Here is a 144,179-nt window from a genome sequence, read left to right as displayed (position 1 = left end):
ACTAACTATGGGATGAGTTTAGCCTTCAAATTTGGGTTTCCATATTTTTTGCGTGTGGCATGGACTACTAAGTCATATGAAAATAAGTGAAATAGAAGCTCATTTTATGTGCTCTTTGAGGAATTGAGGGAAACATCAGCTGTGCTTGGGAATCAATCCTCAGGTAACATATCCGGTGCTGTGGATCAAACCCAGGTCAGTTTACGCAAGGCAGAGGCAGGCACCTAACCAACTTTGCTCTCTATTTGGTCCTAGAAGTTCTATTTGAAATTATTTATTATTAATTTTTAAATTTGGGGGCTACACCCGACGAGCCTCACGCATGAAGGAACTGGCAGAGGAACCCAGGTGCATGGGTCCTGGGGCTGAGATCTTTAAGCCTATTCATATGGGGACTGGGCCTCCTCCACCCAGATCCCCCATTTTCCAGTAGCTAGGCAGTTACACCCACAAACTTCCCCTGGTGCCAATAAATCCCATCAATGGCCAAGATCCAGAGACTATAAAACAAAGTTCCTGGAAGCATGTGGCCGCATATGCTGCCGCACAACCTCTTATAGTCTAGTTCTCCTTATCAGAGAACCCAGCATTCTGCCATGCTGCCCGCATGGCAGAGCCTGGCATGCTCCCATGGTGTATTCTATATGCCATAAACAGTAACAATGATGTGTCTTATTCCCCTGACCCTGAAAGAGCCTCCAGTGTGGCACCATTGGGAATGATGAGTAAGGAGAGGTTGCTAAAATCTCAGGGCTGGGAGGAATGCAGACGTAACTGGTGCCTGCTCAAGTGAATCGATGAATAACGGGATGAGAGTGGCAGTGACAGGGCTACATCTAGCCATCCTCAGGTATCATTCCTGGTGGTGCTGGGTGGATACCAGGGACCAAATCCAGGTCAGCGGGGTGCAAAGCAAGCGGTCTACCCTCTATACTATCTTCCTGAGCCCTCTATTCGAAATTCTTGATGAATACTGCCTTTATAACTGTCACTGTCACTGTCACTGTTCTCCTGTTGTTCATCAATTTGTTCGAGCGGGCCCAGTAACATCTCCATTGTGACACAGTGTTACTGTGTTTGTCTTATTGAATACGTCACGGGTAGCTTGCCAGGCTTTGCCGTGCAGGCTAGATACTCTCAGTAGCTTGTCGGGCTCTCCGAGAGGGTCAGAGGAATCGAAACTGGGTCGGTCAGTTCAGCCGCGTGCAAGGCAAATGCCCTACCTGCTGTACTATTGCTCCAACCCAAATGAATTAATTCATATTCCCACGAAGAGCACATAAATGTTTCCTTCTCTATACATTCTCTCCATAATTTTTCTAGACTCTTTGATATCATCATTTCAGATGTATGAGTTGATCACTTAATCACTTAACTTCCTGTTAGTCGTCGATTTGCTCGAGCGGGCGCCAGTAACGTCTCCATTTGTCCCTGTCGCGTGCTAGTGTAGCCCAATGGCATCTGTTCGCTCCGGGAACATGAAGGGCCTCAAACCGATCGTTCATGATCTTGACGAAGAAGTCTGACCATCTGGTAGGTGGGCGGTCACTCGGTCTCTTGACATCCCGTGGAATCCAATCAGTAACAGCTCTAGTCCAACGGTCGTCTTTAAATCTCATTACGTGACCAGCCCATCTGATTTTCGACACCTTGGCAAATGAGACAGCGTCCCTGATCCTTGATCATCGACGGATGTCAGAACTCCGGATTCGTTCTCTCATTTGAGTGAACGTGATATTCCAAGCATAGCTCTTTCTATTCTTCTTTGGGAGAAATATGAGTTGATAGCGCATCGTTATTTTAATTTATATTCCTCTAATATCAATAGGTGGCAAAAATCTTTCCATGTGCCTATTAGCTAAGTGCATCTTCTTTGGAGAGATGTCTATTCAAATCTTCTGCCAATCTCATTATGGTACTCATTTCTTTGTTAATGGTATACATTCTTTCTATAGTTTGGATGTTATTCCCTTGGTGGATGCATTACGTGAAAATATATCACCCCATTCAGTGTGGTCTTCTCATCTTGATGCAGGTTTCTTGCACTGTGCAATGCTTTTTATCCATTTAATATAATCCCATTTGTTTATTTTGTTTATATATTTTTTCTTCCTGGGAGTGAACTTCCTAAACACAGGGTTTTTTGGTGGTTTTTTGGGGGTGTTTTTTTTTTTTTTTTTTTTTTTTTTGCTTTTCAAGTCACACCCAGCGATGCACTCCTGGCTCTGCATTCAAGAATTACCATATGGTATGATGCTGGGAATCAAACCCAGGTCGGTCACATGCAAGGCAAAAGCCCTACCTGCTGTGCTATTGCTCCAGCCCCCTAAACACAGCTTTAATATTAATATTAAGGCATGTATTCTTTGTGATTTCTTCTGTACACTTTATGGTATCATCCAATTTATTTTTATCTATTTTGAATTTATTTCAAGAAAACTATTTTGCTTCACTACTTTGTCTCCTCCTGAAATTCATATTTGTAAGGGATGTCAACGGACCTGGAATGCCTGTGCTAAGGTTAGGACTGACTTTCTTTTCCTGCAAAGAGCAACTTTTAGCTCCAGCCTGAGTCCACGGCTCCCTGAAAATTTGGATGGTGAGGAGCAGCTCCCACATGATGCAGAACAAGTGGGCTTCAGGCACAGACTGATTGCCGCCACTTGGGGACGGGGAATACCAATGTCTGTGCCATGTGGTTTGGGGCTCACTTTCCCAGTCCTGTCCCACACCAGTTATTTCCCTGGATGGCCAAGGTGGGTCTAGCTGAGAGGTGGAAACGCTGCTTTCTCAAGGTTACATCCCTCACTCCCCACTCTACCAAGTCACCTGCAACAAATAGACTGTATTACTATGTGTGTGTGTGGGGAGGTGGGGAGGGAGTCGGTGCTTTGGGGGCCAGACCCAATGATGCTCAAGACTTACTCCTGAGTCTGTGCTCAGGGATTGATAGTAGACACAAACATTCTAGTTCTTGTCCTTAAAGAGTCAAAATTGAAAACAAGGGCCAGAGAGCAATGGCAGAACACAACAAAAGACTTTATTTAGGGAAACAGAAAGGAAGCTAGAGTGACGCCTGGAAGCACCCAGGTTATGGGAGGGCTTTCCTAGAACAGGCTTCTGAAGAAAGGCCGCTGCCCTTCCCCACTGATACCTTCTTAACTGAGAATTTTGGGTAGATATTTCTTATGCTCCAAGTGGGCCATTAGAACAGCAGAGAGGATGCTGAGATGATTCTCTTCTGGTGTCTGGGTCATCCAGCCAATTAGGCACCATCTCCCTGTGATGGTCCTCAGAGGGCGGTTCCATTTAAAGGGCCATAGCCCTAATCCCTAATCTGCCCTGCCTGTTCCCCTTTGTCGCTATCAGGATCACGCCTGGTGGGGCTTGGGGGAGGGACCACCAACAGAGCCCAGCCTCAACCTAGGTCAGCTTCATGTAAGGTGAGCCACCAACTTGCTCTCCTATTGCTCCAGCCCAATTCTGCTTATATTTTTGTTGGGAAGTTCTGCATCTATCTTTATCAGAGTATTGGCCTGTTTTTGTGTATGTGTGTGTGATGTCTTTATCTGTTTTCACAAAAAGGATGTTAGTTTATAGAATGTTCTTAGAAGCTTTACTCTATTTTCAATCTTATGTAAGAGTTTGGTAGAAAAAGGTATTAATTCTTCTTTGAAAGTTTAGTGGAATTTAAAACTATCTGGTCCAAAGTTTTCATTTGAAGGTGGTTTTAAGTACTCTTTCAACTTTATCATGAAATATGGATCTGATCTGGTTTTCTGTTACTTCCTTAGTTATCCCTGAAATATTATGTTCTAAGAATTTGCTTATTTCTGTTTATTCAGATTATTATCAATAATAATAATAATCTCCTATGAGTTCACATATTACCTGCTGGTGCTTCTCTTTTATTTCTGATTTATTTGTGCTCTTGTGGTCATCTTTTGCAGGAGTCTGGCTAAAGGATTTTCTATTAACGACCATCAAAGTACCAGCTCTCAGATTTTTGATCTTTTGGATTATGGTTTTAACCTCTAACTAATTTCCACTCTATATTTCAGTGCTTTTTCTTCTTTTTTCTCTTTACCTTACGTGCAAGCTAAGTCTTTTTTTAGTTTCACTTTTGTTCACTTCCTTGACGGCTATAAATTTCTCTCTTCACTCTAATTTTGCTGAATTCCATAGATTTTTATAAGTCCTGCTTCATCAGGTAAATTTTATTTTACTTTTGATTTTGTCATCCACCGAATAGATGTTCAGTAGCATTTTGCTTATTCTCCAAAAAGTTTTGGTCTCCCCATTTTTTCTTTTGATTGCTTTTTAGTTTCATACCATTATGATTCAAAATAGATGCTGGGTTTTAATATCTGTATACTTATTGAGGCTGGAGCGATAGCACAGTGGGTAGGGCGTTCGCCTTACAAGCGGCCAACATGGCCGACCCGAGTTCGATTCCTCCGCCCCTCTCGGAGAGCCCGGCAAGCTACCGAGAGTATTCGATATGCCAGACACAGTAACAACAAAGTCTCCAATGGAGACGTTACTGGGCCCGCTCGAGCAAATCGACGATCAACGGGAGGGCCTTTACCTTTACCTTTACTTATTGAGATTTGTTTTGTGGTACCAATGTATGTTTCATTCATTTAGAATGCTCTGTGAGCACTTGAAAAATCTGTATATTCTTATGGTTGTGCTATAGCATACTCAGAGTTTAAAGGCAAAGGACAGAAGACAAGATGGCGGAATTCAGTAGAGACGACTTAGAGAAAGTAGGGAAGCACGGAAAGGGGTATTCATAAGGAGAAATCATGAGAAATGTGGATTAACTCTTTTTTCTATTTTCTTACTGGGTGGATGGGCGAGTCCTCTGCATTGGACTTAAACAGAGGTGCTGAGGGAAGAGCAGGATGCTTGACTTATCTTTTGTCTAACCTGGGTACATATCCTGGACCCTTCCATTCTCAGGATTTTTTCCCCCTCTGGAAAAGTTTTTTTTTACACACTTGCCCTGTCAGGCCTCAACAGCAAAGGAACATTCAAAAGAGAGAAGAGAGCTATGGGAACTTCCTTCCATTGTAGCAGAGATACAAATTTCCAGAATGAATTACTTGAATTTCCAGAATAGTACTTCTTGAAAAGTTGTTTTCACTGGGGAAAATGTGGGAGGCAAAGTTGAGAGTATGTGATACTTTTTGTTTTGGTTTGTTTTGTTTTTTGTTTTCCACTTAAAATTAAAAGCAACATCTGGTCTTGACATAAATTTTAAGAGACACATTAGAGGAATATATTTAGAATATATTTTGGTTTGCGGGACACATCCAGTAGTGGCCAGGGCCTACTCCTGACTCTGCACTCAGGGATTACAAGCAGCAGTGCTCAGGGCACTATATGCAGTGCCTAGGACTGAATCCAGGCCAGCCATGTGCAAGGAAAATGCCCTTCCTGTATTATCATTCCAGCCTTATATGTAGAATTTAAAATACAGCATTTTCAATATAGAAATTAAAGTGCATGCAAACATTTGTGATAAGTATAAAAACAAGGAATGTGAGTCTACATAGAAAATCACATTGAGTAGATCTGAAAAGAAGATAAAATTGCGTGACTTTCATTGTTGAAATTAATGGCAAAAGCTAAGAATCTCCTTTTAAGAAGATACAGATACAAATTTTTAAATAAGAACCTTAATAAAGTTAATAAAATGTATTGTGTCCCATTACTGGATGAGACAAATAATAATATTCAGCATGTCATTCCTTGATGAAAACATAACTTCTAAATTTCCTTAAGTACAGAATTAAATTATTTCCAGAATCGGCTTATATAAATAAGAAATCTATTAGAAATCACTAAAATTTTACCCATATACTGCTGTTCTATGTTTTGTATGCTCTAATGATGAATATAAACCATAAATTCTTCAGAAAGAAAGGAGGGCTGAAATTACTGTTGCATTTTTTTCTATTGTACTAATACTTAAATATTCAATTATATCTCTATTAATTGCATATTTCTTTGTTTCATTAAGGGCTCAAAGTCCTTAATTTAAATAGTGCATAAGAATGAAATTTATGTTCTGATAATTAAAGTTGAAGAAATCTCATTTTTGTAAACATCATTAAAAGTATTATAAATTGGTGTCTAAATTAAATTCTTTACAAATGGAAGATATTATGAAATACACTACAATGTGGGTGAAACTAAAGCTATTGTACTAAATAAAATGAACCACTTCTAAAAGAATAAGCATAATATATTATTTTACTTATATGAAGCACATGGAATACATACAGGAAGTAGGACAGTGGTTATTGAGAGAGTGAGAGAAATGAGGAAAAGGAATTAATGATTAGTGAATACAGACCTTCAATTGGGGAAAATTAAGTTTAAGGGACTCCGCCTCCTCCTTGCACATGCCTCAGGCGTCCTCTGGGACCCTGGGCTTTCCACCATCCCTGAGCCCCTTCCTGTTGGTCCCAAATGCTGCACCCAGTTTTCATCCTCTCCCAGGTCAGTGAATATTTGAACCCAGGACTCTGCCTCCCGCCCCCCTCCCCACACACACACAGGGGTTATCTGGGACCCTGGGCCGCCCAACATCCCTGAGTCCCTTCCTGTTTGTTCTCAACGCCGTGCCCAGTTTTCATCCTCTCCAGGTCTGTACCACCCCTCCACACCAGGTACCCATAGGGGGTGAAGCCTCTGGAGAAGTGGGTGTGGCCTATTTTGGGGACGGCAGATGTTCACGCAGCTGCAGATAAATTAGCCAGACCCCAGACCCAGCAATCTCCTGTAACATCTAGTCTCCATACCACCACCACAACATGAAGAAACAACGCAAATCCCCACCACAATGTGAGGACGATGAAAAGAGTCCAGAAGTCTCAATAGGTAACCCACATAAGGGAGCTCTTTGATAAAGAATTCAGATGAGAAGTAATGAAGATGTTCAATGAATTCAAAGAAATAGTGTCACAGATATCCAGTAAATTAAAGGAGGACATGAAAGAAACAATCAAGAAAATACAGGAAGAAATGAGAGAAGAAATTAGAAAGCTACACACAGAAATACCACGAATAAAGGATTCTGTAGAATAAATAAAAAATCTCAGTGTGTGCCCTCTACAGTAGAATGGCTACAGCTGAAGACAGAATCAGTGAGCTAGAAAATGAGCTGCAGAAAGCCTCCGAGCAACAACAAACAATGGCAAGCGGCCTCAAAATAGCTCTAGAGTGAATGAGAGTTCTAGGGGATGATTCCAAGAGGAACAGCATTAGAATTATTGGAGTACCAGAAGGTAAAGAAAACAATCCCAGTGAAATAGCCACGGTTAAACAAATCATTGCTGAAAAATCAGAGCTGAACAATGCAGCCATCCAGATTCAAGGAGCCCAAAGGATGCCAGCTAAAAGGAAGAAATCAAAAGATACTTGGAAACAAGAATGAAACATGAACTAACAGAACCTGTGGGAAGCAGCAAAAACTTAAGGGGAAAACTCATAGCTCTGCAAGAATTTCTCAAGAAGGAAGAAATGGCCCACATAAATAACTTGACTTCACAGCTCAAGAATTTAGAAAAGGAGCAAAAGGAGCCCAAACCAGGCAAAAGGAAAGAAATAATATCCTAGAGCTGAAATTAATAACATGGAAACCCCAAAAAACTATCTGAAAGATCAATGAAACCAATAGCTGGTTCTTGGAGAAAATAAACAAAATTAATAAACAACTGTGAACTATATCACCCAAAAGCAGAAAGAGAGTAAAAGGGAGTGTACCTGCCACAGAGGTGGAGGGGGGAATGGGGAGGGTGGCGGGAGGGATACTGGGAACATTGGTGTTGGTGAATGGGCACTGGTAGAAGGGTGGGTACTCGATCATTGTATGACTGAAACATAATCACGAAAGTTTGTAAATCTGTAACTGTATCTCACAGTGATTCATTAAAAATGTTTTAAATGAAAGAAAATATAGTCATATATGTATATGTTTTAATTTGAGTAAGTTAGCAGGTCCTTATTTAGACTAATTTTAATTTCCTTAAAATGTTAAGGAAAAAACAAATGAAGTTCTACTACATATTTGAACATGAAGAAATCTTGGAAATATGCAAAGTGAAAGAATCCGATTATAAATAACTATAGTGTCCATGGATATGAAAAGTCCAGGAAGACAAATCTATAGAGAAAAATTTCAGTTATGGCTGCTAAATTTCTGAAATGATGAGAAAATTATGTATGTGGGATAAGGGAATATGAAAGATTACTTTCTGGTATAATGAAAGTTTTCTAAAATTGATCTCAGAAATGAATATTTAACTGAGTAATCTTAAAAGAGCACTTAAAAGAAATGTATATTCTTAAAAGTGTCTATTAAACGGAATTATCTGGCATTTGAATTTTATACAAAGATATTTTTTAAGCATGTAGGGCTGGAGCAATAGCACAGTGGTAGGGCGTTTGCCTTACAAGCGGCCAACATGGCCGACCTGAGTTCGATTCCTCTGCCCCTCTCAGAGAGACCGGCAAGCTACCGAGAGTATCTCGCCCGCACGGCAGAGCCTGGCAAGCTCCCCGTGATGTATTCAATATGCCAAACACAGCAACAACAAGTCTCATGATGGAGACGTTACTGGGCCCGCTCGAACAAATCGATGAACAACGGGAGGACCATAGGAATCCTAGAAACATGTTGACTATATTGACTTTTACTTTACTACAAGGATTCAAGAAACAGTAGAGGGGTAAAATGTTTGTCTTGTACACATATCTCCTGGCTTCAATCCCTGACATTGCATGATTCCTTAAGGTCTGCCAGGGATTATCCCTAAACACAGAGTCAGGAATAAGCCCTGAATGCTGCTGGGTTTGACCCAATTCCCATCTCCCCCACAAAAAAAGTTTGTCTGACGAAAGAGCAGAGAGGAAATTGTTCTCCTTTCCTCTCTATGTTCTTCTGAGACTGATCAGGCATTCAAAATAGTGACAGAAAGGGACTAAAGGGATAACACAACAGGTAGGTGCTTTCATTGCATGCAGTTGACCAGAGCTCCATCCCAACCTCCCCTATGTGGTTCTCTGAGCCCTGTCAGGCATGCTCCCGGAGAACAGAGCCAGGAAGGGAGCAAAAGAACAAATTCCTTTATATACATATGAAGAATCTACATGGATGTAAATTCAAAAGTAAAAGGGAGCAAAATACTTTTTTTTGTTGTTGTTTGTTTTTTTACCTTGACAAGATATGGAATAGGAGCCTGGAGCTTTAAAGAGAGAAGAGGTGTCTTCATGGCAAAGGGACCAGGGATTCCTCTGTACCTAGACATTTTCCCTCCAACACAGATAGGTTTTTCTGTTTCAAAGGTTCTTCCTGAAGATAATCCTGAATATTTCCTGAGATAATCCTGAATCCAATTTTTGTTGTTCAAGGTAACTAAGGGAATGTAAAAAAGCTCTTGAATCTGCAGGCCTAATTGAACTTAGCTTAAAATAACAGATGCATCTTCTGATGTATTCTAGACACATGAGGAGGCCTAGACTTCATGGATAAATGAGAGTAAAAAGCCATTAAGCAGGACCAAGAGACATACCTTGAAGTGCTGTGCACATGCTTTGCGTATCAGAGGCCTGGGTTTGATGCCTGGCACTACACGGCCTCTTTGAGCAGCATTGAGAGTGATCCTTAAGCACAGAGCCAGGAGTAACCCCTGTAACTGCTGGTTGTGCCTCTCCCAAAAAGCCAAACACCCACCCATAAGCAGCAGTGTCAGCTATTTAGTGCCACAACTGACTGTGGACAAAACAAACCTCATGGGTGAACCTGCCATCTTAGCTCGGCAGAGCTTCTGACTTGGGAAGGCTGGCTGTTGACTGACCTATAAAGGTCCCATCCAGAGTTACCTTGTCTCATCATATGGCAAATGAGTCCAGCTAACACTTCCCAAGAGTCACACAGAAAGAAGCAAGAAAAGAGGCAGTAACATACACTATTCTGCTCTGAGGCTCTGTGTGTCTCTTGGAAGACTGGTCAAATTCCTTTGACCAAAGCAAGTCTCCTGGCCTGACTCAGCATTAAGGGTTTGGAAAACGGCTCTGCCTCTCTAGAAAAGAATCTGGTAAGTCAGCTGGCAAGGAAGAGTAATCGGGGAGGGTGACGGTGAAGACTTTAATTAATACCTCCATTTCTTCTCCTACACAAGATGCTCACTATGGAGAAAATGAAGTAGAACAGAAATGAAAATTTCCCCTACCTTGCTGCTTTAATTTCTCCCCATTTTAACTTAAAATTGTATTAGAAACTTTGAGATGTCTTGCTTTTTCCAATTTAATCTTGATTTAGATAATGGAAACATTTAACATTCTTGTATTTTACTTTGAATAATGGCCATATAATTTAAGTAGCCTTGCAAGCAAATAGAATCTAATTTTCAAAAGGAAAATTTGATGTAAATGCCACTGTGAGCTTGTAACATCAGCCTAATGATTTGCTTTCTTAATTGTAGGAAGATTGAGCTTTTGCAAAGAAAGACGTATTTTTAATGTTTTTCTAGACATTCTTATCTTTTCACAGAAATGCATGCTTGCATGTTCAATATAACTAGCAGAGAGAAAAGCTATGCTAAATTCTACATACACAGCATCACTCACAAACTTCTACAGTCCGATCGCTGTCATTGATATAACTACCTTTCTTCACTTGCATACATTTATAGGACTAGGCTCATTTTATCTGTAATGCTATTATAATGTGATATAATTCTGCAACTTGCACTAGGTTAGAATTTTGGATTTTCATTTTTTGTTTTCAGTAAGTGCTTTCGCATTTGAAAAATGAAATCCTTTGTTTGACTGTCCATCGAAAACCATTCTGACTCCTAAATGAGTCTGGTCTGGTGTGCTTTTTTGACCTCGTTTGATGTTGTAACATTTTCTACCTGATTGACTTTGATAATTGGTTACATTCATTAAATGACACATACCCACTTTAGAGTAGTAGATATGTTTATTTATTATCCATAGGCATAAATAAAAAGAAATGATTGTATCCTAAGAGCTAAAATGAAACGAGCAACTAGCTCTGGTAGAATTTTTTGTTTTAAAGAAATGATTTAAAAGTAGACATCTTTTTCACTTGGAGGTTGTACCTGCTGGGAAAGAGATACAAGCTTTGCCTCTCAGGACTTCTCTTTCATGGGTTTTGATTACTACAGAGGTTAATGGTTTTGAACAGGACAATAAGAAGACACTTTCCATTATACTCAGCACAAGGAAGTCCCCGAGCCTCTCTGCCTTTTCTCCCTGTTTAGAGCGGGGAAACAGTGTTCTGTTCTCTCTCACAAAAGGGAAAATGAGAGTGACTTCTGAGACCCAGCAGACCACTGACAATGTTTTCTGAAAAATAACTCTGTCCCTTTCTGATCCCTCTGGAATGTAATTTGAGCTTAAATACAAAGCAGCATCCCTTGGAATCAGTTTCATATTTCTTTAGTCTCATGAATTCAGCCAACTGACTTTTCCAATCTCATCTTCTGAGCCACTAACAATACTTAGTAATCAAGTAAATACAGGAAAAACAAGCAAGCAATTTTTTTTTCTTTTTGAGTCATGCCTGGCAATGCACAGGGGTTACTGCTGGCTCTGCACTCAGAAGTTGCTCCTGGCGGTGCTCAGGGGACCATATGGGATACTGGGAATTGAACCCAGGTCAGCTGCATGCAAGGCAAACGCCCTACCTGCTGTGCTATCTTTCCAGCCCCAAGCAATTTTTCTTTAGATTTTTTTTCACATTGGGTAAAAATTAAAAATTATTGTGTTGAAGGACAAAGTGTAATAATGAATATGTATGCACTGAAGAATTTAGCTTGATGATGTACTGAAGGCCAAAAGCTTCCAGCCAAACCGGAAAGCATTCTCTAGGTGTTCATTATGAACTGCTTTCTCTAAAGACCTTTTGTGAGCAGGCTCCAGGAGAGGAGGGGAGAAGAGGGGAACGGAAGGGAAGAAGAAAGAAGGGTAAAGGAGAGAAGGGGAAGGGAGGAGAGAAATATGTAGTATTGGGGGGAAGGTGGCCTGTTACTCAGGAGTTCCAGAAATTCCTCCCACCACTAATCAGCCAACCAGGCAGGGGTGCAAAGACAGGGTCTGAGGGTGTAGTGCTGCTTGGATTTTGTGAGGTAGAGTATTACTGGTCTACCACAGGGCAGCTTGGGGGTCTCCAGGAAGGGTTGCACGCGGTGAAGTTCAAGGATCATGTGGTGACAGGGCTTAAACTGGCGGTTGGTTGCATTTAAGCCATACCCCTTAACCCCTGTTCTACTTCTCTGGCTCCAAAATAATGGTTTTAAAATAGCATCTTTTAAAAGATAAGAAATATTAAGACATGCCTAAGTCATCATAGAAAAAATCCAGTTTTTAAAGTGTTATTTGAGTTATTGCGTGGGCAGGAGGCCCAGAGGAGAAATGGAAAGATTTGTTCATGCCAGGAGGGAAAATTTATCCTTTAAGGGACAGAAGTTGTCAGTAAGAAAGTTAGTTGTGGGAAGAAGAAATAACTCTTCCAAATGCTTTTATTTTCTTAATCCTGCATAATTTACCTACAAATGGAGGTTGGTTGGCAGTAAGCCACTGCAGACACTTAGAAATCAGCACACTGAAAAGTGGTTGAGTCTCATAGCACAATTAAATATGCATTGTCCATTAATGACCAAAATCTTAGAATGATGCCAATTAAAACTGTGATGAGATTTGCTCCTGCTATTTTCTTCAAACACAGAAAAGTCTCTCTTGGTGTCATACCTCAAGAGAGGTAGATATATAGAGGCAGAAAAGATTCAAGAACTGATGCCATCTGCCAAAAATTTCATAATCTTGTGTCATGTTGAAAATAAAGTGAGAATTATTGGAAAACAGCCACACATACCTGGTTCTCGTTTCTCAGGGAAAAGATGGGGCTAGGGGAGGGAAATGGGGCTTCTGAAGCAATCTGGCTGGAAGGATAGCAAATACAGTTTGAACTTAATGTTTAATGTGGAGCTGTTGAGAACATCTCCATTATTATTAATTCTGGTATAAATTCTGATGATGGTCACAACTTTAAGCAGACCCTGAGAAGTTAAAGGGCAGTATAGATTTAAATACTTGAAGTCATGATGCTTTAAATTCACTCATTTTTATAGCATTAAGTGTTATTGCTTGATAACATTACATATATCTGGAGCACATCATAAATCAACATGTGCATCTAATTCACTACTCATTAAAAAGTCCAATTCTGGCACCAAAGAGATAATACAGTAGGTATGGGGCTTCTCGTGCACGTAGCTGACCCAGCTTTAATCCCTGGCATTCTTTATGGTCCTCTAAGCCTGATCCTGAGCACAGAGCCAGGTATAAATCTTGGTGATGTAGGCAGGTAGATTAGGGAAGCCCTCCTCTCCCCATCATGGCAATGAAATTTCTGGGAAGTAACAAAGCCACCAGTTCTAAATCTGACCCTCCTTGTGGATACAGAAAGCAAGACCTGGTAGGACCTTCTCCAGAAGCCAACCCTGAGGAGACCGGACCCCTCCCTACAGAAAGGGCCTGAAGGAAATTACTGGAGAACCCTCAATTCTTCCCTTTAATCTTATTAACCCTCAGCTAGCCCAGACCAGAGAAGACTGACACACCCTCTTAGAGAAGATCCAGCAGGAACAGAGGTCAAGAAAAGGAGCTTCAAAGAAGACCACTCTACACTTGGAAATAACCCTAGCAATGTACTCTTACTTAGACAAAGCCACATGTGGGGTGACTTGGGAAGACCCTATGAAAGCCACCTTGAACCAAGGAAGGGCAGGCATATGCTGCTCAAGTTCACGTGCTGCTTGTACCCACATGGTCGAGTACATGTGGTGCCTGCATCTTCCCTCTTAAGATGTGTACTTTCATGCTTTCATGTCTAATGCTGGGGTGTGTGTAGGGGTTCTCTCTGCCTTAGAGAAGCCCATATTCTCTCTCAAGAGCATTTCTCTCTCACATTCTCTTCCTCCTTCCCCTTTCTAAAAACCTCCAAATAAAATCTATTTTTACTTCACTGTTTCACTGCTCCTGATTTCTTGAAGTTATAATTTAAGGTATTTTGGATTGCATAACAAATATTGATCTTAGGTCCAAAACTCAAGGAGGCAGTAATGTGACAACACTTTATATTTTTTCATTTTCTAGGAAACCAACTGAATTTATAATCTAGACTTCATGTTCCTGTGGTCTACAGTGAAGATGAAAGACAAAACCCGTGATTCCTTCCTTCATTATTGTCATCCTGAAGTTTTGCTGCCCTGAACTTTAGATGAGATCTAAAGAGTCACTTCCTGATATCAACTTCAGCCTGAGTGCACACTGCCCTCATACCTTGGAGGTTATTGTCCCCCCCCCACCTATTTTCTTTCTCTCTTACATACCATGATTACTTTATAAATTGACTTCTCTTGCATTAAATTCTATAGAGAACCCCAGACAAGAATTGAAGAGCTAAATTTACAGAATAAAGTGAGAGGAGAGTAAAAGGCAAATAAAAAAAAAATAAAACTTGATTGTTTCTATAACTTGTCCCAAGGATTAACTTTTAAAAAAAAATTCTGAGAAATCTTGGTATCTTGGTATCTGTGATTATGTCATAATCTAAATATAGCAATGGACATGCAGATAATTTTCTATCTCACTATGGAAACAGAAGCCTATGGATAATCCCTTCCAACTCCTCCCCACAGAAGCTCCAGAAATGAGGTGCTGCGATGGACACCAAGGTGAACCTTGGGGTTGATGGTTTGACATTGCAAAAATGATGATGTACAAAGATAGGAAAGAAAGAAATTGCCTGCTACTCTCTGGGTTCACAAATGGAAGAACAAATGTTGTGGTCTTAGGCTTCTGAGGGTGGGACCCTCATGGTGGACAGAGGTGACAATTCCCAGGGTGTATGGACAACTCAATACTATTCCCCTATTACACAGTAACTGTCAACATGTCCTTGTCCTAGTGGATATGGGGCTACTGTGAGCTGAGCAGGTATATGGGTCTGACTCCAGCAGAGCAGTAATTGCTGGGTTTTACCTGGTGGCTTTTTCTGAGAGCTCATTGGACTGGCAGCAGCTATGTACCTGGACTCACATCCATTCTCTTACTGGGTGGGTCACCTACAATGATACCATATGACAAGTGCTCCCGATAGCACAGGAAAAGAGATTCATGTCAGCCTTTGGTGGAATATTTGCCATGGAATGGAATGGGATGCTTATCAACTATTGTCCTCTAGTGTTTCTCCTTTCCCGCAGTATAGCAGTGGGGGAAACTACTAACAATTTTACCTAGCTGTTGTATGTTCTATTTACTTGTGGAATATGGACCCAATGTATAACATGACTCATCACTCCAGGAACCTTCTGGAAGATTGTGTGACATGCAGAGTATGAGGACGGTAGACTCAGTAAAGAGATTTATCTTCACTCTCAAATAAAGGACACTAGCCCTCCCCTATCACCCAAGTAGCTGTGTGGAAAGCTGAGGATACAGGGCCCATACTGTTGGTTTTTGATATGCGTTGGTGCTCTTCTATACGTCTCTAACAAATTCATTCTTTCTTCAGGTCCTCTGAGAGCTTTCTTTGGAATAGAAAATCATTATGCACCAGTTTTCATAAGTTTAGCCTCTGGCATCACATACATCAATACTAGGTCTCAAACTATACTTTTTCCTTGAACTACCCTATAATCTTGGGTAAATTACTGAAAAAAAAAAGATATAAGAGCACTCATACATGTCATCTTAGTTATTAGTACTGTCATGTTGCCTAAATTCCCTAAATGTCATTGTGTATTTTGCTCTGTTATCTCATAGTGGTCAGATTATTCTGATAAAATAAGTTATTCTGACCCAATATATCCAAGACATGCCTTCAATTGTAATTGAGTGAAATGAGAAATCCTATGAGGATTATTAGTAGTCTTTCTTTCAGGAAAAAAAGAAAAAAATGTATTCCCTTTTATCTATAAACTTTATACCTTGTGCCATTGAGTCATATACTTTGCATTTCCCCAAATAAGGGCAACTGCGCAACATCCCACACAAAGCTCACTTAGATACTTTTCTTTCTTTAAACTTTTTTTAACTTTATGCACCATGAATTTACATAACTGATAATGATAGAGTTTCATAGATACAAAATTCCAGCACCATACTCTCCACTAGAGTGTACCCTCTTCAAGATAACCTCAACTTCTCTACCCAACCTCCACATGGCAAGCTCAGTTCTATGGACTGTTCTTCAGATCCCTTGTCATTGATTATCTGTTTTTCCTGTCATAAGTGTCTTTTAACCACACATTTGATGGATATCATTGTGAATCTGTCCCTCTCCTTCTGGGTGATCTCACTCAGCTTGATACTCTCCAGACCCATCCATGTAGAACCAAAAGGCATGGCAAAATTTTGCCCTTTATGGATTTGTTTTGGGGACAAACTCAGTGGTGCCTAGGGATTACTCTAAGCTCTGAATTCAGGGAATCTCTCCTGGTGGGGATCAGGGGACCATATGTGGTGCCAGGGTTAGACTCTAGGTCAACGTACAAGACCTTACACACTGTATAATTTTATTCTTTCCTATAGCCAAGTAGCATGTCATTTTGTGTGTGTATGCATGTACATATATATTAGTTTCTTTATCCACTCATCTGTTTTTGAACACTTGGTTTGTCAGACATTTGAGACAGTATAGCAGTGAAGCTTCACAAGTTTTTTTCACACTTGCAGACAGTGCCTATAAGATCTACTATATCAAAAGCTTGCATCTTGTATTTTTTCCATTATTTTACAACTGGAAAATAACCCACAATATATGGTTGCATAAAAGCAAAGCTGTATCTTGGGAGAATATTTCAGAAATAATAATATCAATTATAAAATAATGATAATTTTAATTCAGTATTATTTTCCTTACAAATAAATCACTCTTAATTTCTGGGGTCAGAGAGATTTTACATTGGGTAAGGTCAACCTTAGACTTGACTAACCTGGGTTCGATCTCCAGCGCCACATATAGTCTCCCTTTCACATCACATCAGGATCACCAGAAGTGATTCCTGAGTACAATGCCAAGGGTAAACCCTGAACACCACCAAGTGTGGCCCTCAAACAAAACCCAAATTAAACAAAACAAAAAATTCCATGAAAGTAAGGCTTGAGTCAGAGGTACCAGAAGTTGCACTCCAGGATATGTCTAACATATATAATTGAAAACCATAATATATATTTTTATATTTCAAATTCTTCTTTCTTTGAAGCAAGTCTTAATGATGAGTTTTGATATCTTTGTAGCAACAATTAAATATGCATAATTGGTAAACATTAATTATTTTGTTTAAGATTCGAGGTTTAAATGACAGAGGAAGCCTCAGTTTCCACTTCCAGTTACTATCTGTGACTGCTCCCATACTACATTTTTAACACTCCTGCAAAACACTTGTGCACTCATGCTGACAAATAAGAACTTAACAATTCCCCTAAGTCAGAGGTTCTCCCACAGACCATAGGCTCATGGAGATTAAGACAATAGATAATACCTAAGACCAATTGCCAGAGAGATAATAGAAAGGTCCTGAAGCTATAAGTACAATCCTTGCATTTTCTGTAAACATCTTTTCACTTGGTAAGTAACACAAAGATCCAGTTTTCCTACTGAAAAAAAAATCTACTAAAGGAACTATACCTGCGACAGTGCAATTGTGCTAGGATTGCTGTTGAAATATTGAATGTAACAAATCATCATGAACAATTTTATAAAAATAAATAAAACATGTATAAAATTTACAAAAAAAGAAGGAACTACATTTAACTCAGTCTTATTACTAAGTTCCTCCTCAGCTGGGGGTTTCTTTTTCTTTCCTTTCTACTTCCCAATAAACATATTTCAAAAATAAAATAAAATATTCATGAGTTATGCTTCTAATTTTATTATATTAAGAGTCATAATGAGTGGTAGTTAACTACACTTTTTTAACCACCAGAAGTACCATGATACTTCGGCATGCGCAACTAGCTTGATCCCCTAGAACAGCCAGTTTTCCCCCTTGATCTGCGCAGGACGGGAACTGAGACACATCTCACAGAAACAAAGCTGAGCGGCTCCAGGCATTCTCTCCTCATTCAAACAGGTATGGCCCTGGTGCCCGTTTCCATATTTATTCCATGACAACATATTGTTTTTATACAATATATAGCTTTCCACTACAATATGAAGTAAGGAAATGTAATAGCTTTTTTCTTTTTTAATAGAATTGCTTTTACTTTTTTGCAGTTTTATGGTTACATACAAATTTTAGTAGAGCTTGTTATAATTCTTTCATTAATATCATTGGTATTTTTAGGAGATTGCATGGAATTTATATGTGCTTTGGGTAAAATGGTTTTTTTCACTATGATAATTCTTCCAATCTAGGAACATGGATAGTGTCCTATTTCCTAGTATCCTCTTCTGTTTCTTTCAATAGTGACTTAGAGTATTCAGCCTTTAAGCATCTCTCACACATTTTGTTGATTCCTAAGATGTTTTTAGAAACTACATTCAATGTAGTCTGAGTTATTTTGTTTCCACATGGTTATTTGCACATGGAATTGCAGCAGGTTTTGTTTGGCATGTGTTGACTTTGTATCTTGTTACCTTGCTATATCTATTTATTATTATTATGTGATTTTAGGGAGAGCCATTAGGGTATTCTCTGTACATTGTTATAGCACCCACACAGAGTGCTAGTGGAAAGTCATTCATCTGGATCCATTTGATTTCTTTAGCTTACTTCTTTGCTGTAGTGAGGATTTCTGAAACTTTATTGAGCAACAGTGGAAAAAGTAGACATTCTTGCTTGTGCCTGCTTTCACAGGAAAAGATTTCACTTTTAGTCTTCTAGCATTTAGTAAAATACTTGGTCTTAAGGCAGCAATTTTGTTATATTTGGGGGATATTTGGGAGGGGCACACCTGGCAATTCTCAGGGATCACCCTGGTGGTTCTCAGGGGAAAATGTATGGTGCGTGGGATCGAACCTGGAATGGTAACCAGTGAATTAAGTACTTCACTCCTTGTAATATCTCTTCAATGAGATTTTGCATTTTGGTTTCATTTTTAACCCTCTGTACTTTTTCTGACTCAGTGAAAATATTTTAACTCTTTTCCTTCATTTCATTTTTCATTTCATCATCCTGTTAATCGTCGATTGCCTCGAGCAGGCCCCAGTAACGTCTCTTTCATCCTAGCCCTGAGATTATATTCACGGCTCTTTAGGAGAATGAGACCCATCATTGTTACTGGTATTTGGCATATTTGGTAGGCCACGGGGAGTTTGCCAGACTCTGCCCTGTGGGCAGGCTACATCCGAAAGCCTGCAAGTTTGTCCAAAGTAGGAATGAGATAATAAGATGTCATAAAGAAAAGTTCTGATAAGATGTCGCGCGGGAAGGAACACCGAGGCGCGGGGGCAGAGACTGCACTGCTCTCGTCCGGGATCTGGATTTTATAGTCTCTGAGTCTTGGCCGCTGATGGGATTACACGGCGCCAGGGGGCCAGGTGGTGGGTGTGACCCCCGCCTACTGGAATTTGGAGGATCTGGGTGGAAGATGCTCGACTCCAATTCGAGTAGGCTTGGAGGTCTCGGCCCCGGAACCCGCGTGGCTTTGTCCCTCTGCCAGTACCTTCAGGTGTGCGGAGAGTGGTCTCAGCATGGTGGTGGCTGGTCCTGGAGGTCTCCGGCTGCCGTAGCCCTGGCCGGGGCGGGGAGGAAAGCTCAACCCGCTCCCCTCCAAGGGACTCCGGGAAGGAACACCGAGGCGCGGGGGCAGAGACTGCACTGCTCTCGTCCGGGATCTGGATTTTATAGTCTCTGAGTCTTGGCCGCTGATGGGATTACACGGCGCCAGGGGGCCAGGTGGTGGGTGTGACCCCCGCCTACTGGAATTTGGAGGATCTGGGTGGAAGATGCTCGACTCCAATTCGAGTAGGCTTGGAGGTCTCGGCCCCGGAACCCGCGTGGCTTTGTCCCTCTGCCAGTACCTTCAGGTGTGCGGAGAGTGGTCTCAGCATGGTGGTGGCTGGTCCTGGAGGTCTCCGGCTGCCGTAGCCCTGGCCGGGGCGGGGAGGAAAGCTCAACCCGCTCCCCTCCAAGGGACTCCGGGAAGGAACACCGAGGCGCGGGGGCAGAGACTGCACTGCTCTCGTCCGGGATCTGGATTTTATAGTCTCTGAGTCTTGGCCGCTGATGGGATTACACGGCGCCAGGGGGCCAGGTGGTGGGTGTGACCCCCGCCTACTGGAATTTGGAGGATCTGGGTGGAAGATGCTCGACTCCAATTCGAGTAGGCTTGGAGGTCTCGGCCCCGGAACCCGCGTGGCTTTGTCCCTCTGCCAGTACCTTCAGGTGTGCGGAGAGTGGTCTCAGCATGGTGGTGGCTGGTCCTGGAGGTCTCCGGCTGCCGTAGCCCTGGCCGGGGCGGGGAGGAAAGCTCAACCCGCTCCCCTCCAAGGGACTCCGGGAAGGAACACCGAGGCGCGGGGGCAGAGACTGCACTGCTCTCGTCCGGGATCTGGATTTTATAGTCTCTGAGTCTTGGCCGCTGATGGGATTACACGGCGCCAGGGGGCCAGGTGGTGGGTGTGACCCCCGCCTACTGGAATTTGGAGGATCTGGGTGGAAGATGCTCGACTCCAATTCGAGTAGGCTTGGAGGTCTCGGCCCCGGAACCCGCGTGGCTTTGTCCCTCTGCCAGTACCTTCAGGTGTGCGGAGAGTGGTCTCAGCATGGTGGTGGCTGGTCCTGGAGGTCTCCGGCTGCCGTAGCCCTGGCCGGGGCGGGGAGGAAAGCTCAACCCGCTCCCCTCCAAGGGACTCCGGGAAGGAACACCGAGGCGCGGGGGCAGAGACTGCACTGCTCTCGTCCGGGATCTGGATTTTATAGTCTCTGAGTCTTGGCCGCTGATGGGATTACACGGCGCCAGGGGGCCAGGTGGTGGGTGTGACCCCCGCCTACTGGAATTTGGAGGATCTGGGTGGAAGATGCTCGACTCCAATTCGAGTAGGCTTGGAGGTCTCGGCCCCGGAACCCGCGTGGCTTTGTCCCTCTGCCAGTACCTTCAGGTGTGCGGAGAGTGGTCTCAGCATGGTGGTGGCTGGTCCTGGAGGTCTCCGGCTGCTGTAGCCCTGGCCGGGGCGGGGAGGAAAGCTCAACCCGCTCCCCTCCAAGGGACTCCGGGAAGGAACACCGAGGCGCGGGGGCAGAGACTGCACTGCTCTCGTCCGGGATCTGGATTTTATAGTCTCTGAGTCTTGGCCGCTGATGGGATTACACGGCGCCAGGGGGCCAGGTGGTGGGTGTGACCCCCGCCTACTGGAATTTGGAGGATCTGGGTGGAAGATGCTCGACTCCAATTCGAGTAGGCTTGGAGGTCTCGGCCCCGGAACCCGCGTGGCTTTGTCCCTCTGCCAGTACCTTCAGGTGTGCGGAGAGTGGTCTCAGCATGGTGGTGGCTGGTCCTGGAGGTCTCCGGCTGCCGTAGCCCTGGCCGGGGCGGGGAGGAAAGCTCAACCCGCTCCCCTCCAAGGGACTCCGGGAAGGAACACCGAGGCGCGGGGGCAGAGACTGCACTGCTCTCGTCCGGGATCTGGATTTTATAGTCTCTGAGTCTTGGCCGCTGATGGGATTACACGGCGCCAGGGGGCCAGGTGGTGGGTGTGACCCCCGCCTACTGGAATTTGGAGGATCTGGGTGGAAGATGCTCGACTCCAATTCGAGTAGGCTTGGAGGTCTCGGCCCCGGAACCCGCGTGGCTTTGTCCCTCTGCCAGTACCTTCAGGTGTGCGGAGAGTGGTCTCAGCATGGTGGTGGCTGGTCCTGGAGGTCTCCGGCTGCCGTAGCCCTGGCCGGGGCGGGGAGGAAAGCTCAACCCGCTCCCCTCCAAGGGACTCCGGGAAGGAACACCGAGGCGCGGGGGCAGAGACTGCACTGCTCTCGTCCGGGATCTGGATTTTATAGTCTCTGAGTCTTGGCCGCTGATGGGATTACACGGCGCCAGGGGGCCAGGTGGTGGGTGTGACCCCCGCCTACTGGAATTTGGAGGATCTGGGTGGAAGATGCTCGACTCCAATTCGAGTAGGCTTGGAGGTCTCGGCCCCGGAACCCGCGTGGCTTTGTCCCTCTGCCAGTACCTTCAGGTGTGCGGAGAGTGGTCTCAGCATGGTGGTGGCTGGTCCTGGAGGTCTCCGGCTGCCGTAGCCCTGGCCGGGGCGGGGAGGAAAGCTCAACCCGCTCCCCTCCAAGGGACTCCGGGAAGGAACACCGAGGCGCGGGGGCAGAGACTGCACTGCTCTCGTCCGGGATCTGGATTTTATAGTCTCTGAGTCTTGGCCGCTGATGGGATTACACGGCGCCAGGGGGCCAGGTGGTGGGTGTGACCCCCGCCTACTGGAATTTGGAGGATCTGGGTGGAAGATGCTCGACTCCAATTCGAGTAGGCTTGGAGGTCTCGGCCCCGGAACCCGCGTGGCTTTGTCCCTCTGCCAGTACCTTCAGGTGTGCGGAGAGTGGTCTCAGCATGGTGGTGGCTGGTCCTGGAGGTCTCCGGCTGCCGTAGCCCTGGCCGGGGCGGGGAGGAAAGCTCAACCCGCTCCCCTCCAAGGGACTCCGGGAAGGAACACCGAGGCGCGGGGGCAGAGACTGCACTGCTCTCGTCCGGGATCTGGATTTTATAGTCTCTGAGTCTTGGCCGCTGATGGGATTACACGGCGCCAGGGGGCCAGGTGGTGGGTGTGACCCCCGCCTACTGGAATTTGGAGGATCTGGGTGGAAGATGCTCGACTCCAATTCGAGTAGGCTTGGAGGTCTCGGCCCCGGAACCCGCGTGGCTTTGTCCCTCTGCCAGTACCTTCAGGTGTGCGGAGAGTGGTCTCAGCATGGTGGTGGCTGGTCCTGGAGGTCTCCGGCTGCCGTAGCCCTGGCCGGGGCGGGGAGGAAAGCTCAACCCGCTCCCCTCCAAGGGACTCCGGGAAGGAACACCGAGGCGCGGGGGCAGAGACTGCACTGCTCTCGTCCGGGATCTGGATTTTATAGTCTCTGAGTCTTGGCCGCTGATGGGATTACACGGCGCCAGGGGGCCAGGTGGTGGGTGTGACCCCCGCCTACTGGAATTTGGAGGATCTGGGTGGAAGATGCTCGACTCCAATTCGAGTAGGCTTGGAGGTCTCGGCCCCGGAACCCGCGTGGCTTTGTCCCTCTGCCAGTACCTTCAGGTGTGCGGAGAGTGGTCTCAGCATGGTGGTGGCTGGTCCTGGAGGTCTCCGGCTGCTGTAGCCCTGGCCGGGGCGGGGAGGAAAGCTCAACCCGCTCCCCTCCAAGGGACTCCGGGAAGGAACACCGAGGCGCGGGGGCAGAGACTGCACTGCTCTCGTCCGGGATCTGGATTTTATAGTCTCTGAGTCTTGGCCGCTGATGGGATTACACGGCGCCAGGGGGCCAGGTGGTGGGTGTGACCCCCGCCTACTGGAATTTGGAGGATCTGGGTGGAAGATGCTCGACTCCAATTCGAGTAGGCTTGGAGGTCTCGGCCCCGGAACCCGCGTGGCTTTGTCCCTCTGCCAGTACCTTCAGGTGTGCGGAGAGTGGTCTCAGCATGGTGGTGGCTGGTCCTGGAGGTCTCCGGCTGCCGTAGCCCTGGCCGGGGCGGGGAGGAAAGCTCAACCCGCTCCCCTCCAAGGGACTCCGGGAAGGAACACCGAGGCGCGGGGGCAGAGACTGCACTGCTCTCGTCCGGGATCTGGATTTTATAGATTTTATAGATTTTTTAGAGTCAGAGACTATAACTCTTTTCCTTGCTTCATTAAAATGTGTTCTTTTAAAAGCAACCATTGTTGGCGCAGATGTTGCAAGAAAGGGACCCTCCTTCACTGCTGGTGGGAATGCCGACTGGCTCAGCCCTTTTGGAAAACAGTATGGACGATTCTCAAAAAATTAGAAATTGAGCTCCCATTTGACCCAGCAATACCACTCCTGGGATTTTATCCCAGAGAGGCAAAAAATTACAGTCGAAATGACATCTGCACTTCAATGTTCATTGCCACACTGTTCACAATAGTCAAAATTTGGAAAAAAAAAAAAAACCCGAGTGCCTGAGAACAGAGGACTGGTTAAAGAAACTTTGGTACATCTACACAATGGAATACTATGCAGCTGTTAGAAAAAATGAAGTCATGAAATTTACATACAAGTGGTTCTACATGGAAAGTATCATGCTAAGTGAAATGAGCCAGAAAGACAGGGACAGATAAAGAAAGTCTGCAATCATCTGGGGAATAAAAAGTAACAGACAGAATGGGAGACGAACACCCAAAAATAGTTGAGATAAGTACCAGGAGGTCTGTTCCATGGCTTGGAAGCCAGCAGCACATGCTGGGGGGAAAAGGCTGCTCAGACAGAGAAAGGAGCACGAAGTAAAGGATGTTTGGAGGATTCTCTTGGGATGCTAGATGCATGCTGAAAATAGTCTATAGACCGAGCATGATGGCCACTCAATACCTCTATTGCAAACCACAACACCCTAAAGGAAAGAGGTAGCAAAAGGAAATGCCCTGTAAAAGAGGCGGGTGGGGGATGGGGTGGTGGGAAGGCTACTATGATCATTGGTGGAGGAGAATAGGCACTGGTGGAGGGATGGGTACTTGATCATTGTATAACTGAAACCCAAATCTAAAACTAAACTGTACCTCATGGTGCTTCACTAATAAAATAAATAAATAAATAAAATGTGTTCTTTTACTCACTGTTCTAGTGCAACATTGTATAAAATGATCAACACTAGGAAAACATGTCTGTTTACATGTAATAACTTGTAATCATTTGTCATACCATTGTTCATCGATTTCATCAAGCAGGCGCCAGTAACATCTCCATTCATCCCTGTCTCATGCTAGTGTGGCCCAATGGCATCTGCTTGCTCCAGGAACACAAAGAGCATCAAACCGTTCTTCATTAACGAAGAAGTCCTACCATCTCATAGGTGGGCGACCAGGTGTTCTTCTGATGTCCTGTGGAATATAGTTAGTAATGGCTCTAGCTTAGCGGTCATCTCCAAATAGCATTATGTGTCCAGCCCATCTGAATTTCGACACACTGGGAAAGGAGGCAGTGACCCTGATCCTCAATCGTTGACAGAGGTCGGAACTCCAGATTCCTTCTCTCAGTTAAGTGAAGCGTGATACTCCAAGCATAGCTCTTTCGATTCCTCTTTGGGTGACCTGAATAGCATTCTCATCCTGTTTTCCTGTTTTCGTAGGGCCCTGGTCTCTGAGGCATATGTTAGTACAGGAAGAACGGTGGAGTTGAAAAGATGTGCCTGGAGCCAGAGGTTCTTCATTGTCTTAACAACTTCTTTGACTGTCTTGAAGGCGTTCCAAGCCGCTCTCTTCCTCCTGAGCAGCTCAGGTGCCAAGTCATTTGTCATGTTGAGTTCTCGACCTAGGTACACAGAACTGCATTCGAGGTCTGTTCCATTGAGAGCAAATGGAATGTCAGGGACTAATCTGTTTCTCATGAACATTGTCCTCGTGAGATTCACGGGCAAACCAACCTTTCCACATTCACAGTTGAAGTCGGCCAGCATTTGTGCCACTTGGCTGATGTTTGGTGTTATTACAACGATGTCATCAGCAAAGTGGAGGTGGTGTAGTTCCCGACAATCTATCTTCACTTTCAGTTCTTCCCATTTCAGTAGTTTCATGATGTTCTTGAGGGTGGCACTGAAGAGTTTTGGTGAAATGGTATCAACGTGCCGAACTCCTCTCTTTACGTCAATGAACACTTCTTTGTAGGATACTGAGATACTGGAGTGTATCCATAATAAAGCTTGCCGATGATCCTGATGTACTGAGTTTGAATCCCTGTTTCACTAGGGCTTCGATAACCACTTCAGTCTCAACAGAATCAAAGGCTTTCTTTAAATCAATGAGCGTTAGACAGAGCAGCATCTTGACCTCTCATGAAACCTCAATAAGCTTGGTCACCATGTGGATATGGTGGATAGTGCTGAATCCTTTTTGGAACCCAGCTTGCTCTATTCTATTCAGGATGACTTGAGTGAACAACTTGTAGACAACTGACAACAGGCAGATTGGGTGATAGTTGCCAATGTTGTGGATGCCTCTCTTCTTGTACAACAGAACGGTCCTGCTGGTTTTTCACTGGGACGGAAACTTCCATTCAGATAGGTAGCATGTGAAGAGCCAAGCCAGTGTATTGACGAGAAGTGTTGGCAGATTCTTTGGGTGTTCAAGTCTGACCTTGTCTGGACCAGGTGCTGTACGCTTCTTTACCAAAGAAACGGTGTGTTAGATTTCGGAAGTGAGAACATTGAGAACGTTCTTCTGCAGAATTTGGTATGTAAGCAGGTGGACATGGATACCAAAGAGATACAAGTAGAAGTTGTGGATAATCTTCTCCATTGTGCTTCTGGAAGAGGTGATAGATTCATCAGGACGTCGGAGGACAGTCATCTTGGTCTTGTAGTTGGCAAAGGACAGGCGGGCGTTGAGAATACTTTTCCCAGCTTCTGCCCCATTGGCCAACAGTGCTGCTCTTCTCTCTTTGAGGTCTTCCTTTATTGCTTTTCTGCATACCTTTGCAAGCTCGGATTAGCTTGTGATTGCCTGAGGCTCGTGCCACAGCACATTGTCGAATAAGCTCGAGATTTTCCGAAGACAAGCATCTTTTTGTGGCTTTTCCACTCTCATCATTCCTCGTGACATTGTATTAAATGATCAATACTAGAAACACATATTTATTTATGTGTAATGTTTCAGCTAACTAAATGAAGTTAAAATCAATTTTTAATCTTAGTGCACATATTTCAAGTGTATATTACTACATATGACTAATGGCTCCATAATAAGACTATGTTGATATAGGAACTTTCCTTCTCTGCTACTCCACAGTACTTACTACTAGTAAAGAGAGAGGCGCAGCAGGCATAAAATGCTTTATATTTTTTATCACTGTGAGCATAAATGAGTTTTAATTCGAGTTTGGTTAGTAGTGTTTATGACTCTGACACTGATGTACCAAGATAATGCATGTCTCCGCCACTGGCAGCCCGCTCCACTCTCCCCCCTCACTGGTTTTCAATGTTCCTTCCCTCCTAGCCTTGTCACTTATTTATGGGCTGGCAGTTACAGTTTAGGTGCAGAGTGTCACCTCTCTTAGCATCATCCTATTTTTAGTGGCCTTCTTTCTAGGTTCCCATGTTACTTTTAGTCAGCCTCTTCTTTCCTCTCACCCCTTCCCGTAAATTGGAAATTCCTAGGCCTGTACTCAAGCATTTGAGTTTTAGTGTCAATACTTACTGACATCGTTTTGTATTTGTCCTTATTGGAATGACATAACTACTTTTGTTTTCTTTTGATTTGTTTTGCATTATATACCAGTTAACTTGACTGGACTCATTCCTTCCTACTATCCTCCATGAAGGCAACATCATCTTATTATCAATAACATAAATAATACTAAAAAAGAGAAAATTAGAAAATAATAACTAGGGAACATTCCTGCCCAAATCCTTAACAAGATCTTATCTTTAGCCTTATTTTCAAACTGAATCCAGCAATATATTAGATTGATAGACTCAGAGAAAGGTTTTGACTAGATTCAATATTCATTCAAGATTTAAAAAGCTAGACCTGAATATAATAGTGAATGAAGGATATTTCAAGATAGTAAAAACCATGTACCACACATCCACAGTCAACATCATACTCAAAGGTGTGAAAGTAAAAGCCTTCCCTTTGGGAGGAGAGATAAGCAAGAACGTCTTCTTTTTCCACTGCTGCTCAGTATAGTTTTGGAAATACTTACTAAAACAACTCAGGAAAGAAAAATCAAAGGGATCCAGAAGAAAGTAGTTACACTATTACTTTGTAGATGATATAAGAATATACAGAGAAAACCCCAAAGATTCAGCCTAAAAATGTTTATTAATGATAAATACTTACACCAAGCTACAAAGTCAATGAATGCAAAGAACTTTACACTTCCATGTATAAATAATCATCTAGACGAAAAATAAATCAGCAAAGCCACTTAAATCTCATTTCTAAAAAACTCAGTAATCAACATAGGATGTGAAATACATATCGTGCAACAATCCCTCTGAAGAGACTGTGGTATGTATACAAGATGGAATACTGTTTATCTTCAAGAGATGATAAAATCATTCTGTTTTCAGCAAATGTGGACAGAATTGGAAGGTATCATGTTAAGAGAAATAAATCAGAGTGAGGACAAACATCAAACGGTCTCGCTCAACTGTGAAACACAGAAAGACAAAACAAGGGAATAGATAGAATTACACAATGGCTCACTCTCGGTGACAAAACTTATTAACAATCAGTTTGGGGACAGTTGGAGTTGAAGATGAGCAGAATACAGGTACTGTATGGAGACTCGGTGGAGGACAATGGTGGTGGAAGTGGTGGTTGCAGTCATTGTGCATGGCAACCCAATATACATTTGTAAATCTGAAATACATTAAACAAAAATTAAAAAAATAAATGGTGTGTGATTATATAAATGAGATCTATGAGATAATATCTAAGGAAATTCCTCTTGCTCTCCAAATAGCTACTTCTTACAATCCTTGTCAAAAGATCATCATCCTTAAGGTCCTTTGTATCTCATAACCTAAAGTATATTGAATACTCACATTATAACAGAGAAGATTTTGATCTCATACTCTGGGGGGTGGGATGAGGAATGTATAAATTACACCAGTGATACAACTAAAAAACACAAACTCTCATCTGGAGGACTGCCTTATCTGATATTTGTAGATGTGAGTGAGTCACATGAGTTCTTTTTTTTTTTTCAAATTTAGAATGATTTTTCAGAAGCTTGGTTCAGAGACCATTAATTTACTCCAAATACTTGTTTCTGAAGATATTGTGCTTTATCACTACTATTTATCTTAAGTGCTAACAATGTTTGCTGGCTCACTCTAGAAATGCACCTTTCCCTTGGACTCTGGAGTAGGAAGTCCACAGACTCGGGAAGGACAGAATGACTTCCAGGCCCTGTTCTACTCCAGGACTATTAGGCTAAGGGTATTTCCATCTTCAGGATATCTCCTCCAGGAGTTCTGTCCTGAGTCCTCTCATGGGAAGATATTAACTTTATCTCTCCCATATTAATTCTACTTGTATCTCTATTCAGCACTTTTATTCTTTGGTTATGGGTATCAGTGGTGCTGATATGATCACTGTATTTCCCAAGGATACACCTCGATGTCTCTGATTTGTTTCCTGCAAAGTTCATGATACACCATGTGGAATTACAGGTACAAGAACCTACAAGACATTGTAACAATGGTGTATACTTACACAAAGACATGGCTCCATTTTATTTTTTATTCTTATAAATGTTAATCTGTGAAGTTACAAAGTCATTCGGGATTTGGTTTCAGGCGCACAATGTTCAATGCCAATCCCTCCCTCAGCGTCCAATTCCCTCCACCAATGCTTCCTCCATCCAAATCCGTTTGCATCCTTCTTCCCAGTCTGCCTCTAAGACCGGCACTTTTTAAAAAATTAAAAATTTTCACTGTAGTTTACAATGCTTTACTGAAAGGATTTCATGCCTAACACTTAACCACCTTTCAGCAACCCCTCGTCCTCCTTTGTGAAAGTTTCCTCCACAATTGTTCTAGCCCACTATTATCTTCCCCACTCCTCAACCACTGCCAAGTAGCATGCTTACTACTGAAGATCAGTTCTCATATTCTTGCCTCCATTTGGGGGGGTACTAGTAATTGATTTTCTATTTGACCCATCATTCTATTTCTTGGAATATTCACAAAGAGTCAAAAATATGGATAAAAGACATTTGCACCCCTATTCTCCTTGCAGCACTGGAGAGACAATAGCCAAAATCTGAAATCAATCTAAGTGTTCAAGAAGAGATGAGTGGATAAAGAAACTACAGTGCTTACAAAAATAGAGTATTACTGAGCCATAAAATAATATCATGCACTCTGTGGATACATGAATGGATCTAGAGAACATTATCTGAGTACAGTCACTCAGAGGGAGAGAGAGCCACACAGAATGGTCTCACTCATACCCAGAATAGTAATAAACATGATGGGGGAATAACAAATGGCATTTTGCCTCACAATGAGCCATTCTCTTTATATTTATTTGTTATAGAAATAAAATCAGTTTGCATAACTGAGAATGTTTCTGTAAAATGCTATAATTGAAACTTCTCTCTCTAGATACTGAACTCAAGAATCCACAGATCTGATGAAGATGGGAGGGGAGTCAGAGCACATTTCGTAGTCTTTATAGGCCACATTAGAGGCATCTAAAGTGGCTACTTAAGAACTGATGTGGCCCTAAGACTTTGACCAACCAGTTTTGTTCTCCACCATAGATACCTTATGAGGTCATTACCTTAGCTCAACCTAATGCAAGGTAGGTTTCTGGGTATAGCCCACGTATTTATATATATAAAATGTCTCTATTCCTCCCAAGACTCCCCTGAAGTTCAAACGTTGAAATTGTTAACTGTGAAAGATGATAAGAACTGGGGCCACAGGGAGGTATTTCAGTTCTTAGATTCGAAAACTCATCTTTGGAGGTTTCTCAAAGAAATATCTCTATAAAAAGAGGTCTCTGAGAGATCACTACTCCCGAACCATCGTCTGAGGATACAGCATGGAGACTATGGATCTGAACCCACATGAAGTACTTCATGGAAATGTAACTGCACTTGTTCTTGAATTTTCCAGCCTCTAGCAGTGTAAGAAATAAGATATTGTTTTTAATCTCTTGTTTAAATCTCATTTGTGTTGTCAACGGAACAATAATAAAACTGTATGGGACTGGGTATTATTTTTAGTTAAATAAGAATTTGGTTTGACATTATATGAACAGATTTTAGAGAAAAATATTCTTGAACTTATGTTCAAAGTATATTGTTGAAGGATGTGTTCGTGTGTTTTGTACATGTATAACTCATCCCCAAATTTCTATTCAGCTCCAGAATTATAAGTGCCACGAACTAGTAGCATTATCGTTTTAAACTTTATCTACTCATAATTCTTTCAACGGTCACAATAATGACTTTGGGTTTCCTTGTTTTACGCTGCTTTCACTGGTGCTCCAGAGATACTCCCATCTCTGTGCTGGGGAAACACTCTCAGGGTATTCAGGAACAATGCAGACCCGGATATTAGACCCAGGTTGCCTACACCAAAGAAACTTCTTGGCATTGTCAAACCACCAGATTTATGAATTTTGAATCATTGCTGTACTGTTTTGTGTAAAGGTCTCTTTGATTCAAAGAGGAACAAAACTGCACAAAATTTCCAAAACTTACAACTATATTTATAAGTTAGTATAAAAGAATTTAAATTTTGGTACCTCAATTTATAATGGAAAATATTATGTGGGAAATTTGTAGTCAAGGAGAACCCAGGAATACAAATCTCTGTAATATCACTTGACTTCCAATGCTAACTTATATCTTAAAAGGATAAGGCATTGGTGGTCACAAATCAAGATCTCTAGGGACTAAGAGAACCAGGTAATATCTAGGTTTCAGGTGAAATGGAAGACAAGCAACACACCTTGAGAAGAGGGAAACATTGGTGTATTAGACTGGTGGTAATAGCAGAACCCATGCTTCAAAAGAACAGAGTTGAAACAAAGGTGAGAGCTTCACTTTATATATCTATTCTCTAAAGTGGGGATTGGAGTATTTGCAGGCAGCTGGCAAGAGAATACAGAAGTAGAAATTCCACTCATGTTATTTTGCAAAGCAGAGTTTAGACCCCCTCAAGAAGATGAGCACATCTTGGGTATTTTCCTGGATTGCCAAGTTTACAAAGTGAGACTGACCATCTCAAGGATTTCCTGAATGCACTTCATTCTGTGTCTCCCAGACTCGGCTGTGCTGTTCTCTGGTGTTTGCCTGCTTGATGTTCACCTGTTTGAGATATGGAAAGGCATCTCTTTTCCTCATCATCCCAGCCCCTTTTGGTGCCTTTACTTCTTAGGGTCCAAGACATGAGCACTCTAAAGCAATTCCTAAAGATCAGGAAATGCAGTAACATAATAGCCTCCAGCATAGGCGGTATTATAAATATGCTGAGTAGACAGGGCCCAAACAAGTGTTATCATCACTGTGGAAATGGGTCCCAGCAGAGAAACCATCCATGAGACCCAGTTCCATCAATATTTTCCCTGAGTCTACATCCTGTGTCTTAATACAGCCTCTATGCTGGTCTAGGGGCTCTCAAATCTTCCCAGCCTGAAACTAAGACATATGCCTGACCCTACAGGCCCCTCACTATGCTTTCAACATCTGAGATCCTGCTAAGCCTGGGCAGAAAGTTCTTGGTACTGAGTTTGTGACAGGCAAACTCCTGTGGCCCCCTGGGTGACTTTGCTAGCTGCTCCCAATCTAACTTGAACTGGTATAGTTACAGGTGCCATCTCATCAGGGGACACTAGGGGACAGAGAAGGAGTGGGGGTCTTATTCCCCAGAACCAGAGTAAGGTCAGTAAACACCCATACTAGGTCACAGATTCTGGCTCAGATCATGCTCAGGCAGAGGAAAGTGCTTTGGGAGTAAGCAGAGAATGTATCACTGGGGAGTGACTGAGTTGTCTCTGGGAGTTGGTAATACCAGTTATAAAATGACTCCTCTTTTACACTACTGCATTACTCATATCAATTCTCACCCACTACTATAGAACCCACATACAAAGGAGCACCCCATAGATCTACAGCAGATCTATAAGAGGAAACCCTCAAAGCCTGAAGACAATGATGGGATATATTGAAAAAAACTCAATGGAGTGAATACCTTACCAAGGTACTTTATACGGCTGAACTCTCACCAAACTCGAAGGAATGATACACTATTTCATGGATAAACAACAGCTCAGGAACTTCATGGACTCAAAACTAAACTTAAAAGAAGGCTTAAAGGGGCTACTGTAAGACAAGAAAACCCCTAAAAACACAAAAACCTCTAGAGAAAGATGGGACAAACTTCATTCAATAATCTCTCACAATGTCAATGGTCTAAATGCACCAATTAAGAGTGGTAAAATGGATTCAGAAACTGAACCGAACATTCTGATACTTACAAGAAACACATCTGAAAAGTCAGAACAAACACAGACTCAAAGTCAAAGAATGGAAAACAATCATGCAAGCAAAAAACTCCCTCATGAAAATCAGGATGGTCATACTAGTGTGCAACAACATAGATTTCATGTTGAAAAAGATTAGAAGGGATAGCAAAGGCCATTTTTTGGTAATCAAGGGATATGTACAGCAGGAAGAAATCACATTCCTAAACATACATGCACCCAGTGAGGGACCAACTAAATACTTAAAATAACTGCTAATAGATTTTAAGAACACTGGGAGCAACACAATAGTAGTTGGAGAATACTACACTGCCTTATTACCTCTGGATAGATCAATAAGATAAAAACTCAGCAATGAAACACAGACTTTGAAGGAAGAAATAGAAGAGAAAGGACTAATACATCTATACAGGGCTTTACATGCCCCCCCCCAAAAAAAGAATACACATTATTTTCCAGTTCACATGAAACGTTTTCCAAAATAGAGCACGTGCTGGGTCACAAAACATACCTCAATAGAATCAGAACAATAGAAATTGTATCAACTATCTTTTCAGACCATGATGCACTGAAGGTAGAAGTTAATCATTCACAGACACAAAGAACCAAATCAAGCACCTGGAAATTAAACAACTCAATGTTCAACAACGAGAGGGTTAGGAAGGAAGTCAAGGAAGAAATCAAAAGGTACCTGTATACAAATGAGAATGAAGACACAAGCTACCAGAACCTGTGGGAGGAAGGTAAAGCCGTGTTAAGGGGAAAATGTATAGCTCTGCAAGCATTTCAAAGGAAGGAAGAAGGCTCCACATAAATAACTTGATCTCGTAGCTCAAGTTCTTAGAAAAGAAGCCCAAACAAGACAGAAGGAAAGAAATAATAAAACTTAGAGCAGAAATCAATGACATAGAAACCCAAAAAACAATTCGAAAGATAAATGAAACCAAGAGCTGGTTCTTCGAGAAAGTAAACAAGATTGACAAACCATAAGCAAGACTCATAAAGAAAGAGAGAGAGAGAACCCTAATAAACCGAACCAGAAATGAAAAGGGGGACATCACAACAGTAACCAAAGACATTCAAAAGATCATCAGAGACTACATTCAAAGTCTGCATGCCACAAAACAAGAGAACCTAAAAGAAATGGATAAATACCTGGATTCCTATAATCTCCCAAGGCTGAACCAAGAAGATCTGGAATACCCAAATAGACCTATAAATATCAAGGAAATTGAAACTTTAATCAAAATTCTTCCCAAAAATAGAATCCCATGTCCAGATAGATTCACTAGCAAATATTTCCAAACAGTTAAAGCGAACCTATTGCCAATTCTTCTCGATCTTTTTCAGGAAATTGAAGAAACAGAAATCTCCCAAAGAGTTTTTATGAGGCATATTTCTCCCTAATACCAAAAGCGAACAAAGACTCCACAAGTAAAAAATCACTGGCATATCCCTGATGAACACAGATGCGAAGATCCTTAACAAAATATTAGCAAATAGAATCCAACAACTCATCAAAAACATCATACACGACGACCAAGTGGGATTCATCCCGGGGATGCAAGGTTGGTTTAACATTTGGAAATCAATCAACATAATCCATAATACCAACAAAAGAAAATATAAAATCATATCAATAGATGCAGATCAATACATCATATCAATAGATGCAGAAAAACATTTGACAAGATCCACCACCCGTTTAATGATTAAAACTCTCACCAAAATGGGTTTTCAAGGAACTTTCCTCAATATAATTCAAAGCCATCTAACACAGGCTTATGGCAAGCATCATTCTCAATGGGGAAAAACTAAGAGCCTTCACTCTAAGATTGGGAACAAGACAAGGATTCCCACTTTCACCACTTCTGTTCAATATAGTACTGAAAGTACTTGAAATAGCGGTTTAGGCAAGAAAAAGATATTAAGGGCATCCAAGTTGGAAAGGAAGAAATCAAACTCTCACTATTTGCAGATAATATGATACTATATATAGCCTAAAGCCTCTACCAAGAAGCTCCTAGAAACAACAGACTTGTATAGTAAAGTCAAGACTATAATATCAATACCCAAAAGTCTATGACTTTCCTATACACAAATAATGAGAGAATAGAAAGTGACATGAAAAAAGCAATCCCACTCACAATAATTCCTCAGAAAATCAAGTACCTCAGAATCAGCTTAACTAAGGAGGTAAAGGACCTGTACAAAGAAAACTTCAAGAAATAAAAGAGAACATGAAAATGGAAGCAAATTCCCTGCTCATGGAGTGGGAGAATTGCATTGTCAAAATGGCAATACTCCCCAAAGTATTATACAGATTCAAAGTGATTCCTATAAGGATACCCATGAAATTCTTCAAAGAGATGGATCAAACTCTCCTGAAATTCATGTGGAACAACAACCCCCCATGCATAGCTAAAGCAATTCTTGGGAAAAAGAAGATGGGAGGTCATAACCATGCCATCGGACTCTATGCCAGGATTTTTTCATTTGGGGCGCCCCAGAGGGGGGCGGGTGAGAGCCCTCCATGCCCCAAGGACCCAGCCCCAGCAGCCGACCTCCACAACCAATTGCCGCCATGCTCCAGGTTGCTTTCTGCATGCACTGGCAGAGCCTCAAGCATGAGTAAAGTCCTACAGAAGCCAGGTAATGCTGAACTTTGTGCCCTTGGACACTGGGCTCAACGAGACCCGGGAGCAGATATCCTCTGCCCGTTTCCCCCAGTCTCTCGGGACCCATGGGTGACATCCATAAGCCACCTCCCACCTCCACAACCCAATCGCTGCCACACTCCAGGACGCTTTCCACACACTTGGGCCGAGTTTCACATATGAGTGAACATATTCCTGGACATATCATAAGGCACTCTCTATCCATTTTCCGTAATTACCACACCATATTTTATGGGGTTCAGACAGTAGGCAGCAAATCATAGAGAGAAATATATATATATATATGCATACATACATATTTTCAGACAAATATACCAAAGCTCACATCAACCAAACTTTAACAACATGTTAATGATATCCTATAGAATGTCTTAATGGCTCCTGCCAAAATGAAAAAATCTACACACTGTTTCCTATACGAACAATTTTTTGTAAGCAAGTTCAGCAGTTCTTCATAACAGACAATACAAAATATATTCTTTTGTTTGTGTTTTGGAACAAGGATTGGGACTTAGGATAGAAACATCTCGAATTTCGTGGTGGGAAGGTGTAATAGTGGTGGGATTGGTTTTGAATATTAAATGTAATCAAATATTATGAACTAACTTATAAAATTTTAAAAATATTTAAAAAAAGGTTGGGAGGCATCACCTTCCCCAATCTCAAACTCTACTACAAAGCGATAATAATAAAAACAGCATGGTACTGTAACAAAGGCAGAGCTGCAGACTAATGGAATAGGGTTGAATATCCTTACACACACCCTCAAATATATAATCATCTAATCTTTGATAAGGGAGCAAGAAATGTGAAGTGGAACAAGAAACGTCTCTTTAACAAATGGTGCTGCCAAACTGGACAGCTACGTGGAAAAAAAAATGGGCTCAGAGCTCTAACTAACACCATGTACAAAAGTCAGATCAAAATGGAATAAAGACCTCAGAACAGAACACATAAGGTACATTGAAGACAAGGGCGGCAAAATCCTCCACGACATTGAAACTAAAGGTATCTTCAAAGATGACATGCCACCAACCAAGCAAGTAGAAACAGATAAACAAATGGGACTATCTCAAACTAAGAAGCTTCTGCATCTCAAAAGAAACAGTGACCAGAATACAAAGACAGTCTACAGAATGGGAAAGTATATGCACCCAATATCCATCTGATAAGGGGTTGATATCAAGGATATACAAGGCACTGGTTAAACTCTACAAGAAGAAAACATCCAATCCCATCAGAAAATGGGGCAATGAAATAAACAGAAACTTTCTCAAAGATGAAGTCTGAATGGCCAAAAGGCACATGAAAAATGTTCTTCATCACTAATCGTCAGGGAGATACAGATCAAAACAACAATGAGATATCATCTCATAGGACAGAGACTGGCCCACATCCAAAAGAACAAAAGCAACCAATGTTGACACAGATGTGGGGAGAAATGGACTCTCCTTCACTGTTGGTGAGAATGTCGACTGGTTCAACCCTTTTGGAAAACAGTATGGACGTCTCTCAAAAAATTAGAAATTGTGCTCCATTTGACCCATCAATACCACTTCTGTGAATATATCCCAGAGATGCAAAAAAGTACAGTAGAAATGACATAATGCATATGTGTGTTTATTTCAGCACTGTTTACAATAGCCAGAATCTAGAAAAAACATGAGTGTCCAAGAACAGCTGACTGGTTAAAGAAACTTTGGTATATCTACACAATGGAATACTATGGATCTGTTAGAAAAGATGAAGACATGAAATTTTCATATATGTGGATCAACATGGAAAGTATCATGTTAAGTGAAATGAGTCAGGAAGAGAGGGACAGACATAGAAAGATTGCACTCATTTGTGGAATATAAAGTAACAGAATGGGAGACTAACACCCAAGAATAGTAGAGATAAGTACCAGGAGGTTTGCTCCATGGGTTGGAAGCCGGCCTCATATGCTGGGGGAAAAGCAGCTCAGGTAGAGAAGGGACCACCAAGTAAAGGGTGTTTGGATAGCCCGCTTGAGATGGGAGACTTATCTGGTTTCTGGTACCGAAAACTTATCTTGAGAATTATGTTTGCCATGCTGTTTGAAGTGGAAGACTTTCATTTGTTGCCCAGGGATAGATTATCAAAAGAATGGGTAGATTTGTAGGTGAAAGAAGGAGAAACCAAAGCAAACTAAACCATGCTCTGTAAAACCCACATTCCTGGTACTCTGAAAAGAAAGAGGATTCTGGTAGAGCTTTCTCTCTACATGCCAATTCAAAGTTCCTGCAGAGCTCTTGAATGGGTATATAAGAAATGAAGGAAAAGAAGATAGAGGAGAAAGAGGAGGTAAACTGGGAAGACAAGGGGTGGAGAAAGCAGGGTGGGGAGTAGGGAATGAAGGTGGCAGTGGAAGAGAAGCTAAAATAAAGGAAGAAGAAAATTTAGGGAATTTAACAGTAAGTCATCCTTTGACTTCAGCTCCATACTAAGTCTGCATGTACCCACTCAATTTGTAGAATGATCTGGTATCTGTTATTTTGTCTAGATATTTTATTGTAATTTTTAAGAAATGCAAGATTTCTTAAAATCTTGTGTTTATTTCTTATTAACCATATTGCCACTAGAGGTATCATTTTCAAAATGTATAGGTCACAATTTGGGGACAAGTGATTGAGATAACCAAAAAACACTTAAGGAAACAACTATCAAACAGTATTTTATTTATATTATACACAATTTAAAAATTAATTTTAACATGCTGACTGAAATGAAATATTCTTTACAAAAGTATTAAAAATATGAAGTTATATGTGCATATACATATAAAGAGTACAATTCCATTTCAAATGATAAGGCATGATTAGCTCTTCTACAAGATTAGAAAAATCAATTAAGTCTGTCATGGAAGGGCACTTAAAATTTGTAATTTATTTAATTATTTTATTTAGCAGCTAGTCTAATTTTGTTTGTCAAAAATAGATTTAATAGGTTTTTTTTGTCTTAATCACTGTATCACTGTCATCCCGTTGTTCATTGATTTACTCGAGCGGGTTCCAGTAACGTCTCTATTCATCCCAGCCCTGAGATTTTAGCAGCCTCTTCTTACTCGTCTTTCCCAATGAGTGGAGGTACTTTCAGGGTCAGGGTAATGAGACCTATTATAGTTACCAGTTTTGGCATATCAAATACACTACGGGGAGCTTGCCTGGCTCTGCCCATGTGGGTGGGACACACTGGGTAGCTTGCCAGGCTCTCCGAGAGGGGCGAAGGAATCGAACTCGGGTCGGCCATGTTGGCTGCGTGCAAGGCAAATGCCCTACTGCTGTGCTATCACTCCAAATGTTCTATTAATGATCAATCATGTGAATACTATTCTTCTATATAAAACAATCTCTGCCTGTAGGCATTCCACTGTCTATTTGTCTATTTGTCTTCATTTTACTTTGAAAAATTACATTTTTTTCCTTTTGGAATTACTCTTCAAGAATTGCCTTTTTATGATTCATTCAAGGCAGTTGAAAATGACTGTGGTTATTCAGACTGTGTGGTCATGATAACATTGCTTCATGTGTTTGGCACATGACTAAGCATCCTGATTATTATGTAGGAAATTACTAAGCCATATAGTTTTTTCTAAATTAACAAGGCGATGGATAATGTGTTTGTGTACATAAAAGAATATCAAGGTCTTATATTATGCTCTGCCATTGTTTATAATATGTGGGAACTCTAGAAAGTTACTCATAACTGACCATTTAATCTAGGTTCTTAAATATCTTTTTACTGAGCAACAACATGGATTAGAAGAGAAAAATTCCCTCCAGTGTCCTAAAACAATCAAAAACTTTTGGGAGAAATACGTGGTTTTCAGTACCTCTAGGGGGAGACTTGCACCCACTAGAGACAGATGCCACAGCAATAGAGCCCACAGGGACATCTCTACAGAGGTTGGTATGTCCACAGAGCTTATTTATTGCATCAAAGAATAATCGTGTTGTCAAAAAATGAGTCATTCTATAAAACAGAACAAACTTGGAGATAGGGATGATATCATTTGCATTCTTAGAAATAATAGATTATAACTTGGTTATACATAAATTGTGTGAACTAAATCAAGTCTGGCTCAGGACTATAAGTGATTCAAGGCAAGCACCCCATCTGCTGGAAGTTCAGAAAAAATTCTTTTCAGCCTTCAAACAAAATACGTTTTACTCACTTTAAAGAGACTAAAAGGGAAAGAAATAAAGTTCTATTCATGGAAGGTAGTCAAATTATTTTTAAAAAATAACTTTTTAACCTTGCCCGAAGAGAGTGAGATTGGGGACTAGTCCCCTCATTTCTTCCTCGTCTCTCAGGAAACATCAAACTGTGTCTAGAGAGAGGAAGAAGAGGAGGAAGAAAAGTTAAGCTCTGAATGGTAAGCTTCTACTCTTCAATCCCAAATTCCCTAAAGAGATAACTCCCATCTGTACTCTTCTAATAGTCCAACTCCGTGATCTGAGGGTGTCAGTGGAAGACCACATTACTCAGTGTCCATGAGAAGTGGTTGAACATAGTATTTTCTGATGTGTAGGCTAGAAGGAAGCATGAGAATCAAGGAAATGGTCGGTTGCCCAGTCAAAGTATGTTGGCTGCTGTGCAACAATCACACTTGAATTGGGAAGTGGAATGCCGGGATCTAACTAGAGACAAATTGTTTATTCCACTGGATTCCACTGGAAAGTGACCACAGTCCTTTTCTGCTTCATTAGTTCTAAAGTAACTTTTCATTTTTAGCTTCTATGTGCCTTTGGGCACTGAGTCTTGGGCAGCAGAATCTAATCTCCAGATTTTCCCCTAGAGAGATATGGCACTAACACCCTGAAAACACTCCAGCCACTTCTCTTCATCAAATGATCCCATTTTCTCTGATTTCCACCTTAGAGAGTTGACCTGAAAGAACTGGAGGAAGTTCAAACCCTGATTTGACTTCTGTGAAGGTAAGAAGTCTTCTCCTTTTCTTCTTGTGTGTTTCTTCATACTAGGGCCTGTGGTGTAACCAAGGCTGTTGACTGCCTGCGGCTAACCTGAAAGGGTGAGTGTTACAGAATAAGTGTGAAAACCCCCATGAAGTGAAGATGTTGGGAAAGATGGAGGCAGTGGAGGGGGTTTAGAGAGGTGGGGGGCAGTAGAAAGTCTCTGGATAGGTGGGGGCAGTTGCAGGTTCTCGTTGTTGCTCACACCTCTCTACTCTCCTAAGCTGTATAGTCCAGGCTCAACTTGTGTCTCTATCTCCTGCAGCAGGAAGCAGAAGTGACAGGACAAGGGCAGCCTTCATTTGTTCCCACGCGAAGACCAGTCTGGTGAGGAGTACAAAGTTACATCAGCTGGAAGTCAGTGTCTTTTAGAACAGCATGTGTAAACAGATGCTCCAGCTACATCCACAGGGACTCCCACAGCTCCTTTGACTAACCACTCTCTAAGGCAAGTCTCTATCTTTTCATGAAGCCCAAAGTCATCAGTTAAGATCCATTAATGACGAATACTCATCAATTGTAACGCCCATCACCTAAATCACTTTCCCTCTCCCCTCCCTCAATACCCCTGCCTCATTCAGGAACCTGTCCTCCAAATCCCCTTGCTCCATCATCGCTGAACTCTACTCAGATTCTTCTCCAGTGTCACTCATTGGCACTTCACTGGGCACTGTGCCACAGAGCCCTCGCATACATACACTTGACCAGTTTCTCATGCTGTATCATCTCAGGCATTGGCCACTCAATCGACCCAATTTTAACCTTTCCCTTGTGCAGAAATAGCCCAAACCTTAGTCTTCTTCTCATTTATTCAATGGCATAGTTGATGCCGACCGGGGCAACTGCAGGCAAATATATCCCCACTGCTTTCCCAGGCACAGACCCATCCCCTCTGTTGATTCTATCCCAACTTTAAGTCTATGCTTAAGTCAATGCCAGACACCTTCAATAGTGATTCAGGCTCAACCTTTTCTCCAAAACATACCAACTTCTCCACCTCAGAGTGCATCTTATGAAGTTGCTTTTTCTTGAGCAGAAAATAAACCAGAACCTCTCAGACAGTTTGAGATTCCACAGCCAGAATGACTCTTGATGTAGAAGCAATTGTGAAATGGGTAGACCTTATCTCCTGCAGCAGAAAGATCTCAGGAAGCATTTAGTGTCTTCAGTTCCAGTCCTCTTGAGGATAGGTTGGTAGCTTCCATTATTCCCCCCAAATTCTACAATCATTCCTGAACTCCAGCAGCAACTGGAGAAACTTCTCCAAGAGTGCCTGATCCAAGATCACTGGAAGCTGCTCACAAGTACCAAGAGAGACTGGAAATAAAACAGCAGCAGGGAAATAGGGCCAGAACATGACGGGAAGGGGTCAGTCTTGACACCCAAGGCTGTGCACTGACTGGTGAAAGAATGCACTGGCAGCCACGTGAGAAAAAGAGAAGCCCCAAAATCTGGAAGTAAAGTGAAAACTGGGGGAATAAGTCTGAGAGAGCTGATTCCAGGTTTCTTTACAAGATCCCCTGTAAAAAGCACATATTGTAAAGTTTGGGTCAAACAAAAGGTGGTGGCCATCACTCAATGTTACCAAGTCCTTCGATCTTTTTAGTTTAGGAATGATTCAATATTCATCTCACCTGAAATTTGCATGTACACCTGGGATCCACTCAAGTGAATTTACCAAGTTCCAGAGAGAATTTCCTCAGAACCATATAGGAGAGAAAGTAACAAATAAATAAATAAATAACCAGTTTCCACTCCAGAGAGGACAGCCCAGTCACTTCTCCTGTGTCTGAGATAATCCTGAAGGTGTGCTGAGAGAACTTGTTTGGTGGCAACCATGGTTACACGAGGATATCTCTGTCTGGGCCCACTGAATACAGTTAGCCAACCAGTTCCTTGACATTCCTTCAGGGCCAGAAGCTGGCAGAGTGAATCTGCAGGAAGTGCTAAGAAGAGCAGCTCAAAGTTGAGTCAAAGTTCTAGAAATGGATCAAGATTGGAAAATAGCAATTGGGTGCCACAGGATCTTTGCCATAGGGAACAAACAGTGGAGATGAAGTTAGGATATTTGAGAACCAAAGAGACCATGGGGAGAGTAGAGGCCAAGTAGTCACCTGTTCCTCAAACAAATAGAGTAAAAATGCATTCAAAGTGAGTTTTTACAAGAAACCCACATTAAATATATCCCCAAGAAGGCTAATGAATAATCATGAACCATTCCAGACCCATTATTCCTTGATATGCCAATTTTCTAGCATCCAGACAATCATGCATTAATAGAGGTATTGCGTGCTCAAATCCATATGGAGAATCAGCCTTTAGTCCATCCCAAACAGGTGATCCATTGTGCACAGGACTTTCCTTCTTGTGTTCCCCTTTACCATGTCCAAAGAAATCCCACTGGAGACCAGTTAGCTTGCCCAGTACTATGTGTTTTTTTTAAAGACCAAGAGACACCCTAGAACAGAGAAGCCCTGTGAATTTTACCTATAAGGACTCTTTCAAGAGGCAAGGAAAGATGAGTGACTCTAATATGATAGAGTATAGAAATCCCAGCCCCAGAAAACCTAAAGAGTTTGAAGAACTGCAGACCTCTCAACTGAGAAATGGGACTCGCCTCTTTCCATTTTAGTCAATACTGGATTCTCCTGAGAGTAAATGCCGCCAAAACGAGGTTCATTCAGAATTTTTTTCTCAAAAAATAGGGTTATATTTTGACTGCCTTTCTATAAAGCAAAAAATCAAATGCCAGGAGCCTCTACAAAGTGCCAGGGACCATGCAAAGGCAGGTTAATGATGGCCACATGTCTGAGTCTCAGGCACTAATGTCAGCTATTGGATAGATCCTAGAGGAGAAAAGAGCACAATTATTATATTAAATGAACACGAGCTCATTACGTGATGAGATTTAAAGACGACCGCTGGACTAGAGCTGTTACTGACTGGATTCCACGGGACGTCAAAAGACGCGTGGCCGCCCACCTACCAGATGGTCAGACTTCTTCGTCAAGATCATGAACGATCGGTTTGAGGCTCTTCATGTTCCCAGAGCGAACAGATGCCATTGGGCTACACTAGCACGTGACAGGGACAGATGAAAACGTTACTGGCGCCCACTCGAGCAAATCGACGACTAACGGGAAGTTAAGTGATAAGTGAAGAACACGAGCTATTAATTTAATTCTCTGGGTATGGAGTTTTATATTCTCACAGGGCCCAATTCAACCCTAAATAACGGAAAAATACAGTTGACAGCACCCCAGTTACCCCAAAGGTGAAAATCCTTAGAGATCAAGAGTCCTTAAAAAGGTTAGATTTGAGAAAGGGGAAATGAGCATGAAATAAATCCATCCCCTATATGAAGAAGATTGTGCCCATAGTCAGTCCCTGTCAAGTTGAGCCAAAAGTCCCAGGTGCCCACAGACATTATCAACACTGCCCAAGGCACTGTTTTCTAAAGGGAAGTTTTGTATCTGGCAAACCCTAAAATGCTTCTCTAGCCTTTCCTGGTATGGAAAGCTAGTTTTCCTCATAATGAGAACAAAGTTTATTAGAACTCAGATTTATAATCCATATGTATTACAATATAATATGATTTTTCATTAAGGTCGTGTCTGTGTTGTGATTTCTCTGATGGAAGCTTCTGTCTGTGCTGTGCTTTGTATGTAGTTTGGCTCCCTGAAAAGATGGGAATGGGCAGAATCTCCTGCCCCCTTGCCAAACTGTCTTCACCTCCGGGGCCCCCTCAGAGGGGGCGGGTTGAGTTTCTCTCTCTGCCCCAATCAGAACACTGGCAGCTGAAAACCTCCAGAACCCAGCCACAGCCATGCTCAAGGCCACTCTCCACATGCTCGGACGAGCCTCACTCATAAGGAACCGGCAGAGGAACCCAGGTATGTGGGACCTGTGGCTGAGATGTCCAAGCCTACTTGGATTGGAACTGGGCCTCCTTCACCCAGATCCCCAGTTTTCCAGTAGCTTGGTAGTCACACCCACAACGTGCCTCCGGCACCATGTAATCTCATCAACAGCCAAGATCCAGAGACTATAAAACAAAGCTTCCGGAAGAGAGTGACACAGTTTTTCCTAGAGCCTTTTTCACTTATACTCTAGCCCACTGATGTACCTAAAGCAGCATACATGTGTTTGGTTTTAATATACTTGCTTGTATTCTTGCTTGTATATGGGCTTAAATGTCCCCACATATCATTATATTTAATATTATTGCGTGTATATGGGCTTAAGTGGCCCCACAATGAAGTCAACAACCTTCACACACTTCCCTCTTATTGTGGCGGGAAGATGCTCACTGGTTGGGTGGGTGTTTGAATACTATCTGTAATGGACCATTGTGAACTACTTTATGAAAATAAAATGTATAAAAATTGTTAATAAAAAAGAAAAAATGGGAATGGAGGGACGTTGACAGTGGCATTGTGAGTTACCTCTTTGTTCCAAATACCTTCTTACCAACATATAATCATTACACAAGTACCAAAAATTATTTTAAACAAAACTATAATGTCTGTGAATTCTTGTCAGCCTCCATCCTTTGAAAGTTAGTCATCTGTCGAGGGCAGGTTTGCAAAGGCACGACAGGGCTGGACACTGTCCTTGTCAAGCTCAGGAAGCATTAGAGCCAAGAGGCTTCACATCTCACAGCAAATTGGTAGTGATGGGTACGGGTGCATAATTCAGAAGAAGGCACTTAGCCCTTGGAAATGCTGGTAAGAAACAATGCCAACTGCCTTTAGGGATGTATCTTCTCTCCCTAGGGAATGATTTTATTAAGAAAAGGGCCATTCCAACCAATTTTCTTTGTATTACTGACATTTTGATGTTCCCCACCCCTGAGCTCTCTCTTTTCCTATCTTGAGGACAGCAGTAAGGATGTTCTGTCAAACTGTATGAGCAAATGGGGAATCTTAAGGGAGGTTGGAGGCAGGTAGCTTCTTTTTCCCCAGCATCAAGTAAACTGTCTTTTCACTAATTTCCAAGTTTTCCACTGAAGTTTATCCCAGAGAAGAAACCTGAGTAGGTGGAGCAGGAACATAGCACTATGTCTTTTCTATATCTTTTGTTTGGCTGCTTTAAACCTGGGTGAGATGGCAGTTAAAAAATGGATCCAAGTTCAACATAGAAAGTATCATGTTAAGAAATGAGTCAGAAAGAGAGGGACAGACGTAGAAAGATTGCACTCATCTGTGGAATATAGTAAGTAACAGAATGGGAGACTAACACCCAAGAATAGTAGAGATAAGTACCAGGAGGATTATTCCACAGCTTAGAAGCCATCCTCACATGTTGGGAGAAAAGGTAGCTCAGATAGAGAAGGGACCACCAAGTAAAGGGTGCCAGGAGGGCCCACTCAGGGTGGGAGATGTGGGCTGACAGTAGACTATAGACAGAAAATGATGGCCATTTAATACCTCTATTGCAAACCACAACACCCAAAAGGAGAAAGAGCAAAAGGGAATGCCTTGCCACAGAAGCAGGGTGGGGTAGAGGGATGGGGTGGGGGTCGTGGGAGGGATGCTGGGACCATTGGTGCTGGAAAATGGACACTGGTGGAGGGATGGGCACTCGATCATTGTATGAATGAAACGCAAGCACAAAAGTTTGTAAGTCTGTAACTGTACCTCACAGTGATTCACTAATATTTTTTTAAATGGATCCCAGGAAGGAAAGTGTCCATAAATGATGCAATGAGCAAGGCATCCCACATGTCTCATTACTATCTTCAAACCAAAAAAAAGAAGTTAGAGGCTCAAAAACTCACTGAAATCACATCCAGGGTCTCATCTTATACAATCTCACAGACCACTGACTTGGGAAGCCACATTTAGGGCCAGAGTAGAAAAAATATATAAGAATAAGGTAAGTCTAATCTCAATATGTTTATGTTGCACATTATTATATCTCCTATTTGGGAAAAATGATTCTAGGTAATCCAGTAGGTGTTTTCCCAGTCTGGAAACTAACATAAATATGACTCAAGGACAGGACTCAAGGGAAAGGTAGAAACTTAACAGTGATCAAGGGTTTGACGTTGGACATTTAAGTCTTGCCTGACTCAAGCAAAAAACTATTGAATAAAATTTGTCACATGGGTGACTGGAAGTGATCCGTCCAAAATGATGTGAGGAGAGGAGAGAAAGTTCAGAAATGTTGTCTCTGCTTGATGTCAAACTATTCTCTAATCTGGATCCCTGTACATGAAAGAAAATGTCAGACAAGTAGAAAGGTCTCAATGTTTTCTCCACTATGTATCACAGAAGGCAGATAGGGGGCACAGGTGGTGGGATCATTCCCATGATAATGATACTCTAGGTTTGACCCTCATTCAAATGCAATCCAATGTATGACAACCAATACATGTCTGCGAGGCCCCAACACATGGTACATGGCCTTTACACTGCCATTTCTCCCTAGAACCAGGCTTTTTGTCTGGAAAGATACACTGTGCAGGAGTCTCCAGAGTAGAGACTGCAGAGGGTGAGTCACCCTAAGCAGAGCACATTACAAAGCCCTGGAAACTCATAACCGCACAGAACTGACATGGCAACTGTTTGGTCCTCTCAGGCACTCAGACCTATGACTACCAGGCGTTGGGAGGAGCTGGACACAGATCCTATGAGTCCTTCTGATTAAGAACCTGTTAGTTTCAATCAGCCTAATCAGTGACTGAATAAATAGCAGTACTCCTACATAAAAAAAAAAACAACCCTCCCTCATTGAAGAAAAGCAACTTCCATAGAAGCAGGCAGGGGGTTGGAGGTAAAGGGTGATGGGGCGGAAACCTGGGGACACTGGTGTTGAAATACCGTATGTTGAAATACAATGGTGGAGGGACAGGTGTTGAAATACCGTATGACTGAAATCCAGTCATGAACAATATTGTAATGCTATAATAATAATAATAATAATAATAATAATTTAAAAAAAGAACCTGTTAATGAGGTTGCTGACACAGACAAAGGAACACACTCATTGTCACCCTGCAGCTCAGCTCTCCATAAGGTAAATCAGAAACAGGGAAAGTCACGCTTTAATCTCTCAAAACAACCTCTGAACAGAGGACTCTGTCCCAGAGGTCACATAATGCTCCCAGGGAGACACTGGATCTTACGCTGCCTCACAGAAAGACAAAATTTGCGTGATTCTTTCACAGATTTCCTTCACAGACCTCAGATAGACCCCACACCTTCATGAGGAACCTCACTCAAGAGAATAGAGACCTAGGCTGTGAGATCCCACAGAACCTCAGGACTGCATCAACACTAGAGACTGTATACACAGGGGTCTGCCTGTCCAGAGATTGCACTTTAGGACACCATACAGGGTCCACAGAGATGTTGACTCACAAATTTCACATAAACCCCAAAGTTACTCTTTAGGATCTTAAGCATTTACCAGTTGATCAATTTTCAGTAATTATAGAATATTCTGGTAGGACAGGGGAAAAATAATTAGTATTTCATGCTCAAGAACCAAAAAGTACTTAGACATTGTCGACATTTGTCTTTAATCTACATATAATAGATATAACATTTGAGATATGTGAAAATTTGTACTTAAAATTTGTACTTTTATATAAAATAATCCTTTCATTAAGCCAAGCACAGCAGAACACAACATAGCAGGATGATGATTATCTTATGACTTCTTTTTGTTTTGTTTTGTTTTTTGTTTTTTGGGTCATGCCTGGTGATGCACAGGAGTTACTCCTGGGTCTGCACTCAGGAATAAGTCCTGGAAGTGCTCAGGGGACCATATGGAATGCTGGAAATGGAACCTGGGTCAGCCGTGTGCAAGGCAAACGCCCTACCAGCTATGCTATCACTCCAGTCCCTGTCATGTCTTCTTAATACTCGAAGGGCTAAAGGTCAGTTTTAAAGTAATCCATCTACAATCTTGACCTTTATGATTAGTTCCCTGGATGTTTATAGAAGTTTCAGTTTAAAATACCAGGTAATGAATTCCCACAGGAAGAAACCTCAAGGAATGCTCCCAGATTTGTGCAATAGTTTGTTCTGTGTTCACACAACTTTACTGACATATTTTTTCTGTCATTTCATTAGCCATTTAGTGGTAACAAGCAATATGAAATAAATTATTTGGGGCTTGCTATGGGGACAGGCTTGAGGGTGGTTGGGAAAATGGGTACAATGGTAAACAAAAGTCACAGAGGTGGTGGATTTGGGGTTAGAATATTGAATGCTTGTAGTAAACGCACCATTAGCAACTTTGTAAATCACAGCGTTTTAAGTGACAAAATAAAAAAAGTTTTATTTTATTTTTAAAAATAAAACAAAATTCAAAACAACAATGAGATATCATCTCACACCACAGAGATTGGCCCCCCTCCAACAAAACAACAAAAAGTAACCGGTGTTGGTGCGGATGTGGGGAGAAAGGGGCTATCCTTTACTGCTGGTGGAAATGCCGACTGGTTCAGCCCTTTTGGAAAATTATGGGCAATTCTCAAAAAATTAGAAATTGAGCTCCATTTGACCCAGCAATATCACTCCTGGGAATCTATCCTGGAGAGGCAAAAAAGTATAGTCTAAATGACATTTGCACTTCTATGTTCATTGCTGCACTGCTCACATTAGCCAAAATCTGGAAAAAACCTGAGTGCCCGAGAACAGATGACTGGTTAAAGAAACTTTGGTACATCTATACAATGGAATACTATGCAGCTGTTAGAAAAGATGAAGTCATGAAATTTGCAAACAAGTGGTTCTACATGGAAAGTATCTTGCTAAGTGAAATGAATCAGAAAGAGAGGGACAGACATAGCAAAACTGCACTCGTCTGGGGAATATAAAGTAACAGAATGGGAGACGAACACCCAAGAATAGTTGAGATAAGTATCAAGAGATCTTATCCATGGCTTGGAAGCCACAGCACATGCTGGGGGAGAAAAGGCATCTTAGTTACAGAAGGGACCACCAAGTTAAGGGTGTTTGGAGGACTCACTCAGGATGTGAGTTGCATGCTGAAAGTACACTATAGACCGAACACAATGGCAACTCAGTACCTTTATTGCAAACCACAACACCCTAAAGGAAAGAGAGAGCAATAGAGAAGCCCTGCCACAGAGGTGGGGTGGGGTGGGGGGATGGAAGGATGAGAGGGCTACTGGGTTCATTGGTGGTGTATAATGGGCACTGGTGGAGGGATAGGTACTTGATCATTGTATAACTGAAATCCAAGCACGAAAGTTTGTAAGTCTACAACTGTACCTCATGGTGTTTCACTAATAAAAAAAATTAAATATATAAGACAAATGGAAAGTTAAATAAATAAATAAAACAAAATTCTTGGAAACCCTGGTCCCTATTGTGAAAACAATGGGTCCCTCAAGATGTGCTGGCTGACTCCCTGCCCTGCCAAAGCCTGAGCAGTCACACCCACACCCACCACTGCAGCCACGTGAAGGGCTCAACTCCATTGCTTCATGAAAATACTACGCAGAGGTGCCAAACTGCGAACTATTTCAGGCACTCTTGTGACCAGGCTGAGAACTCTGATGTATTCTCAGAGTCAGATGGGCAGCCTCCTGCAGCCTCCCCCACACCCCACATACTTCTAGAAACCCCAGCAGCCATGTGCAACTTCCATGTCTGCCACCATGTCAACTCATTGGTCCAGCCATAGTCTCTGGACTTCATTAGGTCACACATGTGACCGTGCAACACCTCTTAATTCCTCAATAACAAAATGCCCTAGAAATATACCAAATTCGATGGGAAAATAACATAGAACTCAATGAACTCAACAAAAAAAAACAACACAGAAAACTCTTCTTTCAACAAACAGCTTAGTTGTCTCTTGGACAAGGACTTAACAACCCTGGGATAAACTATAAAAGTATTCATATAAAAATTGACTTTTTATAATTATCAATTTTAATATTACAGATTTGTTGTCTAATTGATTTTAACTCTAGAATTGTATCCAGTTGTAACTTTTGGCTACATTAAATATTTTTTAATCATTTAAAAGAGAAAACCTACTATGCCTCTGTTATTGAAACACAATAAGAACTTCTAAAGGCCATGTCTCAATGACAACAAATCATTTATATGTTTATACAACATAAATATGCATGTGTATGTATGTATATATATCATGAGGGAATTACAAAAACATTGTTAAAATTCTCTTTAAATTTTAATTATTTTTATGAAGTAGTACACAATATTTGATTACGTTTAATATTCAAACCCTGGAGCGATAGCACAGCGGGTAGGGAGTCTGCCTTGCACGCAGCCAACATGGCCGACCCGAGTTCGATTCCTCCGCCCCTCTCGGAGAGCCCGGCAAGCTACCGAGAGTATTCGATATGCCAGACACAGTAACAACAAAGTCTCCAATGGAGACGTTACTGGGCCCGCTCGAGCAAATCGATGATCAACGGGAGGGCCTTTACTTTACTTTACTTACTTTTAATATTCAAACACCAATTCCACCAGCATTCTACCTCCCCATCACCATATTTTGGAGGTCTCAATCATGAACTCCAAACCCTGCCCCAAAGCATAACCAAAATAATTTATTTTATATTGTTTGTTATTAATAAAGGCTAGAGAGATAGCACAGCGGTAGGGCATTTGCCTTGCATGTAGCCAACATGGCCGACCCAAGTTCGATTCCTCTGCCCCTCTCGGAGAGCCCGGCAAGCTACCGAGAGTATTCGATATGCCAAACACAGTAACAACAAAGTCTCCAATCGAGACGTTACTGGGCCCGCTCGAGCAAATCAACGATCAACGGGAGGGCCTTTACCTTTACCTTTTACCTCCCAAGGATGAACCAAGAAGATTTGGAATACCTGAACAGACGCATCTCACCATCGAGGAACTTGACATGATACTCAAGTCTTTCCAAAAACAAAAGCTCAGACCCAGGTGGATTCATCAGTGAATTTCCTTTAAACCTTTAAAAGGACAGGGCTAGAGCAATTGCACAGCGGGTAGTATGCTTGCCTTGCACACAGGCGACCTGGGCCAACCCCGGTTCGATTCCTCTCCCCAGCAAGCTACTGAGAGTATCGCATGTCAAAGAGTGACAAGCTACCCGTGACGTATTTGATATGCCAAAAACAGTAACAAGTCTCACAATAGAGACGTTACTGGTGATGTTACTGCAGCAAATCAATGAACAATGGGAGTGCAGTGTTACTGCCAATACTTTTCAATCTTTTCTTGGAAAAGATTGGAAACTGAAGAAATAGAAACACTCCTAAACATTGCTATGAGGCAAATATTACCCAAAGACACCACAAAAATAAATAAATAAATACAATGCATATATATATATATATATATATATATATACATACATATATATATCCTGTGCTGGAGCGATAGCACAGCAGGTAAGGCGTTTGCCTTGCAAGCGTCCAATATGACCGACCCGAGTTCGATTCCTCTGCCCCTCTCGGAGAGCCCGGCAAGCTACTGAGAGTATCACACCTGCACGGCAAAGCCTGGCAAGCTACCCATGACGTATTCAGTATGTCAAACACAGTAACAACAAGTCTCACGATGGAGATGTTACTGGGCCCACTTGAGCAAATCGATGAATAACGGGAAGATCACGACCATATATATCCCGATATTTATCAGCTGCAATGATCTTCAATAGAATACTACAAATAAATCCAACAACTCATCAGAAAAATCATATACCATGACCAAGTAGGATTCATCCTGGGGTTGCGAGGATAGTTTAACATTTAAAAGTCAAGCAAGGGACTGGAGCAATAGCTCAGCGGGTAGGGTGTTTGTCTTGCACGTGACCAATCTGGGTTTGATTCCCAGCATTCCATATGGTCCCCTGAGCACCGCCAGGAGTAATTCCTGAGTGCAAAGCCAGAAGTAACCCCTGTGTATCACCGGGTGTGATCCAAAAAGCCAAAAAAAAGTCAATCAACATAATAAACCATATCAATAAAAGAAAAATTAAAACTAGGTAATCATAGCAATAGATGTAGACAAGCATTTGACAAGATCCAGCACACCTTCATGGTAAAACTTTCAACAAAATGGGAATTGACTTGCCTCAATATAGTCAAATCATCTACCTCAATCCCACAGCAAGCATTATTCACAATAGGAAAAAACTAATGGCTTTCTCCCTAAGATCAGACACAAAACAAGGTTTCCAGCTCTCACATGTCCTATTCAACTTAATACTGGAAGTACTTGCCACAGCCATTAGTCAGGAAAAATATATAAAGAGCATCCAGATAGGAAAGAAAAACATCAAGCTTTCACTATTTGCAGATGATATGATACTATACTTAAAAAATCCCCCCAAAATACAAAAAATCTATAAACAATAGATTTGTATAGTAAAATGACAGGTTACAAAATCAATGCCCCAAAGTCTGTGGCTTTCCAATGTACAAATAATGAAAGAGGAGAGAAAGATAATTGGAAAACTATCCCATTCACAATACAATTGTGCCTCAGAAAATTAAGTACCTAGAAGTCAATTTCACTAAATTGAAGATCTCTGCAAAGAAATCTACAGAACACTACTTCCAGAAATAAAAGACGATATGAGAAAACGAAAACACATCCCTTGCTCATGGATTGGGAGGATTAACATTGTCAAAATGGCAATACTCCCCAAATACTCCCCAAAGCATTATACAGATTCAGTGCAATCCCTAAAAGGATATATATGATATTTTTTCAAAGAAAAGATCAAATACTCTTGAAACCCATATGGAACAGTAAACCCCCATGAATAGCTAAAGCAATCCTTGGGGGAAAAAAGAATATAGGAGACATCACCATTCCAACTTTAAACTGCACTACAAAAGCAGTAATAATTAAAGCACAGCATGGTTTAAATAATATAATAAAGACAGAACCAGAGACCAATGGAACAGAGTGTATATCCTGACATGGATCCTCAAATATATGATTACCTAATCTTTGAAAAAGAAGCAAGAAATATAAAATGAAGCAAGGAAAAACCTCTTCAACAAGTGGTACAGGGAAAACTGGGCACTACATCCAAAATTTCAAACTCAGACCTCTTTATAATGACAGGCACAAAAGTCAGAGCAAAATAAATTAAAGACTTCAATATCAGACCTGAATACATAAGGTTCAATCCATAAGGAGGAAAACATAGTTAGAACTCTCAATGCCACTGAAGCTCAAGACATATTCAAATATGAAACGCCACTGACCAAGCAAGTGGAAGCAGAGATAAACAAATGCGATTACATTAAGCTAAGAAACTTCTGCATCTCAAAAGAAACAGCAACCAAGGTACAAAGACAGCCCACGTATTGGGAAAAGTTATTTACTTAATGCTCATCTGATAAGGTGTTAATATCCAAGATATATAAGGCACTGGTAGTACTTTACAAGAAAATATCATCCAATCCCATCAAAAATGGAAGGAAGAAATGAACAGAAAATTCCTTGAAGAAGGAATTCATTATAACAAGATGTTGGCTTACCCACCATCGTGATCAAATACTGTGAACTACTTTATAAAATAAAAAAATTAAAAAATATATATAAATAAATTTAGTCATCAGTTCCACTTATAATTTAAGAAAAATCAAGATATATTTTGGTATCCTTATAGCTATATCTTGTTAAAAATAAATCTCAACATTAATTTACTGTTTAATTATAGAAAAGCTATACATGGAGTCATTATGCATGGAAAAAGGTATATTGATCGCTGTGTACAAGAAACAGTAAGTGAAATGAAGACAAATTACTAAGAATGAGGAAATAAGAAACATATATATATGTTTATATATAAATATATAAACATATAAATGTTTATATATGTTTATATATTACATATATGTATATATAACGATATATATAAAACACATATATAAATCATAAACATACAAATCATAAACATACAAATCATAAACATACTAATATTAGCACACAAAACGTCTGAAAGCATGAAGAGAAACAAACCAATAATACATAGCATTCATCTATAGATTTATGGGGGGAAATGAGGACATGAAGCTTTTATGTTTAGTTTTACATTCCTCTTATCTTTTTTTATTTCTTCAATTAAAAAACACTGTGATTTACAAGTCATTTATAGTTGTTTTAGACATACAATACTGCAGCACTGATTCCACTGCCAGCGTCAACTTCCTTTGTTGTCTCTCATATTCCTGTCCCCTTCAGGGTCCCCTCTTAACAGGCACCTTTCTAAGTTCAGTTGTTAAAGTTTGGGTCTCTTGATATCAGCGTTGTTATCTCTGTGACTTGGATATTGAATTCTGTCAACCCTTGATGTCACTTTTGTACCTGAATTCCCTAACCTGGCCCCTGCTGCTTCTCATGTGTTTTTTCTCCCTTCCCACTACTCCCCTCTTTATTTCCTTCTCCTCATTATACTCTGGGGCCAAGGTTTATCTGGGCATCCCCCCTTAAAACATTAAATTCATAATCCAGTTATTCTATAATACCATAGAAGTTATATCATCCTGTGTTTATCATTCTTCTTCTGGCTTACTACATTCAACATGATGTCTTCCAGTCCCATCCATATTTCCACAAATTACATGATTTCATTTTTCCTTATAGCTGTGTAGTAGTCCTAGTGTATATACAATACATCTTCATGATCCACTTATCTATCACTGGACATCTATGTTGATTCCAAATTTTAGCTATTGAACTGAGTGTCTCAATGAACAATTTTTGTTTTTTTGAATAAATGTTTTTCTGTCCTGGAGATAGATACCCAAAAGTGGAGTTGCTGGGCCATATGGGAGCTCATTTCTGATTTTACGAGTCCTCTCCATACTGTTTTCCATAGAGGTGGATCAGACAATATTTCCACAAGCAGTGGATGAGGGTTCCTTTATCACCCCATAACCACCAGCAGAAATTATTCCCAATATTTTTGATATGTGCCGTTTTCACTGAGTAAGATGATATCTCATTGTTGCCTTGATTTGGACTTCCCCAATAATAAGTGATAATGAGCATTTTGCCATATGACTGTTGGCCTTCCATTGGTCCTACTCATCATTAAGACCTGATGTGGGGAATATTACTGGAGTGTGGGTCTCACAAAAATGCCAGGGAGACTGACACATATCTCGTTCTAGAGCTCTGGTCCCAGCTAGAGCATTCTGATGGCCTTGGCCAAGGCAAGCAGGATAGTGGCATGAACAGCAACCAGTGGGGCCCTTGTTCAGCCCCAGGCCATATGCCCAGGGCAGAAGGAACAGCCCAGCCCCTGCAGCCCTTTGTTCTCAGCAACCCGACCAATGACATGACTTGGGACAGCAAGTATTATCAATCGTCATACTGGAGTCTGACCAGGGCAGTGGCTTCTGAAATGGCAGGAGACCCTAATGCAATGGCTGGTGTGGATCTGCTTCTGCCAGACTCCTCCTGGAGGAATGAATCCAAGGAAACCTCCATCGGCAATGAAAAGCTCTTTCCAGGGATCGGACCTTCATGCCCCTACCAGTTTGGTGATAGGGATTCAAAACCCAATTCAGAACGCCCATGCCTCACCTCAGACACCACTGCAGAGCCCCATTCTCCCTGCAGGCCCCTCAGGCCTCTGCGGTACTACCCTCTGTCCCACCCTGCTACTCTGTTGAGCTCCAGCACTGAGACCCTCTCCACTAGACTGGCCATACATCCTCATTCCCTAGAGAGAGATGGTAAACATTGCAAAGATCTCTCCTTTGTTGTGTTTGTGTGGCTGTGTTGGGTGGGAATTTCTGTGTGTCTGCATGTACAGAGGCCAATGATCACTAAGGGAAGTGCGGTTGTCAGAGATCTCGGAGCTCATCTTCTGCCAGGCAAAAACTTCAGAGCATGAGCTTGACGCCACACAACTGGTAAGAACAGAGGAGACATCTGAGTTCTGCAATTCCCAGACAACCATCTTTTGTCTTTCTCTTTGCCCTACCACATTACCTTCCTCTGCCTCCAAAGTGTGCTGCCTGCCTCATAATTCCTAGTGAGAAGTTTGGAGACAGGTATTCATCTAAAAACGAGTCGCTGAGTCTCCAGGCTTAGCCATGGAAAACACCAGATCACTTGAAATCATCCACCCCCTAAACGCTTGTATTCCTGGTACGATCTCCAGGTGGCACTGTTTCCTTTTTCACACTGAAAGTGCATACTCTTGCTTCCTTTGTAATTTATTCCTCATCAAACCTTGGAGGTAAAGTTGAGTTTATTAATGAGTCTTCACTCAGAGTTAAGGAAATAACTATGTCTACAACTCAGACACAGTTCATGCTTGCTCTTTTTCAGTTTCCAAAACTGGACAAAGGCTTTGTGGGGCCTGGGAGTCACTGAACTAGAAACAAGTGGTAACATCTGTCTCCTACTCCACCCCTAACCCCCAGAGGAGAGAAGACAAGTTAGGGTAAAGGAATCTGGAGGGATCTATTCCAAGTATGGGATGTGCTGGGAACTAAGAGACAGAAAAGTAAATTCACTATTTCAGCCCTCACTGCCAGGTGTGCCCTCCAACCAAAGAAAAAGACCAAAAAACAAGCCTCACAAACATCAATAACTTATACCAAACTATGCCAATGAATTTCTTCATCTCGATGGTCTCAATTAATGTCAACAGCCAAAACTTATCAATCAAATGCAAAGAGGAGCCAGATATATCATAAAATTGAATCAAAATTTCTGCTTCCTACAAGAGACATATTGTGATAAAAGGTAAACATCTAAATCTGGAAAACAATCTTAAAGACAAACAATTCCTGAAATATATGGTGTGGTCTTACTTGAATTAGACAGCATAGACTTCAGATTAAAAATATGCTATCTGGGACAGGAATAACCATGCAAAGTGGTCAGAGAGATTTGAAGGTCTAAAAGGCAGTTGATCTCACATATGACCAAACTCAACTCAACCCCTGAACCACATATTGTTCCTTGAGTACAACCAGGAGTGACCTCTAAGCATAGATCTAGAAGTAAGCACTGAGGACTTTTGGGTGAGATCCAAAACAAAAAGATTATATACAACAATGCATTATACACTGAAGAGGGATTTATCTAGGGATGCAAGGATGATTTAGTATGTGCAAATGAATTAATCTAATTCAACACTTTAAAAAAAAGGAAAGAGAAATACTATATAATCATTTTTATAGCACAGCGGTAGGGCGTTTGCCTTGCACGCAGCCAACATGGCCGACCCGAGTTCGATTCCTCCGCCCCTCTCAGAGAGCCCGGCAAGCTACCGAGAGTATCTCGCCCGCATGGCAGAGCCTGGCAAGCTCCCCGTGACATATTCGATATGCCAAACACAGTAACAACAAAGTCTCCAATGGAGACGTTACTGGGCCCGCTCGAGCAAATCGATGATCAACGGGAGTGCCTTTACCTTTACCTTATAGAAATGTATAGAAAAATATTTGACTAATTTTCTTTTCTTTTTTTAATTGAATCACCGTGACACACAGAGTTACAAAGCTGTTCATGGGTGGGCTTCAGTTATAGAGTGTTTCAACACCTATCCCTCCTCCACCAGTGTACATTTTCCACCACCAGTGCCCCTAGTTTCCCTCCTGCTACCCTTCCCCTAGTTTGGCTCTCTCTGGCTCTCTAGCAGGCACTTTTCTTCTCTCTCTCTCTCTCTCTCTCTCTCTCTCTCTCTCTCTCTCTCTCTCTCTCTCTCTCGTTTTGGGCATTATGGTTTGCAATACAGATACTGAGAGGTTATCCTGTTTGTTCCTTTACCTATTTTCAGCACGCAATTCTTATCCAGAATGATCATTTCCAACTTTGTTTGTCATAGTGGTTCCTTCTCTATCCCAACTGCCTTCTCCCCGAGCACTTGTGGCTGGCTTCCAACCGTGAACCAATCCTCCTGGTTCCCTGGTTCTTCTTTCTGTTGTCCTTGCATAGTGGTCTCGTACTATGTTTCTTATATCCCACAGGAGTGCAACCGTTCTATGTCTATCCCTCTCCTTCTGACCCATTTCACTCAGCATGATATTGTCCATGTCCATCCATTTATAAGAAAATTTCATGATTTTATTTTTTCTAACAGCTGCATATTATTCCATTGTGTAGATATACCATGGTTCCTTTAATCAATCATCTGTTCTCAGAAATATGGAGTGTTTCCAGATTCTGGCTATTGTGAGTAGTGCAGCATTGAACATAGAAGTACAGATAGCACATCTGCTGTGTTTTGGTGCTCCTGGAGAGTATTCCCAGAAATGATATTGCTGGGTTGGATGGAGCTCAATTTTTAGCTTTTTGATGGATACCCGTATTGTTTTCCAAAATGACAGAACTAGTCTGCATTCCCACCAATGATGAAGAAGAGTTCCTTCAATTTTGTTAAAGTGTATTATCTTCTTTTTTGATTCATGAATAATATTTTATCATTTTTATTTATCTTTTTTAATTGAATCACCATGAGCTAGACTTACAAAGCTTTCATGTTTGAGTTTCAGTTATATAATTATCGAACACCCATCCCTCCACCAGTATACATTTTCCATCACCAATGACCAATGTTCTCGTATCCTTACCTCTCCCCCTGCCTCTATGGAAGACAGTCTCTCTCTCTCTCTCTCTCTCTCTCTCTCCTTTTGGGCATTATGGTTTGCAATAATGAAAGGCCATCATGTTTTGTCCTTATTTATTTTCAGCACACATCTCCCACCCAGAGAGATCCCTCCAACCACCATTTATTTAGGGATCCCTTCTCTGTCCCAGCTGCCTTCTCTCCCAGCTCATAAAGCAAGCTTTCAGCCATGGACAAATCTTCCTGACCCTGTCTCTACTGTCCTTGGGTGTTTGTCTCATATTGTGATATTTTATATTCCACAAATGAGTGCAGTCATTCTATGCCAGTCTCTCTCTTTCTGACTCATTTCACTTAGCATGATACTCTCCATGACCAACCACTTTTAAGCAGATTTCATGAATTCATCTTTTCTAACAGCTGCATAGTATTCCATTGTGTAGATGTACCAAAGTTTCTTTAACCAGTCATCTGTTCTCGGACACCCGAGTTGTTTCCAGTTTCTGGCTATTCAGGGATCCAAGTAGGGTTGGTCATGTGCAACAGAATCTTTGTATTTTTTCTCCAGCAGCCCACCCTTTTTCTTTTTCATGTTATTTCCTGCTTTCTTTCTTTGTAATTATTGGAATAGGCCCATAGACAGAATTTCATTGTGTGATTTCTAAACAGTGAGCACAGAAGATAGTGTGTGTGAAACCATCCTAATGAGGAGATTTTGTATAGTGAATACTCTTTCTCTGCCTCTTTATTTTTGGTTTGTGTTTGTCCCATATGCAGTGATGCTCAGGACTTGCTCCTGTCTCTATGCTCAGGGATCACTCCGGGTGGGGGTAAACACCTTGCCCACTGTATTATGGCTTTGGTCCCAATGACCTTATGTGCTCATCATTGCCAGATGTACTTGACTCTAAGTTTTTTCCCTCTGTCATTTTGTTCATTTGGCAAATAGAGAGAAAACAATCCTCCATTAGTATGAATTTACAGCTACAAAAAGCATGTTCTTCTTTGTACCTGTCAATGCGGACATACACATGGAAACTGCAACTTGTCATGCATTATTATTTTCTCTCATCTCAGGAAGATGGTTGGCACAGTGTTGAGTGATAGTAGCTGCACTGGAATTCAAAAGACACTCCAGATAGATTTGTGTCATTCCACTGCCATTTGAATACAGAAATAATTTCCCACATTTAGATTTTAGTGTCCAATTTCCTATATGAAACCAAGAGAAGAAAATAAGACTTCCACCTGCCCTGAAGAAACTTGTGTTCTCTCTTAGGTATGTCTTTCTTTCTCTCCTGTTTTCCCTTTACTTTTCTCTGTGGAAATTTTAATATAAAACTGTTTTGCTTCACACACAAAAATAAATTAATCAAGTTTTTTAGTAATTTTAAGATTTAATAGATTTAAATTTTATTAAATTTAATCATTATGGTTTTCACATGTTTACAAGTGTTAACATTTAAAGTTTGAGTGTGTACAGTTAATATAACTCCCCACCATCAAAGTTCCTCAAAGCCTCCACCAATGTCACTGTGTCACCTCCATCCTCTTTATCTCCCCCCAACTCTTCCCCTTGTTTCGTAGTACCAGTTTTGTAATAAGAGTTGTTATCATTTGATAGTAACATTTCATCGCTCTGTTTCTTTGTAGATCACAGTTGAGTGAGACCATCTGATATTTTATTCTCCCTCTGATTTATTTCACTTGATATTATGTTGCCCAGTTCCAGGCAAATGGAAGTGAACGAAAAGATTTCATTTTTCGTTATAGATGCCTATTATTCCATTGTGTACACATACCACAAATTCTTTATCCATTCATCTTTAGGTTGTTTCAATAGTGCGGCTATTGCAGTTGGTGCTGTAATAAGATAGGTGTTCATATATCTTTCAAATTAAAGATTTGGTACTTAGAGGATAGATGTTGAAAAGTAAAATCACTAGGCCATATGGCTATTTCATTCTTGTTTTTTAGAAAATTCTCCATACTATTTTTCATAGAGGCTGAACAGACAAAATTCCCTTGAATAGTAAATGAGGATTCCTTTTTCAGATGTCATAGACTTTAAACTGGTATTTTAAATGTACAGGGAATGTGTCTTAATTCCTCTGTTATAAGAATTTTAATGTAAAAATATTTTAAAAAGGATGAAATATATATATATATACACATATAGTTGTATACATATATACCATTGGAATGTTGGAGAAATCATGACATCAAAATTAATGAAAAGTATAAACCGGAGTCAGGTACATTAAGAGAATATAACAAGTGTATATCTTCCATTATTGACTGCTTGGTAGTCAATTTCATAACTTCCTAAATTGCTCTTTAAAAACTAGTATCATGACAAACTGTCCAACAAACACTGTCCTCCCATTGTTCATCGACTTGCTCGAGCGGGTCCAGTAACATCTTCATTTTTGAAACTTGCTGTTACTGTGTTTGTTTGGCATATTGAATATGTCACAGGGAGCTTGCCAGGCTTTGCTGTGAGGGCAAGATACTCTCTATAGCTTGCTGGGCTCTCCGAGAGTGGCAGAGGAATTGAACCCGGCTTGGCCGGGCTTGCTGCATGCAAGGCAAACACTCTACCACTGTGCTATTGCTCCAGTCCAGCATCATGACACAATGGTTTATTTTTTTACCTTTTTCCAAAATCCGTCCCTTCACCAGTGTACATTTCCCACCACCAAGAGCACCAGCTTACCTCCTGCCTCCGTGGCAGGTACTTTTCTTCTCTCTCTCTCTCTCTCTCTCTCTCTCTCTCTCTCTCTCTCTCTCTCTCTCTCTGTCTCTCTTTAGTGTGAGTCTTGCTAGTGGTTTCGCGGTCTTGTTTATTTTTTCAAAGAACCAGCTCTTGGTTTTATCGATCATTTTGATTGTGTTTTGGGATTCCAGCTTGTTAATTTCTGCTCTAAGTTTTGTTTTTTCTTTCTTCCTCCTGCCTGATTTGGGCTCCTTTTGTTGGTCTATTTTCTAAGATTTTAAGCTGTGGGGTTATTTAGGTGGGCCTTTCTTCCTTCCTGATGTATGCTTGCAGAGCTATAGACTTTCCTCTTAAAGGTGCTTTTGCTGTATCCCACAAGTTCTGCCATCTCATGTCCTCACTCTCATTTGCTTCCAGGAATCTTGTGATTTCCTCTCTAACCCACTGATTGCTCAATAGCCAGTTGTTTATTTTCCAGGTATTTAATTTGATTCTCCATTTATGTGTGTTACTAACTTCTAATTTCTGTGCCTCATGGTCTGAAAAGAGAGTTGATACCATTTCTGTCCTCTTAATGTTTTAGTGTCCTCTTAGTGTTAATACCATTTCTGTCCTCTTAATGTTTTAGTGTCCTCTTAATGTCCTCTTAGTGTTTTGTGTCCAAGCATGTGATCTATCTTGGAAACTGTTTCATGTTCATTGGAGAAGAATGTATATTCAGCTTTTGGGGGATGAAGGGCCCTAAATAACTACTGACTCCCTCTATCCCACTTCATCCTTTAAATCCAGTATTTCCTTGCTGGGTTTTAACCTCATTAATCTATCAAGGGGTGACAGGGCAGTACTGGTCTATAACTAATAATGTGTTGCTTCCAATGTCTTTCCTCAAGTCTATTAGTAGTTGTTTTAAGTATTTTGCTGGTCCCTCATTGGGTACATACACATTCAGGAGTGTAATTTCTTCCTGATATATGCATGCCTTGATTATTAATAAATGACATTCATTGTCTCTTGTAACCTTTTTCAGCCTAAAATGCATGTCGCAGGATACTAGTATGATCAACCTGGCTTTTTTGAGGAAGTTGTTTGTTTGAAGAACTACTTTCCAGGCTTTCACTTTGAGTATGTGTTTGCTTGAACTATTCAAATGTGTTTCTTGTAGACAGCAGAATTTTAGATTCAATTATTTAATCCATTTTGCCACCTGTGTCTTATAACCGGTACATTTACATCATTGATTATTGTGATGGGGTTTTGTGCCATCTTTCTTTTAGAGGAATTTTATGCTTATGGAGTTTGTCTTGCCTTACAGTTGTTACCCCTTGAGTTTTTCTTTTAAGATTGATTTTCAGCCTATGAAGTTCCTGAGCTATTGTTTATCCGTGAATTTCTCTATCATTCTTTCAAATCTGAATAAGAATCTTAGTGAAGCCTTCATTTTGTTAAGTTTTTGAACTATATCGCACCACTGTCCTCAGGATTACAGGGTTTCATTCAATAGTTTCGCTGTAAATCTAAGGAATTACATGCTGTAAATCTTTGCATGTAATTCCTTTCTTTGATCTTGCTTCTTTCAGTATTGTATTTCTTTTTTTTTCTTTGTGTACACATTTAGTTTTATTGTAACAAAGCAACTTGTACACTTTTTAACGTTTAAAATTGAGCATCTTTTCTTTCCAGTGAAACAAAAAAATTTAAAAATAAAACAGGAACAAAATTACAATAGAGAATGTCAATTCCAAATAAGATCCTACAGGTTCTGCTGATTCTCCCATCGAGTGGCAGGGCTCAAGTCATCATTAGGAGAGAATTTTATTTTAAAAGTGTCACCTTAAACTGCAAGGATGTCCGTTAAACATCACAATTAAACATGCCAAAGGAGAAGCCATGTTGTCAAAATGCCCACTTAACCCACCCAAACATCTCAAACCCACCCTTTTGCTGACCTTCTATAACCCCATTTTTTTTAAAGATTTTTTTTCTTTTTTTAAACAAGAGAAAGTAGACAGATACATGTTGGTAAACGCTAACTGTCCATATTCACATAGAGACACAGTGTCATCTCTGAGTCCAATATACAGAGAAAGGAGAAAAAAAGCTAGAATTCTATGCACTACTACACAGGGGCCTGGCCCTCCAGCTTCAGCAGAGCTAAGGGTGCAGAAGGTCTTTCTTTTTTCCCCGCAGCGCACGGTGGTGTAGATTCCATCAAGTCTGTGTTGAGACGAGAAGTGATAAAATTTAATTTGGAACAGAAACCAGTAGTCTTTCCCCACTGAATTCTGTTCAAGGTATTTCCCCGAATTAGGTAGAGAACCATGGTGTAAAGGAGAGAAAAAGAGACCTCAAAAAACAGGGCGACAGACTGAGCACAGGGAGTGGGGACGGGGAGGGGCGGGGCAGGGCTAGGGGAGGGGGAGAGAAAAGAAAAAAGACTGCATCTTGCTCCCAGGGACTGGAGAAAATTAAAAAAGATTGGAATCCGTCAGTGTTCCGTTAGTCATCTTCTCCTTCATCCTCCTCTCCTTCCTCTCCCTCGTCGTCATCTTCATCTTCTTCACCTTCATCTTCATCCCCTTCTTCATCAATATCTTCCAATCCTTCTTCCTCTTCATCATCGTCGTCATCTTCTTCTCCTTCCCCTTCTTCATCATCCATGTCAGGAACCAAGTAGTACTGCAATGGGTTTGGCCAAATGTCGTCTTTGATGACCTCGCCGAGCTCATCTGCACCAGCATCCGAATGGTGAGTGAACCAAGTGAAGAAGCTCTCGGGTTCCTCATGCTGTCTCTTCCTGCTGGCTTTATTCTGTGTTTGACTTGCGCGTTTCGTCAAATCCTTTCCAGATTTCCATTTGATTTCAGTGGCCTTTGAAGATGGATCACCACTCTCATTCAGATGAAATTCTTTGGAGAGAACTTTATTTTCAAAGTAAGGGTTTTCATCAAAATAAAAATCTATTCTGTAACCCGATTTAATATCTTCAAATTCTGTCACTTCAACTCTTGTCAAATAATGCAGCGCCTCTTCATCCTCCTCCCCAAGCAGCGCAGACACTTGTGGATGGTTGACAAATGTTGTTACCCAAAAGTTGGGGATTTTGGCGATCAATTCCGACCTCTTCTGAAAAAATGGTTGGCGGAGTTTGTTATACTTCTGTTCTACTTTCAAAATCTCCTCACTGGCTTGCTCATTAAGTCTGTCTATTTCATTTTGTACTTCATCAATATGTTCAATCGCTTCCTGCTGCTCTTTTTCTGAGGTCTCGTCGGCCCCGTCGTGGTTGGAGTTGAGCTCCTGTTTACTGACTTTGGCCGCCGGCGCCGACGTGGTGCTGCTCCCGCGGGGGGCGGGCGGGGAGGCGCGAAGGGCAGGCGACGGGCGGCGGGGGGGGGCGGCGGCGGCGGCGGCTTCCCCTCTCGCCACACGCGCAGCTCCTCGCTCGCTCCGGCCGCCTCCTCCCGGGCTCGCTCGCTCGCTCGCTCGCTCCCCGGCGGCTGGCGCGCGCGGCCCTTGCGGCCTGGCGACGAGGGCGGGGCTGGCGCGGCGCGGCGGCCGGGCCGGGCGGTGCGACGGCGGCGGCGGCGGCGGCGAGCGGGCGGGCGGGCTTCACTCACGCTCGTGCTCCAGCTCGCTGCTCGCTCTCCGAGCCGCCTCCTCCTCCTCCTCCGCCGCCGCCTCCTCCGCCTCCTCCTCCTCCTCCACCTCCACCTCTTCTCTCAGTATTGTATTTCTATCTACGGTATTTGTCATTCTGATTACAATATGCCTTGGGGTCTTTTCTATTAGGACCTATTTTAGATGGTACTCTGTGGTCTTCTTGGATCAGGATGTCTGCATTCTCCAGCACTGGGAATGATGTCTTTACCTACTAATATCTCCTTGGGGTTGCCTCCCTGTCCCCCATGGTACTCTAATGATTCTTTTGTTCCTCTTCAATTCATCCCAGAGTTCTCTGATCTAGATTGGAGTTATTTTGTGGATTTTCTCTATCTTTTGATGTTCCTTAGAGGTTTTCTGCATCTCATCCTCAAGTTCAGTGATTCTATCTCCAGCCGTTGTTACTCTCCTGCTAAGGGCACCCATTGAGTTTTTATTTCATCAACCAAATTTTTAATTAATGGATTTCTGTTTGCAATTTTCTTATCACTAATCTAATTTCCTTCTGTATTTTATTGGCTGTCCATTCCACTGTATCTTTGAGCTCATTAAGCATTCTCACTAGTTTGTTTCTGAATTTTCTTCTGAGAGATTAACTATGTGAGTTTCAGGGCTCCTCTATTCATCCACTCCTCATTGTGTTTTTCTGCGCTGTTTACCCATGATGCCCACTGTACTCTGGAGGTTGATTGTTTCTAGCACGCTATTAGCCTAATCCCCCTCACTGCCTGGGAAGGAGCTGGTGGGGTTTGGGGATGGTGGTATCTTCTTTCCCTGAATGAGATAGGGTGGGGGAAATTAACTGGCGGTCACAGGAGCAGTCACTCACCCCAACCTGTGGGAGGGGCAAGGCAACAGGGCAATAGATTCTGTGTCCCAAACTGCATCCAGCTTTTGGGCCCCCAGGAAACAACACTTAGGTTTAGAGAGGAGAGCCTGGCAAGCTACCAAGAGTATCTCGCCCCTGCGGCAGAGCCTGGCAAGCCACCTCTGATGTATTCGATATGCCAAACACAGTAACAACAAAATCTCCAATGGAGACCTTACTGGGCCCACTGGAGCAAATCGATGAACAATGGGAGGGCCTTTACTTTCCTTTCCTTTTTAGGTTGAAGAGATTGCCCAATCATCTCCCAGATCGATAAGCTATGAGATACCAGTGTAGATGAATATTTGTACATCTTTACTAGCAGTGCAGGCATCCCTCCCTTTCACATATTTTTTTCTTTAAAAAATTTATTAGTGTTTGGGGCTGGAGCAATAGCACAGCGGGGAGGGCATTTGCCTTGCACGCAGCCAACCCAGGCTCGATTCCCAGCATCCCATATGGTCCCCTGAGCACTGCCAGGGGTGGTTCCTGAGTGCAGAAGCAGGAGTATCCCCTGTGCATCGCAGGGTGTGACCCAAAAAGCAACAACAAAAAAATTATTAGTGAAGTTTATACCAGCTTGAATCAGCTTAAATCAGCTTAATCAGTGGCTGAATGAATAGCAATAATCCTACATTGAAAAAAATAATAAATTTTAATTTTTTAAAGTAATTCTACTCCTTAAATTTCTAGGAAAATGTTTTTAATTAAGTAGTTTATCAATGGAAGGCACTTTGCCTATATAAACTTTGTATTTTCTCTTACAGGGAAATTCCTACCTACAAAGTAAGCAGTGCTTCTGGGTTCAATTCTCTAAAAACTTCAAATATAACCTTCACTTTCACTTACAGCTAAAGTTCTGAGTAACAACAGAGTAAGGATTAACAGCACATATGGTTACTTAATAGAATAAAGTGAAATATTTTTATTTTTTATATTCTAATGTTTTCCCTGTTCATTTTTTATAAGCTGGTGCTTGTTATGATCACTTGTGGGTTTTATTCCAAAGGAATTTTGTTTCTCCCTCCCCCCTTTTTAATGAATCACTGTGAGATACACAATTACAAAACTGTTCATGATTGGGTTTCAGTCATACACACCCATTCCTTCACCAGTGTACATTTCCCACCAGCAATGTCTCAGTTTCCCTTCCATCACCTCCCCTAAATGATTATATTTCTTATTTAATTTTTATTTTCCAGTTCCCCACATAGTAAAACAAACTAATGTAAAAATTCTAAACTCCAGAGGATGAAAAAATAACATAATGTATTTTTTGTGTTTATTATTAGTGAAAAGTGTGGGAAAGTAAAATTGGCTCAGATGAATTTCATGTGTGCTTTCAGTGTAAAGAAAAGTGAATCAGAGCCAGAAAGACAGTACAGGGGTTAAGGTACTTGCCTTACATGTGACAGACTTGGTTAGACCCGCTGCTCTGAATGTATACTGCTGAGCGCTTCTGGGCGTGAACCCTAAGTACAGTCAGGAATAATGTTTGAGCACTACTGGATATGGCCCAAAGGAAAATGAACCAATAATCTAGTTGAACTATTTATTTCTTAACAAGCTTTTTATTTATGTGTATAGTAGAGTAGCTATTTTCCTACTTAACTGCCCTAGGAGGTCAGCTAGAAACTCAAATGCTGAACAGTATGGTAGCTATAAACTGCTAAGGCTCTAAGTAAAAAAAAATACCTATATTTAGGAAAATTTCAATACTGCCTTTTTAAAAGTTGCAAAGCAAAAACTTGATGTTGGAATAGTGTGTGCTTGAAACCCTTTTATTAAGCATTTTGTAATTTAGAGCCTAAATAAAAATAGAAACAAGAGGGAGGTAAGAAAAATACGACATTGTTAATGAGAGTTTTCTTTGCCTTGGTGGTAATATAGTTTATTTATGCATTGTCCATAGTAAAAATAATTTTGTATATAATAAATAAAAATGTGATTTGCATGACACAAAAAGCTGCATGTAAACATAATGAAAGAAGGCAAGATTATGAAATTGAGATTATGGCTCCTGACATGCCCTGTGATCAGACGTGCTGTGCCCTCATGCTTGGGCTCATGTTTCCTCAGAATGTGGCTAAGCAGGGGCAAGCTGTGACCCCAGACGGCATTTCCTGACAGAAGCACAGGAAGGGGATCAAGATAAGCCTTAGCAGATTGTGGAACAACGCCTCTGGAATAGTAAAGAATATGGGGGATTGGCGATGTAGGACTTCTTAGAAACAGCTTCAACTAGCAAATGCTCTTGCTAGTCATTACTGAAAGAAACAAAAACATTTGGGGGCTGGAGAGATAGCACAGTGGATAAGATACTTGCCTTGCATGCAGTCCTACCCAGGTTCTATCCTTGGCATCCCATATGGTCCCCCAAGCCCCATCAGGTATGATCCCTGAGTGCAGAGACAGAGGTAACCCCCGAGCACTGCTGGATGTGGACCCAAAAAGCAAAGAAACAAACAAATAAATAAAAACATTTAAATATGAAAAAGGAAAAAACAAAATTAGTAAAGTCACAGATTACATTTCTTTCAGCTAAATTACCTCGGGAAAAATCATCCGGTAGTACTTTTTTTTTTTTTTTTACCTATTTCATTAGATAGATAAACACAGTATACGGGGATATGGCCACAAAATTTATGTTTTGTTTGTCTTTGCTCTTTTCTATGTTGAGAAATGTATAAAATGTCACACATGCCTCTTCCAGGAAATATTTCATGGCAGTATTGATGGCATCCCTGACTGCTATAAAACTTACTCCCTTTTGGCTAAACTGTGTGTGGTATCAAAGAATCCCTGTCAAAGCAGTTCTAATTGTAAAGAACATTGAAGGTATTGCATTTCTGGAATTTAAGTTATACTATAAAGCTATAAAAAACATACATTTGTGTGTGCATAACTGGAGTCAAGATGCACCCTCAAATCAGTAGAATAGAAATGAGATCCAAGAGATAAGTCCTCAAATCTATGTACAGCTAATGTATAATAAAAAAAAATTCGCCTATGTGGTCTCCCAAACTCTACCAGGAGTGATCCCTAAGTGCAGAGCCAGAATAAGCACTGAGCACCACCAGCTATAGTGCCAGATCAAAATTTACTAATAATAAACTTTGCAGCATACAGTGTTCTAACACCACACCTCCCACTTGTGTCATTGTCCCTCCACCAATGTCTAAAGGACCCTTCCCACCATCTTGGCAAACTTAGTTCTCTAGAACTACTCCCAGGTTCTGTTACGTTGGCCGTTATTCACTTTAGCCTTTTGTTATTCTCTTTTATGTTTCTTTGTAATCCACACATGAGAAAAATGATTCTCTATCTGTCCCTTTCCTTCTGATTGACTTCAATCAGCATGACACCCTCTAGTTCCATCCAGCTAACAGAGAATCGCAGGACTTCATCCTATCTAGTATTCCGTTGTGCATATGTACCGGTTCCTTTTCTCCTCCCCCAATTGATTTAAACACTGGTTTACAAAGTTGTTTATGATGCGTTTGTTATAGGCATTCAATATTCCAACCCCAATTCCACAATCACTGTGACATTCCCTCCACCATTGTCTCCATTTTCCTAACCATTCCTCAAAGCCTGCCCCTACAGCAGGTCCACAATATTTTATTTTATATTGCTTGCCACCACTAAATGGCTAATAAAATTATTAAAAAAATGCTTCATTAAAATAAAATTTTTAAAAATTTCAAAAAAAAATCTGGCTATAGCACACGCTAGGGGAAATGGCAGCTCAGACAGAGAAGGGAGCACCAAATAATAAAGGGTGTTGGGAGGATCCTCTCAGGATGGGAGAAGCATGCTGAAAGTAGACTATAGACCAAACATGATTGCCACTCAATGCCTCTTTTGCAAACCACAACACCCAAAAGGAGAGAGAGAACAGAGGGGAATGCCCTGCCACAGAGACAGGGTGGGATGGGGGGGGGGAAGGGAAGTGGGAGAGATACTGGGATCAGTGGTGTTGAAGAATGGGCACTGGTGGAGGGATGGGTACTTGAACACTGTATAATTGACACCCAAGAACAAAAATTTTTAAGTCTACAACTGTACCTCATGGTGTTTCACTAATAAAAATTTAAAAATAAATAAATAAATAAATAAATAAATAATCTGGCTATACTCAGTAGAGCAAGGAATGCCCCTTCATTCATCCTGAGCAAACTGGATAGGTATATACAAAAGAAACCTTTTTTGCATAAAATATGCAAAAACTAATTAAGAATGGATTACTGACATCAAGATTAACCTGAATCCATAGAACATGTTGAGAAGAACATATGCAGGCAGAGCTATCTAGGATATGGATTTCAGAGGTGTCTTCAGTTATTTGCTTCCATTAGCAAAGATAACAAAAATAAGAAAATTGCACTATACCAATTAAAATTTTTTTACATACCAAAAGAAACGGGATAAAAGTAAAGACACCCTTCTAAATGGAAGAAATGTTCACACACTATATATTAGATGAGGGGCTAATACTCAAGACACAGAAGTCCTCATAAAGCTCAACAATAACAAAAATTTAATGATACCATCAAAAGTGGGAGAGGAGGTGAAAAAACACTTCCTTCAAAGAGGACATTTGGATGGCCAGGCATATGAAAAAGTGTTCATCATCACTTTTATTCAGGTAAATGTAAATCAGAATGTCAAAGAAATACTACCTCACACCAATGAGAATGGCGTTATCAAAAGACGGGAAGCAACCAGTAGTAAAAGGAACCCTCATCGACTAGTCATCTGGTAGCTTCTATATAAAGTAGTCTGGAAATCCAAAAATATAAAACTAGAGTGTCCATATAACCAGAGATTCCTTCTCTGTGCATTTACCACACACGAATATTAGCTTGAAGAGACACGTGCACATCTATGTTCATTGTATCACTTAGAGAAATAACCTGAACCTGAAAACAACTAGAATGTCCAGTGACAGATGAGTGGATGAAGAATTTCTATTATGCACAATGATATAGTATGCAATTATAAGAAAAGATAAACTATCTGCATTGAAAACCATAAGGCCCAAAAGAAGAGGGGGAGAGAGAGAGAGAGAGAGAGAGAGAGAGAGAGAGAGAGAGAGAGAGAGGTGTTTGCCTTAGTGGCAGACAGTGGGAGAGGGGTCGGGTGCAGGAGGGAAACTGGGATCATTGGTGGTTAAAAAAGCACACTGGTGAAGGAACAGGTATTGAAACATTATATGACCGAAATCCAATCATGAACAACTTTGTAAATATGTATATCACTATGATTCAATTAAAAAAAAAAGAAAGGGGAAAAGAAAAAATAGAAAAGATGAACTGATGCAGTTTGCCGAAACACACATAGAACTGGAAGGTATGATGCTAATAAAAGAAGTCAGAAGAAAGGGCTAAAGAGAGAGCTCAGTGGCCCAGAGGACATGCTTTGCATACATGAGGACTGAGTTTGGTCCCCAGGCACCACCAGGAGTGAACCTTTAGCGAGGAGAAAGGAGTAGGCCATGAGCACTGCCAGGAGTGGGCCAAGAACCAAAAATAAATCAGTCAGAGGACAAACACCAACTGATATCACTCATCTGTGGTATCTATAGAGAGAAAACAAAGAAATGGTATCAAGTGAAGACAAACCCAAGGCTATGAATTACAAACCTGAAATTATCAAGTAAGAAGGGAGTGAATATGGGAGGATGAAAGGCAGACAAGAATAGCATAAGAGCATGGGTAACTTAAGGAATGGGGAGGAATGGTAACTCATCAAATAAATCAACACTATTATAAACATGTTGCCTAAACTTCAACAAGAGTTATTATTATTAATGGTTCTAACAATAACTGACCCCAATTTTGAGGGCAGACAAAATTTTGCAAAGATTTGGAAACATTCCAACACCTCTTGAAACAAGGTCATAACTTCTTAATGCTACAAAGAAGCCCAGAGGTCTTTGAGTTGTGCCAGATCACATCCCTGAAAAAAAAGCGTTGGTTGGTCTCTGCTGGAACAGGCCTGGGGTACTTCCACCTGGAATGGACAAAGACTGCTCTTGTCCTGACACGTCCACTCCACGCTGCAGGAGACAAGAGGCACAAGTTCAGCCAGCAGGGTATGGCGGCAACGGGGAGGGTGGAGAAGGGTGGGCAGCAACGAGAACCTGCAGCCCAGAGCCCCTGCCCTGTCCCCACCTGTCCAGGGTCCCTCCACTGCCCCCACATTTCCCTGACACCTTCACTCCGAGGGCTTTTTCCTACTTGATGTACTATTCAATCCCCTCTTAGATCTCTCCCAGGAAGCTAGCAGTCATGGGGTTAAACCACAGGCCCTGGTAAGCAGAAGAACGCGAGAAGGGAAGGGGAGACACATTATCTTTGTGGACGTGCACTGAGGCTCCAGGTCCTACCAATTCATTCAGGTCAACTGGAAATGGGAGGATGGGGTCAAATGATGAGGAGAAGAGGCGAGCGCTCTCGCAGGATGTTACCACCATGTCCATCTATGGGAAACCCTGGGAATTGGGTCAAGCTTAGAGTCATCTGAACCCTGCCAAGAGTTATCTCTGAGTCTAGAACCAGGACTAAGACCTGAGCACATTTTGATTTGCAACCCCTTGAGCTAAGACCATCCCCAAACCTCAGTATGTGCACTTACAAGAACATTTGATTAAGTGTCTTTTTTGTTAAGGGTCTGGATTAAAGGAATTGTACGTGAATGTGCTACTATTGCTAACATGACATTGTAGGTAAGGGCATTGGTGTCAATGTGTGCTTTGGCTAAGAGAGGCTTTGCTATGGGACTTATATCTGGAACCATAGATATTAACAGTCATTTTTCAAAATGTCTTATTGCTAAAAGCACTGATACTGAGTGGAAACTGGATAAGTAATATTTTTGGTACAGATATTTAAAAAAATGTGACTCATGTGTGCCACTTATTGCTGTTAACGTTTCAGCTAGGCAAAACATATTTATAGAGCTTTTATTTAATTTTTAAAATTTTTTTATTAGTGAAACACCATGAGATACAGTTAAAGACTTACAAATTTTTGTGCTTGGGTTTCAGTTATACAATGATCAAGTACCCATCTCTCCACCAGCGCCCATGCTTCATCATCACGGGTCCCAGCATCCCTCCCATCCCCATTCCCCCCATCCCAACCTGTCTCTGTCTCAGGGAATTCCCTTTTGTTCTCTCTCTCTCCTTTTGGGTCCTGAGGTTTGCAAGAGAGGCGTAGAGGGGCAATCATGTTTGGTCTATAGTCTATTTTCAGCATGCATCTCCCACCCTGGGAGGATCCTCCCAACACCCTTTATTTGGTGCTCTCTTCTCTATCTGAGCTTCCTTTTCCCCTAGCACATGTGGTTGGCCTCCAAGTCACAGAGCAAAATTCCTGGTACTAATCTTGGCCACGCCTGGGTGTTAGTTTCCCATTTTGCTGCTTTATGTTCCACAGATAAATGCAGACTTTCTGTGTCTATCCCACTCTTTCTGACTCATTTCGCTTAACATGATAGTTTCCATGTAGTAGTTCCACTTCTATGTGAATTTCATGACTTCATCTTTTCTAACATCTACATAATACTCCATTGGCTATAGACCTTTTAATCACGACTTATTCCCTAAAACTAAATGATATGTGAGTAGATGCTAAGAGCACTGTATTTGACATTTTTTATGTGATAGAGCATGGTTTGTATTATATTCTTTGGAAGTTCTTTTTTTCATACAAAAACAGCTGCAATATTGACATTCGATTTTGGATGTCAAAAGTCAAATTTAATTACACATCCAAATTAGATCTGTAACCAAATTGTAACATTTTTGTTACACACATTCTTTTATCTGAAATATTTTGGAATTTGTAGATTTTTTTCCATCAATGCTTTTCAATTTTCAAGACACTCCTTTGAATGGGAAGTTTGAGGTGGGAGAAGAATGACTTTAGGGGACTGAAGAGACAGAGTACAGTGAACTGGGCTCTCGTCTGGCCCATGTTGGACCTAAATTCAATCCCCAACACTCCATGTGGTCCCTGAGATCCATCAGGACTGATCCCTAATCCCTGAGAAGATAGTCAAGAGAAAAGCCCAAGAATCAGTGGATGTGATCCAACACCCTGTACCCAAGAAAAGGGCAAGTTTATTGGATTACGAAAGAGCCTAAAGATCCCACCAAACATTCACTGCCCATAACCAGACTTCAGTTCTAAGAAGGTGACCTTAAGTCCCCAATAAGATGAACATATGAAGTATTGTGCATCTCACATCAATCTATATATCCAAGTCCTTTTCATTGATGAAAATATTCATTTTGTCATATAGACTAACAGAGAGATGTTAATACTTGCCAAACATCAGAAGCAGAAAAGATAGTAGTATGTACACTCCAGTATGTACCTTATTCCCAATCATGGCTTGGAAAACTGGAATGATCAAGGCAGTATCATGTAGGATTGCTAAGACAAAATAGCAAATAAGAAAACAATAAAGGCCTGAAAGCCATACTTTGCACTTACGGACATACTGCTTTTGTTGTCTTGGTTTGGTTTTTCAGTCGATTCCTGCAGAGTTCAGAGTTATTCAGGGCTCTGAACAAAGGATCCACTGGGAAGCTATTTGAGAAACAAGTCGGGGGACTGGGGATCAAAAATTGGCCAGGGACAGGGCGAAACAAGCAGTCCAATTCCTTACTAGCCCTTCAGGCACCTGTTAAACTACCATGCAAAATTTAACTTCCCCTGGAAGATGCCTGCCACAATCCCTTCATGGTATAACTGAAGCTGTCCACAATGTCTCCACAGTTTGAGGCCAGTTCTGAGTCAGGGCGGATGCCTGTGATTTGTCCGTATGAGCCTGGATTTGTTCAGTGTTACAGCTCCTAGTTAATAGCTCAAATTTTTCGGATGGCCATGGAAGACAGGAAAGAAAAGGCGTTCCTTGGACAACCCCTCTTACCCACACACACACTCACACACAGAGACACACACACACAAACACATGCACACTGCAACAACCTGTAGCCTCGAACACTCCCTTATAAAGTGTCTGGGTTTATAAATATTCTCTCTCCTTACCCTCGCTTGTTTCTCCCATCAGATTGCAACCACCAATCTGGCCACCTCCTCTAAATTAGAGCTTAAGCACTAACTGAAACTCTCAACGGCCACAACTGTCACTCCTTCCTTGCAGTGCCCTCTTTACTCTGCCATTTGATTGCTTCCTGGGATTGGCCAATGTGATGCTTGTGAGGAGCTAACTAATGATGGGCTCTATCCAGCCCCTCCCATCTCATCTCATTGGACCCACCCTTTAAATATCCTCTAACCTGCTCCCTGCTTCATGATTTCATGATTTCACACCATATATATATAGTTACTTACAATCTCTACATGATGCTGCTTTGACGATTCACTATTTCCATATTACATATATATATAATATATACATATATATTATATTCTGCCTTGCAGGAATTTAGTAGCAAAGAGTCGGGTAAAAAAATATGTATTGCAAGTTATCCATCAGAAATTCAACATTGTAAATATCAATATCATCAAATATCCAGTGTATTTCAGGCCAAAGTGCTAATGAGAATGCAAAACTACTTTCATAATTCTGCTTCGTTTGACTGGAATGCAGAAAAAGGAACTTGAAAATCTTTAGACCCAGAAAATGAGCACCATAGTTAGTTCAGATCTCACAGTATATTATCTCAGCTTATCCTTCAAAAGTCATATTCAAATTTAACAAGTAGCGAGTTCAGTGAATATTCTCAATCACCTTAAATGAATGGAGGGAAAATTGGCATTAAATATGACAGAAATTTTACAGCATGCTATCTGAGGTATGATTAAATCCATGAAATTTTTTAATGCACTTAAACCGAGCTATTCTACTCCTGCCCCATTTTTTAATATGTGTTGGCAATTAAGCCTTACTAATGATGGTAACCGAATCAACTTACCATTAATGATTGAAGATTGCTATAATTCTAATAACTCTATAGTTTCAAACATTGACGTTTTGCTACTGTTTCTGTCAACTTTGGTACAAAGCAGTACTTGCGTGAATGAAGAGACTAATTCTTTTCCTACCCATTATACATTTCAAACTTTTTTTTTTTATAATTTTATTTATTGAATCACCGTGAGAGCAGTTACAAAGCTTTTGGGTCTAAGTCTCAGTCATACAATGAAACACCCGTACCTTCACCAGTGCCCATTCTCCACCACCAAAAATCCCAGTATACCCCTATCCCACACCCTCCCCCTGCCTGTGGGGCAGATGATCTCCACATTACTCTCTCTCTACTTTGATCACATTCACTACTTCGACACCAGACCCACCATTATTTAAGATTTTACCCCAACACTTAGATCTGCTGAAAAGGCAACAATAGACAATTTGTGTTCTATTGCTTGTTATGACTAACATATGATGTCGTGTGGCTGCAGTAGGGCCATGTGGTTTTGAAATTCTGAAATTTTAACACTTAAATCTGGAGGGATTTCTGCCAAAAGCCACTGGGTTTAGAGATCTGCTCCTGAGTCTCTGGGATCATGGCCATTGAGCAGCTTGATGAGGAGCCAAAGAGGCCATTTGTGGGCGATGACTTGGGGTCTCATTGGGGTGGGGAAGACAGGCCCGGCTCCACCTCCTCCCCCATCCCGTGAGACCCAACAAGTTTCGTTACTGCGGACCCAAGCCTGACTGTCCAATGGCCTCTGGAGGATGACAGCCACCAAGTCACCAAGAGGGAGCAGGCGGAGGGACAGCACCCATTCCCCCCTGGGGTGGCCTGGTGACAGTAACCTACTGCGGGGTCCGGACACATTTCTGACAAAAGCCGCTGGGTTTCGAGATTTGTTTCTGAGTCTCTGGGATCAAGGCCACTGAGCAGCTGGATGAAGAGCCAGAGAGGCCGTTTGTGGGCGATGACTTGGGGTCTCGTTAGGGTGGGGAGGACAGGCCCGGCTCCACCTCCCCCGCCCATCCCGTGAGACCCAACAAGTTTCGTTACTGCGGGCCCAAGCCTGACTGTCCAATGGCCTCTGGAGGATGACAGCCACCAAGTCACCAAGAGGGAGCAGGCGGAGGGACAGCACCCATTCCCCCCTGGGGTGGCCTGGTGACAGTAACCTACTGCGGGGTCCGGACACATTTCTGACAAAAGCCGCTGGGTTTCGAGATTTGTTTCTGAGTCTCTGGGATCAAGGCCACTGAGCAGCTGGATGAAGAGCCAGAGAGGCCGTTTGTGGGCGATGACTTGGGGTCTCGTTAGGGTGGGGAGGACAGGCCCGGCTCCACCTCCCCCGCCCATCCCGCGAGACCCAACAAGTTTCGTTACTGTGGGCCCAAGCCTGACTGTCCAATGGCCTCTGGAGGATGACAGCCACCAAGTCGCCAAGAGGGAGCAGGCGGAGGGACAGCACCCATTCCCCCCTGGGGTGGCCCGGCGACAGTAACCTACTGCGGGGTCCGGACACATTTCTGACAAAAGCCGCTGGGTTTCGAGATTTGTTTCTGAGTCTCTGGGATCAAGGCCACTGAGCAGCTTGATGAGGAGCCAGAGAGGCCATTTGTGGGCGATGACTTGGGGTCTCGTTAGGGTGGGGAGGACAGGCCCGGCTCCACCTCCCCCCCTCATCCCGTGAGACCCAACAAGTTTTGTCGCTGCGGGCCAAAGCCTGAGTGTCCAATGGCCTCTGGAGGATGACAGCCACCAAGTCGCCAAGAGGGAGCAGGCGGAGGGACAGCACCCATTCCCCCCTGGGGTGGCCTGGTGACAGTAACCTACTGCAGGGTCCGGACACATTTCTGACAAAAGCTGCTGAATTTCGAGATTTGTTTCTGAGTCTCTGGGATCAAGGCCGCTGAGCAGCTTGATGAGGAGCCAGAGAGGCCGTTTGCGGGCGATGACTTGGGGTCTTGTTAGGGTGGGGAGGACAGGCCCGGCTCTACCTCCCCCCCCCATCCCGTGAGACCCAACAAGTTTTGTCACTGCGGGCCCAAGCCTGAGTGTCCAATGGCCTCTAGAGGATGACAGCCACCAAGTCGCCAAGAGGGAGCAGGCGGAGGGACAACACCCTTTCCTCCCTGGGGTGGCCCAGCAACAGTAACGTACTGTGGAGTCCAGATGCATTTCTGCCAAACGCCACTGGGTTTTGAGATTTGTTTCTAAGTCTCTGGGATCATGGTTGTTAAGCAGCTTGATCAGGAGCCAGAGAGGCCATTCGTGGGCGATGACTTGGAGTCTCATTGGGGTGGGGAGGACAAGCCCGGCTCCACCCTCATCCCGTGAGACCCTGTGTGTCTCGTCACTGGGGGCCCAAATGTGACTATCCAGTGGCCTCAGACGGATGGCGGCCACTGGGCCACCAGGGGGAATAGGCCAAGGCACGAAACCTGTTCCCACCTGGGTTGGCCCAGCACCGGTAGCCTACTGCAGAGACCAGACGCATTTTTACCTAAAGCCACTGGGTTCTGAGATTCGTTTCTGAGTCTCTGGGATCATGTCCATTAAGCAGTTCAATCAGGAACCAAAGAGGCCTTGCCTCCAATTATATAGCTGAGCCGGAGGTGGTTTGTGGGTGTGTTTCCCACATACCTAACTTTTGGCCGTTTACTTTCTTGGTAAACTTTGCCCCCAGTTTTTGGGGTCTGGCCAAAGGCACAGCAGCAATTTTGGGGTATCTGGAAGTCTGAAGGCGCCATGAGGCTGCTGATGCACTTGCCTCACAGGTACAGATTGACCTGCTGGCGGCACCATACCCCCGCATTTCAAACTTTTAAACATGAGCTCTCTTGTTCTTCAAATAGCTACATGTGAATACCAATTCAAATTTTATGGGTTGATTATTGTAGCACTGCAGCACTGTCCTCCAGTTGTTCATTGATTTGCTCGAGCGGGCACCAGTAATGTCTCCATTGTGAGACTTGTTGTTACTGTTTTTGGCATAGCAAATCCACCATGGGGAGCTTGACAGACTCTGCCGTGCCGGCAGGATACACTCGGTGGATTTCTGGGCCCTCTGAGAAGGACGGAGGAATCGAACCCGGGTGGCCCAATGCAAGGCAAATGCCCTACCCGCTGTGCAAACCTTCCAGCCCAGTGTTGATTATTACTCTTATTTATTTATAGAAACCTTACCTTTACTATACTTGATGCTCACTATGTTCAAGTATCTTCATTTTTTTATTAATTTATTAATTTATTTTTTTTAATAGTGAGACATCATGAGGTACAGTTGCAGACTTACACATTTTCGCTCTTGGGTTTCAATTATACAATGATCAAACACCCATCCCTCCACCAGTGCGCATTTCCCACCACCATGGATCCCAGTATCCCTCCCCCAACCCCCAGCCCCCATCCCAGCCTGCCTCTGTGGCAGGGCATTTCCCTCTCCTTCCTTTTGAGTGCTGTGGTTTGCAAAAGAGGCATTGAGTGGCAAACATGTTTGGTCGATAGTCTACTTTCAGCATGCTTCTCCTATCCTGGGAGGATCCTCCCGCCACCCTTTATTTGGTGTTGCCTTCTCTTTCTGAGTTCCCTTTTCCCCTAACATGTGTGGTTGGCCTCCAGGTCACTGAGTAAAATTCTTGGTACTGATCTCTGCCATTCTTGGGTGTTAGTTTCCTATTTTGTTACTTTATGTTCCCCAGACGAATGCAATCTTTCTATGTCTATCCCTTTCTTCCTGAGTCATTTCGCTTAACATGATACTTTCCATGTAGTACCACTTGTTATGTAAATTTCATGACTTAGTCTTTTCTGACAGCTACATAGAACACCATTGTGTAAATGTTCCAAGTTTTTATACTTGAACATTTCCGTCACTGAACTTTTTTTTTTTTCATTTTTTATAATTTTATTGGGCTGGAGCGATAGCACAGCGGTAGGGCGTTCGCCTTACATGCAGCCAACATGGCCGACCCGAGTTCGATTCCTCCGCCCCTCTCAGAGAGCCCGGCAAGCTACCGAGAGTATTCAATATGCCAGACACAGTAACAACAAAGTCTCCAATGGAGACGTTACTGGGCCCGCTCGAGCAAATCGACGATCAACGGGAGGGTCTTTACCTTTTTTATAATTTTATTTATTGAATCACCATGAGAGCAGTTACAAAGCTTTCGGGTCTAAGTCTTGGTCATACAATTAAACATCCATACCTTCACCAGTGCCCATTCTCCACCCCCAACAACCCCAGTATACCCCTATCCACACCTTCCCCCTACCTGTGGGGCAGATGATTTCCATATTACTCTCTCTCCCTACTTTGATCACACATTCAATATTTTGACACCAGACCCATCATTATTATTTAAGATTTTACCCCAACACTCAGATCTGCTGAAAAGGCAACAGTAGACAATTTGTTTTCTATATGCTGGTTATGAATAACATGATGTCACGTTGTTGCAGTAGTGGCCATGTGATTTTGAAATTCTGAAATTTTTTTTATTTGTTTATTTTATTTTTTTTTATTAGTGAAGCACCATGGGGTACAGTTGTAGATTTACAAACCTTTGTGCTTGGGTTTAGGTCTTACAATGATCAAATACCCATCCCTCCACCAGTGCCCATTTTCCACCACCATGGATAATATCCCCCCCATGCCCACCCCCCCCACCCTGCCTCTGTGGCAGGGCATTCCCTTTTGTTCTCTCTCTCCTTTCGGGTGTTGTTGTCTGCAAAAGAAGCATTGAGTGGCAAACATGTTCAGTCCATAGTCTACTTTCAACATGCATCTCCCCTCCTGGGAGGATCCTCCAAACACCCTTTATTTGGTGCTCCCTTCTCTATCTGAACTGCCCTTTCCCCTAGAATACCTAGCTGGCCTCTAAGCTATGGAGTAATCCTCCTGGTGTTGATCTCAGTTATTCTTGGATATTAATCTCATATTTTGTTACTTTATATCCCCCAGATGAATGCAATCTTTCTATGTCTATCCCTCTCTTTCTGACTCATTTTGCTTAGCATGATACTTTTCATATTGTACCACTTGTATGTAAGTTTCATGACTTCATCTTGTCTAAGAGCTACATAGTACTCCATTGTGTATATGTACAAAGGTTTCTTTAACCAGTCGTCTGTTCTTGGGCACTCAGGTTTCTTCCAGTTTCTGGCCATTGTAAAGAGTGCTGCAATGAACAAACAAGTGCAGATGTCTCTTCGATTACACATTTTTACCTCTCTGGGATATATTCCCAGGAGTGGTATTGCTGGGTCAAATGGGAGCTCAATTTCTAATTTTTTGAGAAACGTCCATACTGTTTTCCAAAAGGGCTGAACTAGTCGGCGTTCCCACCAGGGAAATAATAATTAAGGAAATTATTATAATAATAATTAAGGAAATTATTTTGCTACCTGTGTGATGGGTCAAATGGGTTAAAATGTCCCTGGAGACCTTTATAGTCATTCACAGTGACTGAGTACAGGGGCTGTATCAGGTGTGGACCATGCTCACATATGCTTCACCTTAAGAGAAATTCATGTTGAAAATCATGAAGGACTAGAGAAAACCCATGAGGATGAGGTGTCCTTCTGTATTAGACAGTATGATTCATCCTCGCCCTGGGGAGCCTTCAGTACACAGCACCTGAGCTTGGGTGGAAGAGGTCCCAGCTGAACATGCTCCTCAGAACTCCTGTTGGACACCATGCTCTCCCACTTGTAGTCACTAGCACATTTGCTCATAAATGCCCATGAACAAAACATCTCATCTTCCAGGAGCTGTTCTTTAACAGGCATAGAACCCCCCCAAAAAAACTGTGGTATAATGATGCAGTTTTGTGGAATTGGGCGAGTGAACTCTCTCTAGGACTCGTCAGTGCGACACCAGGGCTTTGTCACATAGACAGAGATGTGTCCTGGATGACAGCCAGCGCTCACCCTCTGAACTCTCAGAAACAGAGTTCAGTCAGCAAACTTCCAGCGGACTCTGTCAGAAGCCTGCGGTCATCCTTCCCATAGGCAACACATATGGATCCCCAGCATCACGTATGGTCAATTTCTAATTTTTTGAGAAACGTCCATACTGTTTTCCAAAAGGGCTGAACTAGTCGGCGTTCCCACCAGGGAAATAATAACTAAGGAAATTATTATAATAATAATTAAGGAAATTATTGTGCTACCTGTGTGATGGGTTAAATGGGTTAAAATGTCCCTGGAGACCTTTATAGTCAAGCTCCATCAGGCATGATCCCTGAGTGCCAAACAGGAATAAACTTTGAGCACCACTGGGTGTGGTCAAAAAGCCAAAGAAAACACATACCTTTTATATCTTTGATAATTCTCAGTTTAATCTAGTTCATCTGTTTATGCATTGATAAAGAGACTCCAGAAAGTCAAACAAGCACTTTTGCATGTGGTGTAACTCAAGATAGTTAAAACTTCTTATTGAAAACTTGTACTGTCAAAATTAATTTCCTCAGACCTAATCTGCGTTTCAGACAAAGTGAATAATAGCACTGTGCTCTCCCATCTTGTTGTTCACTTACAATATTTGATCAGTCTCCTCATTCTTGAACAACAAAGTTTCCTTGTTTGAACTCAGGATTTTCTCTTACTGATATTTTTTGAAGTCCATCCAGTTAGAAATATTTCTGGATCATTGGATCACTGGATCATTGATATTGATTTTTTTGGCACATGTCTCATGGATGTGGCCTGTGGCAGATACTAGTGAATGCAGTTAATGTGCTAAGCTGAATCTTATGAAGACAATGTTTATGAGAAACAGCCTCTTTCCTGATGCCCCATTCACTCTCAATGGAAGGACCATCTCCGAATGCAACAGCTATGTGTACCTAGGTCGAGAAGTCAACATCACAAATGACCTGGCACCCGAGCTGCACAGGAGGAAGAGAGAGGCTTGGATCGCCTTCAAGAGCATTGAAGAAATAGCTAAGAGGACGAAGAACCTCTGGCTCCAGGAACTTCTCTTTGATTCCAATGTTCTTCCTGCATTAACATATGCTTGAGAGACCTGGGTCTTACGCAAACAGGATGAGAACACATCTGGCTCTCCCAAAGAGGAATTGAAAGAGCTATGCGTGGTATATCATGTTTCACTCAAATGAGAGAAAGAATCTGGAGTTCCAACCTCTGTCGAAGATCAAGAATCAGGGACGCTGTTTCGTTTGCCAAGGTGTCAAAAATCAGATGGGCAAGTCATGTAATGCGATTTAAAGATGACCGCTGGACTAGAGCTGTTACCGACTGGATTCCATGGGATGTCAAAAGACCGCGTGGCCACCCACCCAACAGATGGTCAGACTTCTACATCAAGATCATGAACGATTGGCTTGAGGCTCTTCCTATTCCTAGAGCGAACAGACGCCATTGAGCTATACTAGCACGTGACAGGGACCAATGGAGACATTACTGGCGCCTGCTGCAGCAAATCGACGATTAACGGGAAGTTAAGTGATCAAGTGATCAAAATCTTTATCAACAATGTTTTTTCAGAGATACACTTAACATTGATCTTAGAGAAAAGTCACTGATAGAGCCCTCTTAATAATCTCGTCATTCCTAAAAACCTTAACGAAAATGACATAAACAAATGGAACAATTTAATACATTCATTAATTATATATCTTTATCACACTAATCTTTAGCTAGTAATCCACTCCGTACTAGACCTTTGAGCAACAAGACACTGAACAAAAATGATCCTTAGAAATCATGATTCTGGACACAACTGTCATAGCCAAGATGCCCTTAGCTGTAGCATTCGTTGACAGAGATACTCTTAGCAAAAATTTCATATTACAGTAATAGCACACTTTCTCAATACTCGATGAATCAGAATTTTTAACAAAAATGACACTTAGGGCAATTTTCTTGCAAATCATTATTTTCTTCCTTTGAGGAGAGGGATGTGGGCAGGGGAACAGCATACAGGACTACTGCGCTCAGGGCTAGCTGCTGGCTCTGCACTCAGGAACCCCTCCTGACTGGGCTCAGGGGTCTCCTTGGGGACCCAGGAATGTAACTCAGGTCAGCTTCCAGCATGGCCAGTGCCTTAGTCACTCTAACTTTTCCCTAACCCTTGCACTTTTTACAAATCTATCTAAAACTTTTCTTAATAGAATTGTGCTTAGCAAACATATCCTGAACCACATGTCCCCAACAACACCTAATGAAAATAGTGATCAGAGCAGCAGTATAACTGACAACAATACTTTGTAACTTTTGAAGCTCCTGTGGTGTAGAAGACTCTGCATGCTGTTGCAGACTTTGGATCCTCTTAGCTTGGAGTCCAAAATATTGGTAGAATTTTTATATTGTAGCGATAACACAATGGTAGGGCATTACTCTTATGCAAGGCCGAATGACCTAACTAATCGGGTTCAATTACTCCGCCACTCTGGGGAGTCCAGCAAGCTACCGAGAGTATCTTGCCTCACAGCAAAGGCTGGCAAGCTATCGATGTACTCGATATGAAAACACAGTTATCAACAAGTCTTAGCATGGAGATTTTGCAGGGTCTGCTTGAGCAAAGAGATGAACAACGGGAGGACAATGACAGTGACAGTGATTGTATTGTAGAACTAGTTTATTTTGTATGTCCTACCATCTGTAGATCTTATAGTTTTGACTTGGACAGCATTCTCCATTTTTTAGTTCTAAAATCCTTTGATTATTCCCATGATTTTTGTTCATTAATATAATATCGTGTAATAATCAATATCTTGTACAAAAACTGTCACGTGCTGTGCTAGTGTTGCCCAATGGCGTCTGCTCTTTCTAGGAACACAAAGAGCCTCAAAAAGATCGTTCAGGGTCTTGACCAAGAAGTCTTACCATCTCACAGGTGGGCGGTGATGCGATTTTTTGACGTCCCATGGAATCCAGTAAGTAATGGCTCTAGTCCAGTGGTCATCTTTAAATCCCATTACATGTCCAGCCCATCTGATTTTCGACAACTTGGCAAACGAGACAGCATCCCTGATTCTTGACTGTCGACGGAGGTCAGGACTCCGGATTCTTTCTCTCATCTGAGTGAAGCGTGATACTCCAAACATAGCTATTTCATTTCATCTTTGGGAGACCCAAAAAGCATTCTCATCCTGTTTTCATAGGGGCCAGGTCTCTGAGCCCTATATTTCTTCTGGAACCTTTTCCAGATCCAAATAGCAAAATTTCGGGTTGCTAACGGTAACTCAGTGGTATAATGGCCTACTGAGAAAACTTGTGTCTTCCAGGATAATTGTTCTGTATATTTTTATACTTTATATCACGGATGTTTTTGTTCAAGAACTGTATTAGAAGAAACACATTCCTCTTAAGTTACCAATGTTATAAGAATTAAAAGTTTGCAGTTACAGAAATGTTCGTGTATAAAGATTATCATAGTTATCAACCACTCTAATAAAAGGAAGTTTTCTTTAAAGAAATAACAATGATAATCCACCCATAAAATTTGGAGTGACATTCGTATATAGCTATCTGAGTCAGCAGAGAGCTCAGATTAAAGGTTGCATATACATAATTCATAGGAAAAGGATTAATCTCTTCCATTCATGCAAACACTACTTTGGACCACAGTAGACAGAAACACCAGCAAAGAGTCTGCACTAATAATTTGGTCAATGTTTGAAATGACAGAGTTCTTAGGATCATAGCAATTTTCGCTGATTGTTGGTAACTTGATTAGTTTAGCATCATTAATAAGATTTAATTTCAAACGTATGTTAAAATTGGGGCAGTAGTAGAATGGCTCTGTTGAAGGGCCATCGAAAGTTTCATGGAATTACTCCTACCTCAGAACGCATGGTGTGGAATTTATGTGAAATAGAATGCCAATTTTATCTCCATTCTTTAAGGAGACTGAGATTATTCACAAAATGTGCTTCAGGCTGAATTTGAAAATGAACTTTGAGTGGTATGGTCAGACAAGATACTCTGAGATCTGAACTTCAAATGGCGCTTATTCTCTGGGTCAAAACGATTCAAGTTCTGTCTTATGCATTTCCAGTCAAACCATGCAGTAGGATGGAGGTAGTATTGCATTCTCATGACAACATTGGCTTGAATTACACTGGTTGTTTGACGATATTGACATTTACAATGTTGGGCTTCTGATAGATTACTTGTAATATGAACGTATTATTCCAATAACTCTTGCTAATACATTCCAATAAGGAGGAATATTTATATCTATATGCATGTATATATCACTTTATCACTTGATATCCCGTTACTCATCGATTTGCTCAAGCGGGCTCCAGTAAAGTCTCCATTCATCCCTGTTGCGTGCTTGTGTAGCCCAATGGCATCTGCTCGTTCTAAGAACACGAAGAATCTCAAACCAATCATTCAGGGTCTTTTTTTTTCCTTAAAAAAATGTGAGAGTGACAGTGACAGGATTTTTTTTTCTTAAAAAAAAAGTGACAGTGACAGGATTTTATGGAGGTTTTTGTGTCTCTTCCTCAGGGATATCGGCTTTAATTCTCGATCTTTGTGCTATCTCGGTCTGCTTTTGTTATCAGGCTTCTATTTCCTTCCTAGAAACTGTTTGGAAGTGTTACTGGTTCTTGATCATAATGAACCCAAGTTTAACACTGGGGGTCACATTTGAATGTTTCAGTGGACCATTCAATTCTTGGAATCAAATCCAATTTGCAGCATGCAAAACCCGAGCTCAGGCCATTAGACTATTTCTCTGGCCCCTTACATTTCCCAATTTTTATTTGAAAACATAAATATTAGGCTAGAAACTGTTAATTTCATAGAAAAACATGTGGGAATGTGAACGTTTTTGGCGAGTGAGTACTGTTTCCACAGGCTGGTCCACAGTGGCTGATGACTAAGTGCCCTGGGAATGGAGGAAGTGGGCGGGGCCTCTGGCTAGTTGGCAGACAGTTTCTTTCTCTGTCCTCCCCATTGTGTTTGATCTCTCTCCCTCAGCCACAATTTTTGTCAAACTTTTGGTCCTAGTCCTGGCTATCATAGTTCCATTATCCTTGTCTCCTCCCAACCTCAAAGTCCTCTAACATTTTCTTCCTCGTCTTGTCGTAGTCTCATAGTCCTCTACTTCCAGTCTTCATCCTCCTCTAGAACTCCTTCTAGTTCCCAAAGTTCCAAAGTTCCAAAGTCTCCAAAGTCTTAGTTCTCATCCTCTTAGTCGTTCACTTTCTAGTTCCCACTTACCCCTTACAGCATAGCTATACAGAAATCATGAAGTGTGGGCAGACGCAAAGGTGGGGTTAAAACTTATGTTAACAACAAAGAGATGTAAAGTCATTTCTCCCAGACATTAACTCAAGGAAAAAACCTCATCTGGAGGTTCAGCACCCAGATGCCTAGGACATCCGCTCAAGGATGGGATTACATCCAGGGTGTGTTGTTCTCTCTTTTCCTCAGCTAGTAATCCATTTACACAATCATAGTAAATTTACTTCTTACTACTATTTATATCTTACTACTATATATATCTTACTACTATTCTTACTACTATTTCTGATCGTTTTCTGTAAACAGATAAGAGATATACTAAGATTAAATGTAGGCTCTTCCTGAGGATATCTCGCTATCTATACTAGACCACAGTCCTCAGGCCAGGTAAGTTTTTCGAAACTCCATCAGGGTCCTTATTCAGTTACTTCTTTTGGGTCATGGCAGATTTTGTTCTATGACCTCCCTCTTACCTTATAATTATGGTGCTTTGCTTGTCTTCTTTCGATGCCAGGGTATCTTACAGCTTGCCTTGGGTCCATCCAGTCCCTTCTTCGGCCCCTGCATTTGGCGTGCTAGGAATGAAGGGCAACTGAAGCTTAAGACAAGTAAATACAGATGCCCAGTAGTAAACAATATTATTTTTCTTATCTTAATTGTTTGATTTTTGGGAAACACACAACAATACTCAGGGGTAACTCCTGGCTCTGCACTCGGAGATTACTTCTGGCAGTGCATGGGTGACCATACCCGTTGAAGGGTATCAATCCTGGGTTGGCCATGTGCTAGGCAAATGTCCTAACTGCTGTCCTATTGTTTCAGCCCATGATTTTTATTTTGGCCTCAGTTAACTTCCAAATTACAAAGCATAGCACGAACTGTCTTCCCGTGTCTATACCGAATGCACATTGCTAAATAAACTACACAAATGACAGAGTAAAGGAGAGTAAAGCAATATAGGATTATCAGTGCTTTCTGGAATCTGATGTGCCTCAGGGGCACTGTTGTGGGTGTGGCTCAATGAACCTTAAGCTCCCTGCTGTAGGAGGAAGGAGAACCCAATATTATCCAACGAGAAACCACCTAAAGGACCATAGCATACATGTTTAACATGTGTATGGGGAGTGTCACTCAATTCAATAGACTAAATTGTCTTAATTGATTGCATTGCCTGGATTTCATGGTTCATAATCACAAAATGGGTGAACATAAATCAAGCTTGACACGTGGACAAAAATAAGATGTTTTTTGAGATGACATGTGCAGCAGACATTGGAACCTCAAAGGTGCTTTGAAGACGAAACAGCAAGAAGAGCAGGCAGCTGAACAAAAACGATCCACTGTGCAATGAGCACACACAGCTAGAGAAATTAGCAAGTGTTTTCTCTGAACCTAATGTCCAGAGTTTCCATTTGTAGATTGGCAGCGTTTGCATAGTTTATATAAATAAATGTTCATAGAGGTGGGTATCTGGTGAGTGTTAAGGTGAGCAGTCTGTCAAAGGTTTAGGCATCCCTTCTGGAAAATAACATACACAGACATGTGAGCCCCTTGGTCTGGAAAAGTCCCTCTGTCACCTCATCCCACAGTTTCACTGTACTGAGGGCTCTACCATCTGCCTTTGGAATCATAATTTGGATCTGCTGCTTTTGCAAGTGCTGAAACTATGGCTGTGAATCCACTGCCCTCTGGGACCAAGAGGACTCCCGCACCAGCCCTAGGAGACTAGAGACTAAATTCTCAATTCTCAGAAAGCGTCAGCTCAAGCAATGATGGCCAGCAATTTAATAATAATATCAAATAACATTTCACATACTCAGAAACAGTAAATCCCTGTCAGTAAACCATGGTCTGAGACCTTAACCAGCGCCGACTTCATGAAACGGCAACACACTGTCCTGAGATGTTTGTGTGATTTCAGTGAATTGCTGTGTCTCCAGGACCCAGTGATTCCCGTCACTGAGCTGCTAAATTATACAAATCTATGTAATCTCTGGGCTGGAGTGAAAGCACAGCGGCCAGGGCATTTGCCTTGAATGCAGCTAACCCGGGTTCGGTTTATCCCTCCCTCTCAGAGAGCCCGGCAAACTATCCAGAGTGTCCCGCCTGCACGGCAAAGCCCGGCAAGCTCCCCGTGACATATTCAATATGCAAAAGCAGTAACAACAAGTCTCACAATGGAGATATTACTGATTCCCGCGCGAGTAAATCGATGAACAATGGGAGGACAGCGCCACAGTGCTATGTAATCCCTACTGCACCTCTGCTTTGAGTGTAACAGAACGTATACAATGTGCACCTAGGAACATTTCATAAAGTATTTCTTGTGGGAAGTGCATTAGAAAGGAACAGAAATTTCTGCCAACCTCAGAAAAATTGTAATCAATGAAAATATTGCTTGACTTTCATGATAAAAATTGAACATTGTTTGCAATATTGTGGTTCCCAGCACTTCACTTCACTAACTTTCCTGAGAACGCTCGATACTGTTTTCCACAGAGTTGGTACGAGACAACATTCCCACCAGCAGTGCTTAAGAGTTCTCTCACACGACATGCGCACTAACACAGATTCTTCCTTCTATTTTTGATATGTGCCAAGAGAATCTGCATTATCAGATTTGTTTAAAAATGAATTCTCCCAGTCTATCAGTTTAAGTAATTGGAGTGTTAGGACTTTGTCATATCTTGGAAATATGTGTCATTCTATTTGAGTTCACTACCTCATTTTAAAGAAGAAAGAGTTAAGGAATAGAATGTGGTCAGGGGATAAAAGAGGACCTTTGCCAGATACACGTCATTTGTAAAACTCTTTACATAGTAGCTCACCTGGTTTGATTGAGAATAAAACAAAGGCCACGCAAGGACATCAGCCTTTGTGTGAACAGAAGTGCTTACTCCCAAAGGCTATTTTGGTGAGCAGAATTGCAAGTGGTTCAGCTGCATTTCATTTCCATGGTCCCTAAAGGTGTTATCAGGCTTCCCTAAAGTTGTCATCAGGCTCGAAGTCAGCAAGACATTCTCAATTCAGATATTGTCCCCAGTGAAATAAAATACACGACACCATTCCTAGGTGACTGAAATTAAAACAGAATAAAATAGTTTCTCTGTTCTGAAGCTGGCAACGTTTTCCTTATGTTTGGGATTGGTGATTCTATGGTCAAAGCTCAAAGCAGAAAAACCTGTGGAAAATAAGAGTTTCGCTGCCTCACATATGGAGTCTCAAAATTTTCCTTAAAGGCATGGCAGAAGGAAGAACCTTCACAAGCTCTGTCCCAAGGAGACAGTCCCATGAGCCAGTAGTTGAGAGACACTCAGCGTTCCTAGTGGGACTCATTCAGGCTATGCTCAGCGTCAGAGGTCTCTGGGGAGACCCAGGGAAAGCCCTGACTGCAGAGACTCAGAGAGACCTCAGCCCACTTTGCTCTGTCTCAGTCCACAGATGGGCCCTGATGGGCACCAAGTCTAGACAGTCCACGGACATTAGGTTCAGTCAGGCACTTCCTGGAACAGGCGCTGTCTGGGGGGAGGAAGTGATGGCAGCTGCTGTGTGTGTGTGTGTGTGTGTGTGTTTGGTGTGTGTGTGTGTGTGTGTGTGTGGATGTGTGTGTGTGTGGTGAGTGTGTATGGATAAATGTATGACAGCCGTGTGCAGAGGGCCATGTGAGCCTGAAGCTTACCTGGATAGGTCACTTTAGGCCTACTGTGACACCCCTTGCCTGCAGGGGCCAGCTTCTACTGATGTTGGGACAACAGATCAAAAGCCAGAGTAGACTTTCTCCCTGAACCCTAACCAGATGGCACCTCTCTCTTGGGAGCCATCCTTGGGGAGCCCAGTGCCTTGGCGGCTGGTTAGAGATGCATGTGATGGGCATCAACCTCTCCGGTTCCGGGGTTTCCATCCTGGGACCTGGCTCTTGGGGGGTTCTGGGCCTCTTTGAGGAGCTGTGTAGACCAAGGTGGTTCTGTGTTCTCATTGGGGATGGAGTGCCATTGCATGTGGGGCACACTGAGACCCTGGTGTCTTTCTCCCTCAAAGCCTGAGAGGAAGCATGAAAACACTGGCTTAGACTCTGCAGCATTGGGGGTACAACTGAACCCACGTGTCTAGTGATAGATGGGGACAGCTCATTCTCACCCCAGCTCTGGTCCCTTGTGTGCTGCTCTCTCCTCTAGCAAACAAGGACCTCAGCATCTACCCACCCCCGACCACATGTCCTCCATCCCTCTAGGTTGGGGAGACGGAGCTTCTCAGGTACAGGCCATCCAATCTCCAAAGGGGTGGGTTCCCATTTCTCCCAGCTTCAGGCTATTCAAGTCCCTACCCCAGTCTGTGATGTGTGTGTCAGAGCCTAAAGGGAATTTTAGCCTCTGCACACCCTGGAGCTCTCCGGCTTTGGAAGAAGACAGCATGCTTTGCGTGTCTGAATGAATGCTTCTGAATTCCTGTTTTCCCTGATGGGCAGTGTTGAGGTGCGATCAGAGGGTCAGAAGTTTGTAAGCAGTTAAGAGACTCTGAGCTAAACAGCAGTTCTCTATTTCTCCATCGCTTCAAAGTATGAACTTTGCGTGTGTCAATGGATGCTTCTGACTTCCTTTTTTCCTGGATGGGCAGTGTTAGGTGCGATTAGAGGGTCAGAGATGTGAGAGCAGTGAAGAGACTAAGAGATGAATATTTGGACATAACTTCAGACTTGACAAAAACAAACTGTTCGATAATGAAAGTCTCTTAAAGTCTCAGTCTTCATCTCTGCCTACACTCTAGTTCATGAGGGCACACTTTCTTAGATTTATGACTATAGGGGGCTATGCCACACCCTCCCTGCACCTAGGCCTGATTTACATTCATGAATTGTCCTTAGGAACCAGGTTTTAGGAACTGAAACAAAACCCGCTGTGTCTCTTAGAAAGATGATAAAGTTAAGTATAAACAGAAAAGGTCATATCTGCGAGAAAAGTTCGGATAGCAGAAGAAGAAACTGCTTCTGCTCAGAAAGAGGATGAAGAGAACAGTGTAGTCAAGGTTGGGTGTGACAGCATAGGATGCAACTAAGAGGTGGGAAGCCTCCTCCAGGGAGCCAAAAACTGTTAGGAAGAAAGAAACAATTTTTCATCTATCTCATTTGAGGGTAGTTGCTCACTATTTTATTTTCTTTTGAAAGATGGCATTGTGGCCCTCCAGTGTGGACTGGGGGTCTCCGTTCTCTTACTTCCTTTCCTCTCAAGGAAATCAAATTATCACCATATAGGAGGCACAAACACATTAGAAATATAAGTGAGGAATCTTGGGTTGACAGCAATCCATGATCTCTTTTATTTTTGTTTGCTTTTAATGTCTGAAGAAATGACCTGGACATATTTCTTAGGCAGAAAGTCTCAGGAAATTTTTTTTTAAAAAGAACAATACATTATTCTCCTAGGTATTAGGAGAACGAGGAAAATGTTAGAATGGATCTTCAGATTTTTGTCTGAAGATCTCAGACCAGATATAGGAGTATCCTGTTATGGTAGAAGGCTCCAGAGAAAGGCAGGAAGGTAGTAGACAGGAGGTCTTAAGTCTACTAGATAAGAGAAATCCAAATCAAGCTACTCAAAGATACAACCTAATCAGAATGATGAAAACCACAGATAACGATTCTTAAAGCAGCAAGACCAAAGAAGAAAATTTGTTACAAGGAGCTTGCTTATCATTTACCAGAGCCTCATTCGATTCAAGCATCCAAACCCAAAGACAGTGTTGGGTTAGAATAAAGAAAAAATCTTGGCTCCGCACCCCCTCCCAAAATCTGAAAGGTCAATGAACGAAAAGTTGGTTCGTTGAGAGAATAAGCAAGATCAATAAAGCTCTACCAAAAGTCAAAAAGAGAAAGAGAGAGGGAGAGAGAGAGAAACTTTAGGAGAGAGAGACACAAACACAGAGAAGAAAGAACTCTAATTAATGGAATCAGAAATGAAAACGGTGAAATTACAACAGATATTACCGTAATCCACAGGTTCATTAGGGATCACTTTGAAAATCATTATTCCTTGAAGAAATGGATAAATTTCTGGATTCCCATTACCTCCAAAGGCTGAACCCAGAAGATGTGGAATAGACCTATCACTATGGAGGAAATTGGAATGGTAATCAAATATCTTCCCCCAAACCAAAGCCCAGGCTCAGATGGATTTGCTAGTGAATTCTTTCCAACCCTAAAAGGGCACCTACTGCCATTTTTTTCCAAGCATTTCCTGAAAAGTGAAGAAATAAAACACTCACAAAGAGTTTCCATGTGGCAAACATTTCCCTGACACCCAAAACAGACAGAAACATCACAGAAAAGAAAGTTATAGACCTATATTCCTGATGAACACAGATGCATGATTCTCAATAATTGACTAGAAAACAGAATACAACAACTCTCGGGGAAAAAAATGATGCATCATGACCAAGTAGGATTCATCCTGGAGATGCAAGGATGATTCGCCCTTTGCAAGTCAGTGAACGCAATACCTCATATCGATAAACTCAAAGATAAAATCCAAGTGATCATATCAATAGATGCAGAAAAAGAGTTTGTCCATGTGCGAGGTAAATGCCCTACTCCTTGTCCTGTAGTTCCGGACCCAGGAAGTATTTTTCAAGTTCACCTTCTCTGAAAAAAAAGAGGAATACTGTATGTGTAAGTGATATTTGAAATGCAAAGATGACTATCTAAAAGTCTAAAGCAGTCTCTCTGACCTTATAACAGGTCTCTGATATAATTTCTAAGGTTCGTGAAACTCTGTGCTACAATGAATGATGAGAGTAACTTGAAATAGAAATCACTTGATCACTTGACATCCCGTTACTCATCAATTTGCTTGAGAGGGTGCTAGTAACGTCTCCATTCATCCCTGTCACGTGCTAGCTAGCACAATGGCGTCTGCTCGTTCTAGGAGCACGAAGAGCCTCAAACCCATCATTCAGGGTCTTGATGAAGAAGTTTGACCAACTTGTTCGTGGTTGGCTACGCGATCTGCTGCTGTTCCCTGAAATCCAGTCTGCAATGGCTCTAGTCCAGAGGTCGTCTCCAAATTGCATTACGGTTCCAGCCCATCTGATTTTCGACGCCTTGGCAAATGGGACAGCGTCCCTGATTTTTGACTCTCAATGGAGGTCAGAAACCCGGATTCTTTTTGTCATTTGAGTGAAGCATGATACTCAAAGCACAGCACTTTCAATTCCTTTTGGGTAGACCTAAAGAGCGTTTTGATCCTATTTTCTTAGGGCCCAGGACTCTGAGCCGTATATTGCCGATGGAACGTTTTTCAGATCCAAATTGCAAACTTTCGGATTGTCAATGGTAACTCGTGGTGTAACGGCGTACTGAGAGAACTTGTGTCTTCCTGGATAATTATTGTGCGTATTTTTATATTTTATGTCACAAGGGTTTTGATTCAAGAGCTTTATTAGAAGAAACACATTCCTATTAAGGCATCAATATAATAAGAATGAAAAGTTTGCAGAGACAGAAATATTCAAGTATAAAGATTATTGTAGTTAGCATCCACTCTAATAAAAGGAAGATTTCTTTAAATAAATAAAAATGATAATCTACCCATACAATTTGGAGTGAAATTCATATGTAGCTATCTGAGGTATCAGAGAACTCAGGTTAAAGGTTGCAAATGCATAATAAGTAGGTAAAGGATTAATCTCTTCCATTCACACAAGCACTAATTTGGACCAAAGTTGACAAAAACAACAGCAAAAAGTCTGCACTAATAATTTGGTCAATGTTTGAAAAGACAGAGTTCTTAGAATCCTAGCAATTTTTGGTGATTCATGGTAACTTGATGAGGTTAGCACCATAACTTGTAAGGTTTCATTTCAAACGTATGGTAAAATTTGTGCAGGAGTAGAATGGCTCGGTTTATTGTACAGTGGAAAGTTTCATGGAATTATTCATACCTCAGATAGCATGATTTAGCATTATGTTAGAGAGAATGCCAATTTTATCTTCATTCATTTAAGGAGAATCAGAATCTTCATGAAATGTGCTTCAGGCCAAATTTCAATATGAACTTTGACTGGTATGGTCAAAAAGATGCTATGAGATTTGAACTTACTATGGCACTTATTCTCTTGGTCTAAAACTTTTCAAGTGCCGTCTTATGCAATTCCAGTCAAACAATGCAGAATTATGGAGGTAGTATTGCATTCTCATGACAATATTGACTTGAATAACACTGGCTGTTAGATGATATTGACATGTACAATGTTGATCTTCTGGTAAATTGATTGATTACTTATAATATGAATGTATTATTGCCCCACTCTTCCTAATACATTTCTTTAGGACGAATATTTATATTTATATACGTGTATATATACATATATTGAATTCTCTGCTATTTTTTAAAATATGTTCTTCGTCCAGCTATTTCTGAAATTCAACTTTATTCTTCTTTTAGGTATGTAAAAGCTGTGTTCACGTTGATTTGAGCTTTTCCTGCCTCTCATGAAGTAGGCATATGTTGCTATACATTTCCAGTTTATTGTAGAGTTTGTTGTGTCCTATAGATTCTGAGAGTCATTGCACACATATCGAGAATATTATTTATGTCTTTTTCATTAGAGCATTTTTGTATTCAATCTCCATGATATACACTTTGAAAGCTTTCATATTTGAGTTTCAGTTTGAACACCCATCCGTCCACTAGTGCATATTTTCCACCACCAGTGTCTCCAGTACAATTTACTCAACAACTGATCTCTGCCTTTGCATCAGTGGCAGACAAATCCACCCTCACCACACATACACATTCTCTCTCTCTCTCTCTCTCTCTCTCTCTCTCTCTCTCTCTCTCTCTCTCTCTCTCTCTTTACGGCAAGGCATTGTGGATTGCAATGCAGATACTGAGTGGCTATCACGTTCAGTCTTTATCTACTTTCAGTCCACATTTTCCCAGTTCTGTAGGACCCGTGACTGAGGTCCCAAGCTTGCTCAGACCAGGATTGGGTCTCCTCCCCAGTTTTCCAGTAGCTTGGCAGTCAGACCCACAAACTGCTTTCTGTGCCATGTAATCTCGTCAACCGCCAGATTCAGAGACTATGAAGTAAAGCTCCTGAAAGAGAGCAATACAGAAAGTCCTGAGCCAATTTAAGGCTGTCTTCACTGGGGGAACTCTGAGTGGGGTGTGTTGATTTTCCCTCCATGCCCCAGCAGAACCACGGCAGCTGAAACATCCAGAGCCCACCCAACTGCCATGCTCAAGGTCGCTTTTCAGAGACTTGGACTAGCCTCATCGAGGGGAGAAACTACAGAAAAACACAGGTACGTAGGACCCATGACTGAAATTCCAAAGCTCCTTCAGACCAGAAATAGGGCTCCTCCCATCGACTCCCCAGTTTTCCAGTAGCTTGACAGTGACACCCACAAACTGACTCTGGCACCATATTGTCTTATCTGCAGTCAAGATCTAGAGACCATGAAATAAAGCTCCTGGAAGGGAGCAACACAGAAAATTCTGGGGTCCAGGCCATGAATGTCGCCATGCAACCTCTTCTACTCTGCCCCACTGATATAAAAAAGGTAGTGGATTTTTGTTTTGGTTTAAGATATATGTTTATAATCCCATATACAAGGGCTTAAATGGCTCCAGGATGAAATGCAGCAATATTTACACAGTTTCCTCTTGTGGTGGAGGTGGTGAATTAAATAATCTCTGAAATGAACTACTTTGAACAACTTGATAAAAATAAAATAATATTTAAGATAGCTGAAAAACAACAAACAAATGATTCTACTAAAGTCTTCTATAACCTGGACATTAACCCCTTGTCAGATGGGTATTGAAAGTATTTTCCACATCCTGCGGGGGCTCTGTGTATTTGACTTCCTGTTTCCATGGAGGTTTAGGAGCTCTTAGATGAATGTAGAACCATTTGTTTAGGATAGTTTGCACTTGCTTGGTCAGAGGGGTCTCATCCTTCACAATGCTTTTAGCTTCCATATCACGAATGGTTCTGCCTACCTTTTCCTCTCTGTACCTTATGAGGCAGATCAGATATTGAGATCTCTAATGCACTTTGATCTGACTTCTGGGCCTGGCATTAGACAGAGATCAGAGTTCATATTTTTTCGCAGGTAGCTGTTCAGTTATCCCAACATCACGTGTTGAAGAGGCTTTCCTCCCTCCATTTCACATTTCTTGCTCCTTTCTCTTAGATGAAGTGGTCATATAGTTGAGACTCTGAAACAGAATAACAGAATATTGAACTCTGTACCATTGATCTGCAGGTGTTTTTCTAGAGCATTTCATTTCTAGAGCATTCATGCTCTTTGAATTACTACTGCATTGTAATACAGTTTAAAGTTGGGGAAGGTGATGGCACTCATTTTCTTTTACCCAAGGATTGCTTTAGCTATCCGTGGGGGTTGATTGTTCCATATGAATTTCAGGGTGGTTTTCATTATTTCTTTGAAGAATGTCATGGGTATCCTTATAGGGACTGCATTCAATCTGAATAGAACTTTGGAGATTATTGCCATTTTGATAGTGTTAGTACTCCTTTTCATGAGATGGGATGTGTCTCAATTTCCTAGTGTGTTCTTTTATTTCTTGAAGTAGTGTTTTGTAGTTCTTTGTAACATTCATTCACGACCTTACTGAAAGTGATTCCGAGGTACTTGATTAACTGAGGCACCATTGGGAAAGAAACTGTTTTTTGTTGTTGTTGTTGTTTGGTTGTTGATTTTGTAGCCTGCCACTTTACTTTACAAAGCTATTTTTTTCTAGGAGCTTTTCTGCAGATTCTTTAGGATTGTCTAAGTATTTTCTAAAGGCCTCCTCCTTTCCTCTCGGTTGCTTTGATATCTTATTCGTGCCTGACTGCTATGGTCAGAACTACCAGTATTACATTGAATAGGAGAGTGGGAAACCTTGTCTTGTTCCAGATCTTAGAGGGACGGTTTTTAGTGTCAATACATGGAGAATGATACTCGCCTTTGGCTTTTGGTAGATGGCTTTGACCATACTGACATAATATAGTCAATGTCCTTTTTGCTGAGAGTTTCATCACAATGGTTGCTGGAACTTGTCAAATGCCTTCTCTACATCTATTGATATGTCCATATAATTTTTAATGTTCTTTTTTGATGTCATGGAATATGTTGATTGACTTGCAAATGTTAACCTATCGTTGCAATCGGGGATCAATTCTACTTGGTCATGGTGTATGATCTTTTTGATGAGTCCTTAAACTCTTTCTGCTAGGATTTTGTTGAGAATCTTTGCGTCTCTGTTCATCAGGGATTTCGGCAAGTAATTCTCTTTCTTTGTGTTATCGCTGTCTGCTTTGGATATCAGGGTGACATTTGCTTCCGAGAAACAGCTTGGAAGTGTTTCTGGTTCTTGCTCATGTTGGACCCAGGTACAACACAGAGGGTCCCTTCTAAATGTTTCATGGGCCATACAATGCTGGGAATCAAATCCGGCCTTACAGCATGCAATACCTGAGTTCATGCCACTAGTTTATCTCTCTGGCCTCCTGCATTTCCAAATTTTTATGAAAAAATATTAGTATTTGATTAGAAACTGTGAGTTTCAAAGAAAAACCGGTGGATGTGAACGTTGTTGGTGGGTAAGCACCGTTTCCACAGGCTGGTCCATGGCGGCTGATGGACGAAGGACCCGAGGAACTGATGAACGGGGCCCGGGACCCTGGCTTATCAGCAGACAGTTTATTTTTCTTTCCACCCCAGTGTGTTTAATCTCTCCCCTTAAGGCACAGTTGTTGTCATAATTTTGGTCGTGGTCCCAGTGATTATATTTCCGTCATCCTAGTGTTCCCCCAGACTTGAACGTACCCTAACACTTTGCATTTTCTTCCTTTTTTTCTCGTAGTCTCATAGCCCTCTTCCAGTCTCCATTGACATCTAGTCCTCCTTCTAGTTCCCAAAGTTCCACAGTCCCAAAGACTCCAAAGTCTCAGTTCTCATTCTCTTTGTCGTTGACTTTCTAGTACTTGCGTCTGTCACTTTTGCAATTGCTTAAACTATGGCTGTGACTCCTTTTTCCTCTGAGACCAAGAGAATTCCTGCACATATCCTAGGATTCTAGAGAGTAAATTCTCAATTCTCAGAGAGTGTCAATAATGGCCAGCATTTTAATATCACATGAGTTCCCATACTAAGCTAAAGGTAAAGGTAAAGGCCCTCCGGTTGATCATCGATTTTCTCAAGCGGGCCCAGTAACATCTCCATTGGAGACTTTGTTGTTACTGTGTTTGGCATATCAAATACGTCACAGGGAGCCTGCCAGGCTCTGCCTTGCAGGCGAGATACTCTCGGTAGATTGCCGGGCTCTCCGAGAGGGGTGGAGGAATCGAACTCGGGTCGGCCATGTTGGCTGCGTGCAAGGCAAACGCCCTACAGCTGTGCTATCGCTCCAGCCCAAGTTCCCATACTTAGGCACAGTAATTCACTGACAGGAGGCCGGGGTCTGAGACCAAAAAGAGGCACCACCTTCACTAAAAAGCAAGTCAATGTCCTGTGACATTTGTATGATTTCAGTGAATGGCTGTGTCTTCCGGATACAAGATTCCCATCACTGAACTGCTGAATTATATCAATCTACGTAATCCTGAGACTGGAGCAATAGCACAGCAGGTAGGTCATTTGCCTTTTATGCAGCCAACTGGGATTCGATTCTTCCAATCTCTCAGAGAGCCCAGCAAGATACCTAGACTATACCCCCAGCACAGCAAAGTCTGGAAAGCTCGTGGACATGTATTCGATATACCAAAATCAGTAACAACAAGTCTCACAGTGGAGACATTACTGGTGCCCACTCAAGCAATTACATGAACAACGGGAGGACAGTTCCACAGTGCCATGTAATCCCTACTGTACCTCTGCTTTGAGTTTAACAGAGCATATACAATGTCCACCTGGGAACATTTCATTAAATTTTTCTGTGGGTAGTCCATTATAAATTAACAGAAATTTCTGCCACTCTCAGAAATATTGTAATCAGTGAAAATGATGCTTGTCTTCCCTGAAAAAAATGAACATTGTTCTTCAATATTGTGTTTCCCAGTGCTTCACTTCACTAATTTTCGAAGATGGCTCCAAACTGTTGTCCACAGAGGTGGTATGAGACAACATTCCCACCAGCAGTTGTTAAGAATTCTTTTACACGACATGCCCACTAACACAATTTCTTCCTACTATTTTTGATGTGTGCCAAGTGAATGTGCATTGTCAGATTGTTTAAAAAATGAATTCTCCCAGTCTATCACTTCAAGTAAGTGGAATGTTAGGACTTTGTCATATCTCAGAAATATGTGACAATATGTGACAATCTATTTGACACCACTACCACTTTCTAAAGAAGAAGGAGTTAAGGAATTAAGGAATTAAGGAGTCAATTAATCCTTAATCTGACAATTAAGGAGTTAAGGAGTTAAGGAATGTTGCTAGGAGACAAAAGAGCACTGTCCTCAGATACAGTCATTTGTAAAACTCTTTCCATAATAGCTCTCCTGGTTTGATTGAGAATAAAACGTAACCCACACAAGGACAGTAGTCTTTGTGTATACACTAAAGTGCTGGCTCCCAATCTCCCATTTTGGTGGGCAGAATTGCAAGTCCTTCAGCTGCGTTTCTTTTCAAAGGTCCCTTCCCTAAAGGTGTCATAAGGTTCGAAAGAAGCAAGACATTCTCAATTCAGATCTTGTCCCCAATGAAATGAAACACATGACACCATACCTAGGTGACTGAAGTTATAAACGAATAAAATATTTTCTCTGTTTTGAGGCTGAAAATATTTTCCTTAGGTTTGAAATTGGTGATTCTCTGGACAGTGGTTCAGAGCACAAAATAGAAACACCCGTGCAAAACAAGAATACCACTGCCCCACACATGGAGTCTGAAAGTTTTGCTTAAAGGCCATGACATGGCAAAAGGAAGAACCTTCACAGACTCTACCCTCAGGAGAGATTGCCATGAGCCAGTAGTGGAGAGAAACTCAGGGATCCTCGTGGGGCACAGTCAGGCTATGCTCAGCGTCAAAGGTCTCTGGGGAGACCCAGGGACAACCCTGATTGCACGGAGTCACAGACATCTCTTCCCACACTGCTGTCTCAGTCCACAGATGTGCCCTGGTGGGCACGAAGTCTAGACATTCCACTGACATTAGCGTCAGTCAGGCACTTCCTGGATGCCATCACTTCCTAGCCGGGTTAGGAAGTGATGGCATCGCTTGTAAGTGTGTGTGTGTGAGTGTGTGGTGTGTGTGAGTGTCGGTGCAGAAAAATATGATAGCCACGTGTAGAGGGCCATGTGAGCCTGAAGCTTACCTGGATAGGTCACTTGAGGCCCACTGTGACATGCCTTGCCTGCAGGGAACTGCTTCAACTTGTGTGATAACAGATGGAAAGCTAGGGTATACTTTCTTGCTGAACCCTTACTAGACGCAACCTCTCTAGACCTGGGCTTTTGTTCTTCTGGACATTCTTACCTACTCTTTCAATTTCCTTGCTTTTGATTCGCTTGATCAGATTCTCTCTCTCTTCCTCATTAAAGTATGGGAGATTACATGATTCTAAGAATCTGTTCTTTAGTTCTATTTTATAAAACTTTACAGCATACTCTGTTCATAGAGACCTTTATGATATTTTTTAATTTCTGGAGGAACTATTGCAGTTTCTCCTCCTTTATCCTTGATACACTTTATTTAAAATGTATCTTCCTCTGTTCTTCATGAGTGTAGCCCAAGGATATTTGCCGAATACACATCTGACAAGGGGTTGATATCAAGGATCTACAAAATACTGCTTGAACTCCACAAGAAGAAAACATCCAACCCCATCAAAAAATGGGGCAACGAAATGAACAGAAACTTTCTCAAAGAAGAAATCCGAATGGCAAAAAAGCACATGAGAAAATGCTCTACATCATTAATCATCAGGGAGATGCAGATCAAAACCACAATGAGATAACATCTCACACCTCAGAGACTGGCCCACATTCAAAAGAACAAAAGCAACCAATACTGGTGCGGATTTGGCGAGAAAGGGACACTCCTTCACTGTTGGTGGGAATGTGGACTGGTTCAGCCCTTCTGGAAAACAGTATGGACGATTCTCAAAAAATTAGAAATTGAGCTCCCATTTGACCCAGCAATACCACTCCTGGGAATATATCCCAGAGAGGCAAAAATGTGTAGTCAAAGTGACATCTGCACTTGTTTGTTCATTGCAGCACTCTTTACAATAGCCAGAAACTGGAAGAAACCTGAATGCCCAAGAACAGATGACTGGTTAAAGAAACTTTGGTACATCTACAGAATGGAGTACTATGTAGCTGTTAGAAAAGATGAATTCATGAGTTTTACATATAAGTGGTACAACATGGAAAGTATCATGCTAAGCGAAATGAGTCAGAAAGAGAGGGATAGACATAGAAACATTGCATTCATCTGGGGGATATAAAGTAACAAAATATGAGATTAATACCCAAGAACAGCTGACATCAGCACCAGGCAGATTCCTCCATAGCTTAGATGCCAGCTGGGCATTCTAGGGGAAAGGGCAGCTCAGATAGAGAAGGGAGCACCAAATAAAGGGTGTTTGGAGCATCCTCCCAGGAGGGGAGATGCAGGTAGAAAGTAGACTATGGACTGAACATGTTTGCCACTCAATGCCTCTTTTGCAGACCACAACACCCCAAAGGAGAGACAGAACACAAGGGATTGCCCTGCCACAGAGGCAGGGTGGGATGGGGGGGATTGGGGTGGGAGGGATATTATCCATGGTAGTGGAAAATGGGCACTGGTGGAGGGATGGGTATTTGATCATTGTATAATCGAAACCCAAGCACAAAAAATTGTAAATCTACAACTGTACCTCATGGTGTTTCACTAATAATAATAATAATAATAATAATAATAATAAGGTAAAGGCCCTCCCGTTGATCGTCGATTTGCTCGAGCGGGCCCAGTAACGTCTCCATTGGAGACTTTGTTGTTACTGTGTCTGGCATATCGAATACTCTCGGTAGCTTGCCGGGCTCTCGGAGAGGGGCAGAGGAATCGAACTCGGGTCGGCCAAGTTGGCCGCTTGTAAGGCGAACGCCCTACCCGCTGTGCTATCGCTCCAGAATTATTTCAAAAATAGTTGCAATACCCATGAAGCCACTAGAGGCTGCACTGCTTTTCTTTTTTAATTTTCACAGAACACCAAAAGGGTGAAGATTCAGAGTATTTTCAAAATCATCTGTAATGTGTAAAACATTAACTGTGCGTAAAATTCCAGAGATTCAAAAATAAAAAAAGACACCCTGGCATCGAAAGAGAACAAGCAAAGCACCATAATTATAAGGTAAAAGGGAGGTCATAAAACACAATCTTCCATGAACAAAAAGAAGTAATTGAATAAGGACCCTGCTGGGGTATCGAAAAACTAACCTGGCCTAAGGACTGTGTTATAGCATAGATAGCGAGATATTCCCAGGAAGAGCCTAACTTTAATCTTAGTATATCTCTTATCTGTTTACAGAAAATGATCAGAAATAGTGTAAGAAGTAAATTTACTATGATTGTGTAAATGGATTACTAGCTGAGGAAAAGAGAGAACCATACACCCTGGATGGAATCCTGCCCTTGAGCGGATCACCTAGTCATCTGGGTGCTGAAACTCCAGATGAGGTTTTTTTCCTTGAGTTAATGTCTGGGAGGAATGATTTTACATCTCTTTGTTGTTAACATAAAGTTTAACCCCACTTTTGCGTCTGCCCACACTTCATGATTTCTGTATATCTATGCTGTAAGGGGTAAGTGGGAACTAGAAAGTGAACGACTAAGAGGATGGGAACTAAGATTTGGAAAGTTTGGGACTTTGGAACTTTGGGAACTAGAAGGCGTTCTAGAGGAGGATGAAGACTGGAAGTAGAGGACTATGAGATGAGGAAGAAAATGCAAAGAGTTAGAGGACTTTGAGGTTGGGAGGACACAAGGATGATGGAACTATGATAGCCATGACTAGGACCAAAACTTTGACAACAATTGTGGCTGAGGGAGAGAGATCAAACACAATGGGGAGGAAAAAGAAAGAAACTGTCTGCCAACTAGCCAGAGGCCCGGCCCAATTCCTCCATTCCTGGGGCACTTAGTCATCAGCCACTGTGGTCCAGCCTGTGGAAACAGTACTCACTCGCCAAAATCGTTCACATGCCCACACGTTTTTCTATGAAATTAACAGTTTCTAGCCTAATATTTATGTTTTCTAATAAAATTTGGGAAACATAAGGGGCCAGAGAAATAGTCTAATGGCCTGAGCTCGGGTTTTGCATGCTGCAAGATTGAATTTGATTCCAAGCATTGAATGGTCCGCTGAAACATTCAAGTGTGACCCCCAGTGTTGAACCTGGGTCCATTATGAGCAAGAACCAGTAACACTTCCAAACAGTTTCTAGGAAGGAAATAGAAGCCTGATAACAAAGCAGACCGAGATAGCACAAAGATCGAGAATTAAAGCCGATATCCCTGAGGAAGAGACACAAAAACCTACACAAAATCCTGTCACTGTCACTTTTTTTTTAAGAAAAAAAATCCTGTCACTTTCACTGTCACTTTTTTTAACAAAAAATATATCCTGAATGATCGGTTTGAGGCTCTTCGTGTTCTTAGAACGAGCAGATGCCATTGGGCTACACTAGCACGTGTACTGTCACATGCTGTGCTAGTGTTACTGGATTCCATGGGACGTCAAAAAATTGCATCGCTGCCCACCTGTTGAGATGGTCAGACTTCTTGGTCAAGACCCTGAATGATCTTTTTGAGGCTCTTTGTGTTCCGAGAACGAGCAGACGCCATTGGGCAACACTAGCACAGCACGTGACAGTTTTTGTACAAGATATTGATTATTACAAGATATTATATTAATGAACAAAAGAGACCTTACCTTACCTTACCTCGTACATAGAAAAACCCTTTTTCTATATAAATTGATATGGTAAAGGTAAGGTAAAGGCCCTCCCGTTGTTCATTGATTTGCGCGAGCGGGCCCAGTAACGTCTCCATTGGAGACTTTGTTGTTACTGTGTTTGGCATATTGAATACATCACGGGGAGCTTGCCAGGCTCTGCCGTGTGGGCGAGATACTCTCGGTAGCTTGCCGGGCTCTCCGAGAGGGGCGAAGGAATCGAACTCGGGTCGGCCATGTTGGCCGCATGCAAGACAATCGCCCTACCGCTGTGCTATGATCACTTGGATTTTATCTTTTATTTTATCGATAGTAGGTATTGTGTTTACTGACTTGCAAAGGGCAAATCGTCCTTGCATCTGGGGATGAATCCTACGTGGTCATGGTGCATCATTTTTTCTACATGAGTTGTTGTATTCTATTTGCTAGTTTTTTATTGAGGATCATGCATCAGTGTTCATCAGGAATATAGGTCTGTACCTTTCTTTTTTGTGGTGCTCCTGTCTGCTTTGGGTGCCAGGGAATGTTTGCCATATGGAAACTCTTTGGGAGTGTTTCTATTTCTTCACTTTTCAGGAAATGCTTGAAAAGAATTGGAAGCAGTAGAGGCCAGCTGGGCATTCTAGGGGAAAGGGCAGCTCAGATAGAGAAGGGAGCATCAAATTAAGGGTATTTGGAGGATTCTCCCAGGATGGGAGATGCATATTGAAAATAGACTATGGACCAAACATGATTGCTACTCAGTGTCTCTTTTGCAGACCACAACACCCAAAAGGAGAGAGAGGGCAAAAAAGAATGCCCTGCCACAGAGGCAGGGTGGGATGGGAGGATGGGGGTGGGAGGGATACTGGGATTCATGGTGGTGGAAAATGGGCACTGGCGGAGGGATGGGTATTTGATCATTATATAATCGAAACCCAAGCACAAATATTTGTAAGTGTACAACTATACCTAATGGTATTTCACTAAGAAAAATTTAAAAATAAGAAAGAAAAAGAATTGGAAGCAGGTCCTCTTTTAAGGTTGGAAAGGATTCACTAACAAATCCATCTGAGCCTGGGCTTTGATTTTGCTGAACATCTTTGATTACCATTTCAATTTTTGCCACAGTGAGAGGTTTATTCCGGTATTTCACAACTTCTGGGTTCAGCCATAGGAGATTATAGGCATCCAGGAATTTATCCATTTATCCATTTCTTCAAGGCATAATGCTTTTCAAAGTAAGCTCTGATGAACCTGTGGATTTCTGTAGTTTCTGATGTAATGTCCCCCTTTTCATTTCTGATTTACTTTATTAGATTTCTCTCTCTCTCTCTCTCTTTGTACTCTTTCTCTGTCTCTCTCTTCCTATCTCTCTCTTAAAAAACTCAGTCCTTTCTCTCTCTCTCTCTTAAAAACTCAGTCTCTCTAAGCTGACTGAGTTCTTAAGAGTCTTTCATTTTGGACTCCAAGCTAAGAGGATCCAAAGTTGAACAGTTTGTTTTTGTCAAGTCTGAAGTTTTTGTGCAAGATATTGATTATTACAAGATATTATATTAATGAACAAAAGTCATGGGAATAATCAAAGGATTTTAGAACTAAAAAGTGTAGAATTCTGTCCAAGTCAAAACTATAAGTTCTACAGATGGTAGGACATACAAAATAAACTAGTTCTACAATACAATCACTGTCACTGTCACTGTCCTCTCGTTGTTCATCTATTTGCTCAAGCAGACCCTGAAAATCTCCATCTTAGACTTGTTGTTAATTGTTGTTAATTGTGTTTGGCATATGGAGTATATCGATAGGTTGCCAGACATTGCCGTGAGGCAAGATACTCTCGGTAGCTTGCTGGACTCCCCAGAGTGGATGAATAATTAAACCCGATTCCTTGGGTCGTTCCACCTTGCATAAGAGTAATGCCCTACCGTTGTGTTATCGTTACAATATAAAAATTCTACAAATGTTGTGTCCAGAATAACGATTTCTAAAGATCATTTTTGTTCAGTGACTCGTTGCTAAAAGCTCGAAAACTGAGTGGATTACTAGCTAAAGATTAGTGTGATAAAGATATATAGTTAATGAATGTATTTAAATTGTTCCATTTGTTTATGTCATTTTCGTTAAGGTTTTTATGAAAGACGAGATTATTAAGAGGGCTCTATCAGTGACTTTTCTCTAAGATCAATGTTAAGTGTATCTCTGAAAAACATTGTTGATAAAGATATTGATCACTTGATCACTTAACTTCCCATTAATCGTCGATTTGCTCAAGCGGGCGCCAGTAACATCTCCATATGTCCCTGTTGCGTGCTAGTATAGCTCAATGGTGTCTGTTCGCTCTAGGAACACGAAGAGCCTCAAGCCGATCGTTCATGATCTTGATGAAGAAGTCTGACCATCTGTTGGGTGGGTGGCCATGCGGTCTTTTGACATCCCATGGAATCCAGTTGGTGACAGCTCTAGTTCAGCAGTCATCTTTAAATCTCATTACGTCACCAGCCCATCTGATTTTTGACACTTTGGCAAGCAAAACAGCATCCCTGATTCTTGATCGTCGACAGAGGTTGGAACTCCAGATTCTTTCTCTCATTTGAGTGAAACGTGATATTCCAAGCATAGCTCTTTCAATTCCTCTTTGGGAGACCCGGATGTGTTCTCATCATGTTTGTGTAAGACCCAGGTCTCTCAGGCATATGTTAATGCAGGAAGAACAGTGGAATCAAAGAGAAGTTCCTGGAGCCAGAGGTTCTTCAATGCTCTTGAAGGCGATCCAAGCGTCTCTCTTCCTCCTGTGCAGCTCGGGTGCCAGGTCATTTGTGATGTTGACTTCTCGACCTAGGAACACATAGCTGTTGCATTCGGAGGTGGTCCTTCCATTGAGAGTGAATGGGGCATCAGGAAAGAGGCTGTTTCTCATAAACATTGTCTTCATAAGATTCAGCTGTAGCACATTAACTGCATTCACTAGTATCTGCCACAGCCACATCCATGAGACATGTGCCAAAAAAATCAATATCAATGATCTATTTCTAGCCCAGCAAGCTACCGAGAGTGTCTCGGCCTCGTGGCAGAGCCTGGCAAGCTCCCCGTGACGTATTCGATATGCCAGACACAGTAACAGTAACAAAAAATATCAGTAAGAGAAAATCCCGAGTTCAATCAAGGAAACTTTGTTGTTCAAGAATGAGGAGACTGATCAAATATTGTAAGTGAACAACAAGATGGGACAGCACAGTGCTATTATTCACTTTATCTGAAACGCAAATTAGGTCTGAGGAAATTAATTGTGACAGTACAAGTTTTCAATAAGATGTTTTAACTCTCTTGAGTTACACCACATGCAAAAGTGCTTGTTTGACTTTCTGGAGTCTCTTTATCAATGCATAAACAGATGAACTAGATTGAACTGAGAATTATCAAAGATATAAAAGGTATGTGTTTTCTTTGGCTTTTTGACCACACCCAGTGGTGCTCAAAGTTTATTCCTGTTTGGCACTCAGGGATCATGCCTGATGGAGCTTGGGGGACCATATGTGATGCTGGGGTACCATATGTGATGCCTATGAGAAGGATGACCGCAGGCTTCTGACAGAGTCTGCTGGAAGTTTGCTGACTGAACTCCGTTTCTTATAGTTCAGAGGGTGAGCACTGGCTGTCATCCAGGACACATCTCTGTCTATGTGACAAAGCCCTGGTGTCGCACTGACGAGTCCTAGACAGAGTTCACTCACCCAATTCCACAAAACTGCATCATTATACCACAGTTTTTTGGGGGGTGGGTTCTATGCCTGTTAAAGAACAGCTCCTGGAAGATGAGATGTTTTGTTCATGGGCATTTATGAGCAAATGTGCTAGTGACTACAAGTGGGAGAGCATGGTGTCCAACAGGAGTTCAGAGGAGCATGTTCAGCTGGGACCTCTTCCACCCAAGCTCAGGTGCTGTGTACTGAAGGCTCCCCAGGGCGAGGATGAATCATACTGTCTAATACAGAAGGACACCTCATCCTCATGGGTTTTCTCTAGTCCTTCATGATTTTCAACATGAATTTCTCTTAAGGTGAAGCATATGTGAGCATGGTCCACACCTGATGCAGCCCCTGTACTCAGTCACTGTGAATGACTATAAAGGTCTCCAGGGATATTTTAACCCATTTGACCCATCACACAGGTAGCAAAATAATTTCCTTAAAGAGATTATGTATACACTAGGAAATAAAATATTCAGTGTTAGTTCATGGATCAAGGTCCATGCCTGCATGTGCTGACCTGGATTTAATGGCTAGCACAACATAGAGTCCCGAGGCATGTACTGGGTGCAGCAGAGGAAGCCCCAGCATGGGGTGTAGCTATGAAGAGCAGCGTACCATTGTTGGCTCAGATATATATAGCACACAGGATTTGTTGAAATTTCTGGGCCGTTAAATTATTATTTCAATTTTCAATATTTGATGATAACTAGAAGATATTTCATGTCCACTAAACACTGTAAGCAGCATCGAGAGTAATTTTCCAAGTGAACATATATCCTTGGAGACAGGGAGAGGATGTAATGCTTTCTTTCCAGTGATTCTTCTTTCTCAGCGGTCCTTTCTGTGACCCACACACAAATGTTTCAGGAATATGTACAATCCTTAGAACTGTTAGTCAAAGACACTGCTTCCTGTTCTTTATATTTATGAATCCTAACATTTGTTTTTTTGAAGAGATACTATTTTTTAATGAAATCGAACAACATATGATGAATTCATGAAACCATGCTTAGAGCCATTCTCCGTCTTCAACTAAAATGAAGAATTATGACATCTCCCCAAATTTTCCCAGAAAGAAAACACATACGTGGAAGTATTCAAGCATTTTCTTATGAGGAAATTCTACAATTCACTCTGCCAGTTCTATTCACAAATTTCCAGAATATAGATTTCTGCTTAACATAGCTAATGAGACATTGATAATATTGGCAGCATGTTTAGGTATGGAACTAACGTCTTTCTGCCTTCTAAGTGTGAGGATCTATGGCAATAATCCATTTCCTTTTTTCATGGGTTCAATTCCTGTAAACACAGTGTATGCCTGTATATTTGTAGTTTAAGTTTAGTTTGCAGGATAATTGAATCCATAAAGAATTCAGTGACTAAGTGAAAATCTTTCTGCTTGATTAGAGAGGGAATTCTAGGTAGAAAAGGGGTGAAAGATACAGAAAAAATGTAAAAACTGTACAAATTAGGACCCTTTGGTCGTTCATTAGTAGCCTGTTTTTGTTTGGTGGTCTCAGCCTGAGGTGCTCAGAGTTTACTGCTGCTTATGTTCACAGGGATCACTCCTGGCAATGCTTGGAGACCATCTGCAATTCCAGGGGTCAAACCCAGGTCTACTGCATCTAACGTATGCACTTTACCCACTAAAATTTCTACATCCTCTAGAGGATATAATTCTTAAATGTTTTTTTAATAAATCACTGTGAGATTCAGTTACAGACTTACAAAATTTTATGATTACGTTTCAGTCATACAATGATCGAGTACCCATCCCTACATCAGTGCCCATTCTCCACCAACAATGTTCCCAGAATCCCTCCAACCACCCCCTTCCCATCCCTCCCACCCTGAAGACTCAGGCACATTCCCTTTTGGATGTTATGGTTTGCAACATAGGTAGTAAGTAGCCATCATATTTGGTCTATAGTCCATGTTCAGCACACATCTCCCATCCCGCACGAGCCTTCCAAGCATCATTCAGTTAATGGTACCTTCTTTATCCCAGATACCTCACCCCCTGCATCTCAGGCCAGCCTGCAAGCCTTGGAGCAAACATTCTGGCCCTTATCTCTATTATTGTTGGGTATTAGTCTCCCATTCTTCTACTTTCTTTTCCACAAATGAGTGAAGTCACTCTGTGTCTGTCCCTCTCTTTGTGACTCATTTCACTTAACATGATACTTTCCATCTTGATCCATGTATACGCAAACGTCATGACTTCATCTTTTCTCACAGCTTCATAGTATTCCATTGTGTATATGTTCCAAATTTGCATTAAACCAGTCATCTTTCTTGGGCACTCAGTTGTTTTTCCAGATTTTGGCTATTGTAAACAGTGTCACAATGAACATACAAGTGCAGATGCCATTTCTACCATACCCTTTTACCTCTCATGGTTATTTTGCTCTGCATCTCCTTGATCATTAGTGATGGAGAGCATGTTACCATGTGCCTTTTGGTCATTCAGATTTCTTCTTAGGGAAATCTTACATTCATCTCGTCTCCCAACTCATTTTATGACGGGATTGGATATTTTCTTCTTGTAGATTTCAGCCAGAATCTTGCATATCCTTAATATTAACCCCTTATGAAGAAGAGTAGTGGGTGAATATAATTTGCCATTCTCTCGTTGTATTTCTCTTCTGGTCACTGTTTATTTTGAGGTGCAGAAGCTTCTTAGTTTAATATAGTCCCATTTGCTTACTTCTGCTTGCACTTGCATGGTAAGTGGCATCTCGTCTCTGATGATAATTTTAGCTTCAATGTCGTGGAGGGTTTTGCTGAACTTTTCCTCAGTGTACCTTACGGATTCTGGTCTGATGTCTCTAATTTATTTTGAACACAAACTGTTCATAAATGAAAGACTCTCAAAGCTCAGTCTGTTTCTTTGCCTGCGTTCTAGTTCATAAGGGTGCTCTTTCCTAGCTTTATGACTAGGAAGGGCTATGCCATGCTCTTCCTGCAACTAGGCTGGCTTTGGTTTTATGAATTGTCTTTAAGAACTAGCTTTTCGAAACTTAGACAAAACCCGCGGTGTCTCTTAGAAAGATGATAAAGTTAAGTGTAAATAGGAAAGGTCATACCTGAGAGAGAAGTTCTGATAGGAGAAGGAAAAAACTGCTTCTACTCAGAAAGGGGCTGAAGAGAACAGTGTTGCCAAGGTTGGGTGTGACAGCCTAAGGCACAACTAAGAGGTGGGGAGCCTCCTCCAGGGAGCCAACGACTGTTTAGGAAGAAAGAAACAATGGCTCATGATATTTGAGGGTAGTTACTCACTATTTTATTTTAATTTGTAAGATAACGTTGTGGCCCTCCTGTGTGGACTGGGGGATCTCCCTTCTCTTACTCTTTCCTTTCAAGAAAACCAAAGTACCACAAATGAGAAAGCACAAACACATAAGGAAGATAAGTGAGGAAGCTTGAATCAACAGCAATTCATAACATCTTTTGTTTTTATTTACGTGTACTTTGTGAAGAAAGGCTGGAGCGATAGCACAGCGGATAAGGTACTTGCCTTGCACATAACTGACCAGGCCGACATGGGTTCTACTCCTCTGCCCCTCTTGGAGAGCCTGGCATGCTACTGAGAGTTTCTCACCCGCATGGCAAAGCCTGACAAGCTCGCCATGACATATTCGATATGCCAAACACAATATCAAGTGTCACAATGGAGACGTTACTGGGCCCGCTTGAGAAAATCCATGAACAACGGGAGAACAGTGACAGTGACCATTTCTGAAGAAATCACTTGGAAATATTCCTTAGACAGAAAGCCTCAAGGGAAAAAAGAAAGAATGAAACATCATTCTCCTAGGTTTAAGCTGTAACAGAAAAAGTTACAATGCATCTACAGATTTCAGTTTGAAGATTTCAGACCATGTATAGGAGTATCCAGGTATGGTAGAAGACTCCAGAGCAAAGCCAGCAAGTCCCTAAGTATACCAACTAAAAGAAATCCTAATAAAACTACTGGAAAACACATCCTAATCAGAATGAAGAAACTATAGATAAAGATACAAACAATACCCAAAGCAGCAAGATCAGAGAAGAAATGGACTTACAAGGAGCATCTTTAAGAATTACCACAGACTCATCAGATTTAAATCTTTGAGGACAAAGACAGTGGTGGGATAGAGTAAAAACAAAGTTGGAATACCCCCCAAAAATCTGAAAGATCAATGAAACCAAGAGCTGATTCTTTGAGAAAATAAACAAATCAATAAAGATCTAGCAAGACTTAAAACAAGAGAGAGAGGAATGTAGATAAAGAGAGAATTCTGATACTTTACTAATTACTAATAATTATTAATTTACTCTAATAATCACTGTCACTGTCCTCCCGTTGTTCATCGATTTGCTCGAGCGGGCCCAGTAAGGTCTCCACTATGACACTTGTTACTGTGTTTGGCATATTGAATACACCTTGGGGAACTTGCCAGGCTTTGCCGTGCAGGTGAGATACTCTTGTTACCTTGCTGGGCACTCTGAGAGGGGATTCTAATAATAAATCTAATAAACTGAATGAGAAATAAAAAGGGGTCCACTACATCAGAAAGTACAGTAATCCTTAGAATCATCAAAGATTACTTTGGAAATCCTTATGCCTTGAAGAAATGAATAAATTCCTGGATTTCTTAAACCTCCCAAGGCTAGATTCCTATAACCCAGAAGATTTGGATTACCATCATAGGCCTATAATTATTGAGGAAATTGACATGGTAATGAAATGTCTTCCCCCAAACAAAACTCCAGGCCCAGATGGACTTGTTAGGGAATTCATTTCAATCCCAAAAGAGTTCCCCCCAAAAGAATACTGTCAATTCTTTTCAACCATGTTCTGAAAAGTGAAGAAACAGAAACAGTCCCAAAGTTTTTCTATGAGACAAACATCCCCATGACACCCAAGGCAGACAGAAACACCAGAAAAAAGAAAGTTATAGACCTGTAATCCTGATGAACTCAGATGCAAAGATTCTCAAGAAAATACTAGCAAAGAGAATACAATGACTCATGGGGGAAAAATCATGCACCACAATCAAGTAGGATTCATCCCCGGGGATGCGAGGATGATTTACCATTTGCAAGTCAGACAACACAATACCCCATATCAATAAAAGAAAATATAAAATCCAAATGACCATACCAGAAGATGGAGAAAAATGATTTGTCCACAAGCAATGCAAATGCCCTATGCATTGTACTATAGCTCCTGGCCCAGCATATTTTTAAACTGGACCTTCTCCGAAAAATTCAAGGAGTATTTCATACGTTAAGTCACACTTGAAATACAAGGATGACGATTCTAAAAGTCTAAAGCAATCTCTCTGACCTTACAACAAGTATCTGATATAATTTCTAACTCTGAGAAATGGTGTACTAAAATTGACATTGAGAGAGGCACAGATGTAGAAATATCTCAATATATTTCCTTTGGAACCTTTTTTCAAGTCCAAATGACAAATTTTCAGGTTGCTAACGGTATATCAGTGTAATGTTTTACTGAGAAAACTTGAGTCTTCAAGGATGATTATCAGGTCTGTTTTATATTTATGTTTTTTGACTCTTTATTACATCACTCACAGATTTTTTGTTCAAGAACATTATTAGAAGAAACACATTCCCATTAAGGTGACGGTCACATTCACTGTCCTCCTGTTGTTCATCTGTATTGCTGGAGCGGGCCCAGTAACGTCTCCATTGTGACACTAGTTACTGTGTTTGGCATATTGAATACGTCACAGGTAGCTTGCCAGGCTTTGTCCTGCAGGTGAGATACACTCTGTAGCTTGCTGGGCTCTCCGAGAGGGGCGAACGAATCGAACCTGGGTCATCCGGGTCGGCTGTGTACAAGGCAAACGCCCTCCCCACTGTACTATCAGTTCAGCCCTTTAAGGTATCAAAAGTATAAGAATTAAAAGAGTTCAGTGACGGAAATGTTCAAGTATAAAAACTGGAACATTTACACAATGGAGTACTATGTAGCTGTTAGAAAAGACGAAGTCATGAAATTTACATAAAAGTGGTACTACATGGAAAGTATCATGTTAAGCGAAATGACTCAGAAAGAAAGGGATGGACATAGAAATATTGCATTCATCTGGGGGACATAAAGTAAAAAAATAGAAAACTAACACCCAAGAATGGCAGAGATTAGTACCAAGAATTTTACTCAATGACCTGGAAGCCAACCACACATGTTAGGGGAAAAGGGAGCTCAGAAAGAGAAGGGAACACCAAATAAAGGGTGGTGGGAGGATCCTCCCAAGATAGGAGAAGCACGCTGAAAGTAGACTATAGACCAAACATGATTGCTACTCAATGCCTCTTTTGCAAACCACAGCACTCAAAAGGAGAGAGAGAGAAATGCCCTGCCACAGAGGCAGGGTGGAATGGGGGCTGGGGCGTGGGAGGGATACTGGGATCCATGGTGGTGGGAAATGCACCCTGATGGAGGGATGGGTGTGTGATCATTGTATAATTGAAACCCAAGAGTGAAAAAGTGTAAGTCTGCAACTGTACCTCATGATGTCTCACTATTAAAAAAATAAATTAATAAAAAAATGAAGATACTTGAACATAGTGAGCATCAAGTATAGTAAAGGTAAGATTTCTATAAATAAATAACAGTAATAATCAACACTGGGCTGGAAGGTTAGCACAGCGGGTAGGGCATTTGCCTTGCATTGGGCTGCCCGGGTTCGATTCCTCCGTCCTTCTCAGAGGGCCCAGAAATCCACTGAGCGTATCCTGCCGGCACAGCAGAGTCTGTCAAGCTCCCCATGGTGGATTTGCTATGCCAAAAACAGTAACAACAAGTCTCACAATGGAGACATTACTGGTGCCCGCTCGAGCAAATCGATGAACAACTGGAGGACAGTGCTGCAGTGCTACAATAATCAACCCATAAAATTTGAATTGGTATTCACATGTAGCTATTTGAAGAACCAGAGAGCTCATGTTTAAAAGTTGGAAATGTATAATGGGTAGGAAAAGAATTAGTCTCTTCATTCACGCAAGTACTGCCTTGTACCAAGTTTGACAGAAACAGCACCAAAGCGTCTGTACTAATTATTTGGTCAATGTTTGAAACTACAGAGTTATTAGAATTATAGCAATCTTCAATCATTAATGGTAACTTGATTCGGTTACCATCATTAGTAAGGCTTAATTGCCAACACATATTAAAAATGGGGCAGGAGTAGAATGGCTCGGTTTAAGTGCATTAAAAAATTTCATGGATTTAATCATACCTCAGATAGCATGCTGTAAAATTTCTATTAGATGTAATGCCACTTTTCCCTCCATTCATTTAAGGTGATTGAGAATATTCACTGAGCTTGCTACTTGTAAAATTTGAATATGACTTTTGAAGGATAAGCTGAGATAATATACTGTGAGATCTGAACTAACTATGGTGCTCATTTTCTGGGTCTAAAGATTTTCAAGTTCCTTTTTCTGCATTCCAGTCAAACGAAGCAGAATTATGAAAGTAGTTTTGCATTCTCATTAGCACTTTGGCTTGAAATACACTGGAAATTTGACGATATTGATATTTACAATGTTGAATTTCTGATGGATAACTTGCAATACAAATATTTTTTTTACCCGACTCTTGCTACTAAATTCCTGCAAGGCAGAAAATATATATATATATATATATATATATATATATATATTATGGAAATGGTGAATCGTCAAAGCAACATCATGTAGAGATTGTAAGTAACTATATATATATGGTGTGAAATCATGAAATCATGAAGCAGGGAGCAGGTTAGAGGATATATAAAGGGTGGGTCCAATGAGATGAGATGGCAGGAGCTGGATAGAGCCCATGTTTAGTTAGCTCCTCACAAGCATTACATTGGCCAATCCCAGGAAGCAATCAAATGGCAGAGTAAAGAGGGCACTGCAAGGAAGGAGTGACAGTTGTGGCCGTTGGGAGTTTCTGTTAGTGCTTAAGCTCTAATTGAGAGGAGGTGACCAGATTGGTGGTTGCAATCTGATGGGAGAAACAAGTGAGGGTAAGGAGAGAGAATATTTATAAACCCAGGCACTTTATAAGGGAGTGTTCGAGGCTACAGGTTGTTGCAGTGTGTGCATGTGTTTGTGTGTGTGTCTCTGTGTGTGAGTGTGTGTGTGGGTAAGAGGGGTTGTCCAAGGAACGCCTTTTCTTTCCTGTCTTCCATGGCCATCCGACCAATTTGAGCTCTTAACTAGGAGCTGTAACACTGAACAACTCCAGGCTCATACGGACAAATCACAGGCATCCGCCCTGACTCAGAACTGGCCTCAAACTGTGGAGACATTGTGGACAGCTTCAGTTATACCATGAAGGGATTGTGGCAGGCATCTCCCAGGGGAAGTTAAATTTTGCATGGTAGTGAAACAGGTGCCTGAAGGGCTAGTAAGGAAATGGACTGCTTGTTTCGCCCTGTCCCTGGCCAATTTTTGATCCCCAGTCCCCCGACTTGTTCCTCAAATAGCTTCCCAGTCGATCCTTTGTTCAGAGCCCTGAATAACTCTGAACTCTGCAGGGATCGACTGAAAAACCAAACCAAGACAACAAAAGCAGTATGTCCGTAAGTGCAAAGTATGACTTTCAGGCCTTTATAGTTTTCTTATTTGCTATTTTGTCTTAGAGATCCTACATGATGCTGCCTTGATCATTCCAGTTTTCCAAGCCATGATTGGGAATAAGGTACATACTGGAGTGTACATACTACTATCTTTTCTGCTTCTGATGTTTGGCAAGTATTAACATCTCTCTGTTAGTCTCTATGACAAAATGAATATTTTCCTCAATGAAAAGGACTTGGATATATAGATTGAAGTGAGATGTACAAAACTTCATATGTTTATCTTATTGGGGACTTAAGGTCACCTTCTTAGAACTGAAGTCTGGTTATGGGCAGTGAATGTTTGAGGGGATCTATAGGCTCTTTAGTAATCCAAAAAACCTGCCCTTTTCTTGGGTACAGGGTGTTGGATCACATCCACTGATTCTTGGGCTTTTCTCTTGACTATCCTCTCAGGGATTAGGGATCAGTCCTGATGGATCTCAGGGACCACATGGAGTGTTGGGGATAGAATTTAGGCTCAACATGGGCCAGACGAGACCCCAATTCACTGTACTCTGTCTCTTCAGTCCCCTAAAGTCATTCTTCTCCCACCTCAAACTTCCCATTCAGAGGAGTGTCTTGAAAATTGAAAAGCATCGATGGAAAAAATCTACAAACTCCAAAATATTTCAGATAAAAGAATGTGTGTAACAAAAATGTTACAATTTGGTTACAGATCTAATTTGGATGTGTAATTAAATTTGACTTTTGACATCCAAAATGGAATGTCAATATTGCAGCTGTTTTTGTACGAAAAAAGAACTTCCAAAGACTATAATACAAACCATGCTCTATCACGTAAAAAATGTCAAATACCGTGCTCTTAGCATCTACTCACATATCATTTAGTTTTAGGGAATAAGTCGTGATTAAAAGGTCTGTAGCCAATGGAGTACTATGTAGATGTTAGAAAAGATGAAGTCATGAAATTCACATAGAAGTGGTACTACTACATGGAAACTATCATGTTAAGTGAAATGAGTCAGAAAGAGCGGGATAGACACAGAAAGACTGCATTTTTCTGTGGAACATAAAGCAGCAAAAGGGGACACTCATACCCAGGAGTGGCTGAGATTAGTACCAGTAATTTTGCCCTTTGTCTTGGAGGCCAACCACATGTGCTAGGGGAAAAGGAAGCTCAGATAGAGAAGACAGCACCAAATAAAGGGTGTTGGGAGGATCCTCCCAGGGTGGGAGAAGCATGCTGAAAATAGACTATAGACCAAACATGATTGCCCCTCTACGCCTCTCTTGCAAACCTCAGGACCCAAAAGGAGAGAGAGAGAACAAAAGGGAATTCCCTGAGACAGAGACAGGTTGGGATGGGGGGAATGGGGATGGGAGGGATGCTGGGACCCGTGATGATGAAGCATGGGCGCTGGTGGAGGGATGGGTACTTGATCATTGTATAACTGAAACCCAAGCACAAAAATTTGTAAGTCTATAATTGTATCTCATGGTGTTTCACTAATAAAAAAATTTAAAAAATTAAATAAAAGCTCTATAAATATGTTTTTCCGAGCTGAAACGTTAACACCAATAAATGGAACACACGAGTCACATTTTTTAAAATATCTGTACCAAAAATATTACTTATCCAGTTTCCACTCAGTATCAGTGCTTTTAGCAATAAGACATTTTGAAAAATGACTGTTAATATCTATGGTTCCAGATATAAGTCCCATAGCAAAGCCTCTCTTAGCCAAAGCACATATTGACACCAAAGCCCTTACCTACAATGTCATGTTAGCAATAGTAGCACATTCACGTACAGTTCCTTTAATTAAGACCCTTAACAAAAAAGACACTTAATCAAATGTTCTTGTAAGTGCACATACTGAGGGTTGGGGATGGTCTTAGCTCAAGGGGTTGCAAACCAAAATGTGCTCAGGTCTTAGTCCTGGTACTAGACTCAGAGATAACTCTTGGCAGGGTTCAGATGACTCTAAGCTTGACCCAATTCCCAGGGTTTCCCATAGATGGACATGGTGGTAACATCCTGCGAGAGCGCTCGCCTCTTCTCCTCATCACATGACCCCATCCTCCCATTTCCAGTTGACCTGAATGAATTGGTAGGACCTGGAGCCTCAGTGCACGTCCACAAAGGTAATGTGTCTCCCCTTCCCTTCTCGCGTTCTTCTGCTTACCAGGGCCTGTGGTGTAACCCCATGGCTGCTAGCTTCCTGGGAGAGATCTAAGAGGGGATTGAATAGTACACCAAGTAGGAAAAAGCCCTCGGAGTGAAGGTGTCAGGGAAATGTGGGGGCAGTGGAGGGACCCTGGACAGGTGGGGACAGGGCAGGGGCTCTGGGCTGCAGGTTCTCATTGCTGCTCACCCTTCTCCACCCTCCCCGTTGCTGCCATACGCTGCTGGCTGAACTTGTGCCTCTTGTCTCCTGCAGCGTGGAGTGGACGTGTCAGGACAAGAGCAGTCTTTGTCCATTCCAGGTGGAAGACCAGCCAGGGGAGGAGTTAAACTCAGCGTCTGCTGGAACTCAGAGTCCTTTAGGTCAGCATGTTCCTGCTAGATGTCAGCGACACCCACAGCGACTCTGAAAGACCACACTCCAAGTCAGCTCTCTACCTTCCCACCACGCCCCCAACAGAGGCAGACTCCTGTACTTCAGATCCATCCCAGAAGGATTCTCAGCCAACACTTGTACTTCCATTGGGATGCCTTTCACATCAACTCACACTCTCCCCTCCCCCAGTACACCTGCCTGTTTCAGGGACCTATCCTTCGTCTCCCCTTTTCAGAGCTGTAAGCAGTTAAGAGACTCAAATGTTTAAGAGCAGTTCTCTGTGACCCCATCCCTTCAAAGGAACTTCGGGGTCTCAGGAAAACTAGACCCCACCCTGTACTCTTAGCAGGAAGTCAAAGACAGAGGCCACCGTATCTCATGATACCATGAGATTTAGTTTCTTACTGAGGAGCACAGTACATAGATAAGCCTCTAGTACATAAGGGAGTATCTTGAGTGAGAATAGATGCATCTGTCCTTTTGATGGACTTTTCCATGTGTGGCAGTAATCTGCTGATCTATTGGATGAGAGGCTGCATCTTTTTGTGGTGAGAGTTTCTTCACCATGTGGGTGGTGGTCTGAGCCTCCTGTCTCTCTTGAGTTGTGCTGACTGAGTTTGGCCACTGTCCTCATATCAATTTTTCCAAAACGAACCTTTTAAAAAAATGTTCTTGTCATAATAGACATCGATTTTGGGGATATCTTTGTCAGTGTGGTAACTTTCCACGTACATAACCTTTGACTCTCAGAAAGGGTTTCTCTTGTAGTGTAAGTAAATACTTGGTGTATTTATCTTTGTACTTGCTTTGACTTGGATGACAGCTGTGGTTGCTGAAGGGTGGTTTTTTTTTTCTCTTGAATGTTGCCAAAAGCACCCTTGTTTAGTGCCTCTGCTTCCGAAGTGAGTGAATTGCTTTTCCCCGTTCTCCCATGTTTCTGCTTGTTTGGGAGTGCATTGGGGCACCAGGTTTTCAGGTCTCTTGTTGTTCATGAGGAAAAAGCACTGAATTCAAGAAATTCTCTGAACTTGCTTTTGAATAAATTTTCTAGAGGTTCTTGTCTCTCTTGCAGATCTTGGGACTCAGTCACAGAGGCCTCCACTTACTGATCTGGATCATGCCAGCTCATTCTTTGACATATCGTTTTTTTCTGAAAATTGGTTTCCTATTTGCACACTTTGGGGATGCTTAGAATCCTTCTTCTCATGAGAGATGGAGGTATTGTCTTGACTAATTTTGGGAAACTCCTGATACCCCTGGCTGCTTCTCCTCCTTGACGTGATGTCATGAAGTGCCTGGGAAATGGGTGAGTCCTCTCTGGAGGCACTGTGAAAGTCAGCCTTTGTTCCTTCAGATGCCAAAACATCTGCAGCTAGATACGCATTAGCCTTACACTCTTGGAGAAGTGCTCCTAAGCACTGTTATGAAGGCGGACACCACTCTTACAGTCCTGAAGTACTATTTCGTTGGCAGGCTCTGGGGCCTTTATCCGAGGCTCAGGAAACTCTGCCAGTGCCAACAAGAGATCACAGTTCTTTTCTGCTGGTGCAACCATAGAGTTTGTATATTTTATGAGACTTTGACAATATGTGTAAGAGCCTGTTTGAAAAGAAACCTGAATGTCTTGGACAGAATCACAATCTGGAGAGACTTCTTGAAACAATAATTCCTAAATTTGACCGTTTTTATGTCCTGTCCTAACCCCAGAAACTGGGTGCCTAACGTGGCCTCTAGCAGTCCTGCATGCTGGTGAGAATTTTGAAAAGGTTGAGCACTGCTCATCTTCTATTGCCTGGGAATTGGTGTTCCTGAGTTCAGTTCTTCACCCATCATTCAAGGCCACTTCATGCTTCCTGATTTGGCTCACAATGCTATATGGGAAGGTCTGGGGAAGGGTCTTGTTCCTCTTTCCAGGCAGAATGGATCCTGAGGGCCTATGAGCATCATGCTGTGTTCTCTGTCCCAGGTTGTGTGTACTCCCATTTTGTGGGTCCTTCCGCAATGAAAGAGCCCTTGTCAGGACCTGGGGAAAACTGTCTGGAGAGCCAATGGCTTCTATTCTCATTGTCCTGTCTTCCGGGCTGGCCAGAGGTGGTTTCTCAGAGACTCTGGCTAACTTCATTTTCCTATCAGTCTTCACAATCAGTATCCACTAAATGGGTAGGTGGGATGAAACAGACAGTCTCTTGATTGAGGAGAAGTTTGAACTTTTGAATCTTTAAGATATTTGTGGACTGAGGATCTTGAAAGGTAAGAGCCACCTATGTCTCACCTGAAGCTTTACAATATGGCCCACTAGCACCGTCATAAATTGTGGGATGAAATCCGGTGGTTTCTGTTTGCTGTTTATTTTGAGCAACCGGCCCTCGGAGGAGATGATATTTGCTGCTTTTTTCCCCAGCATCTGTTTGAGCACTATAAGTAACAGGATTGAAGCTATAAGCATCTTTACAAGTCTCACTTGCTTTTATTTCCATCCATTTCCTAACTTGCTTTCAAAATTTTCCTATATCCCTCTTGCTTGCATTCATTGTGGGGAGATTCAGAAACTCCCTTCTCGATCTTATATTATATGAGTCCACAATCTCTATTGGGTGATGGGCTGAGCCTGTAAGGACATCCTTTGGATTTGACACACACTGTGCCCTAGATCCTGCATCGAATTATTTTCCAATGATATTTCTTTTTGGCACCTCTACCCACGATTTTCCATCCTTCGGTTACTTTGTCCCATAAAAATAGGTGGTTTGTAGGGCCTGACTCTGTCTTGTGCTTTATAAACAACTGGGATCCTTCTAGGAGTTTGCCTCAGTTTGGGGGCTATTTGACCATTCCCGTCTTTATGGTAATCCAAGACCTTTTCTGAAAAGGTCCTTGCAATTTTCCTTCCAATTTTTCCTGTAACTCAGAGGTGCGGAGAAAGATTCCTTACCTTTGCATAATTAAAGCCATGTTCTGAAACCCTTCCAGTTTCCTCATACACTACCTGAAAGCTGCACATAAGGAGAGTGGGTCACAGGGTGAAGAGAGACACTGGAAGCTCTGGGATGTCTCCCTGAAATCTCTCTCTAGGGGAGATATTTGGGGGATCTGACTGTGGACACCAAGAGACAGTGTCTACAGCAACATGGTGCTATCAGTATTAGGCCGCTTTATCCTGGGGGTGCAGGTTCACTTAAGAACTGCTTCCCATTCATTTTCCTTCCAGTGTCCCCTGAGGGGACAAATGTTGGCAACAGTTTGGAACAAGGGCAGCAGCATTGCCCCACCTCACCCTCCCTGGAGAGGAGTGTGAGCACAGCTAAACCTCTTGCTCCCACTGGGAATGTTCCCAACACCTCGCCAGGACTGCAGGTCCACTCAGACCCACAGTCCACCAGGCAGCGCCATTTCCGAACTTCTCTGGGCCTGCGCCTGGAAACCCAAATAGTGGCAAGGTTCCTTGTTCTGTCCAGGCGTCTTCCTCCGGCTGTGTTTTCTGAGGGATGACTCTGCCACTTTCCATCTCTGGGGATCAGGAGGCAAACCCCAGGGGAAGGAGGGGAGAGGGGACCTCAGGTCCTGGCTGTGGCAGCCGCTTACCTTTGACCATTCCATGGGTCCTTCCCTTGTTTCTCTTACAGGCCTTTCTTGGAGCCTGAGAAGTCAGAAAAGACAGACACTGGGACTTGTTTCTCAGTGCTCCCTCTCTGGAGTAGCTAAGGACCCACAGTGGTCATGAAGAGTTGAACCTTCCCTTACTCAGGAGCTGTGGTTTTCTTTCATTTATTTCTAGAGAAGAAACATTAGGGGAGTAAGGGAAGCTCTTGATGAGCACGCCCACGCCCCCACCCCCCCACCCCCAGAATCCTTCCCTCCCTGCTCTGTTGCTCAAGAAACACTTATGTTCTCAGGCACCTGGGTGCTCAGATTGGTCAGCTAGGACCTAATTTGTGGGGCGAGTGCTCAGGGACTCTCATCAGTGACCTGTGTTGGCCACCACTTTGGAAATGCTGGGTTCAGACACATGCCAATGGTTTGTGGGTCTGGCTTCCACAGACACAATCTAAGATATTTTGTTTTCACTTGCTTCTCAGGAAATTTGGGACCACTCACAGGAGCCCCTCAGGAGAGCTACTTACTGTAATCTCTTTGGATAGAAATAGCTAAATAGTGAATTATATCTTCCCCTCTCTGCCAGGCTGGTTTCTCCACAGAAGTATTCTGTTTATTTATTTCGCTTTCTGGGTCACACCCAGCGATGCTCAAGGGTTACTCTTGACTCTACACTCAGGAATGATTCCTGGTGGTGCCTGGGGGACCATACGGAATGCTGGAAATTGAACCTGGGTCAGTCGATTGCAAGGCAAATGCCTTTCTTGCTGTGCTAGTGCTCCAGCCCAGATCCTGTTTATTCTTTCCTGGGAACAGCTGTCCTTCTCTTCCCCATCTCAGAAATATATCCACTGAGTTTTAAAAAGCAGAAATAATAAAAAGGAGAGAAAAAGACAAAAAAGATCGATTCTTGTTTTCTTGGTTGCATATGGTCTCTAACTCATTATTTTTCCTAGGTTTTTCAGGTGGCGGTACGTATGAATCCTCTGGATAAAAGGCCGTATTACAAAAAAGGTGGTCACAACACAAAGGATGAGAAGGTTTGGGCTAATTACACAGTTACTGGGTTTTCCTTTAAACCAAGCAAGAATCAGGCTTTTCAGAATAGAGAAAAAAAACAACTCCATCTGAATCGCACAAGTGCCAGTAGGCAAATGAGCCCTGGGCTTCATTGTTGCCCAGTGACCTGGCACTAAGGACACCTGCCAGAAACGTTGGCTGCAGCAAGAGGAGGTGGATAGTGACAGCTCTGCCCTCAGCTGCTGCACCCTTCCCTGTCTTTGCTGAACCATCTCTCACTGCCAGAAAGGCCTGTGAATTCCACCTACAATTTGTTATTCCCTCGTTGATTTATGAGGTCTCCATGAAGTTTACCCATTTCATCCTCTGAAAAATCTAGAGTTGACCTGAATGTTTGATTAAAATATTTCAGGATCCTTTCTCTCAGAATGTCCTGTCTTTCTCCCCCATCTTTTCCAAATAATATTTTTTGTAGTAACCTAGTCATATGATTTATATTATATTCCGTATTTGTTCTTATCATACAATAGATGATTTTTTACCTGTATTTCCACTTTGAGAAGTTAATTGATCAAATTTGTCCATTTTGAACACTTGAAAATATATATGGCATTGGAATATCCTCTAATTTTAACCTGAAGTACTTTTATATTAAACTTTATAATTTACAGATCTAAAGTATAAAATAGAAATAGGTAATTGTGTTGAGTATATATCTCGGATGTTCACCAGGATGTTCTTGATCACTTGATCACTTGATATCCCATTACTCATCGATTTGTTCGAGCGGGTGCAAGTAACATCTCCATTTGTCCCTGTTGCCTGCTAGCGTAGCCCTGGTATCTGCTGACTCCAGGAACACGAAGAGCCTTAAACCATTTGTTCAAGGTTTTGACAAAGAAGTCTGACCATCTCGTAGGTGGGTGGCCACACGTCCTTTTGATGTCCTGTGCGATCCAGTCTGTAACAGCTCTTGTCCAGCGGTTGTCTCTAAATTGCATTACGTGTCCATCCCATCTGATTTTCGACACCTCGGCAAAAGAGACAGTGTCCCTGATTCTTGATTGTCGGTGCAGGTCAGAACTCCGGATTCCTTTTCTCACTTGAGTGAAATGTGATATTCCAAACATAGCTCTTGATTCCTCTTTGGAATACCCAAATAATGTTCTCGTCCTGTTTTTATAGGGCTCAGGTCTATGAGGTATAACATCAGGATGTTAGACAAACATTTTCTTTTCTAGTATTGTTTTACCTCTTTGGTATCAGTGTAACATTGGTTTTGCAGAAGCTCTTAGGAAGGGTTTCTTTTCAATATTCTGGAAGAGCTTATATAATAAAGGCAGTTTCCTTTCAAGTTTTGATTAGTTCACCAGTGAACCGATCTGGACCAGGGTTTTTTTTTTCTTTTCTGGAGATTCTTAATTACTGTTTCAATGCTCTTACTTCATCAATTCAGAGTCTCTATTTTTTCTGCATTAATGTTTGTGAGAGTACATGATTCTAATTATTTGTCAATTTCTTGATTTTCTCCAAGTTTACAGCATAATTAGTTCATAGAGACCTTCGTGATATTTTTAATTTCTGGAGAATCTGTTGCAGTTTCTCCCCCTTTGTTCTTCATCCAATTTACTTTATTATTCCCCTCTTTGTGTTCTCCATGACTCCTACCCAAATACTTGATTTTCTTGCTTGTTGCTTTGAAGAAGCAACTTATGGTTTAATTGACTCTGATTGCTTTCTTGACTTCTATATCAACGATTTCTGTGCTATTTTTCAAATGGATTCTTCCTTCTGCTAGATCCAGCCATTCATCCTATGACTTTTCATGTACAATTTACCTCTTTGGAATTCTGGCAAACTGTTGATACAAATAAAGTTTCAATCATATTTCTAAGTGATTTTGATTATAGATATTTTTTCTGGGTGTTATTTTAGTATTTATTACAGAACAACGGGAAGACAGTGCTAACAGTGCTAACTCAGGACTACATTAGATGTAGCAAATGTCTCAACTCTTATTTGTTTGAGAAAGTTTTGATTCCTCCCTCTTAGGCTGCAGAACTTTCTTCTGTAGTGTTTCGGGTATATCTTTCTATTCTTGCTTCTATGGTTTCATAATAGAGTTCTATTGTGAGAGTGATGCTCTTTCCCTTGTATTTTAGATTTGGCTCATTGACTGATGTTTTTAATAGTTTGCTTTTTTATTGGTTCCAGATTTTTTAATTACCATTTGTATTGCAAGTTTTGTGGGTTGTTTGTTTCTTTTGGTCCCTTTTGGGCCTCTTCAATCTATGCACAATTCTCCCTCCAACGACTGGGGAATGTTACAGGTACAATCTCATACATTATCATATCTTCCCTGCCTTATTTTCCTCTCCTTCATATATTCCTATGGTTCAATGATAGATGCTCTTGCTGATAGCCATTATGTACTTTACACTTCCCTCCATTTTAAGATGCTTTTTCAAAATCACCAACATTTGTCTTGTCAAAGGAACAAAAAGTATTCCTAACTATAATAATTCCCCCAATTTTGGGCTGGAACAATAGCACAGAGTTAGTGCATTTGCCTTGCATACGGGCGACATGGCCGACCCGAGTCTGATTCCTCCACCCCTCTCAGAGAGCCCGGCCAGCTACCGAGAGTATCTTGCCCACACGGCAAAGCTTGGCAAGCTACCTGTGTTGTATTCTTCATGCCAAACACAGTAACAAGTCTCGCAATGTTGCTGGGACCCCTCGATCAAATTGATGAACAATGGGAGGACAGTGACAGTAACAGTGAAGTCTTTTCAGACAAAATAATAATTTTGTCTCAAGTTAATAATTCCCCCAATTTTAACACAAGGCAGAAAATCACAGGTCCAAAATGATTACACAACAACAAGTGGAAAGGCTTTTGTTTTGTATTGTTTGTTTCGTTTTGTTTTTAAACAAGGCATGTAGTAATCAAAAGTTAATCAAAGATGATTTAAAAAAATCTCTAAATGAGTAGAAGGAAAAAATATAGGAGCAACCAACAAAATTTCTATATGGTTTCATAGGAAACAAGCCAAACGAGTAGCTGAGTGAAGTTCATTTTGTGTTCAGAGAAAAACCTAAACAACCTTGAATTTTACACATGTTGAAATTATTTTTATTTGGCATATCGAATACGTCGCGAGTAGCTGGCTTTGCTGTGCAGACAAGATCGTCTTGGTTGCTTGCCGGGCTCTCCGAGAGGGGTGGAGGTAAACAGATTTTTAAATGTTTTGTAAGTGTTATTTTGGGGATCCACCCTTTAATTTTCATAGACTTTCCCCCACTCTTTGTTTCGGAGTGACCTTCAACTATTCTTGGGACAGTACATGAAGTGCCAGGGTTTGAATCAGAATCGCCGCAGGCAAGACAAGAGCCTGGTTTTTTATACGATCTCTCCAGTCCCCAAACAAATCAAATTTGAGAGAATTTATTTTGCGCATTCTAAGTTTCAAAAAAGTACGAAGACGTGTTTAAAGGAAAAATGAAATAAATCATTAGCCAGATAAAGGGAAAATATTAGGAAAGACATCAATGAATTAAATTCTTTGTATTCTTAATTTGTTTCACAAATAAGACCTTATTTCAGAACAAAACCAATACTTCTGTATGCTCATGTATATATAATGCTCATGCCTATAAATGCATGTAAATATAACAACATAGGGTTTTGTATTAGTGAAATAAATGGCGAACGATTCAAGGACTCTGTGTAACGAGGGTATAGGAATAGCAAATATTAAGAGCAATGAATACAAAAGCAGCAAATTTAGATATTAGCTTGTATCAATAATCATGATGAATATCTTACCTGAATATATCACATCAAAAACACACGATCAGAATGAGTAAAACTACCAGCGAAATTTTATTAGGAAGAAATTCACCTTAGATAAAAGGTCACGTAAAACATAAATAAACCGGGAAATATATCTTATAGTCATATGGAACAAAAGGTAGCACTGTCTGTACACTGTCTGTACCTCTGTCCTCCCGTTGTTCATCTATTTGCTCGAGTTGACACCAGTAAAGTCTCCATTGTGAGATGTGTTGTTACTATTTTTGGCAGATAGAATTTGCCATGTGGAGCTTGTCAGTCTCTGGCATAAGGGCAGGATACTCTCGGTAGCTTGCCGTGCTCTCCGAGAGAGACGAATAATTGAACCTCGGTCAGCCATGTGCAAGGCAAATGCACTACCCACTCTGTTATTGCTACAGTCCATGATCAAAAGGTAATAGAATCGTATACATTGGTCAGATAGGAAAGTTCAAAAGAAGAAAGTTAGAAGGAGGAATATTCCAGAGAGAGAAAGGGAAAGCCAAGAATCCAAAACGATCCTTAATGTTTATGAATTGTAAAATTTAAAATGAATACCAATCAAGGAGAATTTGATAGAACTGTAAAGAAAAATGTATTTATTCATTTCAGATACTCCTTTGACAGCAATAGGCAGTTGCTATAAGTAGAAAACCTGCTAGATGCAATTGACATCTTCTGGCTACTCACCCTAAACTAGGAAAACATAGTTGTTTCAACTCATATAGACTGTTAACTAAGAATTATAAACACACTTTCAAAAATGAAAGAAGAAGAAAACCAGACATTCTTTTCTCTTCAACTACAATGGAGTTAAATTTAAAAATCAATAGCCAAGAACAGGGTTAGAAAAATCTCCCTTAATGGCCCCTCCCCCCCAACACAAGTAAAACAAACAAGAGGAACCCACTTGCACATTAAATAGTACACTTCAAATATAGCATGGGTCAAGGAATAAATCTCCAATTTAAAAAAGTTTTAATAAGGACTTGAAGCTAGTGCAGCTATTAGGGCGCTTGCCTTGCACACAGTTGACTCGAGTTCAATTCCTGGCACTGCATATGGTCCCCCTGATCCCACAAATATGATCACTGAATTCAGAGCCAGAAGTAAGTCCTGTGCACAGCTGAGTGTTGTGCCTCCCAAATACTTTGAACTAAGTATAGATGAGAATACAATGGTATAAAACCCACTGGACATGGAATCAGTGCAGCCTGTAGTTCTGATCTTCCTAGGCATTTTCTTCACTGCCAGACTTGTTCTGCCCTGCTCTGATTAACAGCCAGTACCTGTTTGGGGGCCAGTACCACCATTCACCTCTGCAGCTGTGAAACCAACAGCCTATACACTCCGGAGCAATCACAGGATTTCAGAGAACTTGAGATAGCTTTAAAATGTATAGAGAGCATCAAATAATTAGCAAAAATAAAAGCTAACTGAGAGAGAGAGATATTCTCTAGTCTGGATGACATCTTGAAAATCAACTTGCAAATTCTCCTGTTTGCAATCATCCGAACCTCTATATACTAGCACATACTCAAGCTTGCTCTGCTTGAGCCCCTGGGGTAACAAGGTTTCATGTGGCAATGAACCTTGGAGAGGTTTCTTTGAGAACATACCTTTCACACAAGCATTAGATTCCCTCTGAGAGAAGGAAAATAATCTGTTTTATCTCTTTTTATTTCAGTATGGTGGTCCAAATATGACTATAAGGGCAAAAAAAATTCCCCCTGCCCCTCTGTGTTCTTCTTTGGCTGATCAAACAGTCAGATTGACATTAACGAGTTTTGTAGGAGAAAAATCAAATTTAATTCCATTTGTACCAATTAACGACATAGATATGTATTTTAATGAAATGGTGCAAAATAAGGAGATCTATCCAAATTAAGTAAAGGGCTAGGGGTTGGGACAACAAGGAGAGAGTAATGGATTCATGATGAGTGATTCATATGGTGAAACCCGGTGCTCTTCAATTATACATTTGTCCTGCGATATTGATAATTTTTTTTCTGATACATCACTGTCACTGTCCTCCCATTGTTCATCAGTTTGCTCGAGCAAGCCCAGTAACATTATGACACTTGTTGTTACTGAGTCTTGCATATTGGGTAGCTTGCCTGGCTTTGCCCTGCAGGCGAGATAGTCTGCATAGCTTGCCAGGCTGTCTGATAGGGGCGGATCAGCCAAGTAGAACACAAGCAAGGCAAACACCCTGCCCGCTGGGATATTGCTCTAGCCCACTTCTGATACAGAATTTCTGGTAAATAATGAAGTTTATGTAGGACCCAATGGAAAACAGGAAGAAACATTTGAAGGAGAACATTTATCCCAATCATATTCTGACCGCAAAAGAAAATTTTATTGAATTAATGCAAATTACTATGTAGCCGTCCAGAATTAGAAGATTCAATAAAGTTTTCACAATTCTGATATGACCATCTTTGTAGAGAGTAGTCAGCTAGAATAATACACCAGCTAAAACATCTTGTCCCGATTAAAAGTATCTTCTAGGTTACTATGAACCGTTGTGAAAGTGGTGAAAGATTTTTAAAATTTCTGTGCTTAATTTAATGCCAGGCGTTTTTAAATGAGAAAATTTTGATTTAAATTCATTGCCTGTATAAGGCTATGAACAACAAATTTTGTTACATGTGTCCAGAGTATGTGAAACAAGATCATGAAATCAGAGGAAGTTTCAGACAAAATGCCTGTTAGCACTTAATTAAGCCTAATTTTGAAATAGGCCACGAACGCTATTTCTCATGTATTAAAAAATGAGAAATAAGGCTAGAAATATACTGTAGGAGGGAAGGTGCTTCTCTTGAAGTGTCAAACCTGATTGGACCATAGGCACTCCATATGGTTCACAGACTGCTGCCAGGTGTGATCTCTGAGCATAGATTAAGCCCTGATGTAGCCCCAAGACGAAAAGTGAAAAAAATTAAAGAGGAGTAATATTTTTCTTTGAGGAAATATTTAATCAAACAAAAGAATTATGTGATCTAATATACAATCTATCAGATGAAGATACCAAGAAAAACAATGTTGTCTATGTTTTGGAACCAGAACAGGCAAGTGTTCGGGGCTTACTCCTGACTCTGCACTGAGGGATCAGACCTGGGCTCCTGAGACCATAAGAGGTGACAGGGGTCAAACCCGTTATCCACATGCAAGATAAACACCCACCACCCCCGACAAAAGGTCTGGCCTGATGTCAAGACTTTGCTTAACAACACTTCAGCTCAAAATTTAAACTTACAGAAAAGAAGAAAACCAAAAAATTTTGTAAACAATCGAAATTCATTGACTTCAGGATTTATCATGGACTAACACAATGACTATTCAACATTGATGAGGAATACGTTCGACTGGTTGAGCACCTCCATGACTGTGCGAGGAACACCAAGAGAGACATAGCCACACACACACACACACACACACACACACACACACACACACACACACACCTGTCTTGGAAAACTCTTGAGTTTCTTCTCCATCTGGGCTTGGCACATGCATCAGGCAACCACAAGCGAACATCCAAGCTTGGAAATCAGTGCAGAGAAGCAATAAAGGAAGACCTCAAAGAGGGAAGAGCAGCAGTGCTGGTAGATGAGGCAGAAGCTGGGAAAAGCATTCATAACATCCGCCTGTCCTTTGCCAACCACAAGACCAAGATGACTGCCCACTGACGTCCTGATGGATCTATCACATCTTCCAGAAGGGCAATGGAGAAGATTATCCATGACGTCTACTCAGATGTCTTTGAGAGCCACGGTCACCTGCCCTCATACCAAATTCTGCAGTATGGATATGTTGTTCCCAGTGTTCTCCCTTCTGAAATCTGACACGCCATTTCATCGGTAAAAAAAAACAAACAAACCGGCTTTCTTTGTTTGTTTGTTTGTTTTTTTCCTAGACTCCTACAGACTCCCAAGGCTGAACCAAGAAGACCTGGAATACCTGAACAGACCTATCACCATCAAGGAAATTGAAATGGTAATAAAAAGTCTCCCCAAGCACAAAAGTCCTGGCCTGGATGGATTCACTAGTGAATTCTTCCAAATCTTTAAAGAGGACTTACTCCCGATGCTCTTTAAGCTTTTCCACGAAATTGAAATATCAAAAACACTTCCGAATAGTTTCTACGAAGCAAATATCACACTGATACCAAAAGCAGACAGAGATACCACAACGAAAGAGAATTACAGGCCGATATCCCTGATGAACACAGATGCAAAGATCCTCAACAAACTACTAGCAAATAGAATCCAACTACTCATCAAAAAGATCATACACCATGACCAAGTAGGATTCATCCCAGGGATGCAAGGATGGATTAACATTCGGAAATCAATCAACATAATCCACCATATCAACAAAAGAAAAGATAAAAAGCATATGATCATATCAATAGATGCAGAGAAAGCATTTGATAAGATCCAGCACCCCTTTATGATGAAAACCCTAGCCAAAATGGGTATAGAGGGGACCTTCCTCAACATAATTAAAGCCATCTACCACAAGCCTACAGCAAGCATCATCCTCAATGGGGAAAAACTGAGAGCCTTCCCTCTAAGATCAGGGACGAGACAGGGATGCCCACTCTCTCCACTGCTGTTCAATATAGTACTGGAAGTACTTGCAATAGCAATTAGGCAAGAAAAAGATATTAAGGGCATTCAGGTAGGAAAGGAAGAAATCAAGCTCTCACTATTCGCAAATGATATGATACTATACTTAGAGAACCCAATAACCTCCACCAGAAAACTCCTAGAAACAATAGACTCGTATAGTAAAGTTGCAGGTTATAAAATCAATACCCAAAAGTCCATGGCTTTCCTATACGCAAACAGTGTGAGAGAAGAAAGCAACATGAAAAAAACAATCCCGTTCACAATTGTGCCCCAGAAAATCAAGTACCTAGGAATCAGCTTAACTAAGGAAGTAAAGGACCTGTACAAAGAAAACTACAAAGCGCTACTTCAGGAAATAAAAGAGGACATGAGGAAATGGAAAGATATCCCCTGCTCATGGGTCGGGAGACTTAACATTGTCAAAATGGCAATACTACCGAAAGCATTGTATAAATTCAATGCAATCCCTATAAGGATAGCCATGACATTCTTCAAAGAAATGGAGCAAACACTCCTGAAATTTATATGGAACAATAAGCCCCCACGAAAAGCTAAAGCAATTCTTGGGAAAAAGAAAATGGGAGGAATCAACCTCCCGAACTTCAAACTGTACTACAAAGCAGTAATAATTAAAACAGCATGGTACTGGAACAAAGGCAGAACTGCAGACCAATGGAACAGGGTTGAGTACACTGACATCTCCCCTCAATCATATGCTCATCTAATCTTTGATAAAGGTGCAAGTAATGTGTAGTGGAGTAAGGAAAGCCTCTTTAATAAATTATGTTGGCATCACTGGACGGCTACATGCAAAAAAATAGGCTCAGAACTCTGCCTAACACCATGTACAAAAGTAAGATCAAAATGGATTAAAGACCTCAACATCAGACCAGAAACCATAAGGTACATTGAAGATAAAGTTGGCAAAACCCTCCATGACATTGAAGCTAATGGTATCTTCAAAGATGCCACGCCACTGGCCGAGCAAGTGAAAACAGAGATAGATAAATGGGACTATCTTAAACTAAGAAGCTTCTGCACCTCCAAAGAAACAGTGACCAAAATACAAAGACAGTCTACAGAATGGGAAAGGATATTCACCGAATACACATCTGACAAGGGGTTGATATCCAGGATATACAAAATACTGGTTAAACTCCACAAGAAGAAAACATCCAACCCCATCCAAAAATGGGGCAATGAAATGAACAGAAACTTTCTCAAAGATGAAATCCGAATGGCAAAAAAGCACATGAGAAAATGCTCTACATCATTAATCATCAGGGAGATGCAGATCAAAACCACAATGAGATACCATCTCACACCTCAGAGACTGGCCCACATTCAAAAGAACAAAAGCAACCGATGCTGGCGTGGATGTGGCGAGAAAGGGACACTCCTTCACTGTTGGTGGGAATGTCCACTGGTTCAGCCCTTCTGGAAAACAGTATGGACGATTCTCAAAAAATTAGAAATTGAGCTCCCATTTGACCCAGCAATACCACTCATGGGAATATATCCAAGAGAGGCAAAAATGTATAGTCGAAGTGACATCTGCACTTGTTTGTTCATTGCAGCACTCTTTACAATAGCCAGAAACTGGAAGAAACCTGAATGCCCAAGAACAGATGACTGGTTAAAGAAACTTTGGTACATCTACACAATGGAGTACTATGTAGCTCTTAGAAAAGATGAAGTCATGAAATTGACATACAAGTGGTACAATATGGAAAGTATCATGCTAAGCGAAATGAGTCAGAAAGAGAGGGATAGACATAGAAAGATTGCATTCATCTGGGGGATATAAAGTAACAAAGTATGAGATTAATACCCAAGAATAGCTGAGATCAGCACCAGGAGGATTACTCCATAACTTAGAGGCCAGCCAGGTATCCTAGAGGAAAGGGCAGTTCAGATAGAGAAGGGAGCACCAAATAAAGGATGTTTGGAGGATCCTCCCAGGAGGGGAGATGCATGTCGAAAGTAGACTATGGACTGAACATGTTTGCCACTCAATGCCTCTTTTGCAGACCACAACACCCAAAAGGAGAGAGAGAACACAGGGGATTGCCCTGCCACAGAGACAGGGGGGGATGGGGGGATGGGGGTGGGAGGGATATTATCCATGGTGGTGGAAAATGGGCACTGGTGGAGGGATGGGTATCTGATCATTGTATAATTGAAACCAAAGCACAAAAAATTGTAAATCTACAACTTTAAAAAAAAATAAAATAACATAAAGGGAAAAAAAAAACAGCACCTGGCAAAGACAAGGTCAGAACTGAACACCTGAGGAACATGCTATCAGTAATACCAATAAACTGGAACAGCTCTTCACATGCTACCTGTCTGAATACAAGATACCATCCGCATGGAACATCAGCAGGACTGTACTACTGTACAAGAAGGGGGGCATCCACAACATTGGCAACTGTCGCCCAATCTGCCTATTGTCTGTCATCTACCAGCTCTTCACTCAAGTTATCCTGAATAGGATTGGCAGAACACTAGATGAAGGACAACCATGCGAGCAAGCCAGGTTCCAAAAAGGATTTAGCACAATCAACCTTATCTACACGATAACCAAGCACATAGAGGTTTCTTGGGAGTTCGAGATGCCGCTCTTGGAGAAGGGCGCACCAAATAAAGGGTGTTTGGAGGATCCTCCCAGGAGGGGAGATGAATGTCGAAAGTAGACTATGGACTGAACATGTTTGCCACTCAATGTCTCTTTTGCAAACCACAACACCCAAAAAGAGAAAGAGAACATAAGGGAATGCCCTGCCACAGAGCAGGGTGGGATGGGGGGGATGGGGGTGGGGGGGATATTATCCATGTTGGTGGAAAATGGGCACTGGTGGAGAGATGGGTATTTGATCATTGGATAATCGAATCCCAAGCACAAAAATTTGTAAATCTATAACTGTACCTCATGGTGTTTCACTAATAATAATAAAAAAGAAAGAAAAAAAAAGATGCCACTCTGTCTAACATTGATTGATTTAAAGAAGGCCTTTGATTCTGTTGAGACAGTAGCAGACATCAAAGCCCTAGACAATCAGGGCATTCAAGCTCAATACATAAGGATCCTCCATGAGCTGTATTACGAATTCACTACCAGGATCTCACCATTCTACAAAGAAGTGATCATCCATGTCAAGAGAGGGGTTTGGCAGGGTGATACCATTTCTCCAAAACTCTTCAGTGCCACCCTCGAGAATGTCATGTGACGAGTGGAATGGGAAGGAATGTGAGTGAAGATCGATGGTCGGCAACTACACCACCTCTGCTTTGTTGATGACATCATTCTAATAACACCAAAGATCAGCCAAGTGGCACAAATGCTGACCGACTTCGACCGTGCTGAATCTCAGGAAGAAATGTTTATATAAAATGGTCTCATTCCTGACGTTCCATTCACTCTCAACAGGACAAACATCTCGTATTGCCATAGTTATGTGTACCTAGGTCAGGAAGTCAACATGATGAATGTCCTTGCACCTGAGTTGCACAGGAGGAAGAGAGCAGCTTGGAATGCCTTCAAGAGCGTTGAAGAAATAGCTAAGAGGACAAAGAACCTCTGGATTGAGACACATCTCTTTGATTCCACTGTTCTACCTGTATTAACATATGACTCAGAGACTTGGGCCCTATGAAAACAGGATGAGAATGCTACCTGGGTCTCTCAAAGAGGAATCAAAAGAGCTGTGCTTGGAGTATCAAGTTTCACTTAAATGAGAGAAAGAATCCAGAGTTCTGACCTCGGTCCACTGTCAAGAATCAGGGACGCTGTCTCGTTTGCCAAGGCATCAAAAATCGGCTGGGCTGGACACCTAATGCGATTTGTCAATGACCACTGGACTAGAGCTGTTACCAACTGGATTCCCTGGGACGTCAAAAGATTGCGTGGCTGCCCACCTACAAGATGATCAGACTTCTTCGTCAAGACCCTGAACGATCGGTTTGAGGCTCTTCGTGTTCCCAGAATGAGCAGAACCCATTGGGCTACACTAGCACATAACAGGGACGAATGGAGACATTACTGGCTCCCGCTCCAGCAAATCGATGAGTAACAGGATATCAAGTGATCAAATGATCTAGTGAACAGTATGACCCACATTTGCCGTGTAAACTTTACCAATTTACTCGTTATTAATAAAAAATTCCCTCCTCACCTCGTGATAAATTCAGATATGATATTCAGTAGTAACCTAATAAGTGATAGTTCTTTTAGCATGCTTTGTATTTATCTAAAGGATTTTTCTAAATAGCAATTCATATGTAGTTATTAAATCTAATTATTGATTGTTTTCAAAGTCAGAAATAGCTAAAACAGCTTTATGAGTTAGAATTGATTCTATTGATTGTTATTTTATGTTTAACTGCACTTTCTTTAACTTGACAAAAGCTACAAATACCGCTAAAGGAAGAATAATGCAGTGTTTAGTGGAAGTTTAATATTTAATAATTCACCCTCAAAGAAAACATAGTAATCTGTGATTCATCATCGTGTCCCCTGCTCTACTCTACCCTTTGCCCTTTGGGAAATACTGCTTTATTTGAAGTGCTGTATTTTAAAATGATTTTGCCTTCACATGGGAAATCTCAACACAAGAATATGAAAGCTAAGAATATGTATGTTTTAAATTTCTTTTCTCTTTTATTTTATGGTTTGAATATAAAAACTCATGGATTTCTGAATGTCAATTCTGTAGCCTGGCACTTTACAATTCCTATTGTGCCAGGAGATTTTGTGTAGATTCTTTACGGTTTCCTATGTTCAGTATTGTATCATCTGCAAATAGTAAGAACTTGACCTCTTCTTTTCCTATCTGGATGCCTTTAACATCTCTTTGTTGCCTAATTTCCATGCATAGACCTTCCAGTGCTATCTATGTTTAAGAGTAGTGGTGTGGGAGCATAACCTGGTTTCATGCCTGTGGGTCGGCTTGCAGTTTTTCAATGTTATTTTGATGCGAGCTCTGGTTTTTAGGTAAATGGCTTTAACTCTACTGAGGAAGACTTCTTCAGTCCCCATTCTAGCAAGACTGTTTTTAATCATAAATGGTTAAATCATAAATTGCTGAAGCTTGTCAAATGGTGTATCTGAATATCTGATTTGATCATATAAATTTTTTCATTGGTAGAGCATACCATGATGATTTATTTATATATTAAACCAGCCTTACATCCCTTTCCCTTGTATACTAATTTCAACGTATAATGGTCTAAAAGAATAGTTGATACAATTTGCCTACATACGCAAAAGAAACACTGTTCCGAAATGACAGCTCACAGGCAGATGTGTCCCACTCACTTCCTAAAACTCAATAAAAACACAAGTACCGCATGGCCAAACTCAACAGAATATCTGACCTACTCTGCAGAGCTGAGATTACCAACGGTGGAGGGTACGCCAGAAAAGAAACCAGGACAAGGATGGAGGGAAGCAGACACTCTCAACACACATGCTGAGTGTGGTATTGGAATGTTGCAAGCAGACATGCACGAAACTCTATCATGAACAGTAGTGTAAAACATCAGGTCTCAAAAATGAATAAAACAGACTTATGTCCCCCTACCAAACTTAGCATGTCCTCAAAATGCTTTTCAGGTTGCAGTTATAAACAGGCCTTATGTAAACGCCCCATTTGGTTGAATGTGTGTTCGGAACATTTAGAAATTGTCATTCCATAATCAGAGTTTTGTTTATCAGCATATAGTGTTTTGGCAATGTTTTTACTTTCAAGACTGTGGTGTTTAGGTATGTGAAGACTAAATTGCCTGCTGAGAAAGCTCAGCCTTTAAAGGTAAAGAAATTACAGGAGCTACTTGGAAATACAGATTCTCCTCTGATGAGCTGTACTTCTTGGTGTCTCAGACAGGTCAGGGAAATAACATTGGCTTGTCCTTTCCGCCTCGCCTCAGGGAGCTTAGGTTGATTGGGTTACTCCCATCACAGTGCTCCTATTTGTCTCTGTTTATTTGTAACCTCTTTCTTTGTGCTCTCTGGACTTGTAAGTATTGTTTTTCTCCTCTACTTATGTCCTTTGAAAAGCTACTTCAGAGCAATGTCCTTTTTGCATGGACACAAGAAGATAGTTAATGCTATGTTTTCATAACTTGGGAATTAATTGACCCTGAATGATATTTACCTCCTGGACATCTATCTGTTCTCTTGGCTTAAGCCTTATTTACCTTGACTTCCTAGATCCCCCACATCAGGGTTCCAGCGAGGGACTGGTTGGAACCAGGGCAAGCTGTGATCTATATGCTACCCTGGCATCCAAAGGCCAAAGTGCCTTAACGCTTAACTATAAGTTAAGAGCATGGTCATGGACAAATACTGTCACAATCCACAAAGCAATCAGTATATTCGGACCCTGCTAGGGTTAGGAATGATAGATCTGACCTGAGCACTATAGTCTGAGTCTCAGGAGACGTTCCCAGGAGAGCCACCCTACAAGCTCAATATATCTCTTACTGTGTCCATACAAAGTAACTCATATTGTAGCACTGTCCTCCCCTTGTTCATCAATTTGCTGGAGTGAGCCCAGTAATGTCTCCATTGTGAGACTTGTTACTGTGTTTGGCATATTGATTACACCACGGGTAGCTTGCCAGGCTTTGCTGTGGGGGCGAGATACTTTCGGTAGCTAGCCGGGCACCCTGAGAGGGGCGAGGAATCGAACCCAGCTCAGCAGGGCTGGCCGCATGCAAGGTAAACACCTACTGCAGTGCTACCCTTACAGTCCAACTCTTATTAAGAAGTAGAATTAAGATGTTAATTGAGATGTTAATTCAGAGATTAATTAAGTTATTGGACTGAGGAGAAGAGAACCACCCCTAGGTGTTTTTCCATCCTTGAGCCTCATGGGCAGTCAGGAAGGGCTTTCTTTTGTTAATTTTGCTACCTGACTGGCCGCAGCCTCAGAGCTTATTGGAAAGCCAGGTATGAGCCAGCAGGGAAGGGGCAACTAAGGTCTCATGGGAAGGGGGGCGGTACCTGCTTGTCCTTCACGCCCTACGAGGTCACAAGTTGCACCCAGGACCGGCTATCTGGTAGAGCAATAACACCAGACGCACAGAAACCAATCTCGTAATTATCTGGCTCTTTGCAGAAATCCAAAATCACGAGGCTGCTATTGCGGCCTCAGGAGATAATACGATTTTCATAACCAGCTATAGAAAAGAAAGTATTTCACAATGCCTTGTCAGCAATTCTCATTTCATTTCATTTCATTTCATCATCCTGTTATTCGTCGATTGCCTCGAGCAGGCCCCAGTAACGTCTCTTTCATGCTAGCCCTGAGATTATATTCAAGGCTCTTTAGGAGAATGAGACCCATCATTATTACTGGTATTTGGCATATTTGGTACGCCACGGGGAGTTTGCCAGACTCTGTCCTGTGGGCAGGCTACATTCGATAGCCTGCAAGTTTGTCCAAAGTAGGAACGAGACAATAAGATGTCATAAAAAAAATTCTGATAAGATGTCGTGCGGCCGCAAATGCAGCCGCGCGGTTCCGGGATCTGGATTTTATAGTCTCTGAGTCTTGGCCGCTGATGGGATTACACGGCGCCAGGGGGCCAAGTGGTGGGTGTGACCCCCGCCTACTGGAATTTGGAGGATCTGGGTGGAAGATGCTCGACTCCAATCCGAGTAGGCTTGGAGGTCTCGCCCTGGAACCCGCGTGGCTTTGTCCCTCTGCCAGTACCTTCATGTGTGCGGAGAGTGGTCTCAGCATGGTGGTGGCTGGTCCTGGAGGAGGACCTGGGGAGAAAATTCTAAGCAATAATGGTGCATCTTTTGTCAAAATAATGAATGTAATCAATGTAGAGAAGAGTGAAGTGGAAATCATCTGCCTCACAGGCATTGGGCAGGGTGGGAAGGGGGTATATTGGGGTTCTTGGTGGTGAAAAGTGAGTACTGGTGAAGGGAGAATAGTTTGACCATTGTATGACTGAGACTTAAACCTGAAAGCTTAGTAACTTTTCTCACAGTGATTCAATAAAGAAATATAAGAAGAAAAAAATGTAAATTATGAAAAAAAAGTAAAGTGTAGTTCATGCCCAATACAATCAGCTTATCAGTTGCTGATAAATAGCAGTACTCCTACATAAAAAAAAGATAAAATAACCGAATACAAAGACATTCTACAGAATGGGAAAGGATATTTACCCCAATACCCATCTGGATAAAGGGTTGATATCAAGGATATACAAAGCAATGGTGTTGAACTCCACAAGAAGAAAACATCTAACCCCATCAAAAAATGGGGTGATGAAATGAACAGAGACTTTCCAAAGAAGAAATCCGAATGGCTAAAAGGCACGTATGAAAATGCTCTGCATCACTAATCATCAGGGAGATGATATCAAAACAACAATGAGATATCATCTCACACCACAGAGACTGGCCCACAACCAAAAGAACAAAAGCAACTAGTGTTGACATGGATGCTGCGAGAAAGGGACCCTCCTTCACTGCTGGTGGGAATGCCGACTGGTTCATCCCTTTTGGAAAACAGTATGAATGATTCTCCAAAAATTAGAAATTGAGCTCCCATTTGACCCAGCAATACCACTCCTGGGAATATATCCCACAGAGGGGAAAAAAGTATAGTCAAAGTGACATCTGCACTCGTTTGTTCATTGCAGCACTCTTTACAATAGCCAGAATCTGGAAAAAACCCAAGTGCCCGAGAACAGATGACTGGTTAAAGACACTTTGGAACATCTCCACAAGGGAGTACTATGCAGTTGTTAGAAAAGATGAAATCATAACATTTACATAAGTGGTGCTACATGTACTGCCTGCTTTGGTCCCCCTTCACGTTTTCTTTTAAGAAGTAATTCATAATTCCACAGAGGCTACACCAATTTACATTCCAATTGTTACTTTAGTAGGGTTTCTTTTTCCTTAGCAACATTTGTAGTTTTCAACCTTTTAATATAGCTCATTCCAATGAGTGTTTATTCTGAATTTGAGCTGAATTTCCTGAACAACAAATAAGTCCCATCCCCGCCTCCAATGTGTTTTTGGGACAAAAGTCTATTCAGATCTCTTTCCTATTATTTTTTAACATTTCTTATTCTTTTGTTTTTAAATTCTTTGTAAACTTTTTCTGGTATTATGATTGTCAACTCCTTGTCCAGTTTGCAGTGTGAAAATATCTCCTAAAATCCAAGTTGCTAAGGTGTGATGATGTTTGTGATGTTGGAATTACGTGCGTGGGAAACCATCACTGATAGAATTATAAATCACAGAAACTCAATAAAAACATTTAAAAAATAAAATAGTTGTTTATAGCCGTTCTATACATTTTGGTGCAATTTATTATGTACCAATGACTAATATATAAGAAGATTAGCTAAAGCAACATGATTGTTGGTAGTCACAGAAATAAATTTCTGAGGACACTCAGGCCAGTCGGTAAACTTTCTTTAATATTTTAATTTTTCTGTAGTAAAAATGCCCATAGGTTTGTTTTTTGTGTCCTTGTTTTAAGATCTCTAAGAATCATCAGTGTCCTTTTAAGAAGAGGATCACTGGAAGCAATTACCATGATGTACTTCTTTTTGCAGGAACAAGTACCTTTTAGGAGGAGTGAAAAATGATATTTTTATCCAGTGAACAAATCCCTGAAATGTACGCCTATCCAGTGATCTGACAAAATAGTTTCTCATTTTTATGGACCCAAACTACTGCATCTAAGAAAATGTAAGCACTCGTCTATCATTTTTAAATGCTATAGGAGCAAGATAAAATAACATGGTATTTATTTTTGCTTTTAGTTTGCTGTTGATGATATTTTGCACATAGCACTTTTTACAGTGCTAAAATATAAAAATAAAGGTTAAAAAATCAAACAACTCCATAATTTTAACATGCAGTGTATGAAAAAAATGGCAAAATGCATGTACTTTGAAATATCCTATTTCCTTCTATTGTGCCGGGTCCTGGCAGTCGACCCCAGCACACTGAAGTATGATCCCCCCCGAAGTTCCAGACTTACTCCCTACAGGAGAAAGAGTGGGAAGGGGAGAAGCCTCTGCCCTGGCTCTCTGCTCACCGCGAGATTCCTGTCACCCACCGTCCTTCCTTGAGAAAGAAACCAAGCAGAGTGTGAGAGACTGGTGGTCAAGCAGTTCTCCGGTTATTGACTCTTACACAGGGGTTGTGCTAAAGCACACACACAATTGTGGGCATTCCATACATGTATTGCGTTTATCTCCTGGAGCTCAGTGCAGGTGCTAGTTAATGATTTGTATTCCCCAATCGCAGGCCCGGGTAAATGAGCTCAGGCAAATGTTTACTGTCACGACCCCATCCAATTGTGTCCTCTACCAGAATGCGTATATGTGTGGAATGCAGGGGCAAGCCCCTGGGCCCCAGGAAACAGGGATAGCACT

General features: G+C 41.7%; 1 protein-coding gene across 1 annotated transcript; it reads right to left on the bottom strand.

Annotated features, from left to right (window-relative positions):
- Positions 1-63,809: 63,809 nt before the first annotated feature.
- LOC130034948 (protein SET-like) lies at positions 63,810-125,876 on the bottom strand. Its single transcript, XM_056126453.1, has 4 exons — positions 125,834-125,876; positions 122,950-123,092; positions 120,492-120,679; positions 63,810-65,665 (listed from the first exon to the last, which is right to left on the bottom strand). The coding sequence occupies exons 1-4, from the start codon at positions 125,874-125,876 to the stop codon at positions 64,642-64,644; spliced, it is 1,398 nt and encodes a 465-aa protein (XP_055982428.1). The 3' UTR covers positions 63,810-64,641.
- Positions 125,877-144,179: the final 18,303 nt, after the last annotated feature.

This window comes from Sorex fumeus, unplaced genomic scaffold, assembly GCF_029834395.1.
Source record: "Sorex fumeus unplaced genomic scaffold, SorFum_2.1 ptg000063l, whole genome shotgun sequence".
NCBI lineage: Eukaryota > Metazoa > Chordata > Mammalia > Eulipotyphla > Soricidae > Sorex > Sorex fumeus.
This window is presented reverse-complemented; position numbering and strand designations above follow the sequence as displayed.

Bases quoted from the DNA above. Each gene is read 5' to 3' on its own strand.
- LOC130034948 (XM_056126453.1), bottom strand. From the start codon at position 125,876: ATGGACAAATTTGATCAATTAACTTCTCAAAGTGGAAATACAG. The intron at 123,093-125,833 runs GTAAAAAATCAT...TGTTACTTATAG, and splicing joins TTCTCAAAGTGGAAATACAG to TGCTCAAACAGATGCTGGGG. The intron at 120,680-122,949 runs GTGAGACATAGG...GCTGACATCTAG, and splicing joins GCCATATTGTAAAGCTTCAG to CAGGAACATGCTGACCTAAA.